This window comes from Delphinapterus leucas, chromosome X (assembly GCF_059928025.1).
Source record: "Delphinapterus leucas isolate spDelLeu-1000000601 "Yukka" chromosome X, BTC_Dleu_Yukka2, whole genome shotgun sequence".
Classification (NCBI taxonomy): Eukaryota; Metazoa; Chordata; class Mammalia; order Artiodactyla; family Monodontidae; genus Delphinapterus; species Delphinapterus leucas.
The window spans coordinates 105122770-105244665 of NC_143150.1; the positions used below are offsets into that span (position 1 = coordinate 105122770).

Below are 121896 nucleotides of genomic sequence, written 5' to 3' on the forward strand. Positions count from 1 at the left end.
GAGCAGCTGGGGACTTTCTAATCTCTTTACCCATCTTGGGCACCAGTTCCCTCTCATAGCTGTTTGTTTTATTCTTTGCAGTCAGAATATCATCCCTCTTTACATACAGAAACAAACCCAATAGGAATTAAAGGGTTCCCAGTTCTATTTTCCATTCACTAATATTATACCATCTTCTCCAAAAGCAGACCTATCCTTTCCTTGATCATTCTATTGGTCAAATATACCTTTAAAAGCCATTTAGTCACCCTCAACCATTTTTATACTTTGTTAAAATCATGCTTTTATTGCACTACAGTTTTAATTTTTTACTTACCAGTCTTCCATTCTCCGTTAAGAGCAAGTTTACATAATGATACATTAGAGTAGGTTATGTGAGAACATTTGAAACAGTGTTAGCATTAGTTTTTTAATTTCCCTCAAAAGAAAGCTCTGCCCTGCACACGGATACCATCCCTTTCTCAGTATGTGTGAAGGAGAAATATGGGACCACTTCTAACAGTTTTCAAACAACTTCTGTTTAAGTGAATGAATGAACCACCTGGTTTACCAACTATATTGCCCAAGGGATGGGTTTGATTGGCAGACAGAATGCAGGGTGGAAACAATGGATGTTAAATGAGGAAGGTTTTGAACTTGCAAGTTACCACCTTTGGTGGCAGTGAGTGTTTGTAGAAAATAACAGGCTGGATTTTCAGGTACTTTCAGAAATGCTGTGCACTTGCCTTTTGCAGTACTCAAAAAGTACCATTTTTCTGATCATGGCTTAAAAGAAAATACAACCGCCTTTCTTGCTTCTCTGTCTCAAAAAAGCTATATCGGACTTCCCCGGTGGCACAATGGTTAAGAATCCGCCTGCCAATGCAGGGGACACGGATTCGAGCCCTGGTCCGGGAAGATCCCACATGCCACGGAGCAACTAAGCCCGTGCGCCACAACTATTGAGCCTACACTCTAGAGCCCACGAGCCACAACTACCGAGCCCGTGTGCTGCAACTGTGGAAGCCCACGTGCCTAGAGCCCGTGTTCTGCAACAAGAGAAGCCACCGCAGTGAGAAGCCCACGCACTGCAACGAAGAGTAGCCCCTGCTCACCGCCACTAGAGAAAGCCCACGCGCAGCAACGAAGACCCAATGCGGCCAAAATTAAACAAATATTTTTTTAAAAAAGCTATATCCATGAAGCTGTTTATTCATAAAGCTGTATCACTGAAAGATAAATGTTATATCCATAAGTATAGAAATGAATTAAAATTCTAGGCTTAACACTTATCCATTCCCAATTCTAGTATACATCATGTAGAGCCATGCTTCTCAAACTCTAATGTAGGCGGAATAACCTGAGAATCTTTGTCAGATGCAGTTCCTTGGTGATACTGATGCCACTGGTCTGGGAACTACACTTTGAGAAACATCGTGATGGATTCTTAAGTAGGCAAATAGTCATAAATATAATAAACATGCAGGAGGAGACGTATAGATATGTCTTGGGGGTCAGATACTGACTCACACAGATGCAACGTCTTTATTTATTCCTCACTGACCTGCATAAGCTTCCCCCATGTTGGGTAGTGAGGAAAAAGGATCTCACTCTGAAACAAATTTACCAGTCTCTTTATATGCGTTGGTATTACTTGGGTAACTCGCCAGTCTTTCAGATTCCTTTAACCTTCTGCTCCTAAGATGGCACGTGGATCGGCAGGTGAGAGAAAATTACATGGCATACATGACCTACAGGCCTCAGTGCCGGTCTCTGTACTCTCCTTGACCCTCTGGTCTCTGTTCCAGTGCCCCTTGTGTGCCTGGTGAGTGTGTCTACCCTACTGACTTCATGGCTGGGAACTTGTATTTTCATCAGGAAATGCCATGCTCTGCTTATTTGACTCTATTGGTTGCTAAAGGAATCCTTAAATCTGTGAGTTACCGCAGAAGAATACTTAAAATTCTAAATACGTAATTATGATACCTCTAAAAGCAAGTATGACTATCGTTATGGGTAAGGATGACTGCCAAGAAGTTACAGCAACGTAAGGCCACTCATTATACTTTTCTGAGGGGGGAGGGTGTGGACTTGGTGTTTACAGATAGAATATTGTATCAGGTGCTGTGGGGGAAGACAAAAGCGAGAGAAGCTATGGCCATAATCTTCGTGAGTTTATTTTAAAAGGGGAGGAAAAAGACAAATGCACAGAAAAATCGTTTAACACTAACGAGAACACTTTAAGAAATACTTATTTTAAGTAAAGCTGTTTTACTGTTCATGTGCCATCTCATAAACTTATACCAATTTAAACTTCCACTCATATTTAAGAGTTTAAAAAACTACTGAAATGACTGATGGACATTAATTTAAAGATAAATACCTCTAATGAAATTCTACAGCATTCTAAAAATAGTGCTCTAAGGAATGCCATGGCAATATTTCCTCTTGAATATACAGCTCTGTATCCTGAGATTTCACTTATTATATTAATTTCTGTGCCATTGAGAATAGGTGTAAATTATAAATCTAATTAACAAATACAATTCTAGGTTGTCTATTAAAAGTACTCCTTTCATCTAAGAGACAAAATTAGCTGATGTTACTACATTCTTTAGTCAGTTATACATGACTTAGCAATTACCTTCGTATTCCAAATACTTCCAAATTACCACCTATCTTCAGTTCTCCTTTTCATGTATTTCTCTCATTCTTCCTGGCTATCCTTCAGAAAGTAGCATTAGTATAACCAGGTGTATTCATTTACGTGTTGGAAAAGAAGTATGTGTATATATTATGTATGGAGTTACACATATTATGGAGGATACCGAATACTTCAATATATATCTGATATACATATTTTGAAAAAGAAACACCTTAGTTGTAAATTAACTACTTAAATTATCACCCAGTGTAAATGCATTTAATTTGCTCTGTAATTTCAAAACAGTATATATTAGAAACTGGGAGTTTGCATGACCAATACTTCTGATGCCACAGCTTCCAGTTTCTGAATACTTCATTGCCTCCTCTGGAAATAATGAATATTTAGCAATTACTCCATAAGAAGGCACAATGCGTATAGTTAATAAAAGCAGCCATAATTATTTAACTTGGACTATTTTAATAATAGTTTTAATTTTAAGATTAAACTCAAGATGCATTTATAATAATAACTGATTTTATAACATGCTAGTCATTCCAATGAAATTGATTTTCTTGAAATTAATAATTCTCTCAAGCGTTCAAAAGGCAAAATATGGAAGCACTCACAAGAAAGTATAGGATATAACTAAAATTCTGCTTATTGACCCATGAAATTACAAAGCCATGTGTGCATACTTTTAATTTTCAGGACTTTCTGAGAGAACTTTTTTGAATAGCAGGTAGAGAAAATATGGATAGATAAGCATCTCTGTCTTTTACATTATTTGTAGATGATAAGAAACGTAAAATTAATAATTCATGGTAACATTGATTACAATATATCGTCTAGTATTAGCATAGTAATAGGTATTAGTGATTTACATAATTGGAGAGAGAACACAGATACAAAATTAGGCACACATACATATACATTCCTATGCTTCACTCAAAACTAGACGAATGGTATCTGAGATTATATCATGCATTTGACATTATAGCTGAAGTCAGATTTATTAGAGACAGCATTATTCTTTTATTGTCTTTAATATCTTCAATGAGTCAGTTATGAATAGAAACATTAAGTTTAACTTATGACTAAGTTAAATAGAATTTTGGACACCATATAAAGTAAGAACAATGATTTAAAGTGCCTTTAGGATAGAGAAGTAATCTGTTAAAAAGTATTTCTGATTTGAATAGGAACAAAACAATAGGGTTACGAGATTCCATATGAGTAATCATTGGGTTGTTTCCAATTTTTCACTAAGGTGAACAGTGCTGAAAGAACATTCTTTGTAGGTCTCCTCATAAACCATGTGACAATACCTAGAAGTAGAACTGCTGGCTCATCAGAATATTCATATCTTTATTATATATCGTAAATTGCCTTCCACAGCAACAGGAAATGGCACGAATGTATTACATTAATTTGCATATCGGTGGTTGAACAGTTTTTCATGTTTCTTGGCCATTCAGATTTTTCTCTCCATGAGTTGGCTCTTCACATTCTTGGCCCAATTTTCTGTTAGATTGTTTGGTTTCTCTTACAGATGATATGAGTTCTCTGTATATTCTGGATTCTAGCAGTTATATGAATCTAAAATACAGGTCCATAGTTCCTTACCCAAAACCTTATCATTGACTTTACAGGAGACCGATGAAATATGCTCACCTTGCTGGAATGGTAGAAATCATAGAAAGTTGCAAGACTATATAAAAACTAAGTACGGCAGAGTAATTGAAGACCTAGGACCCAAGATGAAAGCTAACGTGTTGTGTGAACCAAAGAAGGGGCTTTAGTCCATCATGTGTTATTTTCCTTCTTTTCAGAAACCTTCATGTTTGCTTTGTTTTCTCTACATGTTTAAGGAAAAGCTGTTTGGAAGAGAAATCTCGGATGTTTTTGTTGCTGTTTTTTTTAAATACAAGCTTAATTCAGCAACTCATTTGATTCTTTGAGTTTACAAGTTATTGAAGAATTTAGAAAGAGTTGTTTTATATAATGACTATAATTTTGGTACAACACTTAACAGTAAAAACAAAGCATCTTTCATTTTTTTGAAGTGTATGTCAGTCATGAAGTCAGAATTGAATTGCTCTTTGCTTTCAATGAAAATTTTCCTAACTGCTGTTTTATATTTTAAAAAGAAACTTCTAGTGTTTAATAATACTTACTTTTTCAAGGACTATGCCCATTTACCATATGGATGATAATTTAGGGTTGTGCCATATCAGTTAGAAATAATGCAAATACCATTAGCCAAGGTGAATGTACAAAGAAAGGAAAAGATGATGCAGAGACCTGGAAAAATTACTTTGTTATATATGTCTCTCTATTCTGAAGAATCCACTGTGTTCCTTAATCCCTTTGGGTTATTTAAAGCAATGTTTTGAGGAACAATTCAGCTGGAAGGGAAACATGCGATTATGGTTAGAGTTCATCGGAACCACATTCAAATGTGGTTTAAGAGTCACAGTGTGCATAGTAGTGCATCTGAAAAAAAACACGTAAACATCTGGCGTTGCAAACAGTGCTCCATATAAGAAAAAGGAAAAAGGAAAGAAAGGTGTTCATATGAAATCATACTATTTCATGTATACTGGAAATGTAGACCATGAGTAGATAGACATTCTTTCATTTGTTCATTCACACATTCAGTAATTCAGTGGTTCTCAATTAGTGGTGATTTATTCTCCAGGGGAATTCGTCAACGTCTGAAGATATTTTTGGTTGGCACATCCGGGGAAGGAGGAAGTGCCACTGGCATCTTGTGAATAGTGACCAAGGGTGCTGTAAAATATCCCACAATACACTGGGCAGCTGCCTGCAACAAATAATTACCCAGACCAAAATGTCAGTAGTGCTGAGGTTGAGAAACCCTGATTTAAACTAAAATTACACATTAATCAAAACTACTTTATTCTGGTTCTAAACCCTGTGATTCATCAAATAAAATCTTGTATATTTGTACCATACTTAATACAACCTATAGTATAGCAAATAAGTATGCAGGATGTGCATCAGACAGACCAGGGTTCAAATCTCACATCCACTATTTGTTAGCTTGTGCCTTAAGCGAGTTTCTTAACCTCTCGTGACTGTAGTTTTCTAATCTGAAAAATGATAATAATGTCCGCTGAACGGCTCTGCAGTGGAGATTGAATGAGATTACTTAAAATGATTAATGTTAAGTGTGTAGCAGAGTGTTTGTACTTGGTAAGTTCTCAATAAATGGTAGCAGTTAGTATTGCCTTTGCATATACTAAATCATTTGATCCTGACCTACTATGAATATCCTGGTCACATACCATATTTCATTGTTTCTGAGACACCATTGATTAGAATATGCATCGTTATTTTATCTGTCACTGAGAAAAAAGTGCCGCCAAGTAGACTATGGCATACCATCATTTGTAAAATGTATCCCAGTTCAGAGCAGTATATTTGTGGAAATAAAATGTGGGTCTTAGAAATGATTCTTGTCAAGCCCGTCAGTGAGTCTTCTTATGTGCAACTGAACAAGGCTAGCATTAACCACATGCAGCTTTAAATTCACTTAGAAGGCTCCAGGAACAGAAGCACAGCTTCCCAGGAAGGCGGGATCAGGCATCTCTCTTCAGTGGGCTTAGAATACACAGCAGTTTGCACAACATTCACCGAGCCATCCAAGAGCTACTCTCTTTGCAGCACCGGCACACCCTCAGATGATAGTTCAAGTAAAAAGAAAGCAGACTCACACAGTGGTGCTGGGTCAACCCTGGCCTGGAAGCTTCATGGGTCCCAGGAGCTAATGTCTTATAACACAGACAGAGTTTCCGAGATCCTTGAAAGGTACATGCTCAATTACAAGAGTTACTGCACTCAGGGGATCCCCAAAACTATCACTTTCCCTTACACATTTGTAGTTCAAATGTAGAACTCCTAAGCCAGGTGTAATTTACCAGTCTTTTTTTTTTTTTTTTTTTTTGCAGAAGCAATGCTGCCTACTAACACATTTGACATTCCAATTTTATCAGGTTTCCAGGGAAAATACAGCTAGAAAGTTCTTTGAAGGTCAAAGTCTGATGCATAGGGGAAAAAGTTGTTTTTAACCCCGTATCCACAATAATCTCTCTCACTTTCATCCATTTTATAATTAAAGATACTGAAATTAGAGAATTTAAGTAACTTGCCCCAGCTCAGGATTTAATAAGCCTAGAACTCACATGTTCTTATCCCTAGTCTGATTACTTCCAAGAACACTGTAATACATCAAAGCAGGAGTCAGCAAACTATAGTCCAAGGGCCAAATTCAGTCCACTCTGTCTTTTTGTAAATAGTTATTGAAACACAGCCACGCTCATTTGTTTGCATATTGTCTATGGTTGCTTTTACATGATAGTGGCAGACTCCAGGTATGACAGGAACCGTATGACCCACAACGCCTAAAATATTTGTTGAGCCCTCTCTAAAGTATAACTATAAATTGTTTGACTATGTCTATGTGTCTATATAAGGATGTAAAAGGCAAAATGTCACTTGTGTTTTATCTTTAAAAGTATAATTTTTCTGTGTACCTGAAGGTTTTTAGAGTCACAAATGCCAATCCTAACCATTTCTCTCGATCAGCCGTTGGCTAACTTTTTCTGCAAAGGGCCAAATAGCAAGGGTTTTAGAATATGTTTTAGGATTTATGGGCCATATGGTCTTTATTGCAATTAGTCAATTCATGCCAGGGTTGGAGTTTAGATAACCAGGCTGAAGAGCCCACACTCTTCACCACTAAGGACTTAGGAACATAGTAAAACCTGGAGAGCACCAGTTTCAATGAATGAGACTGCTTCAAGCAGTGTCCTGTGCTATTAAACCAGATCAGAGATTTAGTCCTCATTTAAGAACTGTATGTATAAAGATTTTTGGAGTAAGTACATTGGGTTTCAGCAAGCAAGTACTTCCCTCCAAGCAATGTAGATTTAACAAACCCTCTTGGGAGTCTGCTCATAATTACTGTCTATTCTCTGCATTCTTTCAGTCTAATCTTAACACAGCAGCCAGAATGATGTTAAAAAATAAGTCAGATCATATCACTCCTCTGCTGAAAACCCTCCTGTGCCTCGTAATATCACTCAGAGTAACAGCCCAAGTCCTCACATAATTGCCCTGCAGGACCTACCCTCCCCGATCTCTCTGGCTTGCTTCCCTTGCTCGGTAGACTTCTCTTACCCTGGCTTCCTTATACTTGCATTGATCATGCCAGACACACACCTGCCACAGGGCCTTTGCACTTGCTGTTGCCCTTGCATGGATTGTTCTTTCCTGAAATACTGCTTGATTCATTCCCTCAGTCCCTCCTAATGTTTTCTCAAATGTCACCTTCTCAGTGAGCCTTTTCCCCTGGAGGCACTTTCTCAAATGTCCACCTCCCATGTTCCCTTAGCTCACACATACACCTCCTATCCCCACTTGATGCTTTGTTCTATTTTGTTTTGTTTTCACTTTAGCACTTTTCATCCTTGGATGTGCCGTAATTTATATTTTATCGTCCATGGTTCCCATTAGAATGTAAACTTCACAAGAACAGAAAAATTTTGTCTTTTATTGACTGTTATATATCCAGTATCAAAATAGTATTTAGAACATAATAGGTGCTCTTATATTCAGTATATATTTACTGAATGAATTGATTAGTATGCTGGGGAGGGTTGGGTAAGATTTTGTTTGCCAAAGGCATTCTACCGCCAAAAGGACTTTGAAACCCCATCTTTATGGATGGAGGGCTTCTACAAGTGGCTTCTGGATATCAGTCTCATTACCTGATGGTCACACCTATGTCCACTCTTTGGTTGGCCTTGAATATTCCGAGTGTGTACCTTAGTAGATTCTATCTTCTTGGCTTCAAAACACTTGCCACTTTAAAAATCAATATGGCATTATATTTTGTATATTTGGCCAGATTATTTTTGAAGTCCGTAAATCTCTAAATCAGAAGAAAACCTCCCTTTGGTGGGCTGCCCTTGATTAGCTCAGAATGGAAAGAGAGGACCTGTCATTCTTTGTCAATCAGCTTGGCACGTACTTGACAGGCTGCAGTTACAGTGAAGGAGAGTCGTGTTGCTGTGGTCTAGCAAACCTAATTGTAGATAAATAAAAGAATAGTCACTCAGCATGAGGGAAAAGAGAAAGAAGCTCAGCTGTACAATGTTGTGTTTTTCCATCCATCAGCCTTCATTTGTCAGAGTCTGCCTGGCAATCTAAGCCAGAGAAGTCAGGCTCTAACACAGTATTGATTCCATTTCATTTTTCGTTTCTTGCCACCCTTTTTAGCAGTTTGTATATGGAATGAGAGACAGTGCGGTCAATATATGTGACTAGAGCCCATTTATTTTAAAGGCTTACTTTGTTTTTTCTCCCCAGAAAGCCATATATTTGTTTGCTTGTTTCACTATAACATTGTAATTGTCAGCTCTTGCTGCAGTAATAAATGACCCCCCAAATCCCAGTGACTTGCAAGAACAAACATTGATCACTCATCCACGTGACTGCAGATCAGCGGCAGCTTTACTCTACACTATGGGTCAAGTTCAGATTTTCTCATCCTAGGCTGTGGATCTGCTCCAAATGTCTTCTCATTCCAGAACCCAGGCTGAAAGAGCAGCTTCTTTATGATACATTATTCTCTCATGGTGGAAGGCAGGAACTAGAGGTACTAGCAAATCCTGGATTGCCTTTAAAGACCTAGCTCAGAGCTGTCATGCAGTCATGTCTGCCCACAGTCCATTGACCTAAGTGAGGCATGTGGTAAAGCCCAAAGTCAACGGGGAAGAGAGTGTATTCACCCACCCTTTTTATGTTGTGATATATATTTTTTATGTATATATACACATATATATATACATACATATTGATATATTCTAAGGTTAGCAATAAGTAAAATGATAGAAATATAAATAAATTTAAAATAATAAAGGAAAACAAGGCAAAATGTAGCTCTCTTATATTATCCTTAGCACCAAATTTCTAGTTTAAAAAAAGTGTGCAATCAGTTTAATATTGAATTAGAAATACAGTAGTCAATGAATAAATTCTTAGAGAATGTAAGTGTACATTAATTTGCATATGAATTGTTACTTTCGTCCTCAAAGGGCTTGTTCAGTCTTTTTTACCACTAACCGTTGCTTCGCTGCTCGTCAGACCAACACCACCAGCAATATTAATGCTGTCTAATAAGAAATAAGACTGACGGTGCTTAGAGAGTTACCCCATTCTGAAAACCTATCAAGGCTGGATTTTTCTAAAGTACACTGCAGTATTCTCCTAGTATTGATGAAGGGTTATTCCTATTACCTATTTAATAAAAATTATATACTTAAAATTATGCATGAGATTTTAGTGAACTGTCAATACTATGTTGGAAAAAAAACTCTAGTTACATCATAAGGGTCTTAACTCCTGGTGCGCAATCTTATATTACAGGGGATATATTAAGAATAAGGCAGAGGGAAAAACTTAAATGGAAATGTTCTATTATTAGAAGTGAGATTTTTTTGGTTGAAATCCCATGAAGACTTTCTTGTCTGAATGTTCTTTGAAGTTGAACACTTCCTACTTACAAAAAACTGGCCACTATAATTAGCTGTGTTTCCATTTTAGGGGTGACCTCCCTCACCTTATCTTAAATCATATAAAGATGTGAGGCCATTTGTGAGATAAAAGATTTACTCAAACCAATTCTCTGACCTGGATATCAGCAGTTTGGCAATTGTAAACCCACAAAGAGACACCCTTGGAGCTTTTTAAAAGCTATGTAAGAATTTATTTTCCGGTGGGAAGAGGCAGGATTTTCTCTCATTTATACACTGGAAGGGTACTATAGAATGTATTGGAGTTAAAGGAGAGGAAGAAAATTAACGTGATAGTAAGAGATGTGGCTGCCAGTTTTCGCATGTGCACACACACACACACATACACACACGCTATACTCAACAAAGGAGGGATAAAGTGGAGGTTTAGTGATACACACTTCCCGGTAATAATATCAACTCTGCCATTTGCAAGCTACATGGCCTTGGACAATTGACTTAATCTCCCTCAGTTTTAGCATCTGCAAAATTAGATAATACCCTTTCTTTTTTTATAAATTTATTTATTTTTGGCTGTGTTGGGTCTTCATTGCTGTGCGCGGGCTTTCTCTAGTTGCGGCGAGCGGGGTCTACTCTTCGGTGCGGTGCGCAGGCTTCTCACTGCAGTGGCTTCTCTTGCTGTGGAGCACGGGCTCTAGGCGCGCGGGCTTCAGTAGTTGTGGCACGTGTGCTCTAGAGCGCAGGCTCCGTAGTTGTGGCACACGGGCTTTGTTGCTCCATCCCAGACCAGGGATGGAACCCGTGTCTCCTGCATTGGCAGGTGTATTCTTAACCACTGCGCCACCAGGGAAGTCCCAGATACTACCCTTTTTGTAGGAGTGTAAGTATGAGGAAAAAATGTATGCAACATACAGTGTTTTGACATATGGTAAAGTCTTAGCAACTCTGGTTTGTTAATATTATTATAGTGACATAATCACTCTAGCAGTCACTCTAGCAGTTGGTTGATGTTTTCAGCACAGCTAATGATTTCAGCTTTTTCTTATCTCTGCATAGTCATGTGATTTGGCTGGGCTTTTTTGTTTGTTTGCTTGCTTTTCAATTTTTCCATGTCAAGTTTTAATTGCATGGAGGGATATCAAAATGTTTAAATTTGTCTCACACATACTTCCATTTTTTTCATGGTGATGATCAGCTTGTCATAGTGTATTTTTTCTCACCAGCTTAAGAAAACTATACTAAGGGACATTTTAAGGAAATTTAATTGTATTTACTACAGTTGACCCTTCAAGCAATAAAATTCGACCCTCAATAAGTGACCTATCTTTTAACTAATACATTCACACTACAAGTAAATGTAGTGAGGTAAATTGTAGAAATGTATCTTCAAAATGTTCTTTCTAAAGTAGTTTATCAAAGGTGCATATCATTAGATCTCTAGTTCTCCAAAAAATTGCGAAGGGAAAGTACCCACAAAGAATTAAGAGCTGAACATGATTTCTCTCACCCATTGCTCTATTTCTGTTAGACCGGGTGTAAATCTTATCCAGGTACTTAAACTCTCCATTATTTCATTAAAGGACGAAGAGGTGGCAATAGTGTTGATGAAAGGACATGCTACTAGGAAACATTTCTATAAACAGAAGTGATGTGACTTTGCAGTGCTCATTCATCAGAGGGCTAAATCTAGGGCAAATTCAGTGGCCTGAAGAGGAAATATTTTACTTTCTGCAGTTGCAAAACATAGACATTTCACATGGCATGCCACCTTTCCCACAGTCCATCTAATAAGCACCACCTTAGAACTTGGAGCTCTAAGTAATATTGGGGCTGCTCTCATGTCAGCCTTGCTGCTGTTTCTGTTCATTTGCCAGTGAAACTTGCATGAAATAAAATGTGTGTGTTTATTTCCTGAGGGACTTCCTTGTCACATCAAATGCAGTCTTTTAATCCTGGTTATTTGCCAGTGCCTTCTCAATAGTGGCATCGATTCTCTGTGATCTTTGGAACTCTTTATTTGCGATTGAAGACTAGGGGCAGGGAGAGAAAGGTGTTAGTGCTCGTCATTTACTGCATACCTGAAACAGTGGTAAAATTATAGACTATTTGTGCTCATTTTCTGAAGGTATAGAATTTACACTGGGTGTACTTATAATTCATTTTTAAAGGAAGAAGGAATTACCCAACCCTCACAAAGTACACTCCGATTTTGAACTTGTTACAATTTTGCAATTTGTTTTAAAAAAAATCACGTTTAGAACTTTTTATCATAAAGAGTAAATTGATACTTCCAATTCTAGGTTTGTTTCTTCCAGAATTATTGTCTCTAAAGGTGATGTGTGTGTGGGGGGGGGGGCACACGCACCCATTTAACACATGGAGTTAGTCTTCATGTTATGGACCCTTTTAACCAAAGTGCCTACCTCCCATTGCTATTTATTATAAGAACTGAAGAAATAATCCTTCTCAAGAGCATGTGATGAGCACTCACACGTTACAGGACATCCTACTGCGCCATATAAGATTACGGTAATTTGGGTTCAGAGGACACCCTGCTCAGATGAGCTGAGAGAGGACAGGTACAAACACGGTGGATAGAGGAAACAGTGGCATGAAGGCACGTATACACAGCAGTGCTGGGAGGCTACAGGGTAGGAGCGGGAGGAAGAGGGATATGTGTTAATCAGGAGTTGCCATCTGGGGAGGATTGCCAGGCCCTGACTGACGCCTGACATTGATTAATCGATACTCCATCTTAGTGTTTAACAAGTGTTACATCCAAAAAGTCTTCTGTAATATTTAACTTCACTTCCTTCAGCTTCAATTTATGCACATTTCTTTTGTCCTCCCTTCAGGAGAGCAAGACAGCACCCAGTAGCAAAGCACTTTATATTCATATATCTGAAGAGGATGTTTTTTTCTTGTGTTGTGTTTTGTTTCGTTTTTTGGTCATGCTTCAATCTTCTCCAGACTAAGGAAAAACACATTTTTAAAGATAATTTCATCGTTCCTCAAAAAGCCTATTTAATTTGACTGTTTAATAATCAATAAGCCTTGATACTGTGCTTTAAGTGTTTACTTTTTGGAAAGAAAGTTAATAATTTTGACAATGATGTGGAAAGATTTATTTGGTTTCTATTTCAAAATAAGATTTTGGAACCAGAGTCCCGAGAAGAATCCTGTTAAAATAAGAGGTTTGTGGAGTAAAATGGACATTAGGATTACTGAGATTATTGAAGCTAACAATAGTATTTATCCATATTAATCATATTCATGGATCATACTTCTCGTTATTGCATTCTACTTTTTGGAAAAATATAAAGTGTCTCTTTCTATATAATAGTATTATGACATAACTCAAGAAGATTCGGGGTAAATTTTTTAAACTTTGGTGTGTTTCACAAAGACCTCCATTTCTTTTTTTTTTTTGCGGTACGCGGGCCTCTCACCGCTGTGGCCTCTCCCGTTGCGGAGCACAGGCTCCGGACGCGCAGGCTCAGCGGCCACGGCTCATGGACCAGCCGCTCCGCGGCATGTGGGATCCTCCCGGGCCGGGGCACGAACCCGTGTCCCCTGCATCGGCAGGCGGACTCTCAACCACTGCGCCACCAGGGAAGCCCAAAGACCTCCACTTCTTTTCTCTGCACTGAATACTACTTTGTGCCCCTATGTACTGTCCAGAAATTGATCTGCAATACATGTGGAGTCTCCAAGGGTATATTTAAATTTAGTAATTTTATTGCTAACTGTGAAGTTAATCTGCACTGTATGTGCTCTTTTCCCCAGGAAACTGAAGTAGCAGTTCAAGCTAAACAGCCGGATGTGGAAGGGATTTTGTCTAAAGGGCAGCATTTGTACAAGGAAAAACCAGCCACTCAGCCCGTGAAGGTAATGAAGCAACCTCTAGCAATATCCATTACTTCATAATGGGTTATGCTTCCCCGTTGTACATTTGCCATTGACATGGTCTATTTATTATCGATGCAATAACTTGTAAAGAAATATTGGCCATCCTGCAATAGGAGAGGCAGAGCTATCTTTTTGATCAACATATCCTATTTGTGTATTGTGATCTTAAGGCTATTAACGAGTCATTGCATTAAAGGACTCATTTCTGTCCTGGTGCGCTGCCATCAATACAAAGAGTACTCCCACCTTCAAGGTAGGTTAAATTCTTTGAGGTTCTGTTGCTTCGCTTGCCAGCCTTGATGCTTTTCATATCGTTTGGCTTAATTCAAATCAAGCTACTGCATCATACTGTCTGTCTCCAACAGCTGTAAAGAATCACAATATGGTCCATGACCTTTCTTTTCTCTGTTGCTCTTTCTTATGAAAGAGGAAAATCGGCATTCGGGCTTCAGTACTTTATTGGGTCAAGAATTTTTAGTGGAATGTCATGTAATTGCTTCTCTCTTCAATAAAAAGCTGGCCAGGGAGAAAGCTTTCTACTTCTTTCCTTTCCCCATGTGCATTTTGAAGTTTAGGACACATTTATTCACAGGGCTATTACATGAAGAGAGAAATGGGAAACCAGCTCAGTTTTCAAAAAATAGCTAATCAATGGCTTCCACTTGCTAATGAGAGTCCAGTGATAAATAGACGTTAGGTATAGGTCACCTTATTTTCTGTACCTGACCAAAATTATAATGGCTCCCATTATGATGAAGGTTCCCAAGAGCCTGTAATGGTGGCTGTTTATTGATCAGTGGTTTCTCTAGCTACTGTTGCAGGCTGAGATTTAGTGGGCCTCACCCTCATGTTTAAAACTGCTCTAAAACAGTGCAGGTCAATAACCTCATTATACAGAAGTAGTTTGTCCTTGCAAATAACACTGCCATGACTTACACTGTGTCGCTTCATTTCTAGAAGCTTGTTTGTTTTCCTTACAGTTTACAAGGGGCTTTTTCTTAGGTAAATTTAAAGTTTCAGCCTAAACGCAATGTCCAAACACCAGGTGGTGAAAGGCACAGATTTCCTCTGTAGATATCGATAGACATTTATACAGGAATACATTGTCCCCACTCCTAACATCCCCCCAAAATAATTTGCATCCAGTGCAGGCCTGGTATGATAATTTTCATAAAGTAGCAATGTGTACAGTATTTAGATTGGAGAGCTAGAAAAGGTCCTGAAAGCAAATTTCAGGGTTTCTTTTGATGCTCTAGAGAAAGCCAGTCCCCAAGCAGACAGCTTTCCCGATGAACAGAGTGACTTTCATAGCAAGCAATGCGACAGACCAATGGACCATTTTGTAGGTCTGTTCTGCCTACTCTTGTTTGATCCTCAAAGACTTTATGCAGGATTTGGCATAATTGTTACAGATTACAGACATGCCTTTCAATTGGCTTTTGCTTTAGTGCCTTTATTAAAAAACAGAGGGAAAGCCTTAATTGAAAGTCAACGAGAAAATTTTTGTTTTCGTTGTATGTAAACAATCCAGGCAGTTGAAGCTAATTTATCATACCCTCAACTCCTGGGCCACTGTGAGATCTAATTTCTATTGTAGCATTAGTGACATAAGAGGGGAATTACCTTTCTGAAGTGAAAGAGAAAGCAAGGAGGTGTTAACGTCCTTCACTTTCATATCCCTTGAAACAACTGTGTAGAGTCAGCCCTCTTCTTTCTTTTCTCTTTCCCTCCTTCCCCATGTCCTCTCAAATCAGTTCATGGGGGAGAAGCACAGCTTAAGTGAAAACTCATTCCTCCTCTACCATTTACCCCTCAAGTTTGGAGAGGAATCCCCGTATCAGGTTCACAGTGGCAAAAGGGCAAGATTGATTTGGGAGATCAGGAGTGTGGAGAAATAGATTCTTCACGTGCAGCTTTTGATAAGGGCCATGACCTTGGACACACTTGAAGATTAGCTGGGGCTTGTGGTAGCCTAAAACTCTAGAGGCTAAAAAACTACCTCATCGTTCAAAACCTGGAACCCAGCAATACAAGGTAGCAAGCTGTGGGGACTGTTTAAACCTCTGCATGGATCAAAACCTTCTTTTTAAAGATTAGGGATGATTTTTCTAAAGGGTAAGCCATTGCTCTGATAGTACATAAACAAAGCCTGTTTTAGACTTTGACTTCATATATCAAAATTTTAAAACTTTGCCCTTCCTAATGCCTTTCCACCTTAACTTTGAGGTTTCTCACTCCGTAATAGAAGGGAAAAGGGTACAAGTAGCCTGCAGTACATTTTCATGATAGAAGTTTGTTTTTTGTCTTGGGGAGGAGGTACATTTAGAAACTGTAACAATGATAAAGAAGATGGTGATAGTCTTTAAAAAGAAAATGAAAATCCCTCATGGTGTGTATATAAGATCCAGTATCTAAATGGATAAGTAGCATGTCCACCACTTGCAGAGATTCTAGTTAAGGACACATCAGAAAATGATTCTGTTTCTTAGAAAATTGACTGTCTATTGGCACCTCCACATTCCGCATCAGACAAGCTGTCTGCTTACCTCCTACGCTCACCTCCCAAGCTGAGTCCTGTTTGGGAGCTGGGCTCATCCCTGTTCAGTTTTTTTCCCTTTTTCTTAACTTTATCAACTTCTCTAGGATTTATTTAATTTTCAAAGATGGTAAATTTTTAGTTTCTTTTTTTGTCATCCCTAACTAAACGTCTTCCTTATTTTCTTTGAGGATTTCCTGATAAAGATCAAACATATATTATGAAACAGTTCTACTCATGACATAAATATAGCACTAGATCTCTAATGCAAAATTACTGGAAAAATCTTAGAATAATATGATTGAAGAAATAAGCATCTTTGTTTTGGTTTCTATCTCTTATCTCGCTCCCTCTCCCCCTACACACACGCACATACTTTTATTTCATTTGATTTGTACATTGTTCCTTCATCTTAACTTCAGAAGTTGTTGAAGATTGGTTGGATAAGTTCAATAAATTGTTTAACATTTTGATTAAGTTATACTTTTGGTAATAGTATTTTATGATAATACTGTTAATCATTTTAATGTGTTCCATTTTCCACAGAGTAATGAGTAGGTTCCTCAATAGCACCAAACTTAGCAGTTAAAAAGCAACAAAAACAACTTCCATCAGTAGCAACAATATCGACAGCTACAAAAAAAAGCCATTTGTTATTCGATTTAAAAAAATGTTAACGCTCTTTTGAACTTAAGCATTTAGATAACATTTTCTTGTATCTGTACTTATTCTTTAACTTAATTTGGAACACTGCTCTTTATGTTAAAAATTTTTAAATGTGTGTATATATTTTGAAATACTTATATCACCTTCCATTATTAGAACTGAGAACATTAACAGAATTTAAAATGTCTTAGTAACTTGGTAAAGTGATAAGATCACACCAGCTGTTTGCTTTGCTAACTTTTTAGATTATCCAAAAAAAATCTTAACGTGAATCTAATAATATATTTTATTACTACTCTTGATTTTTTTTTTAAATATAAGAAAAAAATAAGGTATTTGGAGCTTTCTATATTTGGCCAAAGGGTTCCACCCCAACCTTTAACACAAAAATAATTACTGTAAACAAATGGTCAAGAGGCCAATTATAATCTTCCAGGCATCATTTCCCCCAATATAAGCTGCAAAATGACAGCATCATTAGTCATTTTCAATTATAGTCAGTCAAAACCAGGGGTGTTTCATTCTCCCAGCTGTTTTGTTGTTAATTAACTAGATTAAGCTGTTTTTTTTTTTTTTTTCTCCTGAGTTTGTTCTACTGCCAACATCAACATCTTAACATTTCTAAAAACGTCTTTGGGTTTATTTATTTATTTTTTTGCCTGATAATTTAAAATATATCACTCACAACAGATGTGCATCTCAAAATTTGTATATGGTATAGCAGGTCAAGTGGTATCTTGTTGGTCAGATGTTGCCCAATTAGATATTACGGTTATAACAATATTTGGATTTTATAAATCATCTATCCGGCATATGATCTCATTTACCTGGTGCAACTTTTTTTTTGGTAACATCAGAATCAATAGCAAGATAACAGATATGAGTTTGTCCCCCCAAATGAACAGATCCATTTTGACTGACTTATTTGATAAATACAATTTCCGTGTCAATGATAATAGAAGCAGTTCAGAGAAGAATCATAGAGCGTAACAGTATTAGAGAAATTTTATAATTTATTAATACATAAGTAGGAGAATTTCATTTTTTAATGCAAATTAGCTTCACAAATGAGTAAAAAGTCTTGACTGTGAGAGGTTGAATAAATGGTAATCACTTATGCTTGAATATAAGGAGAGCCCCACTTTCCCTCTGAGAAGATAAAATTTATAATAAATTTTTGAGCAACTGATAGAATCATTTAGGAATGTGGATGAGATTGTCAAATGCCTAATTATATTTAATTTCTTAATTGATTAGCACTTCCATATTTGAAATCTCACATTTTATAAAATAACACACTAATTAGGAACATTGCTTTTGCCACATTTGTAGTTTATGGAAAGAGTTCATTCATAGATGTATATTCCAGGACTCTAGAGCTTACTGTCTTCCTTCTAAGTGATTTGCAGTATGGCAGTGTTTGGATCCCCGTATGGTGCTGTTAAACCTCTCTGTCCAAAGACAACTAGGACGATAACTATAATAAAAAAAATTAGGATTATTTAGCTTACTGTAGCAAAGGAGAAAGCCCTCAAGAGAGACTGTGGGGCATCTCAGTTAGAGGGCATTGGCAAGAGCTGGCTGAATGATTCTAAAGAGGAATTAGGGAGGAGGAAGCCATTTTGGAGTAGATGCTTTCAAGAAATGGAGTCAGTGTGGTGATCAGGTATCTAACAATTTTTATCTAGAAGGTGAAAGGATTAAAGCAGGGCAGAGCTGTCACTGTTAAAGAAGTAGCAGTGCCTCATATTCGTCATTTTTGTGCTGGCAGAGTGGCCTTGTCTCTGTCTAGTTTATTTTCTTTGACTGTTTTTTTTTTTTTTTTTGCGGTACGCGGGCCTCTCACTGTTGTGGCTTTTCCCATTGCGGAGCACAGGCTCTGGACGCACAGGCTCAGCGGCCATGGCTCACAGGCCCAGCCGCTCCACGGCATGTGGGATCTTCCCGGACCTGGGCACGAACCCACGTCCCCTGCATCGGCAGGCGGACTCTCAACCACTGCGCCACCAGGGAAGCCCTCTGTGACTGTTTTTTTTATGTTCACTTGGGGCCATCACACCTAGCTAGCTGCCAGTTACCAGAAGGACCATTTTTCACTTCTTCAGTGTTATCACTGGACTATTTATCCCTAGCTTCGGTGCCCATTCCCAAAATATTAGGAGAGATAATCTTTTCATTTTTCTTAGATGTGAATTATTTACACCCCATCAGAATAACTTATTGTTTTGCTTTTTAAAATTATCTTTAAAAGACTTGTTTACAATGACCTTCACCAGTTGTGTGAGGTTATACCCTAGGAATAAATGCTACTGGTTTATCAATTTTCTTCACTTCCTTTTTTTTTTAATTAACCAATTCTGGCTGATGACTTATATAAGCATCCCAAATTCATATTTCTTGAGATTATTTCAGGCTACTGTGCAACTTTGTTGTTCAAAATAAAACAGTTGAAACCCAAAAGACATTATAAGCTAATATGAACTGACTCTTTTGTGAGGAACTATTTTGGGGAAAAGTCTCAATTTAGACCTACTCAGTAGTTCATGCTGGAACTGGACAAGCATTTTAGAATTTTGAATTTCACCCCTGGTCCTCAGTTGTATTAGTTGCATTTATAGAGACAGACATGGAGACATAGATGTTTCAGTTACAATATTCACATGCATGTCTGTGTATATAAAGCCACAGGTGGATTCATTTATTTATGTAGCAGATATTAATATCATGCCAAACATTTGACACAAGAGAAAAACATAAGATTTTCAAATTTTGAAATCCCAAGTTCAGGTAGTTTAGAATTATATTCCATTTTAAATTTAAAAAGGAAACCTATATTCAGAAATAATTTTTCTTGTAATTTCTGCTCTTCATAAAGAAGAAATTTCACATTCTTTGATATAATAGTCTTAACATTTAATGACTAACTCCAAGTAAATTATATACAGCGGAAAACAATGCTCGGGTGCAAATGCCCGCTATAATGAAATTAGTTTTGCCCTTTTAAAAAATGATCTCAGGGGCTTCCCTGGTGGCCCAGCGGTTGAGAATCTGCCTGCTAATGCAGGGGACACGGGTTGGAGCCCTGGTCTGGGCAGATCCCACATGCCGCGGAGCGACTAGGCCCGTGAGCCACAACTACTGAGCCTGCGCGTCTGGAGCCTGTGCTCCGCAACAAGATAGGCCCGCGCACCGCGATGAAGAGTGGCCCCCGCTTGCCACAACTAGAGAAAGCCGTCGCACAAAAACGAAGACCCAAAACAGCAAAAATAAATAAATTAATTAATTTTTTTTAAAAAAGTAAAGGTCAATAGTTAAAATTTAAAAAAAAAAATGACCTCAGAGTTCCTCCTTTTTGGTAAAACAAGTTTACTATGACTGTTGAGTTTTGACCTCTTGTGATGAAAGCCTGGGATCTGCAATTTGCTTAGCTATTCCAAGTTTGAAAACTCTAGAAATCTAATCAAGAGTGGGACTTGCTAACTATTATTCCACTAATTTTATATTTAAAGATGTTGGAATTTAGACATACATTTGATTCCCTTAAATTTGGTTAAAGGTTATTAACATGATTAGCAAATTACCTTTTACAGATTTTTATGAGCACAGCTTAAAGTTTATTATGTGAAGAACGCTGCATTAGCTGCTGCAGCCAAACCTTTTTTGCTCCCCAAAGGAACTTTACAGCCTAATAGAAAAGATGAGAGAATTAAAAATCTGGGCACATGCCAGAGAACCAAAAAGCAAAACCAAACCAAACAAAAAAGAACTTCCATAATATATAAATAATCAATTTCAACTCTACACCAGGTACTTGAAGAAGTTGTAAGGGAGTTTTTGTGACCCGCTGAATCAAAATCTATAGCCATTTTATGTGATGTTGTTTGCTAATAATTATGAAAGATTGGGAAACATACACTTCTGAGCTTCTTGCATTTTTGACACTTTGCAGTATCCTCAGATGTTTGTGGTACATTGGGGGTTACTACTTAATTTTTAAAATCTCTACATCTGAAATTATATGGATATCTCATTTAACCATCTGGAAATAACAGTGGGCAAGATAACATTCTAATAAATGAATAGACCATTCTAAGTTTTATGTATTAATAAAAGGGAATTGAATATATAAACATGTTATTTTCAGGATAGCCTAAACCAAATCTTCTAAGCGTTGAAATATTTTCATTTTAACTATTTTAATGAAAACTTCATTGACTGTCTTCTGTTCTGCTTCATTAAGCGGTGCATAACAGCTAACGAACAATTTTACAGTACTTTAGAGTTCACAGAGTTCTTTTCATGTAAAATATCTCATTTAGTTTCTCCAACAAAAGTATGGGTTAGGTGGTAGTAATGAGTTAGGACTGGAATCCAGGACTTCTGATTCTAAAACACAGTGTAATTTAAATTTTTCTTAATTTGCAGGGTCATCATTATAAGCATCGATTATTGTCCTATTTCATTGTACAGTTATTGATGCCAAAAACTTGGCCTCTATGCACTGGTGCCTCCTAATTGAATCTCGGAGACAGAGTTTGGGGTGAAGTAAAAAAGATTAGCTTTATTGCTTTGCCAGGCAAAGGGGGATACAGCAGACTCATGCCCTTCAAAACTGTGTGTCCCAACCTGGGAGAATTTGGTGAGGAGTTTTATAGCAATGGTTCAAGGGCGGGGTTGCTGATAAGGATCTGGGTGTGTGCAGGGCCTGCATTCCTTTAATCTGGCCTCAGGGGGTCTACTGGTGAGCTTCTGCGGTTCTTGAGGTTATCAAACTGTGACCTTCTCTCTGGAATGAAGAATGCTTCATCAAGGAGTTAGCATCTTCCATTTGTTGGGGGTTTTAGTTCTGCCAAAGAGCTCAAAGATATTGTTATGTGTATCTTTTGAGGTGGAACCAGGATTCTGTCCCAAGGCTGCACTATTGTTTTTTGACTGCTCCTCCTTTGTCTCCGCATCCCCTCCCTTCCCTGATTAGCAACTGTTCCAACCTGCCCTTTGGAACTCAAGTGAGGTCACGAAGGCTGAATGAAGCCTATTTCTTACAAACAAGAAATGGGGGACACAGAAAGACTTGTGTCCAGGAGCCCCGCCGGATCCTGTTCAGTTTCATCATGTGGATGGAATATGAAGTTCAGTACTGATCACTGCTGCTTCAGTTGAGACCCAGATGAAGTAATTTTCTTTTAGAAGCCAGGTTGTAAGATAAATACTTTAAATATTAGAATCTAACTCAATGCAGTGAGATGCTTACACCATGAGAAGAAAGTGAAACCTAAGCCAACTGTAGAAACAGCAAATTCCCATCTCTCCTCACCCACTCACTATGGGGCCATATGCTTATTGAGCGGAAGAGTGGGCAGATCTCAGCAGTATGTAAATCAGTCTCTAATCTCCCTCTCCCTCTCCCAGCATATATAGGTGACTTCCTATAGGTAAAATGATGTATGATGAGACTTCACCATCTGCTGCACTCTTATCCCTTCAATAAGTGACCAAGATCATGACATTTTCTAGTTGTCTACTTTTACATTTATTGTCTCTTCCCTATTATCTATTGCTCTTTTGCATAGATATATATATTCATTCACTAACCTTTGATAATATTTAATTCTCAGTGTTTAGCTTGATGTCAGAATGGAAAAATATCTTCTGCATGTCATGAGTTTCAGCGATGGTTTTCCTTACTGATCAGAGGCATTTTTTGTTTGCTTTTGGATTCAAGGCTTATGTTTTAATAAATGAAAAGAGTTATATTCATTGATGTGATAGTAAAAGTTTAACAGCATTCACTCTGGGAGAAGAAATTAAAAGCCCTGATTTGACATGATCTCAGACACAATAGAATAAATAACCTTAAGAGCATAGATGATAGTTAAAATAGGAAGTGATGACTTTTTAGTATTTATTCCCTTGGCAGCTTTTCTTAAGTGGGATTCCTCAAGAAAATTAAGTCCTATAGAAAATGATTTAAGGACCTATTTTCTTTTTTTTTTTTTAAGAAGATGTTGGGGGTAGGAGTCTATTAATTAATTAATTTATTTTTGCTGTGTTGGGTCTTCGTTTCTGTGCGAGGGCTTTCTATAGCTGTGGCAAGCGGGGGCCATTCTTCATCGCGGTGCGCGGGCCTCTCACTGTCGTGGCCTCTCTTGTTGCGGAGCACGGGCTCCAGACGCGCAGGCTCAGTAGTTGTGGCTCACGGGCCTAGTCGTTCCGCGGCATGTGGGATCCTCCCAGACCAGGGCTCGAACCCGTGTCCCCTGCATTAGCAGGCAGATTCTCAACCACTGCGCCACCAGAGAAGCCCCCTATTTTCTTATTTTTGTCAAGGATGGGAAATATCTAGTCCATTGTAGATGCTTAGGTAACTTATTACTTATAATGGACACCTTAGGCCTTGGTCCTGGACAATCAGCATCAGCATCAACTGTACAATTGTTAGAAATGTAAATTCTTGGGCCCCACTCAAGGCCTATTCAATCTAGAGCTCTGAGGCTGAGAGCCAGCAATCAGTGGCTTAACAAGACCTCCAGGTGATTCTGACGGTCCCAAAGTGTGCGAACCACTGCTCCAGGGTATTAGGATAAACTCTCCCCCGAATCCATTGAGAAAGTTTGCCCTACGACCTCTGAGTCCTCTGCTTCCAGTTAATGGGAAAGGAAAGAATGGGTGCAGAAACCTCACTCATTTTTTAAAAGTGTCGGCCTAGAACTGACAGATATTACCTCTGCTCCCATTCTACTGGCAATAAGTAATCTTATGGTTACCCAGTGGTGCACTGGAAGCAGCTTGTATCTGCTCATGAGGGTCTATTAGCAAATTTTCAGGCATTTTGTGAGCTACTTGACATTCTCTTGGTAAAATTGGCTATAGTGGGAGTATTTACACCACAGAAATTAGAAAATACTAAAATCAGGTTTTTTCCCCCAGAGAGCCAATTGTTAACATATACCAACACATCACAGACCATGTAACGGGCTTGGCTGACTCTACTGGGAGCTCTGCAGCTATAATGACCCTCAAAATGGTCCTGCTTTGAACCAAATTGGCTGAGCTTTTGTACTCTCACCTTGATCAGTCCTTGAATGAGGGCTACCCTGGAAAGGGAATGCCCTGGGGCAAGGCAGATCTCTTCAGCTGAGACAGACAACTGAAGGATGTCTACTGAAACCTTCTTCACCATTTGGGACAAGAGTCCTTCCTTAAAGTAGACTCTGAGAGGCTTATCCCCATGTGTACCACAGCCCCTCTCTCCAAGACTTACTAATAGGATTGATCTGGGGTGAGTGAGGGCAGTAAGATATTTTTAATGTTCTCTGGAAAATTCTTGTGTGCAGCCACATTAGATACATTTTAAAAGAGTCAAGCCAGTTGCTGAGATGACACTGTTGTTTTGTTTATTTGTGTTGCTTTCAGTAATGTTTGCGCTCTACTTCCTTTCAGTGAAATTGCATCTGGAGCAACAGCCTGTACGCAGCAAACAATTGATAAAAATTTGTAGTGTGGTTGGCTAAAATAATTAAAATACCTTTGAAAGGAATTCCACCCAGAAAATTTCCTTTAGAAATAAAATACTATAGACATACAGTAATGTATTCACAAAATAAATTAATGACTTCATGAATTAAGTTACTTCAAGATGTTAATCAAATAAATAATGTGTGCTTTTCTATTAAAGAGGAAGTTAGAAGATCTGAGCTCAGAGTGGAAGGTGGTAACCCATTTACTTCAAGAGCTGAGGACAAAGTGGCCTGGCCCTACCCCTGGACTCACCGCTACTGGAGCTTGTAAGTATGCTGGATCACATTCTCTGTGGCTGTAAACACTTGCTCAAAAGCACAACAGTGAGATGATCCCTGGGTAAAAGGGAAAATGTGTTGCAATTCTGAAAATAGGAATAAACTTGTATTATTTACTCTGCAAAATGTCTTAGAGTAGGTTCCTTAGAAATAGACTGATTCAAAGTATGGAATGACAAAAGTATATTGGGGTGTGTTCTCCAGGGATGCACCTACAATGAAGAAAGGTCCATGGCAGCGACAGCAGAAGAGGCTGAAGGGTGATTTGACTGCAGCAGAGGCCTCAGCCAATTCCACAGGAGCCTTAGAGCTGGGCTGGCTCTGCAGAGCTGTCCTGAATTGCAGGAGACGGCCTGGCCTTTGTATTCCTGAACTAGGCAGTCATTGCCCAGGGGCTGCCCGCTGGGAGGAAAGGGAGATCTTAGAAGATTCTTCTGGGGCCAAAGGCAATTCCAAGTAAGGAATACCATCAACAACCAGTACTCCCAGTAGCAGGGATGGGTGTGTTGTCCCTGAAGAAGGAATCAGGGTAGAGCTCCAGAGTAGCCTCCAAAACTAAATATGTGAGGATTCCATCTCAACAAATCCTGTAACCTTTAGATAATCTTCTTCAAATATGCCTACACAAATTCCTGAAACCACAGAAACACACACAGTCCTCCTAGCACTTCCCCCTTGTCCCATTTAAAAGCAGTCTTAAGAGCTCTTCCATTTTTAGTTTAAGAAAAAGAAAAATGGACCGTGACTCCCACAATTAGACTTGGGAGAGGAATGTTTCTACATTTAGCTATAGTCTTAACTTTTGTTTTTATTGCATATTTTCCGTCTGTTTTATTTCACTTTCTATTCATTTGTTAGTAGAAGGTATGCATAAAATCTCATGGCAATGTTAAGGCTGGCTTTGAATCTCATGGGCAAGGAGCCAGAAAACTTCTCTGCTGTACCAATTCTATAATTAATTAAGCAGAACTAAAAAAAAATCCTTGGTTGTTTTTTTCTGTTACGGTTTTTTGCTTCCTTTGTTTTTTTTTTTTTTTTTTTTTTGTCAATCTGGGACACCACAATTGCTATATCAGGGTTTATATTCAACTAATTATATCAGGTTCATTTCTTTTTTCAACCTGTAATTTTTGGTTCCCTCAGCACATATGCACAGTTTGTCCCTATATAATCATTTATTGGTATTTGTTCTCTAGCTTTCTCCTGTATATTCAGCCTCAGACTCTCTAACTCTGTAACGAGATTGGGTTCTGATGATTTGTTTGTAAGTTTGTTGAACTCTGAACATAATTATGGGTTTATGCCCCTATTTAAGCTACTATCACGTGGTTGGAAGGTTCCAGTGGCAGGGCACAGAAATCTGTTTAACCTGTAAAGTACCTAGATGTGACAATAATATTTCTAATGCAGAATAGATTCAAAGTTCCAGTTTCAGTTTCCAGAAACATATTTAATTCATCCATTTAATAAATATTTATTGAGTAACTTCTATGTATTGAACATCATACTAGGTGCTGAGGATGCAGCATAGAATAAGTTAAGGTCCCTCCCTTCATGAAACACATATAGTTGACCCTTGAACAACATGGGTTTGAACTGTGTGGGTCCACTTATGTGCAGAATTTTTTCAATAGTAAGTCCTACAGCACTACATGATCCACAGTTGGTTGAATCTGTGCATGTGGACATGGATACAGAGAGCAGACTGTAAGTTATCCATGGATTTTCGACTGCAGCAAGTCAGCGGCGCTAACCTCAGTGTTGATCAAGGGTCAACTGTACTCTGATTGGAAGAGAAAGATGATGAACTAATAAAGAAGAAAACACATACTATCTCGATATTGTTCAGAGTTGTATAGTCCACAGATTGATATCAAATGGACACTTGTTAGAAATGCAGAACCTCAGGCCTCACCTCAGACCCAGTGCATCAGAATCTGCATTTTAATAAGATCCCTAGGTGATTCGTTTGCACACTGAAGTTTGAGAAGCACAGTTATGGAGAACAAGAAAGCAGGGTAAGAGGAAAAGTGAGTGGGAATGAAGACATGATTGTCTGTAGTTGGGTCAGTGAAGCTTTTCTATTAAGAGAATGCTTAAGAACATGAGAAAGTTGGTGGAAGTCAGGAAGTAAGCCTGGATGTATATATCAAGGAGAGACCGTTCCAGGCAGAGAGAGAACAATCAGAGCAAAGGCCTTGATGTGGAGCAAGATGCGGGAATAGCAAGGAGACCAGTGAGGCCAGAGCAGAGGGAGAGGGGACACATGGCCAAAGCAGAGGGAAACTACATCTTTCATCTCTCCTCCCCTACTTCCTTCTCCCCCGACTAAGAGTCTCATCTGCCTTACTACTCCTTCCCTTCCCCCACTTCCTCCACATTGCCACCAGTAGGGAGAGTCTGAGAATGCCCTCAGCTCCAAGCCACTGGTGATAGCTGGTGGAGTTGGGGCCAGAGCTGGAGAAGAACTGAGGGAAAGAGGAACTTTCTCAAAAGCAAGGCCTTTCATTCCTTATAGCAAACTGACAAAGAGCTGGGCATAAAGTAAAAATGTTAAATGCACAAATGTTAAATACAAGTGAGTCAGGTCCAGAGCTGGGCACCAAAATGTTACTAAACTCAGGTCTGGCTGCTCGCCACTTGAAAATCAATACCCAAAAGGCAGTTGTTGGTGGAAAGGAAAGTTGCTTTTAATCAGAAAGCCAGTAATCTGGGGAGAAGATGGACTCATGTCCCCAAAAAGCAACGCTGAAGATTCTGCTCGGCCATGAAAGTTTTAAAGGGAAAAGGGGAAGTAATCTCAGTTAATAATTGGGATGGGGGTCAGAATCATTGATTGCCATCCCCCACTGCATGCAGGCTTGTCGACTTCTTGTGATCTTTCTTTAGATGTTATCTTGCTCACACAGTTTGTTCACGAGATTGCTGAAAGGGAAGCTAGGGAAGAGATCTGGTCATCTGTTAATTACTTATTCTTCATTTCTACGTCTTTGATCTATGGAGAGAACGAACAGGTTAGGCAAGGTAGTGTGTGATCAAAAGATTTGGAAGGTGTGCTAGGGCCAGAGGTGAGTAGAGCATGACGGTGCCTGGTTTAAAGTTAGTGACAAGACACAAGGCACCTCCTGCAGAGAACTCTTTCCTGCAAAGCGCTCTTTCCTGCCAAAAGCTGCTTATAAAATCAAACATTCTTTTTTTCTTTAACATGGTGGTTTAAACGTCAGAACTGATTTCAGAATGTTTAACTTTCTGGAAGTCAGGAATACAACCTGAAATAAGTACAATATAAAAAGGGAAAATATAATTTGTAATACAGCTCTGATATATGATTATTATTTCATACCCTATATTGCGATACAGTATAACTTATCATTCACTGTAGTAAGTTTTTTTCCGTTGCAGTCCTACTGTTGTGCGAGCTGCTTTTACATATATGTCTTTATCCTCAAAATAATTGCCAAGTGTATATGGTTATACACAGTATTTTTAAGGTAAGGATCTCAAGGCTTGGAGGGAAAATAGTTAGATGAAGGCTACACAGCTGGGAGGAAAAATCGCCAGGATTATAATCCAAGTGTGTCAGGCTCCAAAGCCCGTGTTTTGTTTTGTTTTGCTGTGCCTTGCACTATCTCTCTGTCCAAGAACCTAATGGAAATTCTAGATATGAAGGCAGCTAGCCAACAGTTAATGTTATTTAACTCAGTCTTAGATGTATGGGGAGTAAAAGTGAAATATGTTTCTCTGTCTTTCTCACTTAAGGAGTAGAAAAAATCAGTTTATTCTATTTGAATTTCTTAGAACCATAGAACTCTGAACCTAGAATAATCATTGAAAGTATCTAGTTGAATATATTTCTTCTGTATGTGTGGAAACTGAGGCCCAAGGGGCCTTTTTAAAAATACTAAACCAAGCTCCTTTATGACTGCTTACTTACATTATGTCATGTGATGAGGTGGTTCTGCCTGAGTTGTATAAATTATTTCAATTAGCAGGACAAATAGGCGTGCTGGACAGAAACTTTTTGCAGTTGTTGCTTAGACACCTAAGTGTATCAGTTTCCTATCTCTGCATAAAAACACCCCAAATGTAATGTCTTAAAACAAGTGTTATTACTTGCTCATGATTTTGTGGGTCTGCAGTTGGGCTGTGAGCAACGTAATAGGTATTCTGAAGGTCTTACTAGGGGTCATTCATGTACATGCAGTTATCTGGCAACTCAACAGGAGCTAGATGGATTCACTCAAATATCTGACAGCTGGCTGTTGGCTGGAGAACCTTGGTACTTCACAAGGCCTGTCATCCTCCAATAGGCTGGACTGGGCTTCATTATATGGCATTCTCAGGGCGTTGTTTCAAGAGGATGAAGGTGAAAGCTACAAGATGTCTTGACGCCTAGACTCTGTAATTCATACATCACTTCTGCTACATTCTATTGGTCGAGACAAGTTTTCAGTCCAGCCCACATTCAAGGGGCAGAGAAATAGATCTCCCCTTTTGAAGGGAGGAGCTGCAATGTCACCACAAAGGGATGGGCACACAGGGATGGGAGGCTTTATTGTGGCCATCTTAACACCCAAACCACTACATTGAAGAAAAAGGGGGAAAGCAGAGATCAAAGTGTTGGTCTATATGCAGTGTCCTATGTCAGTGACTCTCAGACTTTACCATCATCAAAATCACCCATTTCTTATTAAAGCACAGATTGTGGGGCTTCATTTCCAAAGTTCCTGATTCAGTAGATCTGGGGTGACGCTTGAGAATTTGCATCTATAAAAGGTCCCCATATGGTGCTGATGCTGCTGGTCCTGGGACTGCACTTTAAGAACTACTGCCCTAGGCCTATGGTGAGTGGGGAAGGAGTTCATCCCTGCTTCCTGCGAGCAACCTAGTGCGGAACCTGAGTGAGAGCCAGTGCTGTGGATGCCAAAGGGACCTCCACGTTATTTCAGGACCACCCGCCCCGGGACTTAGTAGCTTGGGAGTTCAAGTAGATGTACAGCACGCCTAGGCAGTATTTGCCTAGCAGAGCAGCTTAGAGACCTGTGGGGAGAATAGCCATGCTTATACAAAGCTCCCCTGGAGACTCTGATAAAGGTTTAGGTAGGCAGGACTTTGAATCAAACTGAAAGGCCTGCTTGGCAGATGGAGGCAAAGAGCCAACAAATCTGGTTGTAAATGTCAATGTGAATCCTTTCTTATCCACAAGCTGCTGGGTCTGGGAACATTCACATACCACAATACCCGATTTAGCATTTCCGAAAGAAATTGCATATAGAACATGCTTCTTGTGAAGACTCCAAATCAGGATATTGGAGTTCTTCAAATTTCCCAGGGTAATAACTGTGAAATGAATGACCATTGTATAAATAGACACATAGAAGTGCCAGTTAATAGAGGTTTCTAATTGATTAAACACTGGTAAAACCATCTCTTCCTGTAATTAATTTTGAAGAGAGCAAGTCTCAAGTGTAATTAGGAAAATGCTGCACTGGAGGTCAAGAAGCCTAAATTCTAATCTCAGCTCTGCTGCCAACTAGATAAGGGATCAACACACTCTTTTTGTAAAGAGCCAGATAGTAAATATTTTCAGCTTTGTGGGTCATGGGATCAACTTTGTCAGTGTATACTAAAAGCAGCCAAACCATAGACAGTATGTAAATAAACAGGCACGGCTGGGTTCCAATACCACTTTATTTACAGAAACCAGAAGGGGGCAGGTGGGAAAAAATTTGGCCCTTAGTGGCCTACCCATATCCCCTCAGCACTGGTCCTTCTTGTAAACCCTGAGGCTTCTAAATGCAAGCACCTGGGACTCTGCCCGGGCACTTTCTCTTGCCATAGGTGCAGCTCACTCACTTGCAGAGCACGTTGGAAGTGCTGGGAAGGAGGCATCCCTAGAACAGTACTCACCCGCTGATGGATAGAAGTTGATGCATAAATACTGTGCCCTCTTTATTCCTTGAGTAGGACAACTCCAGGGCATGGTTCACACCAGACGTCTCCAGGAGGTTGAACCACAGTTGACCACAGTGATAACCTGTTTATTGGCATACCCTGTAGGGACTTCCTTCCCATTCCTATTCATCTCCTTACTCTTCCACCACAGCTTTCTGGTATCATCTACCAATTAAACTACTTGTAATTAAATCCTTGTCTGAGAGCCTACTTCTGGGTGAACCTAAATTAATACAAAAGGTCTTAGAATTACTGCCATGGTTTTACCTTTTAAATGAGTTTTGTTCTGATTCCCATTTTGTAGATGAGAAGACCAAGGGACAGAAAAGAGTAAAAATTTGTCCAAAGTTACAAAGCTAGTAAGTGGCAGAGTGGGTATTCAAAGTTTCATCTCTGTGATGCCAAAGCATATGCTGTTAATCGGAACACTATATCTCAAGCAGTGATTTATTTATCTCCATCTGAATTTTTGAAGGCTGTACTTAAGTACCAAACACATATAAAATTATTTATACATTTATTAGTCGAACTTCACTTGCCTCTCTAGAGTTTAATAAAGCATCCCAAGACTGTTTCAGTAATACTTTAAATATCTAGGCAGCTTGAGAAAAACATGAGGTTAATTGGAGCTTAAATATAATCTTGGCATACTATTTATTTGTTTGATTTAAATTGTGAGAAAACAATTCATTTATTGTGAAAACGGCCTTCGTTTATCTGTAATGGACATGAGAGAAGAAGGAAGGAAGCTGTCAATTAGTTCTCACATTCTTACTCCTCCTTTGGGTCCCCATCCTTCTCAGAAACACAAGGAGGAGTGCCCCCCCACCCCTTCCTGTTTTGGCTAGGTTTCCAACTGTTAATTCTACTTCCGCTGAACCCTTAGGATAAGGCACATCAGTTTCAGCCAAGTCTTTCTCCGTCTCGTTAACAGCTGACTACTTTACTGAAAACACCTAGAACAAGGCTATACCATCATTGGTTTTATAATTAAAACCTCTAAACCTTAAAAACTTCCTGAAAGTCTAAGACACTAGGCGTAAGATTTTATATCAGAAAGTGAGGTCCCCTAATCAATTATGACAACAGGATAAGAAATGAAGGTTTGACCCTCCCCAAGAGAGTTCAAAGCCCTGAGGAACTACAGAGAGCCTCCAGCTCTTGGCAGCAATAAACTAACTAATTAATTAATTAACTAACTCATATTTGTATACATCAGTGAGGTGAGGGTGCTTGAAATATAATGAGATATGGTACACTATGCAAAGGAAAGTGACAGCAGTAAACCCTGGCTGGGGAGGCCCCAGTATTGGTCACATTGATCAGAAGGAAGTCTTTGGATGTAGGCCATGGGAGTCTTTGGTCTCAGGCCAGGTTCTTCAACAATGTTCCCTGGTTCACAGGGAGGATATAACAGTGGTGTCATTGTTAATATCCAAGAAAGTGATAGACTGTGAAAACTAGAGTATTTAGATGTTAATATCCATTTTGTGATGATGAAGTTCCCTTTGTTTCTTCCTCTCTTAACCTTTTGGCAGTTTTATTACTTGGTTACCATCTCCGTTTAGGGCTGAGCTTTGGGGTCTGAACTGGCAAAGGAAGAGAAGTTCCAATCCATCATTTCTAATGCTTGTTGGAAGCATTCCTGGAAGTTTCAGAGCGTGTGTGTGTGTGTGTGTGTGTGTGTAGGAGGAGAATAACATCAGTGGTTGAATAAAATATTCTGATCATTGGAGATCTTTCAATTACCCATACCCTGCATTTTAACAGAAATAAAGGGTTTATTACAGTAAAATTACCTTAGCCTTCTTATTTAACTCCTTCTAAAAAAGGACCTTTGCTGGAAATCACTATAGAATATACCATAATGTTGAATTTCTTCTCAAGCTCTTATCAAGGAGAAATTAGAACTGTTTAAACATATTCATGAGAATAGGTACCCCACAGCCCACAAAAGTAAGGCTTCTCCATATATTCCTAATATTTTCCAAAATTTCACTTAATCATTTTGAAATTGAATATAACTTAACCCTCAAAGAAAGAAGATTCCAAAAGGAAATTGTAGCAGTTTGCGCTTAAATTGTAGATTCTAAGATTGTGATCTGAAAGGCCTTTGAGAGGTCATTCATTCTTCTCCACTATCTTCACGAAAAGCTCTTTCTCTCCCTCAGAAGCAATCTTAAGGTTAACTGCATACTCCTTTTAAAAATCAAGAGTAGGTGGCGTTCCACCACTGCTGATATACTTAAAACCATCTTTCAACTGCCTAACCCAAGTTCCAGTTACTGTCTAAATTACTTTTTGAGTAGGAAAAGTACATTTAGACATTCTTCTTTGTACATTTAGAGATTCTTTAGACATCTCCCTTCAAACTTTCCTTTTCTGGCACAGATCAGGTGAGTGCCCATGGCCTATGAATAAAAAAGCTGTCTCAAATGTTTAAAACATCTCAGTTTCTCCAGTGTTTAAACATGTCTGTGTCCCCGCTTCTAACCTCCCAGGTGTGTTTTCCATACTTTTCTCTGTTGTGGGCTTCAAAATTGGACCCAGTTCCATAATTACCATTCTACTCATGACTCAGTCACCTCACATAGTCTGCATACCCTTTTCCTACCTTTATACGATACTATCGTTCTGCCTGCAGTAATGTTCTACTGGCTCGTACTAAATTGGACGACTATTTCAGGACCTGGTATTTTTTTTTTTTTTTGGCCGCATTTTAGCTTAGCCAGTCATGTCCTTCTGTATTGGAACATCCAAAAAAGGTTTTCTTTGTGATACAAAGTATCTTTAAATTGACTCACGTGATTTTATCATCAGCATTTTTACATGCTCATGTTTTCCTCATCCTAGAACTATTCTACTTCAACCATATATACTCCTCCAGGTACTGCCAAATCTCTCTCCTCTCATTCATGGCCACTCCTTTAGAAAGAGTCATCCACATTCCTCCCTCTGTTTTTCCCCCCGCTGCAGCCTGGCTGTGTTACCAACCGAACTTGGGTCCGCTCGGCCAACATGCCCCAAAGCCAGCCTACTGACACTGGGTTGTCGTGAAGGAAAGTACAGTGTTTATCGCAGGGTGCCAAGCAATGCTCAAAAGACCCAAACTCCCTGATGGCTTTTAGGCAAGGGTTTTTAAACGCACTGTTAGAGGAATAGTGTCATATGCCTCATCAACTCAGGGACCTTCTTCTGATTGGTTGGTGGTGAGGTAACAAGGTGACGTTTTGAGAATCTCAGTCATCAACTTTCTAGTTCCAACCAGTCCAGGGTCTACGTGCTTGTGGGCAGCATGGAGTCACTGTGCAGTCACCATCCTCCACCAGCAGGGGTCTTAGTTTCTGCAGAACAACTCAAAGATATGCATCGAATTGTTATGTATGTTCCTCCAGGAGGAACTAGGAGTCCTGTGACTCTATTGGGTTTTTATCATCAACTGCTTGCGTCTACTCTTTGCAACGTGGGAAGGCCTAGGAGACTAAAGCCTTTTTTCCGCAAACAGGCAGCGGAGGACACAGAGAGGCCTTTGTACCTGGGAAGGCCTCGCCGGGTCCTGCTTGGTTTCAGTCCCCCCTTTTCTTCGCTGCTCCTCAGTCCTGAGGGGAACAGGGGTGGGACAAGAAAGGGAATACAGGTTTGGATAGAAAAGTTAATCGTAAACGCGGTAGAGGAACTCGGTTTCAGGGGGACTCGGTTTCAGCTGTGTCCCTCCATCAGTCCACTGAAAGTGTCCTAAGGCCAGAAATGACCTCTTTGTTAAAATACCATTTCAATCCTCATCTTTCTTAATCTCTTAGCAGCATTTAATGCAGTTGGCCCTTCCTAGTTTGGAACATTTCTTCTCTCCTTTCACATACATAACACCACCCTCTTTTTCCTCTCACCTCCCTGGCCGCTCTTTCTCAGCTCCCCGGCTGGCTCAACCTTCTCTCTTTGGATTTCAAATGTTTAAAGTAAGGTAGGCATGCTTTTTTTTTTTTCACATTCTTTAATCTCTTGGGTAATCTCATCTACTTGCGTGGTTTCAAGTACCAACCATATACTGAAGTCTCCCACATTGTTACTTTAGATCTATACCTCTCTTTTGAGTTCTAGATCTATATACTAATTCAAAAATTATAGCAGTGGAAAAAAACCAGATAAATATTCCTGTCCTCGTAGAGCTAATGTTTTTGTGGGAATAGACAATAAAGAAAATAAATACATACATACAATATATTTGCACGTTATGAGGTAATACTGCAAAGGGAAATAAAACAGGGAAGGGTGTAGGGAGTATGAGTGTGAAGTATAAGGGTGGAACTTACAGAGACTTCATTAAAAAGGTGAAATTTCTGTGAAGACCAGAATGTGCTCAGAATGTGAGCTAAGTGGATATCTAGGGGAAGAACCTTCTAGGCTGCAGCATTCCAGGAACGGCATTCTAACAAAGGCCACGACATGGGAGGATGACTAGAATTGGAAGAGTTTCCAGTGGGGCTGGAGCACAGTGAGTGAAGGGGAGAACAGTTAAGAGATGAGATTACATCAGGGAGAGCTTTAGAGGCCATGCGGATGACTTTGACTTTGTGTAAGATGAAGACATAAGAGAGGCTTTTGAGCCCAGCAGTGAGATGGTCTGACATATGTTTTGGCAAAAACTTTCTGGATGTGTTAAGAATAAACTGTAGGGAGAAGAGGAAGGTGGAAGCAAGAGAAGACCAGGTAGGGGATTAATGCAGTAATTTAGGTGAGAAATGAGGATAGTTTCATCTAGAGTAGGGGCAGTGGAAGTGATGAGAGGTGGACAGATTCAGGGTGTGTCTTAAAGCTAGAGCCAACAGGATGTGTTGGCAGATTTGATATGGGGAATGAGAAAATGTGATGAGGTCTTTCACCTGAGCAAATTGTAAGGCTGATGTTGTCATTTACGGAATTGGGGAAAGTGGTAGGAAGTACAGGATGGTGGGAGGCAACATAAAAATCTCTGATTTGTACAAACTAAGTTACATATGCCTACTAGTTAACCAAATGGAGGTGTAGTGTAAGTAGAGGGACGTATGACCTGGAGGTTAGGAGAGAGATCCAATCTGGAGATGTAAATATGCAATTGTTAGCATAGAGCTGAGCCATGAGATTGTGCTAATTAAAGCCAAACAGTAACTATAGATAGAAAAGAGAAGATATACAAAGATTGATCCCTGGAGGACTTCAGTGGTAAGAAGTAGGGATTATAGTAATAAGTTCTGAAGTAGGAGGAAAACCAGGACAGAGAAACCTAGAAGCCAAGTGAAGGAAATTAATTAGGAGGAAGGAACTGATAAACTGTGTCAAATGCTGCCTGTAAGTCTAGCAAGAAGAAGCCTGAGGATCACCCTTAGATTTAGCAAACTTGCATAGAGTGATAGGGGGATGGAATACGCTAATCAGCGTGAATTCAGGGGAACCCGTACATCCAAGAACTCACTCAATGTATGCACTGGGATGTCCCCCAGACTCTTCAGATGCACCACATGCAAAACTGAGCTAGTGAATTTCCTCTTCCCTCTTCTCCTATCTCAGGAAATAGCAGCACCATCCACGCAAACCGGTACCAATAAGTGATCCTGGATGGAGACCTCCTTCTACCTCACTTTCCTCATATGATCAACCACCGAATCCCAGTGATTTTATTACTTAATTATCTTTCAAGTTATTTGATTATATCCATCTCCATCCCTTCTGCCACCATCATATTTTACCTGGATGTTTGCCTCCTAACTGATTTCATTCACCTCCCTCTAGTCCATTCCCCATATACACATACTCCATAAAGAATAATCATGCAAGCTGTAAACCTCATTCTATCATAATCCTGTAATGGTGCCCCGTTGCTTTTAGAATAAATCTCCAAATCATTAACATAGCCCGCAAGGTCTTACACAATGGTACCCTTACCTGCCCTTCTTGTTCCACTGTCCACCTTTTTCTTCAAAGTCCAGCCCTTCTGGCTTTCTTCAGTTCCTTTAGCGTGTCTGTTTCTTCCTGGGCTCAGGGTTTCCACATCTACTGCTCTCACCTGGATGATCTCTCCTCTCATTCGTCCTTTAGATCTCAGCTGCACAGGGTCCTTCCTTGAGCGCCTATTATACAATCTCAAAGTATACCTTTTCTTTTTCATATCCTTACCATTATTTTGATTAATGATTTGTGTAATTATTTAACTTTCATTTGCTAATAGACTGTAAGTTCCAAAAGGATCCTATTTTATATCTGATTTATCAAAGTATGCCCTTTTGGGTATGCAGTTTTTATTCAATGACTAGCTTGTGGTAGATGTTAAACCTCATATATTTTGACCAGATAAACAGTACATTTATTTTAGAGTTGGATCAAATAAAGTCGGCCTCCCATGTAATTATAATATGAGAGAGATTAAGTGGTTATATGGTTGTCCAGCTGTTTAGTAGAAGAAGCTGGACTCAAGCCCACATCTCCTGAGTTTGATCTCAGTGCTCGTCAATATTCTTATATATCTCAACTTTTATTTTTCTGCTTAGACATAGCTGACGGGTACACCTGTCCACACATTCTCAGTGGTAAATCCAGTTTTTTTTAAGACTGCTGTATTGATCAAACAGGGATGTGCTGTGGCTTTGATGCAAATCTTGCAGCCTAAATCTCACCCCCATCTCATTCCTTAACTCTCATTCTTGACTGTGTCTTGACATATAATTTGAGAACCTCTATAGTCTAACATGCTGTGTTCCTCTTAAAATTTATATTTATTTCTTCTCTCATCTTCAACATTTTAAAGAAAATATGTTTTCATCTCATTTTCCAAAGTACTTGCCAGCCTATGATGAGTTCATTAAACAGACATTCAACGTAGCTGTTCTAATATTTATGCAAGATTGCTAACAGCACTAACTATACCAGTGCCTAAATTGAATTATAACCTACCATAGGAAAAAGTCAGAATTATAATACCTTCAGTTCTTGCTTCTGAGATAATTATCACAACTTCAAAAAAAATGTTGTCCCACATTCAAAAGCAGAAGCTAAATAGCATGACACTAGAAAAGTGGGAGGCACCATTAAAATAAAATAATCAGTAGCCCCCGCTCGCCGCAACTAGAGAAAGCCTGCGCAGCAACAAAGACCCAATGCAACTGAAAATAAATAAATTTATTTTTAAAATAAATAAAATAAAATAATCTCCCATGTCACTTCAGTTTCCCAGGACTATTCTTTCTTCTTGAAGAAATTTATGGATAAAAGATATAAATAAACTTCCTGTGTTTACTGTGGATTCTAAGTGGATGAGGTAGTTTTCCTTCTCATGTTGAAATGAATAAGAATGCTGTTTCCTTGATTATTAGTATTTTTTATTGAAGTATAGTTGATTTACAATATCATGTTATTTTCAGGTGTACAGCACCTGATATATATATATATATATATATATATCTGAATATATATATTCTCAGATTCTTTTCCCTTATAGGTTATTACAAAATACTGAGTATAGTTTCCCATGCTATATTAATATATTTTTTAACCCTATGATTTGGTGATAAGCATTTTTACTTACTGAGTCCAGCAAACCCGAAATAGGAGCCCTATTATTTTTCTTAATGATTCTTATTTGTTTAAGGTAAAATGTGCCCCTTTCCTTTGAACCTGCGCTCCATGTTTAACAAATAAGGACATAACTCAGGACTGAATCGTGCACTTTGATTTGAGATTTTCAAGAAAGGACCCAGTTTCACAAGAGATTTTATGTTTTCCTGTACGGCTGACATCCACTCCCGGCAGCTGAAAGACAAACTTGTCTAATAAAGCTTTCAGATTCAATTTGCTCTCTGCATGCAGCTTGAGGATCTCTGGAGGTCATTCACAGCATGTGCTGCAATCCCAACAGGGAGAAGTAATGAAAAGATCCTGGTTAAAAAGCTGACGCTATCCTTTCTAACCTCTTTGAATGTGAATATAATAAGCAAGTTTACAGACACAAATCTCTGTGATTCTGGGGATTTCCATCTTGATCTCTGACTCCAAGGAAGAGTTGAATGCATGGATTTGTATCTATTATCTGGGTGAATAAATGCTTCATATTGAGCATATTGAGGAAAATATGCTTTACAACAAAGGTCTGATGTAAATCAGGGAAAACAACATTGTCACTTCGTGTTTGACTCTGTTAGAGGGTCTCTAAGATCTCACAGTCTGGTTCTATTCCAGTAATACCTAGGTATATCAGAGCTTTGTTCAAAAATAATGCCTGCTTTCATTTCGATTATTCCCCCTGGCTTTTGCATTGACCCAAACACACCTAATATTTATCTTAGAGCCAACATGCATTAATGCCTTGCTCTGTACCAGGCATTTTGGTAAATATTCCTTGTGGACTGTTCCGTTTAATCTTACAACAGCCTTATAAGATAGGTTCCACATTAATTCCTTTTTTACCATAGGAGGAAAGTAAAGCTTACAGAAAGTTGTTATCCCAAAGACAATCAGCTGCTAAGTAGGCACAGCATGGCCCTGTATCTCCCTAAACTTCATACCTGTCTTTAAATCTTTATGTCAAACGTACAGCTGATGCGATGGACTCCATAGACTGTAGAATCAACTCTACTATAGTGTTCATACTTTTGTAATATATTTTCCGAGTGCAATTCAATAGCAATAGTACTGCTTCCCCCTTTTTTCTTCTCCTACGTGACATCCAAATCTTATATTAAAGCTATGTGGGTGGACTTAGGTCTTAATAGCAGCACCCTTGATGCTTCATACTAACCTTGTAGATATTGAAGTGATTTCAGTAAAAAGAAATATATAATAATTTCTTCTCTTTTCTTTCCTCTTTTCTCTCTTTCTCCCATGGGAATGAAAAAAAGAAAAGCATTGAGATGATAAACCTGATTCTCCCACAGTGTTACTGTTTAGCTTTATTTATTCTCCCAGTTCTGTATCTGTCAGCCCAAGGTCAAACAACCAGTACAGTGGCAGAATTATAAAAAGTAGGTCTGAGAGAAGACCACAGGGCACTGTAGGTCTAACGCCCTGCTACAGTTGGAAATCAATTAAAGAAATCTCTTTAAACAGTGCTTCATTTAATCTCCTCTTAAAGAATACCACAACCTTCTTGATAAACTCTGTGTGTGTGTGTTCAGAGCTGACTTTCCAAAAATATTGCATAGTCTTTCCTTTGTTCGGTTGCTGCGGTGAACAAGTGGACCCCACTGTTTACTTTGGCATGAAATAATTGAACATTGCCTTGGACTTCATCCAACCAAGCACACAAACCAGAAACCTAGGGTTCATCATCATCTTCTAGAGACCCCCCCCCCTTTCTGCCCTCAAAGTCACAGATGCCCCTCCGATATGTCCCCATACCTCTCTTTGCCTCCCATCTCCAATTTCAACCAGTCCACTGCCCTCCTCCTTGTTATGCGTCACATGGTAGGTCTTCTTAAGATTTCACTCGAAAGGAGTTATATGCTTAAGAAGCATTAAAAGCCACTGGACTAGATGATGTCGAAATTTCTCTGAAAATAAAAGGGGGTGAAGTTAACAGCCTTGTTAAGAACTCATCAAAATGGACATTGCTGACCCCTCTACTAGCCAGTGTCCCACTTAAACATGCCCCTAGACCGGAGTATATTTTTCACAACTGGATAAATCTGAGGCATTATAGTAAAAGGCAATGTGAGAGAGGCAGTGGGTGCAAGTGGATTGAAATGAATGAGTGGGCAGACCTAAGCGGGCAGAAAAGATGAGGACGGTAATAAGCCATACTAAGAGATGCACGCTCGAGGAATAAATTGGCAGTGGCAGAGGAGCTAAAGGAATGATAAGGTGGGTCAGACTGCCACATGAAAATCAACTAAAACAAGTCACGACTACAGTGAGCGAAGCTGGAAATGGGAAAAACAAAACATTCAAATCTGTATGATCATAAATAAGAAGATTCTTTACAAGTTTATAATATCTACTTTGATCTTAAAAATATCAAGAATGAAGATTTATCTTTTTGCTGTAGTTGGGGAAACCAAATAAGCGAAGACTCAAGACAGAAGCTTTAATATTCCTGTTTCTAGTCCGTTGTTCCTCTAACTACACTGGGGAGAATAGGAATTTATTCGCGAAATCATAGCGCACTGCAATTAGGGGATGCCTTTTGAAGCTTGGAAGATGTAATTTGGGACAAATAAAAAATCCTTATTTTTTATAAAGTAAGTTATTTATAGAGTTGACTATTTCAGTGAGAGGTATAGGTTAATGACATAAACCACTTCAAGAAGGTTTTAGATCTGGGGTTGGCAATTTTTTCTTTTTTTCCTGTGAAGAGCCAAATAGTAAATATTTTTGGCTTTGCAGGTCAAAAGGTCGACTACTGCTACTGAAATGCAAAAGCATCCATAATCAGTACATAGATGAATGAACGTGATTTTGTTCCAATAAAACTTTATTTTCAAAAATGGGTGGCGGGTTGGATTTGGCCTGAGAACTGTAGCTTACTGACCTCTCTTGTAGATAAATACTTGCAGATAGGTTCGTAGTAGTTAATAAAGAGAATATGGGATTGTTGAATGTATTTCTCTAATCTTTTTAAGGCTTCCTCCATGGAGAAATCTATTTCTTATCAATAGTGTTTTTAATGCTTACTCAGAAATAAGAATACCATTTGCCCAGCAAAGAATGGAAATTTGTAAAGCCCTCATGGTTAATAAAGAGATGGTGTGAAACACTTGGTACAACTGTTAAGAATGTTCCACTATCATTTGAGAAACATTTAGACATTTATAAAAGTTCCACTTATATAAATAGAGTTAAGCCTAAATCATTTTGTCTGCACTTTGGGAACATTTTCCCATTTTAGCAGCAAAAGCACCATAAAAAGGGGGGGAGGGGTAACTAGATTTTAGATTTTTTTATTATTATAAACATGTATATTTAATTACTGAGGTACTCTTAGGTAGGTATACTTAAGTAGAGGTAATAATTTCTATATCACCTGGCATCTACTGCTCACTGTTCTAGGGATGACAGTGTTATGCATCATTTCTGAGCTTGCTTTGAACATTGAAACCATTAGCACACTTCTACAAAGGTGGGATGGTCTTCCAAAGAAGCATAATAGATCAGCAGAAAAGGGCTATCATAATGCCACTTCGACTGACTAGCACTTAAATAATGAACTAGGTGGAAAGAGATAAAGTATGTAGTTATAGCCAGCAGGAGATGTCACTATCAGGGAGATGAGAAGCCATTTCCCAATATTCTCTTAGTTATTGGTGAAATTCTTTCTCCAACTGTTAGTTCTAATCTTATGAACTAAAAAAGAACATTTTTCAAGAGAATTAGAAGACAAGGCTTTCCTGGTGGCACAGTGGTTGAAAATCTGCCTGCCAGTGCAGGGGACATGGGTGCTGAGCCCTGGTCCGGGAGGATCCCATGTGCCACGGAGCAGCTAAGCCCGTGTGCCACAACTACTGAGCCTGCGCTCTAGAGCGCACAAGCCACAACTACTGAGCCTGCGTGCCACAACTACTGAAGCCCGTGCGCCTAGAGCCCATGCTTGACAACAAGAGAAGCCACCGCAATGAGAAGCCTGCGCACTGCAACGAAGAGTAACACCTGCTCGCCGCAACTAGAGAAAGCCTGCACGCAGCAACAAAGACCCAACGCAGCCAAAAATAAATAAATTTATTAAAAAAACAAAAGAGAGAGAGAATTAGAAGACAAGACACAGACTGGGAAAAAATATTTGCAAAAGACACATCTGATAAAGGAATATTATAAAAAATAGACAAAGAACTCTTAAAACTCAACAATAAGAAAACCAACAGCCTGATTAAAAATGGGCCAAAGCTTCTTTGTGGTGCTGATTTGCATTGCCCGCTTGCTTGGTTGGCCAGGAAGGGCGTATGCGTTTTTTCCTGAATATATTCGGGGGTTCTGCCGCTTTTCCTGTGCTTTAAAGGCGAGTCCAATCTACCTCTTGAAAACTGTTTCCTGCAATTCTGCCTTGCTTTCAAATCCTCTTCGTTGCCTTACCTCAATATATTTTTGGACGATAGTTATCATTTATAACCCTGCAGGTTTGTGAATTGCAGTGCCCCTGAGCTCCATTTTTCAACTTGCTTATTTGTGAGCTGGCCGCAAATCTGCAGGATTGCTTCAGGCCCTATTCTGGTTCCAGGGGGCGGGCTGAGCCTTTGGTTAATTCTTCTTCCTGATTGGAAATTAGTGTGACATGTGCCTGTCCAAACACCTAGAGCTAGCCTCTCATTGGTTCCCCCTCTTCCCGTTCATCCTCCGGACAAATTGCAAACTGTTTGAAACAGGAGGTTAAAGGTGCTGATTCTCCAAGTGGGGAGATTGTTAGTCAAGTGGCTGGAATGGCGAACCCGCGCACCAGGAGATGAAAAATGAGGTACGTTTTAGAAACCCTTCCCGATCACATGGTGTACCATCGTCTGGGTTTCCCATGCATGTTTTAGCTGTAGGAAGATTTCCTTGAACCTGGAGAATTGGGACCCTTGGAATGGGTACCACGCAGTATTACTTTAAAGTGTCTGCATTTGCTTACCCAACCTCAGCAATCCTCTCAGCCCCAAGATTGTCCAGCCTTACGTCTCATCCAGCTGTGGGTGTAGATGTGGTCAATCCAGGTTGCATCACAGCCCCTGAACGAATTTTGTAAAAATTTCTCTCTCTTTCACTGTCTTTGTTTTTCTATTTTTTGTAATTTATTTTTATAATGGGGTATCTGATTTTCACTGCTGTGTTTATGCTGCTTTACACCCACCTGATTCACTTACAAAGAGATATCAATAAATACTTTTTAAGATTAAAAAAAAATGGGCCAAAGACCTTAACAGACACCTCACCAAAGAAGATATACAGATGGCATATAAGCATATGAAAAGATGCGCCACATCATATATCATTAGGCAAATGCAAATTAAAACAATGAGATACCACTACATGCCTATTTGAATGGCCAAAATCCAAAACACTAACACCACCAAATGCTGGTAAGGGTGTGGAGCAGTAGGAGCTGTCATTCATTACTAATGGGACTGCAAAGTGGTATAGCTATTTTGGAAGACAGTTTGGTGGTTTTTTTACACAAGAAAACATACTTTTACCATACAATCCAGCAGTTGCGCTCCTTGGTGTTTTTCCAAAGGAGTTGAAAACTTATGTCCACGCAAAAGCCTGCACATGGATGTTTATAGCAGCTTTATTCATAATTGCCAAAACTTGGAGGCAACCAAGGTGTCCTTCAGAAAGTTAATGGATAAACTATATTATAACCAAACAAGAGAACATTATTCAGCACCAAAAAGAAATGAGCTATCAAACCATAGAGAGACATGGAGGAAACTTAAATGCTTATTACTGAGTGAAAGAAGTGAATCTGAAAAGTCTACATACTGTATGATTCCAACCATATGCTACTCTACAACAGACAAAACTGTAGAGACAATGAAAAGATCAATGTTGCCAGTGGTGTTGGGGATGATGCAGAGAGATGAATAGGCAGAGCACAGAGGACTTTTAGGGCAGTGAAAATGCTCTGTATGATACTATAATGATGGATACATGGCATTATACATTTCTCTAAACCCACAGAATATGTAACACCAAGAGTGAACCCTAAGGTATACTGTGGACTTTGGATGATTATGATGTATCAATGTAGGTTCATCCTTAATAAAAAATGCACCATTCCTGTGAGTGATGTTGATAATGGGGAAGGCCATGCATGTGTGGACGCAGGGAGTATGTGGGATATCTCTGCACCTCCCTTTCAATTCTGTTGTAAACCTAAAACTGCTCTAAAAATTGTCCTAATTTTTTTAACTTAAAAGAGAGCATTTGGTATGCATTGGTATCATTAATTTATCAATACACTAATTCAACAAATAACTTATTAAGCCTTGCCATGTGCTCTGTTATATGCTAGATGCTAAGGATACGATATCGACCAAGATAAACACAATTCCTGGGCTCTCAGAAAGTAAAAGAATTAAATAGCTATATGTTACAAATACTAGGACATAGAATGTTATGGAAGAATAATAGTCCAGTCGGGAATGGGACAGTTGGTAGCTGTCATGGAAAGCTCTCTGGAAAAAAGGAACTGTGAAATGAGACTTGAAGGATACATAGGTGTACCTAGTCCAACAGGTGAGGGGGGTGGTGAGGGAGAGAGTTCCAGGCAGGAGAAATGGCATAAGTGAAGCATTGCGTTGGGTGAGGGGCAGGTGAGGAGGGATATGTCAGGGAGGAGGTTCTGAATGGTGCTGAAAATGCCATGGTCTTAAATTGCTCTTTAAGGAATATTAGAGAAATCAGTCATATTTTATTTGAAGGACCATTGAAAGCCCCTGGAGCATTTTAAAGAAGATATTTACATGATGTACTTGGGTTTTAGAGAACTTGTTCTGCAAAAGTATAGAGAATGGATTAGATAAAAGTAACACTGGAGGCTGTCCCAGTAGTCCAGGTAAGAGATAATGATGACTTGAACTAGGGAAGTGAGAAAGGGAATGAAGACAAAAAGGAGACTAAGGAGATACTGGCGTGTAGAAACAACAAGACCTGGTAACTGATTGGACATAGAAGCAAGAGATACGGAGAACTCATATAGAATACCCAAACTTCTAGCTTGAAAAACTGGGTGGATGGTGGTGGAAATTACTAAACTGTGGACTATTTTAGGGTTCAGGGGGGATGATGAGTTCAATTTTGGACATAGCGGTTTGAGATGCTTGGAAGACCACTAAGTAAACTAGCCATATGAGTCAAGAGAGAGGTTTAGGCCAAAAATATGGATACCAGAGTTGTCAGCATGTACAGTAAAACATAGCTGAAGTCTGAAGCATGAAGAACACCTAGGAAGCATGTGTAGAATGAGAAGAGGACATGGGATAGAATCCTAAGAAATTTCTACATTTGACATCCAGAGTAAAGTAAGCCATCGAAGGAGACTGAGGAGTGGCCAAAATCAGAAATAGAAAACCAGGGGGAGTGAAACTAGACTTTCAAGAAGTTTCTCTTGAAAATGGGTAGGGAAAAGATTAAGGTGGTACTAAGATTCATCCATGGTTGTTTTGCCAGACAGGTGCTATGAAAGTATATTGGAGCAAGGGAATTTTAATAGTAACTAGAAAGTGTAGTCAGTAGTGGCTCCAGGATTGGCTGAGGTGATGAACCGTGGAATCTAAGCTGGACAGGACAGCAGATGAAAAATAAAGAGGGAAAAGCCAGGAGAATGGTTATCTCTAGGAGGATGGAAGAGGTTGTGCTATGGGGACACAAGGGTGGGTTCCTAGGCATTGGCAATATCCGGGTTCTTGATTAGGGTAGTAGTTACATTATATTGTTGCTTTATAATTGTTGACTGTCAACTCTGTGTGTATGTTCTAAATAATCATCTACAGTAAGGAAAATATCACTGTAAGAGAAAAAAACAGTGCTTCCAAAATATTGTCATCATAAATGTAGTACCTCTGGTATCTGGAGTCACGTGTCTTTGACCCAGCTGTGGCTGTGGCTGCGGCTGCAGCTGCAGTGGACAGTCCCGTGTGAGCTCAGACTTACCTTTAGCTGGCAGCATGACTTTCAGCTGATAGTCAAGGGAATGACTCCCATTTCCCCACTTTCGGCCCAAGGGATTTCTCTGACATGCTGGGATCCCACACATCCTGTGAGCTAATCCAGCCTAGAAGTTGTGATGGGTGAGCAGTTCTCAACCAATGGGAGACGGGAGCCCGTGGATACATTTTTAACCCCTATTCCTTCAAGAAGACAATTCAGGGAGGCTTTCTCAATGCTTCTCAGGGACATGGAAAGGTTCTGGAAGAATTCAGCCCCCGTGGTCCATAGTAGTGACCTCAGTAATACACACGATATTGTCACTTCCTCCTTCTTTGTCTCACTTTCCTGGTCCTTCATTTCTACTTGCCAGGAATCAGCTTCCAAATAAACTACCTGCACCCAAGTCCTTGTCCCAGCCCTGTTTTCAGGGAACCCAAAGACAATAGTAAGAAAAATGGAAGGGACTGAGAGAGGAGAAAACTGTGGGAGATGAAGACATTTCCTCTATATGCCAGACAGTGTATCTAACTGCCTGCTTAGCAGTTCCACTTAGATGTCTCAGAAATAACCTCATGATCTTCTGTAATCAAATTCATGATCTTCCCCTGTAATACTCACCACCCACTATGGGTTTTGTAGCACCCTTCGTCCAGTGGCAAAACCTTGGGAGTCATTCCTGACACCTTCCCACTTCACTCCTCCTGGACACCCATCCCTAAGTCTAGTTGATTTTCCCTCCTAAATACTTCTTGGATCAGCTTTCTTCTCTGGATTTATCCTGTACTACCCCTCCCCAGTCTTTCATTATCTCTTTTATGGACTGTTACAATGGCCTTATATTAGAATGACCACAGTCCTGGTTCGCCCTGGGCAGACATGGTTTATGTCCATTACCTCAGTGTAAGTAATAGCGCCCCTTTCACTCTTAACACTCTCCAGGTTTTTGTGATAAATACATGGTCATCCCAACCTAAACTAACCTCCCCTCATTCATTCCTTCTCCCTTATATGGTGTAGCCATGTGATCCTTTCAAAGTATAAATTTGGTAGAACGCTCCTGAAAGCACTTTAATGGCTTCCGGCTGTTCTCAAATAAAAATGTTTAATAGCTTACAGGACCTTGTGTAGTATCACCCTTCCCATTTCATCACACTTATGCCAGATACCATGTACTGCTTGCTCTCCTATCTCCATATTGTCCTGCTTTTTTAAAAAAATTGTTTTGTTTTTTAAGTGGCTGCTTTTTCCTGCTATAAGCCATTGCACATACTGGTCCCTCTGCTTAAGACACTCTCCCCTTAACTTTTCCCACCTGATGCCTACTTACTTTTCAAGTCTCAGCTCAAATGTTGTGCTCAGGGAAGACTCCCCTAACCTCCCAGACTATAGGTTAAATCCTCCATTGGTAGTATAAATAGCATCATTCACACTTCTCTTCCAGAATGAGTATCAAATCTTCTATGTATTTCTGAGATAATTTGAAATTATATCGGTTCCCTTACTTGACCGTGAGCTGCTTGCAGACAGACTCTGATCTTTTTTACTTGTCATTGAATCCACGGTACCTGAGAATGAATGAGGAAGTCAGAAATAGAAAGCAGATTTCTATTTCTACGGAAGATTCTGAGATTACACAGGATAATTGCAAGCAGGACTAGGTACACAGAGGGGGCCCTTGAGCTAGGGGCCAGAGTCTTCTGGAAACGAGAGCGAGTATCAAAGAGGAATAGCAAGGAGAAGTGGGGAAATGAATGGTGGTGGGAAGAGGGGAGATATACAAAGAAATGGAAATAAACCTGTAATGAACCATTTTCTAGTTCCAGACACAGAGCTAGCTGGAGGAGCTAAGAAAACTTATAGGGGGTTAAAGGTCTTGCCCAAACCTTCATAGTGAGCTAATGGCTATTTTTCAATAGCTCCGGGCCCCAACTTGCAGCCCTCTTACTCTCATGCTTGACCTGGCTCTGTTTTATGTATTGCCTTTACCATTCTTGAAAAGGATTTTAAATATTTATTTGTTTCTTATTTCTTTTCTCTATCAAAATGTATACTCCGTTAGACCACTGGTTGTATCATGTTTCCCTCTGTATCTTCAGTGTCTGGAATGGCGCTCAGGGCCCATTAGGCTTGCAGAAAACGTGTTGTCAAATGATCCTTAGTCCAGGGATGTCTGCGTTCATCCCCTGCGGAATCTGGATCACTTTACCAGCATCAGGTTTTGTAACCTGCTTTTTGCACCGCCCCACCCCGTCTTTGCTGCATATCTGTCTACCAGTTTTTCTCAAGTGTCTTCTCCTCACGGTTTTCCTTAACTTCCTCTCCACTGCAGATTATACTCAGAACAAGACTGGAGCCACTTTTCATTGACTTTGTTGTCAGGGCTTTTAGTGACAACTCCATGTGGAGAACTTTGAACCTCCTGCTGACTCACTGTTTGCTTTAAAAAAAAAAATACTCATCTTCTTCCTGAATCCACTGGGTAAATTTATGCTCACAAAATAGGCAAAACCTCTAGAACAAAAACTGTATGAACATCAGAAGTATTGGTCTTGCCTTGATTTCTAGACTCAAAAGTATCATAGCAGTTTTAGAAAGGAGAAGAGAGGCGCTTTTGAAGTATTTTAGTCATTCAATCCAATTTTTAACCAATTTATTTTGTAGTTTAAATGTAAGAACCATGAATTGCCTTTCCAGTTTATTATCATCCTCAATATTTCTACCTGTAAGAGAAGAACAAAGATACTGTTTGAGAACAGAAAATACTGCAGGGATAGAAAAAATCAGTTTAAAGTGTTTCTTTGGAAGTTGTCACACAATCCCTGTCTCCACCTCTGCTCACTGAAGAGTCATTGTTTCCTTGAAACAAATTAGTCATGTCCATTTCTTCTCACCTATATGTCTTTTCAGTTCTTTATATTTCATTCAGACATGTCTCTTGCCTCCTTTGATTTTTGTTCTCGGTCCTTCATTTTTTGTATTTCCTTTGTCATCCTGTATGCCGTAAAAAATCTGCCACCCCAAATCCTTTAATATATTTGTCTTACCAGCACTTATTTTCTCAGTTTCTATACTATCTTCCTTACTTTATGGTTTATTTGCTTCTTGAGATTAGATTAGATTATGAATACTATATTAGATCAGTTCATTCCATTTTTATGTAGTTTTTACCTGACGTTCTTGGCATAATATAAATATTTTTGAAATTACATCACACCTTGAGGATTAAGACAATTTGTATTAATCCACAGGCACAGTTTTATTAATTAATTATTATACCCTTTACTGTGGTTCTGAAACCTTACGTTCAGTGCCTTTGATAGTCTTAGCCAAGCATCACCCATGCTCCCTGCTTTTAAATTCTCTATTATCTTTGCTTTTGAGGTTGCATGTTCTCTTGTTTTGTCTAGTTCTGCTTTCTGTGACCTCTCTGGGCGCTTGTTGCCATTCCTACTTAGTTGACATTTTTTCCCCGTCAGCCCCTTAAGTGTTGCTATCACCCAGGACTTAACCCATGCCAAGGCTACATCCCTTTATGGCTGGCGTCTGTTCTGACTGGTCATAGCCCATGGTATACTTATTGTTAAATTTCTTTTGTATTTTTTTTTAAATTGCGGTTAAAAACTTGTAATATAAAATTTACCATCTTAACTCAAATAATTTTAATACCAGTTCAGTGTATTAGAGAATGTAAGGTAAAGACTACTAAAGCTATGCCAATGATTAGCTCAGAGTTCTTTCCTAAACTCTTGACTTATATTTTCAGTGGCTGGCCAGCTACCACCTAGATGTTTTACAGATATTTCAAACTCAGCACACCCAAATTTGATACTATCATTATCTTTTGAAAACTCTACTCCTCTTTATATATTCCTGATTTTGGTGGATGGCACTAACTCTCCACCAGGTTAGAAGTCAAGGAGTCATTCTGACACTTTCTTTATTCCTTAGTTTTAAGCAGCCATTCACCAATCTTATTGATTCTGTAAGCCAAATAACTCTGCACTTTCTAATTTATCTAATAAGGCTAATTAATCTCACCCTAACTGGAAGTCCAGACATTGGGGCAGGCTCCAGACACAGTACAAACAGAGCTCTGGCTCTCTTTCTCTATAATTTTCTTTGTTCTCATTTTCCCTCTGGATCAGATCTGACCTCCTCACTAGTTTCCCTCCAGGTTTCAATATGGCTGCCAGCAGCAAATGGGGCAACATGATTTTTTTGTTACAGCGAGAGAGAATCTCTTACCCCATGGATAGATTAATAGGTTTATCCATCACTCAGATCAGCCAGCCTAGGTTATATATCTACTCCCATACCAATAATAGTCTTCAGAGTGATGCCATGGGCTGGTTGACTTGAACTTTAGGTTATTAAACCAAAGTTAAGAGGAAGGGATTTTCTTGATTGACTTAGAATCTAAGCCTTAGGTGGATCTAAATCCACCTCTAGAACTGGGGAACGGAGGCCATGAAAGCCTGAAAAGAATTGAAATTCTCCTAGGTAGCAGAAACGCAGAGTGGGTGTAGGGGTATCCGTGAATGAATGTTGTTCAAGTCACCAAGAGCGTTCATTCCATTGGCATGGTGTTGGACCCAAAGCTATTTAGTTAATGTTTGTTCACTGAACCTATGAAAGACAATCTTATCTGAAAGTTATGTATAAAGTAGGTGACAATGAGAAATATTTTTAGAAGAGTTAATCATATACAAGTTAATCGTTCACACTGGGAGGCTCTTCCTAAATTTAGTGTCTTGTCCTTCCCTTGACCTTTGCCTGAATCTTATCTTGGCCTACATATGGAAGTTAGTTGGAGCCATTTTAAGTTTTTAACAATTGGTTTCACAGCATTAATCGTAACTAACGTATGTAACTCAGCTAAGGGGGAAAAGAAAAAAACTAGCCCATCATAATACAGTATTGTCAAGGTAACTGATACTCGCACGCAGCTATTCTGCTTTTTAGTGTATTCTCAGCTTCTGCAGACCTAATAAAAAGGGATTATGTCAGCATCCTGTAAGTTTAATTTTGAAAAACAAGAAGCCATGAATAATGGAAATCATTTCAAAACATCTTCACTCACATCTAAAATATGAAACAGCTAAATGAGAAGTTCTTAATAATTTAATCAGTGAAGCATAACTGGAGGATTTAGAAGGAGTGCCTAAACTATTAAAAGATTCTTCAGCTGCTGCTTGATGTCAATATCAAGTTATTTCTTACACTGGCAAACAGCCAAGTCATTTCCTGGTCACATCCGCTTTTCAGCATTTAGTGGTCCTCTCAATCATCCCTATCACAGCCCCAGGAATGTTTCACGGGGCAGCTCCACAATAATAGTACATTACTGTTGGGTGTTGAATTTTGAGGTAGTTTATCTCCCAGGAAGGATATGAGTAGAGTAATAAGACCAAGTAGAGTGAGCTTTATTAATGATGCCCAAGATTTTAGACATATACTATAACCGTCAATCAATTTTAGCACCACTTCCCATACCCTAGTTTTGCTCTAAACCAGTCCAACTGTGTTATAGTCTCAGATAATACAATGTTAGAATTTTTTTCTTTCAAAATATAGAGTTGTAATGAAAACTTACATGTAATAACTTCCTTAGCATTTAACCCTAGAGAGTAAACCTTTTAGTATTTCCTGTGTAATAGTGTTAAGTTCTGTATTTATCTAGAATATAATTTTCCTGTGTTATAAAATATGTTCACAGTTCAATGAAGATAAGAATAGCTTGATTATCTATTTCTTACAAAGGCCTTGGAAATAAATATATCAGTGTATTCATCTACATGTGTATCTTACTAAGGAGGCACAGATCCTTCACCAAGTTGGTAATTATTCAGTAATAATATTTGAATGAAAGACATTCTGCTAGACTAAATTAAGACTATCAAAGTCACATGAGAAAAGCTTTCTCATTTGTGAACCCATTATCTCTTTCTGGAAAATATATTGAAATGAAATATCCGTGGTGATTTCTGACAATAGAAAATATTTTGAAAACTCTTTTATATTTTGAAAATTTTGCTTTGGTGCCAATAATCAGAATGATTTTTGTAGACTAAAATAATTTTCAGAATAAGAGATGTGATTTGTTTATTATAATCTAAATAAGAAATCTTAAAATTTTGTTCTGAGCTAAATAATTCATATGAAGTGACAGAAAATTACCTTCTGAATATCCATGCTATGTAGAGATTTCCAGTGGAGGTGGGTGTTTCAAATATGTAAAACTTCTACCACTAATCTCATGTTTTAAGAAACTGTTGGGCAGAGGTACAGCCCTTAAGTCCTAAGTAAACCTACCTGATCACACACATTTGCTATTTTTTTTAATTATTTTTTTCACTTTATTAACCTTTTAATTAATTAATTTATTTTAACATCTTTATTAGAGTATAATTGCTTTACAATGGTGTGTTACTTTCTGCTTTATAACTAAGTGAATCAGCTATACATGTACATATGTCCCCATATCTCCTCCCTCTTGAGTCTCCCTCCCACCTTCCTTATCCCACCCGCTAGGTGGTCACAAAGCACCAAGCTGATCTCCCTGTGTTATGTGGCTGCTTCCCACTAGATAGCTCTTTTACATTTGGTAGTATATATAAGTCCATGCCACTCTCTCACTTCGTCCCAGCTTACCCTTCCCCCTCCCCGTATCTCCTCAAGTCTATTCTCTACATCTGCATCTTTATTCCTGTCCTGCCCCTAGGTTCTTCAGAACATTTTTTTTTTTTTGATTCCATATATATGTGTTAGCATCGGTATTTGGTTTTCTCTTTCTGACTTACTTCACTCTGTATGACAGACTCTAGGTCCATTCACCTCACTACAAATAACTCAATTTCATTTCTTTTTATGGCGGAGTAATATTCCATTATATATATGTGCCACATCTTCTTTATCCATTCATCTGTTGATGGACATTTAGGTTGCTTCCATGAACTGGCTCTTGTAAATGTTCACAGTGCTGCAGTGAACATTGTGGTACATGACTCTTTTTGAATTATGGTTTTCTCAGGGTATATGCCCAGTACTGAGATTGCTGGGTCATATGGTAGTTCTACTATTAGTTTTTTTAAAGAACCTCCATACTGTTCTCCATAGTGGCTGTATCAATTTACATTCCCACCAACAGTGCAAGAGGGTTCCCTTTTCTCCAAACCCGCTCCAGCATTTATTGTTTGTAGATTTTTTGATGATGGCCATTCTGACCAGTGTGAGGTGATAGATACCTCATTGTAGTTTTGATTTGCATTTCTCTAATGATCAGTGATGTTGAGCATCTTTTCATTTGTTTGTTGGCAATCTGTATATCTTCTTTGGAGAAACGTCTATTTAGGTGTTCTGCAGATTCTTGGATTGGGTTGTTTGATTTTCTGAGATTGAGCTGCCTGAACTGCGTGTATATTTTGAAGATTAATCCTTTTGTCAGTTGCTTCGTTTGCAAATATTTTCTCCCATTCTGAGGGTTGTCTTTTTGTCTTGTTTAGGGTTTCTTTTGCCGTGCACAAGCTTTGAAGCTTCATTAGGTCCCATTTGTTTATTTTTGTTTTTATTTCCATTTCTCTAGGAGGTGGGTCAAAAAGGATCTTTCTGTGATTTATGTCATAGAGTGTTCTGCCTGTGTTTTCCTCTAAGAGTCTTATAGTGTCCGGTCTTACATTTAGGTCTTTAATCCATTTTGAGTTTATTTTTGTGTATGGTGTTAGGGAGTGTTGTGATTTCCTTCTTTTACATGTAGCTGTCCAGTTTTCCCAGAACCACTTATTGAAGAGGTTGTCTTTTCTCCATTGTATATTCTTCCCTCCTTTATCAAAGATAAGGTGACCATATGTGCGTGGGTTTATCTCTGGGCTTTCTATCCTGTGCCACTGATCGATATTTCTGTTTTTGTGCCAGTACCATACTGTCTTGATTACTGTACCTTTGTAGTATAGTCTGAAGTCAGGGAGTCTGATTCCTCCAGCTCCGTTTTTCTTTCTCAAGATTGCTTTGGCTCTTTGGGGTCTTTTATGTTTGCGTACAAATTGTGAAATTTCTTGTTCTAGTTCTGTGAAAATTGCCAGTGGTAGTTTGATAGGGATTGCATTGAATCTGTAGATTGCTTTGGGTAGTACAGTCATTTTCACAATGTTAATTCTTTCAGTCTAAGAACATGGTATATCTCTCCATCTATTTGTCTCATCTTTAATTGCTTTCATCAGTGTCTTAGAATTTTTGCATACAGGTCTTTTGTGTCCTTAGGTAGGTTTATTCCTAGATGTTTTATTCTTTTTGTTGCAGTGGTAAATGGCAGTGTTTTCTTAATTTCACTTTCAGATTTTTCATCATTAGTGTATAGGAATTCAAGAGATTTCTGTGCATTAATTTTGTATCCTGCTACTTTACCAAATTCATTGATTAGCTCTAGTAGTTTTCTGGTGGCATTTTTAGGATTCTCTATGTATAGTATCATGTCATCTGCAAGCAGTGACAGCTTTACTTCTTCTTCTCCGATTTGGATTCCTTTTATTTCTTTTTCTTCTCTGATTGCTGTGGCAAAAACTTCCAAGACTGTGTTGAATAATAGTGGGCACCCTTGTCCTGTTCCTGATCTTAGTGGAAATGGTTTCAGTTTTTCACCATTGCGGACGATGTTGGCTGTGGGCTTGTCATATATGGCCTTTCTTATGTTGAGGAAAGTTCCCTCTATGCCTACTTTCTGGAGGGCTTTTATCATAAATGGGTGTTGAGTTTTGTCAAAAGCTTTCCCTGCATCTGTTGAGATGATCATATGGTTTTTCTCCTTCAGTTTGTTAATATGGTGTATCATGTTGACTGATTTGCGTATATTGACGAATCCTTGCATTCCTGAGATAAACCCCACTTGATCAAAGTGTATGATCCTTTTAATGTGCTGTTGGATTCTGTTTGCTAGTATTTTGTTGAGGGCTTTTGCATCTACGTTCATCAGTGATATTGGTCTCTAGTTTTCTTTCTTTGTGACATCTTTGTCTGGTTTTGGTATCAGGGTGATGGTGGCCTCGTAGGATGAGTTTGGGAGTGTTCCTCCCTCTGCTCTATTTTGGAAGAGTTTGAGAAGGATAGGTGTTAGCTCTTCTCTAAATGTTTGATAGAATTCGCCTGTGAAGCCATCTGGTCCTGGGCTTTTGTTTGTTGGAAGATTTTTAATCACAGTTTCAACTTCAGTGCTTGTGATGCGTCTGTTCATATATTCTATTTCTTCCTGGCTCAGTCTCGGCAGGTTGTGCATTTCTAAGAATTTGTCCATTTCTTCCAAGTTGCCCATTTTTATTGGCATATAGTTGCTTGTAGTAATCTCTCATGATCCTTTGTATTTCTGCAGTGTCAGTTGTTACTTCTCCTTTTGCATTTCTAATTCTATTGATTTTGAGCCTTCTTCCTTTTTCTTTTCTTGATCTTCATTTTTCATTTATTTCTGATCTGATCTTTATGATTTCTTTCCTTCTGCTCCCTTTGGGGGTATTTTGTTCTTCTTTCTCTACTTGCTTTAGCTGTAAGGTTAGGTTGTTTATTTGAGATTTTTCTTGTTTCTTGAGGTACGATTGTATTGCCATAAAGTTCCCTCTTAGAACTGCTTTTGCTGCATCCCGTAGGTTTTGGTCATTGTGTTTTCACTGTCATTTGTTTCTAGGTATATTTTGATTTCCTCTTCGATTTCTTCAGTGATCTCTTGTTTATTTACTAGTGTATAGTTTAGCCTCCATGTGTTTGTATTTTCAAAGGCTTTTTTTCCTGTAATTGGTATCTAATCTCATAGTGTTCTGGTCAGAAAAGGTATAAAATACGATTTCAGTTTTCTTAAATTTACCAAGGCTTGATTTTTGACCCACGATATGATGTATCCTGGCGAACGTTCCATGAGCACTTGAGAAGAAAGTGTATTCTGTTGTTTTTGGATGGAATGTCCTACAAATATCAGTTAAGTCCGTCATGTTTAATGTGTCATTTAAAGCTTGTGTTTCCTTATTTATTTTCATTTTGGATGATCTGTCCATTGGTGAAAGTGGTGTGTTTAAGTCCCCTGCTATTATTGTGTTACTGTCGGTTTCCCCTTTTATGGCTGTTAGCATTTGCCTTATGTGTTGAGGTGCTCCTATGTTGGGTGCACAGATATTTACAGTTGTTATGTCTTCTTCTTGGATTGATCCCTTGATCGTTATGTACTGTCCTTCTTTGTCTATTGTAGTAGTCTTTATTTTAAAGTCTATTCTGTCTGATATGAGAATTGCTACTCCGGCTTTCTTTTGATTTCCATGTGCATGGAATATCTTTTTCCATCCCCTCACTTTCAGTCTGTATGTGTCCCTAGGTCTGAAGTGGGTCTCTTGTAGAGAGCGTATATACGCGTTTTGTTTTTGTATCCTTTCAGGCAGTCTGTGTCTTTTGGTTGGAGAATTTAATCCATTTACATTTAAGGTGATTATCGATATGTATGTTGGTATTGCCATTTTCTGAATTGTTTTGTGTTTGTTTTTGTAGGTCTTTTCCTTCTCTTGTGTTTCCTGCCTAGAGAAGTTCCTTTCGCATTTGTTGTGAAGCTGGTTTGGTGGTGCTGAATTCTCTTAGCTTTTGCTTGTCTGTAAAGCTTTTTATTTCCCTGTCGAATCTGAATGAGATCCTTGCTGGGTAGAGTAATCTTGGTTGTGGGGTTTTCCCTTTCATCACTTTAAATATGTCTTGCCACTCCCTCTGGCTTGCAGAGTTTCTGCTGAAAGATCAGCTTTTAACCTTATGGGGAATCCCTTGTATGTTATTTGTTGCTTTTCCCTTGCTGATTTTAATATTTTTTCTTTGTATTTAATTTTTGGTGGTTTGATTAGTCTGTGTCTTGGCGTGTTTCTCCTTGGATTTATCCCGTATGGGACTCTCTGCGCTTCCTGGACTTGATTAACTATTTCCTTTCTCATATTAGGGAAGTTTTCAACTATAATCTCTTCAGATATTTTCTCAGACCCTTTCTTTTTCTCTTCTTCTTCTGAGACCCCTATAATTCGAATGTTGGTGCATTTAATGTTGTCCCAGAGGTCTCTGAGGCTGTCCTCAATTCTTTTCATTCTTTTTTCTTTATTCTGCTCTGCGGTAGTTACTTCCACTGTTTTATCTTCCAGGTCACTTATCCGTTCTTCTCCCTCAGTTACTCTGCTATTGATTCCTTCTAGAGAATTTTTAATTTATTAAAAATTGTGTTGTTTATCATTGTTTGTTTGCTCTTTAGTTCTTCTAGTTCCTTGTTAAAAGTTTCTTGTATTTTCTCCATTCTATTTCCAAGATTGTGGATCATCTTTACTATCATTATTCTGAATTCTTTTCATGTAGACTGCCTATTTCCTCTTCATTTATTTGGTCTGGTGGGTTTTTACCTTGCTCTTTCATGTGCTGCGTATTTGTCTGTCTTCTCATTTTGCTTAGCATACTGTGCTTGGGGTCTCCTTTTCGCCAGCTGCAGGTTCGTAGTTTCTGTTGTTTTTGGTGTCTGGTTCAGTGGGTTGTGTAGGCTTCCTGGTGGAGGGGACTGGTTCCTGTGTTCTGGTGGATGAGGCTGGATCTTGTCTTTCTGGTGGGCAGGACCACATCCAGTGGTGTGTTTTGGGGTGTCTGTGACCTTATTATGATTTTAGGCAGCCTCTCTGCTAATGGGTGGTGTTATGTTCCTGTTTTGCTAGTTGTTTGGCATGGGGTGTCTAGCACTGGAGCTTGCTGGTCGTTGAGTGGAGCTGGGGCTTAGCGTTGACATGGAGATCTCTGGGAGAGCTCTTGCCGATTGATATTATGTGCGGCCGGGAGGTCTCTCTTGGTCCATCGTCCTGAACTCAGCTCTCCCACCTCAGAGGCTCAGGCCTGACACCTGGCTGGAGCACCAAGACTCTCTCAGCCACATGGCATTTCCTCACGAACCAGAAGGGAGGATCCTTGAGGACAGGAATATCCTTGTTACTCTAGTGACCGTTACAGTGCCTGGTCCATCACAGAAACTCAGTGTATAATCAGGAAGAGCAAATCTGAGTCCATACTGGATCAGTTTCTTTTACTTTTTACCTTTGTGTTCGATTGCTTTTGCTTAGTTGTACTCGCTGAAGCAGGCATGAAACCGAGCAGGACCCTGTGGGGCCCTACGAAGTCCGAATCTACTACAGTCTTGTCTTCTACTTTCTCCTATAGGCTGTAATTTTAACAGTTGTAGAGGGGAATATATTTTACTTCTAGTTCTGACCAAAATATCTTGGGCTAGAGGAGACACAAATTTTAAAGATTACCTGTATGGCCAGGCCACTCAAGATGGCTGTTCTCTTGCTCTCTGTACATTCCCTGCCCGACCAGTGCCTGTTTCACCTGTGTCTTACCCACATGAGTGACCTTACTGTATACTTGCCCCAGGCCCCAGCTGGTGATTGTTCTTATCAAAGTGATTTGAGGGGCGTGCCCCTCTACTGGTTTCCCTGGTGACTAGTGAGCCCACCTGATGTCATTTCCCCTATAACTGGCCATCTCACCCCGCCACCCAAAACTGGGAGGGAAGACTGCTGCCATGTCCTGCCCGCTGTCCACTACACCTGCTGGAGTGTCGCTCCAGGACCTTGCTTCAGACATGTAAGCTCCCCCCATCCATTAAACCATTGATGTCTCTGTTGCTGACTCCAGGCTCTTTCTTCTTGAAGCTGGGCAAGCAGAGGCCTTGTATGCCTGCGGGGTAAAGCCCAACATTACCTTTCTCCTAACAAAAAATAAAGCATGGTTTTCTGTTGTGGACTGTTTAATTAACTTCACCTTAGACTATTTATTTGAATCTTAAATATAATTTCATTTTACTTAAAAGTTGATTTTCAAGTACTGTTTTTAAATGCAAAATTTGGTGTAATTCTATATCTTTTATATAAAACACTGACATCATGGAAAAAGCACCAGTGTTACTAGGGTTTAAATATGATTTACTGAATTTTTTTAAAGCAATGAACGTTAGCCCTGATCTGATAAATTTTCCTGTTCTTAAGAAGCAGAAATAAGAGGTTTAGAATGAATCAACTGTATAACACTACAGCTTAACAAATCTTTTTAAATGAACAAAGTAAGCTATGTTCCTATTTCAGAAACCATGAACTGTAGACTCACAGCTTTCCCAAGCTCTCTTTGCACTCTTAATTTGAGACCCATTCATCCAAAGGATTAGAACAATGAGATTCTGGTATGAAGCAATAGCAAGTATGTGCATGAAAACTATCACGCTAATGCTCCTGGGAGTGTAGCCATTTCAATAGCATGATTCATAACCACTGAACAGTGTTTTTATTTATGATTACCTCTCCTACTTTCAAAAGAAGTTTGAGATGGTTCGGTGGGCATGATTTAAAGAAACAAACATAATCTTATTTTTGTGCTTGTAAGAAGCAATTTTCCCTTCATAATTGGTATTTGTTTTCTACCTTTGATTTTTGGTTCCTGTTGTATAGTTGGTAGTTACTGCACTTGTGGGCATGGTATGCTTTTCTACAAGTTAAATGAAAACATGAATTGATTTTGATGTAGCTAGCTTCACTACTTCAGTTAGTGTGTTTGCCATACCTGCAGTTCATAATGTGTTTACTGACCCAGAACTTTAAAAGCTAAGTTTAGCCCAGTACAATCACTTCAACCAACACAAGATAGCAGTTATATTACCAATGTCGTTATGGAGACAGAGTTCAAGCCTTTAGTATTTGTATTTGTCAAGCTCTTTGTGGTTTTAGTTATAGGATGTGTTCCAATTCCACTTATGAAACTGCAACTCGGATGATAAATTGCAAGTCAAGTATAACCAGAATATAAAAACCTTTTATAAACCCTTAAGCAATAAATATTGCCACCCATCCTCTGCATGCTTTTTTGTCATTTTCAAGAGCATTCAATTGAATATTGAATTATATAACATGTGATATCAATAAATAATTTTAAGTAATATTATTCCAGGATTGAATGACTGGAAACATCATGTTACCTTTATGTATTAGAAACAAACTCTTACGTATATAGGCGTCTAAGGTGTCAAAAGATGGTGTCTGGGATTGAATGCCTGGAAACATCATGTTACCTTTATGTATTAGAAACAAACTCTTACGTATATAGGTGTCTAAGGTGTCAAAAGATGGTGTCTGAGATTGGATTCCCTGGAAGCATTCTCTGAGACAAAAAAGTTGCATACAGAAGGTTTATTGGGAATTGGTCTTGGTGGATCCACCTGCAAGGAAGTGAGGGTGGCATTATTGGACAGAGGGAGAGGCTGATCCACAATGCATTTGATACTGCAGCCTAAGCCAATCTGACAGGGAGTTTTGGAGCTGGGTTCATCCTTCAGAGTTGACTTAAACTGAGGCAGGTGAGCTGGGGCTTAATATCCTTGTACTGACCAACAGCAAGCCTCAGGGAGAGATGTAGCTGTGACCCATTAGCAGTCATTATTAATGATATCTGGAGTGTGGGTCCATCAACTCCGGGAGAGAACCGGGATGGAGCACCACAATATCCGCTACAGAGAGGTATTGGCATATTCTTCTTACCCCACAAATGTTATAAAGAGGATACAATGACAGGAAAATAAATTGATCATTTTTCACTGGGCTTAATGTATCAGAACCACTGTTATTTATAGGATGGCATTTATTTTGGTATTCAAAGGTCTCTTTTAAATCTCCTTAACCCAGAAGGGAAAGGAAAAAGTCCACACTTTGGTTGGTCCATGGATTCCTTTTTGAAAAGTTGTGGTGAAAAACACATAACATAAAATTTACTATCTTAGCCATTTAAAGTATACAGTAGTGTTAACTATATGCACATCATTGCACAACAGGTCTCTAGAAATTTTTTGTCTTGCAAAACAAACTCTATAGCATATGACAGGATCTCCTTCTTTTTTAAGGCTAAATAATATTCCACTGTATGCATATACCATGTTTTCTTTATCCATTCATCTGTCAGTGGACATTTAGGTGAACATCAGTGTCCAAATATCTCCTTAAGGTCCTATTTTTAATTCTTTTGGATATACTGTATATTCAGAGGTAGGATTGCTGGGTCATATGGTAGTTCTATTTTTAACTTTTTGAGGGAGGTCCATACTGTTTTCCACAGTGGCTGTGCCATTTTACATTCCCACCAACAGTGCCCAAGGGTTCCAGTTTCTCCACATCATCACCAACACTTGTTATTCTTTCTCTTGTTTGCACTCTCGCTCTCTGATTTTGATTTGCATTTCCCTCATGACTAGTGATGTCGATCACCTTTCCATGAGTTTATTGGCCATTCATATATCTTCTTTCAAGAATGTATTTTATTCATATCCTTTGCAGATTTTTTAATTTGGTTGTTTTCCACGAATCCCTCTTTCATCAGTCAACTCAGCCTTCCTTTTCAAAATACAGATTGCTCAGGACTTTCCATCAAATTTACCAGATTTTGATCTTGGAGAAGTATTTTATTTTTTTATATTTTATTTTTTTTAGAGAAACAAGTGAAGTGTTTATTAGGAGAAAAGAAGAGTACATTACATGTGGATAGACACATGGGTGGGCTCAGAAAGAGAGTCACGCCCTTGTGGTAGTTTGAATCGCTTTTTTTTTATTTCTAATGTTCATTTATAGCAGTGAAAATGTCAATTTATCAAGAAGACATAAAAATCTTAAAGCTATATGCAGCTTATAACAAAATTTTGAAATACGTGAAGCAAAAACTAAATGTGTGAAATAAGAAATAGATAAATCCGCAATTACAGTTGGAGATTTCAGTACTGTTCTTTGAGTAATCAGTAGAATAGGAGGACAGAAAATTACTAAGGAGCTAGAGTATTTGAACCATACTATCAAGAAACTCAACTTAATTGACAGTTATGGAATACTGTACTTGATGACAGCAGAATACACATTCTTCCCAGGTGTACATGGAACATTCATTAAAATAAATCATATACTAAACATAACACGAATGTTAATACACTTATAAATGAAATTGTACATAGTATGTTTTTTTGAGCACAAAGAATATAAATTAAAATTCTTCAACAATGAAAAGGACATTTCTTCATATATTTATAAAAATCCTCAAATAGAAAAAAACACAAGGAAAATTAGGCAATCTTTTGAACTGATTGATAATGAAAATAATATATTATTTTTTTCATTAAGCCAAAGTAGTGCTTAGTGGGCAAGGTAAGCTTTAAATTTGTATACTAAGGAAAAATTATAGTTTCTATAACCGTTTTCCAGGACAGAAGTCTGGCAGGCTTGGCTGGGTACGCTGCTTAGGGCCTCAGAAGGCCAAAATCAAGGTGTCAGCTGTTCTTGGCCCTTATCCAGAGACTGAGGGAAAGTCCATTTTAAGGTTCATTAGGTTGTTAGCAAAATTCAATTCTGTGTGGCTGTAGGACTGAAGTCCTCATTTCTTCACTAGCCTTTGCCCAGAGGTCGTTCTCGGTTTCTAGAAAGGAACACTGTCCAAACTCGTTTATAAGGTTAAAATTATCCTGACTCTAAAGCCAGACTGATACTTTACAAAACAAACAAACAAACAAACAAACAACTACAAGAGAGAATCTCTTGTGATCATAAATGGAAAAAAAATACTTAACAAAATTAAATCAAACAATATATGGAAAGGAAATACGTCATGACAAGTTGAGATTTTCCCAGGAATGCAAGGTTGTTTAAACATTTGAAAATTAATAAATGCAACTCACTATGTTAATAGAAAAATGAATATTAACAATATGATCTTCTCAAAAGATGCGGAAAAAGCATCCAACAAAATTAAACAACCATTCGTTAATAAAAACTCTCAACAAACTAGGAACAGAAGTAAACACTCTCAATCTGATAAAGGGCATCTATGAAAACCCTAAAGTGAAGGTTATTATTATTATTTTTTTTTTTAGTTCTGAGATATACATTTTAAATTAATAGCTAGAATTATGACATAACATTATACCAGAATATATAAGATTTTTAGAAATTGCATGTAATGCCTGAAACATTTATATCAAAATAATTACATTAAAATAACACAAAGAAAATTTAGTATTAGTTGTTTTTTTTGTTTGTTTTTTTATACTGCAGGTTCTTATAAGTCATCAATTTTATACACATCAGTGTATACGTGTCAATCCCAGTTGCCCAATTCAGTACACCACCATCCCCACCCGAATGCGGTTTTCCCCCCTTGGTGTCCATATGTTTGTTCTCTACATCTGTGTCTCAACTTCTGCCCTGCAAACCGGTTCACCTGTACCATTTTTCTAGGTTCCACATATATTCATTAATATACGATATTTGTTTTTCTCTTTCTGACTTACTTGATTCTGTATGACAGTCTCTAGATCCATCCACGTCGCAACAAATGACTCAGCTTCATTCCTTTTTATGGCTGAGTAATATTCCATTGTATATATGTTCCACATCTTCTTTGTCCATTCGTCTGTCAGTGGGCATTTAGGTTGCTTCCATGACCTGGCTATTGTAAACAGTGCTGTAGTGAACATTGGGGTGCATGTGTCTTTTTGAATTATGGTTTTCTCTGGGTATATGCCCAGTAGTAGGATTGCTGGATCATATAGTAATTCTATTTTTAGTTTTTTAAGGAACCTCCATAATGTTCTCCATAGTGGCTATATCAATTTACATTCCCACCAACCGTGCAAGAGGGTTCCCTTTTCTCCACACCCTGTCCAGCATTTGTTGTTTGTAGATTTTCTGATGATGCCCATTCTGAGTGGTGTGAGGTGATGCCTCATTGTAGTTTTGATTTGCATTTCTCTCATAATTAGTGATGTTGAGCAGCTTTTCATGTGCTTCTTGGCCATCTGTATGTCTTCTTTGGAGAAATGTCTGTTTAGGTCTTCTGCCCATTTTTGGATTGGGTTGCTTGTTTCTTTAATAGCGAGCTGCATGAGCTGTTGATATATTTTGGAAATTAATCCTTTGTCTGTTGATTCGTTTGCAAATATTTTCTCCCATTCTGAAGATTGTCTTTTCGTCTTGTTCATGGTTTCCTTTGCTGTGCAAAAGCTTTGAACTTTCATTAGGTCCCACTTGTTTATTTTTGTTTTTATTTTCATTACTCTAGGAGATGGATCAAAAAAAACTTTGCTGTGGTTTATGTCAAAGAGTGTTCTTCCTATGTTTTCCTCTAAGAGTTTTATAGTGTCTGGTCTCACATTCAGGTCTCGAATCCATTTTGAGTTTATTTTTGTGTATGGTGTTAGGGAGTGTTCTACTTTCATTCTTTTACATGTAGCTGTCCAGTTTTCCCAGCACCACTTATTGAAGAGACTGTCTTTTCTCCATTGTATATCTTTGCCTCCTTTGTCATAGATTAGTTGACCATAGGTGCGTGGGTTTATCTCTGGGCTTTCTATCCTGTTCCATTGATCTATGTTTCTGTTTTTGTGCCAGTACCATATTGTCTTGATTGCTGTAGCTTTTTAGTATAGTCTGAAGTCAAGGAGTCTGATTTCTCCGGCTCCGTTTTCTTCCCGCAAGACTGCTTTGGCTATTCTGGGTCTTTTGTGTATTCATACACACTTTAAGATGATTTGTTCTAGTTCCATAAAAAATGCCATTGGTAATTTGATAGGGATTGCATTGAATCTGTAGATTGCTTTGGGTAGTATAGTCATTTTCACAATATTAATTCTTCCAATCCAAGAACATAGTATATCTCTCCATCTGTTGGTATCATCTTTAATTTCGTTCATCAGTGTCTTATAGTTTTCTGCATACAGGTCTTTTGTCTCCCTAGGTAGGTTTATTCCTAGGTATTTTATTCTTTTTGTTCCAGTGGTAGATGGGAGTGTTTCCTTAATTTGTCTTTCAGATTTTTCATCATTAGTGTATAGGAATGCAAGAGATTTCTGTGCATTAATTTTGTATCCTGCAGTTTTACCAAATTCATTGATTAGCCCTAGTGGTTTTCTGGTGGCATTTTTAGGATTCTCTATGTATAGTATCATGTCATCTGCAAACAGTGACAGTTTTACTTCCTCTTTTTCCAATTTGTATTCCTTTTATTTCTTTTTCTTTTCTGATTGCCGTGGCTAGGACTTCCAAAACTATGTGGAATAATAGTGGTGAGAGTGGACATCCTTGTCTTGTTCCTGATCTTAAAGGAAATGCTTTCAGTTTTTCATCATTGAGAATGATGTTTGCTATGGGTTTGTTGTATATGGCCTTTATTATGTTGAGGTAGGTTCCCTCTATGCCCACTTTCTGGAGAGTCTTTATCATAAATGGGTGTTGAACTTTGTCAAAACCTTTCTCCACATCTATTGAGATGATCATATGGTTTTTATTCTTCAGTTTGTTAATATGATGTATCACATTGATTGATTTGCGTATATTGAAGAATCCTTGCATCCCTGTGATAAATCCCACCCGATCGTGGTGTGTGATCCTTTTAATGTGTTTTTGGATTCTGTTTGCTACTGTTTTGTTGAGGATTTTTGCATCTATATTCATGAGTGATATTGGTCTGTAATTTTCTTTTTTTGTAGTATCTTGTCTGGTTTTGGTATCAGGGTGACGGTGGCCCCGTAGAATGAGTTTGGGAGTGTTCCTGCTCTGCAATTTTTTGGAAGAGCTTGAGAAGGATGGGTGTTAGCTCTTCTCTAAATGTTTGATAGAATTCACCTGTGAAGCCATCTGGTCCTGGACTTTTGTTTGTTGGAAGATTTTTAATCACAGTTTCAATTTCATTACTTGCGATTGGTCTGTTCATGTTTTCTGTTTCTTCCTGGTTCAGTCTTGGAAGGTTATACCTTCCTAAGAATTTTTCCATTTCTTCCAGGTTGTCCATTTTATTGGCATAGAGTTGCTTGTAGTTGTCTCTTAGGATGCTTTGTGTTTCTGTGGTGTCTGTTGTAACTTCTCCTTTTTCATTTCTAATTTTATTGATTTGAGTCTTCTCCCTCTTTTTCTTGATGAGTCTGGCTAATGGTTTATCAATTTTATCTTCTCAAAGAACCAGCTTTTAGTTTTATTGATCTTTGCTATTGTTTTCTTTGTTTCTATTTCATTTATTTCTGCTCTGATCTTTATGATATCTTTCCTTCTGCTAACTTTCGGTTTTGTTTCTCTTTCTCTCTGTAGTTCCTTTAGGTGTAAGGTGTTAGATTTTACTTGAGATTTTTCTTGTTTCTTGAAGCAGGCTTTTATAGCTATAAACTTCCCTCTTAGAACTGCTTTTGCTGCTCCCATACGTTTTGGATCATCGTGTTTTCATTGTCATTTGTCTGTCGGTATTTTTTTATTTCCTCTTTGGTTTCTTCAGTGATCTCTTGGTTATTGAGTAACGTATTGTTTATCCTCCATGTGTTTGTGTTTTTTACGTTTCCTTCCCTGTAATTCATTTCTAATCTCATAGCGTCATGGTCAGAAAAGATGCTGGATATGATTTCAGTTTTCTTAAATTTACTGAGGATAGATTTGTGACCGAAGATGTGATCTTTCCTGGAGAATGTTCTGTGCGCACTTGAGAAGAAATGTAATCTGCTGTTTTTGGATGGAATGTCCTATAAATATCAATTAAATCTATCTGGTCTATTGTGTCATTTAAAGCGTGTGTTTCCTTATTTATTTTCATTTGGATGGTCTGTCCATTGGTGTAAGTGAGGTGTTAAAGTCCCCCACTATTATTGTGTTACTGTCGATTTCCTCTTGTAGAGCTGTTAGCAGTTGCCTCATGTATTGAGATGCTCCTATGTTGGGTGCATGTATATTTATAATTGCTATCATCTTCTTGGGTTAATCCCTTGATCATTATGTAGTGTCATTCCTTGTCTCTTGTAACATTCTTTATTTTTAAGTCTGTTTTATCTGGTATGAGTATAGCTACTCCAGCTTTCTTTTGATTTCCATTTGCATGGAATGTCTTTTTCCATCCCCTCACTTTCAGTCTGTATGTGTCCATAGGTCTGAAGTGGGTCTCTTGTAGACAGCATATATACAGGTCTTGTTTTTGTATCCATTCAGCAACCCTGTGTCTTTTGGTTGGAGCATTTAATGCATTCACGTTTAAGGTAATTATCGATATGTGTGTTCCTCTGACCATTTTCTTAATTGTTTTGTGTTTGTTTTTGTAGGTCCTTTTCCTCTCTTGTGTTTCCCACTTAGAGATGTTCCTTTAGTATTTGTTGTAGAGCTGGTTTGGTGGTGCTGAATTCTCTTAGCTTTTGCTTGTCTGTAAAGCTTTTGATTTCTCCATCAAATCTGAATGAGATCCTTGCTGGGTAAAGTAATCTTGATTGTAGGTTCTTGCCTTTCATCACTTTAAGTATATCATGCCACTCCCTTCTGGCTTGTAGAGTTTCTGCTGAGAAATCAGCTCTTAACCTTATGGGAGTTCCCTTGTATGTTATTTGTCATTTTTCCCTTGCTGCTTTCAATAATTTTTCTTTGTCTTTAATTTTTGTCAATTTGATTACTGTGTGTCTCAGCGTGTTTCTCCTTGGGTTTATCCTGTATGGCACTCGCTGCACTTCCTGGACTTGGGTAGCTATTTCCTTTCCCATGTTAGGGACGTTTTCGACTCTAATCTCTTCAAATGTTTTCTCAGGTCCTTTCTCTCTCTCTTCTCCTCTGGGACCCCTATAATGTGAATGTTGTTGCGTTTAATGTTGTCCCAGAGGTCTCTTAAGCTGTCTTCATTTCTTTTCATTCTTTTTTCTTTAGTCTGTTCCACAGCAGTGAATTCCACCATTCTGTCTTCCAGGTCACTTATCTGTTCTTCTGCCTCAGTTATTCTGCTATTGATTCCTTCTAGTGTAGTTTTCATTTCAGTTATTGTATTGTTCATCTCTTTGTTTGTTCTTTAATTGTTCTACGTCTTTGTTAAACATTTCTTGCATCTTCTCGATCTTTGCCTCCATTCTTTTTCCGAGGTCCTGGATCATCTTCACTATCATTATTCTGAATTCTTTTTCTGGAAGGTTGCCTATCTCCACTTCATTTAGTTGTTTTTCTGGGGTTTTATCTTGTTCCTTCATCTGGTATATAGCCCTCTGCCTTTTCATCTTGTCTATCTTTCTGTGAATGTGGTTTTTGTTCCACAGGCTGCAGGATTGTAGTTCTTCTTGCTTCTGCTGTCTGCCCTCTGGTGGATGAGGCTATCTAAGAGGCTTATGTAAGTTTCCTGATGGGAGGGACTGGTGGTGGGTAGAGCTGACTGTTGCTCTGGTGGGCAGAGCTCAGTAAAACTTTAATCTGCTTGATTGCTGATGTGTGGGGCTGGGTTCCCTCCCTTTTGGTTGTTTGGCCTTAGGCAACCCAACACTGGAGCCTACCTGGGCTCTTTGTTGGAGCTAATGACAGACTCTGGGAGGGCTCACGCCAAGGAGTACTTCCCAGAACTTCTGCTGCCAGTGTTCTTGTCCCCACGGTGAAGCAGCGCCAGCCCCCGCCTCTGCAGGAGACCCTCCAACACTAGCAGATAGGTCTGGTTCAGTCTCCCCCCGGGGTCACTGCTCCTTCCCCTGGGTCCCGATGCGCACACTGCTTTGTGTGTGCCCTCCAAGAGTGGAGTCTCTGTTTCCCCCAGTCCTGTCGAAGTCCTGCAGTCAATTCCCACTAGCCTTCAAAGTCTGATTCTCTAGGAATTCCTCCTCCCGTTGCCAGACCCGCAGTTTGGGAAGCCTGACATGGGGCTCAGAACCTTCACTCCAGTGGGTGGGCTTCTGTGGTATAAGTGTTCGCCAGTCTTTGAGTCACCCACCCACCAGTTATGGGATTTGATTTTACTGTGACTGCGCCCCTCCTACCATCTCATTGTGGCTTCTCCTTTGTCTGTGGATGTGGGGTATCTTTTTTGCTGAGTTCCAGTGTCTTCCTGTTGATGATTGTCCAGCAGCTAGCTGTGATTCTGGTGTTCTCACAAGAGGGAGTGAGAGCACGTCCTTCTACTCCGCCATCTTGGTTCCTCCTGGAGAAGTATTTTAATTTATCCAAATTTTAGTTTCCTCTCCAATAAATTGGTGGCAGTGATGCTCTACCTGCCCACACTGGAGTGTTGTGGTGAGAAATCCGTGAAGAAAATTACTAAAAATGAATACTGTTTAAAGTTCTGTACAGACATAAGGTATTATTATGAATTCAGACCAAAAGAGTCTACATGTTATAACTACTTAATACTGCTTCATTTACATTGCAGCTAATGGTTCCTCTGCCTTTGTTCTGCCTGATGAAACTCTAGATTGAAACTGTAATGAATCAATCTCTCTTTCCACCTCTCTCCCTCTCTCTTATACGTCCCTTAAGGATTACGTTATGCTTCGTTGTAATCTGGATAACAGCAGCAGCAAATGTTGAGACCCTACTGTGTATCAGACATTGCACTGGGTTGGTGAGGAAGAAAAAGATAAATTTGATACTTTAAGTAGCTTATCTCATCTCAAGGGTGAGGCTTGTGAGGGCCTGGTACATGTTTAACAACTTAAAGAACGCGTTGCTGGTTATTTTGCTACTTAGGGTAAAGACGTAGCTTACCCAAACAAATATGAGACTCATTTAGACTGAAGTACGTAGAGACCGCTGCTTACCTGGTTTTGCTCTTGCTTTACTGAAGAATCTTATCTCTAATATTCAGGTAGGAGCAATTCCATTAAAAAACAGATTGGGTCGTTTAATTCAAGAATTTTTCAAGGTGCTAAAAATTTTGGTAGAATAGCAGTGTCTTTGCTGTAATGAGAACTGTACAGTGTTCTCTAGCTGGTTATACCCAAATGAATATATGGATTTTATTCTGATGTCTGTTTTAGAATTGACGATTTTCCTTCATCAGTAGCATGGTCTTTATTATGGTCTGATGTGGCTTTCCTCCCCTTGTCTTCTGCACTGGGCTACGCACTTCATGGCTCTCATTGTTGCATTCTGTACTCTTTTCATTTACATTGTTTTAATTGTATTAACGATGCATTTTACTGATGGCTTTGCTTTTCAAATATCCTATAAAATGTTGGCTGCCTGATTTACAGGCATCGGAGAATGATTATGTGCATCTTCAGTTCTCTGTCTTTCACACCTTAACTTGAAGACTATTTCTTTTCTAAACTGTGTTCTCTTTGTTGGATCAGCACGTGTTTTATTTCTGTAGCAATGGGAGGGTCATTTTAAATCTTGTTTCGGATGCAAGTCTTTAATAGGTAAAAATGTATGTTGTATCAGATGTTCATTGTTGTATAACAAGCTACCACCAAATGTATCAGTTATTTATTGTTGTATAACAGGCTACCCCCGCATGTAGTGGCTTAAAATAAGCATCATTTATCTAGCTCATGATTTTGGGGGTCTGCTTTAGGCTGGGCATATCTAGATGGTTCTTTTGCTAGTCTCAGCTGGGCTCACTCATGTATTAATGGTCAGCTGGTAGTCAGTGGCCTCATTCATGTGACTGGCACTTGGTTATTGGATGAGACAGTGGATGTGACAGGGCCACTTGTCTGTCATCATTCAGTAGGCTAGCATAGTTCACATAGTGGTGAAAGGTTTCGAAGCATAGCCTGATGGCCAAGGTTCTCTCAAACCTTTGCTTGTGTCATGTTTACTAATATCCCATTGGCCAGAACAAGTTACTTGGCCAATCCATATTCAGTGAATGGAGAAATATACTACAGCTCTCAATGGGAGCATCTGGAATATCTCATTATAAGGGTATAGATGCAGGAAGAAAAAGAATTTGTAGACGTTTACTCTCTACCAGAGATGCTTTCACTTGTATCATCACGGCATTTCCTGTGTAATATTATTTACTATTCCCTCATAGCTATAGCTTCAAGTATTTACTATTTCTTCAGTGCATGCCCAATATCATGAGGTTAAGAGAAGCACTTAATTTCACTTAATCTGTAATTTGAGGTGTAAGAGAGCACAAACTTGGATAGGCATAAAGGATGTCCACTACAAATGCTAAGCAAGTATATAAACCATACACACACCCATGCACACACATACCCACCCACCCCCAAAACACACACACAGGAAGAGGAGGGGAGGAGAGAGACTGAGAAAGAGAGAAATTAAAAACCCTTTCAATTAGTGATTCTCAACCAGAGGCAATTTCCCGGCCTTCAGAGGACACTTGATAATGTCTGAAAACGTGTTTGGTTATCAAAAGTGGGATGGTGCTCTGACCAAGGATACTGATAAACATCCCACAATGCACAGGACAGCCACCCACAGCAAAGACTTATATGTGCCAAAATATCAACAGTGCTAAGGTTGAGAAACACTGCTTTTTACTGAGTGCATGTGTGAAGAGTTTATATAATGTGAGTTATGAATCCATATATGAGTAAGAATTCATATATGAAAACTAGAAGATGCAAACTAAAAAGGGGGGAAAGGCAAGGGTTATTTCTATCTTCCAATTAGTGAAGAAAGGATGCAAGTTTGCGTGAAGTCAGATTGGAGATATTTCTCAAGAATAATATCTGCCTTGTGGGAGGAAGCCAGATTCACTTGATTTTTATAACCTATATTTTTATGACTAGTTCAAGGTGATCTTGTCTCCCTAATTAGAATGGATATTAGATTATTTTGTGGATACTATATATTATAAGCTATAGCTCTTGGAGTCAAAAGTATTTGAGTACTTAATAATTTTTATATATTGAGTGGGACATGTAGGAGAAGTATCTGATCATATCAGTCTTAGAAATAGGTGTAATGGTTAAGCACACTGTCTTGGCATCGTCACTTGTTAACGTGAGACCCTGAGCAAAGTATTTTACCTTTTAGCAAAATGGGAATAATGCTAACCCTGAAAATCATTTGGTAAAAATTAAATAAAACGGGGCTTATAAGTAAACTTGCCTGGCATACAGAAAACCCTGAGTAAATGATTGTGGTGATAGTGTGGGTGGTAATCTCTCTTCCAAGTAGCAGTAAATATTTCTTATTTGGATTATATTCTTAGTAGCAGAGAAGAACCAGTTAAAAAATTATAAAGTAGCATCACTAAGCTTTCAAAGTCTATGGTTCTTACACCCAAAAAATCTGTTTCTAAAATCCGGAAGTATAGTTGTTTATCATGAATCTTTGACTTCCAGTACCCTAGGACTCGTCCATGTATAGCACAAGCCCTTATTGTGCTAAAATGTAAATAATTGATGATAGTTGAATCATATATATTATTTCCTCTTTAGAATGATGAGAAAGAATACAGAGAAAAATAAATGTTTATGGGTTCACAACATTTGTTTCTAATTTTCCACATGTACCTACAGACTACAAATATTTAGAGAGAAGTGAGGTTCTTTTTGAGTCCATGCATGATTTCTAATTTTGGTAACATGTACCTTCTTGTGCATGTTTCATTAAGCTACATGCCATCCTTTTAAATATTCAAAAAGAAAAATATTTTCCCATGTTGCTTACATGGAGATAGATAGTTATTTTATCTATTGGTGATATGGATAAATAGCTAAAACAATCTTTCCTATAACTCTAGTATTAGATAGTAATTCAATTTAACCACATATACAAGATGGTACTTTTTAGATATCTGTGTTAGTGTGGGTCCAATAATTTATCATTTCATCAGTTGACTGATTTTTCAAATATCAAAGTAAAAAAATTACCCGCATTCATACAACAAAGCTAGAAATAAAATGTGTTCCTTGTTTTCTTATCAACCAAAGGAGACCTGTCAATCACAGAAAAACCACGTGTGAATACTTCAAAGGAAGTATTCCAAACACATTGTGTGTTTTTTAAAACATTTAGTAGTTCCTCTAAAGCTCTAAGTAAAGCTATTAGTCTGACTAATCATGTACCCTCGAAACCAATTAAAATTTCAGACTAGAGAAATATTCTTAAAACACTTTTGAAAAAATGAGAGTTCCCTCCTGAAGCCAACACCTTTTAATCAACAAAATACTCAGAGCAAAGCTGTGGTTTGCAATAGTATATTACACCTAGTGTTGCTCATGCTACTATTCTCGTGTGCCAAACTTGATTCCTTTCAGAAATTTTGAGTTTGACTTTTTGTATGCTTAACTGTGGAAGGAAAATACAATTTCTAGTAGAGTTATCTTAATTTTCTAATGAACACATGTGAAACACGTTATGCTACAATCATTAGTAGTCGGACTATACAGGCTCTGTGTGTGTGTGTGTGTCTGTGTGCACATATCTATTCACATACACACATATATATGATGTGTGTATCTATCTACCTGGCTTCGTGATACACATTGTAATACATGTGGTTCTGACATGAATTGATTAACCAAGGACACTAGCCCCTGTTGCTGGAGGGACGGTTAATAGTGTGACACCTTAAGGACTGTTTTCCACCTAACCCCATGCTGGAAGAGATGCTTCTTCCATCGGACTTGAGAAGAATGACCTTGGTCTCGGTGATGATTAAAGAAGCAGAGATTTGAAGCAGCCATTCCTAGGGCCAACTCCTTGCAACCCTGGACAGTGGCCTGAGGCAAGAGGCAGACATCCAGGCAAGCAGATCAAACTGTACGGGCGTTAAACGGGGGCACGGAGGAAAGGATCCCTGCCGGCGAGAGGGGAAGCCATTTTCCATGCTCCTTAAGGAAGAGAACCTGGAAACCCATCCTAGAACTTCGTGCTTAAGATTCTGTGTAGTCGTTTATGTATCCTAACTCCTTCCCTGATGAGGGTTATGGGTTGAGAGAACTCTCAACAAATCCTCTTTCCATCTTTTAAATTATGAAGTTAACAGAAACCTCCCATGGAATGACGAAATATCCCTGCCTGACCCTTGGTGTCAAGATTCTGTGGCTCAGTCTGGACAAAACCACTTAAACTGCCTCCTTACAGATCCGACCAGCCCACACTTTACCTAATGAGGTGATTTGCTTATGTTTCTAGTAAAAGGACAGTGGAAAAGAAGCAACCTAATTTTTTTTCTCTTTAGCTAAAAGTAGAGGCATCTGAATATGCAGTATGAGTCAATATATGATATACATAATACAATATGATAAATGTTCTCAGGACCTCAGGCTTCCCGGGTGGCACAGTGGTTAAGAATCCGCCTGCCAGTGCAGGGGACACGGGTTCGAGCCCTGGTCTGGGAAGATCCCACATGCCGCGGGGCAACTAAGCCTGTGCACCACAACTACTGAGCCTGCGCTCTAGAGCCTGCAAGCCACAACTACTGAGCCCACGCACCTAGAGCCCGTGCTCCACAAGAGAAGCCACAGCAATGAGAAGGCCGTGCACTGCAGTGAAGAGTAGCCGCCGCTTGCCGCAACTAGAGAAAGCCACACACAGCAACAAAGAACCAAAGTAGCCAAAACTAAATAAATAAAATAAATAAATTTATTTAAAAAAAATGTTCTCAGGACCTCAAAATTTTTCCATTGAAGCATCTTGCTTAATAAAAAAATTAAAGTATGTGCACATACATGGATCTAGAGACAAGTCTTTTTAGGAAGAATGAAATATTTCAAGTAGTGTTGTAGATAGAATTGACCCTAATAAAATGTGTGTAATAGATGGAGATTAGCCTCTTTCTACTTCATGATATAGCACTTTTTTTCTCTAGGAGACCCAAAGTTTCTGGAGTTTCGAACCCAGCTCTCAAGTACTATCAGCTACCCTCTAGCCATATTACAAATAAAATTAAAATTCCCCAACCCTAATAATGGTGCAAGATTTTGTTCTTCCTAGTGACGATTAGATTTCAGTAATAAAATGTTAAGGATTCAAAGTGTTTAAGACCCAAAAGAATGGTGTAATTCTATGCCTCATAGAGATTTTTAGTTATAAACTTACCCTGGTCCTCCACGAAACATAGAAATCTAGAGTTGGTGTTTGAAAAGGAATTGAGACTTTTGTCTGGGGAAGGGAGAGGAGTTTTCAAGAAGAATATAGAGCATATGGAAGGGCACGAAAGGGTGAGATGGTCTGTGCTAATGGGAGAATGCCATATAGAGACTGAGGTGTGGGGAAGCATGGGAAGAATGGAGGGAGGTGAAGCTGGAGTATGAAGTCTGGTTCTAAGAGCACAGGACCTGGAAAGCCATGCTAATTTAGAAAGTGAGCAGCCAATAAACATTGAACAGCAAAAGGAAAAGGAGGAGGAAAAAACACACACATACACGTGCTAGGAGGTGACTTACCATATCAATTCATAAAATACTAATTAGAACAATTCCATGTGATTGGTACTGTTTTCCTCATTATGCGGGTAAGTAATCTGAGGTTCAGAAAAGTTCAGTTTAGCAAGCATGGTATAATCCCTTACCTCCAGATGCCTGTAATCTTGCCCAAGATTGTATATCTAGGAAATGGTAAGACCAGCTCTCTGTGGGGGAAGTACTATTATAATCTCCATTTTAAAGAGGTGTAAATGGAGATTCAGGGAGGTTAAGTAACCTGCCTAGGGTTACACAGCTTAAAAATGGCAGAGCAAGGGTTTAAGTCCATCAGTCTAGCCTTAGATAGTCTGTTTTATACTCTGCTTCTTGATCCAGTGTTGTTTCCTGCTTTTCCCCCCTTGATAGAAAAGTAGGGAACATAAGAATTCATTGGTTCTATTTTCTCCCTTTAATATTTGACTTTCCATTGCCTTCTCCAAGCAGTGGCTCATTATTTTCTTGCTCTTAAAATAGCTAAAATCACCTAAACAGCAAGAGCCTTGGCATGTTCTGTGTTCTAGGCTTCGAGAAACTGTCTTTAGGTGTTCTCTTTTAGCACTCGCCTTGGATAGAAGGCCTCTAATTTTACTGAAAATCTTGCTGTGCATAGACGTTTTTTGTTTCATTCATTTATTCAGAGGTCATCAGTTGAGCATCTTCTAGATTCTAGAACCTGTGGGAGGTGCAGAAGATAAAGCAGTGAGCAAAATGGAAAGTTTCTCCTCCCTTCCCCATTGGTAGAAAGATGTTTTCAGGTGTTGAGGACTGGAGGAGACAAGACCAGCCATGTCCTGACTGACCGGTCCATAAATCAGATCCTTTGCCCATGACCAGGGCACAGATGGCAGCATTGCTCTACCTCTCAACTCTCCTCTGAATCTGTTTCAGCTGTCTTTCTACTTGGTGATACTTTTTCCTCATTGGAGAATTTTGTGATTTATCATCCCAATATTAACTGTACTTTTTAGTCACCTTAAAACGTTCTGTTTTTCGATCTCTGGTCCTAGCCTTTCTTTTCAATAGACTTTTCCCTCCGCCCCCCCCCCCAATGTGTTTTCCAGAAAACAGTTGAAGTCTGATGATTCTCTGCATTCTCGTCCTTCACTGTAGAGAAATTTAAGATGATGTGATCATTTCCACTTCATTAAACACTTCTTTGTTGGTCAGAAGCAAGTCTAGAGAAAAAAATCGCATTCCTTCTTTCTTTTGAGGGTGAATTTTTCAATAAGTCAAGTTAAAAAAAAAAACCTTGTCTGACACCTCCCAGAACCTTGAAGTCCTCCTAAAATACTATATGTTGCCTGAGTATCTGTTATGTATTTTCAGAACAATTTGTCCATATTTCCTAGTCAGCTAGACATTCCACAGTTAGCTCCTACAGTGATATTTTAATTTAGCTCTCTTTTCATCCACACCCATGCATTCTCTCCAGGGATTCAGCTCCTCTCTTGGAATCCCTTTTAAGATTGCTAGATCCTATTGGCTCCCATGCTTTCTCCTACTAGACTGTTGGATCACAGATGCTATTTCTGCTTCAAATTATGTTTCATTCTTTCTAGAAAAAAGCCTCAGAGTAGTGAGATAGCTTTGGGAAACTATTTCTTCTCTGTCTCCTCAGTATCATTGTCCTTCAGTCATTACTTCTTGGCATTAGTTTTTTATTCCATCTGACACCTCACTTTTTTTCTTTCTACCTTGTTCAAGATTATTTCTTCCATCTGTAGGAACCTCTTGTTCTCCCCAAGAAGCTTGAGAGACAAGAGACTTTCCTCCATTTCTTTCATCATCTTCTCTAACAAAAAGACAACCCTAGAAAGGCAGAAAGTAATATAACCATGAAAAGTAATTTATGGCCACCTCAGAATGGAATGCCAGTATGGCACATTTTCTTCATGTTTCTAGAACAGTTCTCTTGTCATCCATGCCTCTCAGGCTTCCCGTTGAGATGCTGTGTTTTGCAGCTTTCCCTCAAAGCTTCCCTTCTGAACTATATAGGCCACTCTTTCTCTACTACCAGTCTCCTGAATATATTAGGCTCCAGAGGCCATTGGCTATAAACTAGACCTGACATTTCTTGCCCTTGTTCATGCACCTTCGATAATCCAGCTGTTGGTATTTCGTATCAATTCACACCAGCAAATTCAGCCCCCTTCAGTACATATAGGGCCACACAAGACCTTTGACTGAGTTTTCCCCAAATACTTTACGTATTTCGACCCCTTATCTCTAACTTCTTACCATATTTGTTATCACTGTGCTTCTTATTTATCAGATATTTATAAAAACAGTAATACCTAACAGTATTACCTACTAGTGTCCGGAACTATGCTAATATTTTCCTGTTATTTTTCTGGTATTGTTCTGTGTACATTTCTTGTATTAGTCATTGAATCTGTACAACTGCCCCTTTGACATTTATCCTGTCATTATCCCTCCTTGCTGAAGAGAAAACTTGAAATTTAGAGAGGTTTAGTAACTTAACCAAGGTCACAGAGTTCCTAAGACAGAGAAGGATTCTCTCCCAGGTGTTTTCACTCCAGAACTTCAGATCTTAACTGTTACCATGTGCTACCTTACACTACAGTGTTCATCACTATTCATATTAATTTAATATTTCTTAATAACCTTGAAACAGTGTTTCACTATCCAAGCGGAAAAACTTTCCTAGCTCTGATTTTCCAAAAATAATGTAGCTTGGGTTTTCTTCGCTGCTAGCCACTTTATTACCAGTCTGAAAGAAAAGGAATAAATATATAAGCTGCTCCCAGTATAAAATACAGAGCAAAGACAAGAACATTTCATTGGCTTTGATTTCCCTAGAGTCCACCTCCAAACTAATTTACTTCCTATTCAAGGAAATCATAAGTTCGAATTAAGATCTTATCCAATCTTTACTTTTTTCTTCCCCTTGAATGAAAAAAATAAGTAAAACTTATTCACCTGGCAAAGCCTGAATACTTTATATTTTTCTTTACCGATTCCACAACCTGTATAATTGTTATTGAGAAGGACTTTTTAAATTAAATCAGTTGCTCAGCCATGATGATAATCAAAATCATTTTGAAAGATTGTTAAATATGTATTAATGAAAAGTTGGAAACTTTGAATTTTTCTATCGTGGTACTATATAAAGTATCCACATTAGGATACTTTATAAATTGTACTTATAATTTTAAAATTATATTTATAATGTCATAAATAATACTTTGGCTCAAATTGTTACACCTAAATTAGTTTTATTATTATTGAAATTGGCTTCTTGTGTTTCTAATTTTTCTTTTTTTCTTTTTTCCTTTTTGAAAAAAAAAATTTAGCTCCTAGTCAGACTGTTACGCTGGTGACACAACCTGTGGTTACCAAGGAAACTGCCGTCTCCAAACTAGAAATGCCATCTTCCTTGCTGTTGGAGGTACCTGCTCTGGCAGATTTCAACCGGGTTTGGACAGAACTTACCGACTGGCTGTCTCTGCTTGATCGTGTTATAAAATCACAGAGGGTGATGGTGGGTGATCTTGAAGACATCAACGAGATGATCATCAAGCAGAAGGTATGGGGGAGAAAAGAGAAGGGCTGGTAGAGGTTTATCTTTAAAGTGAAGATTTTCCACAAGTCATTTCCGACCAGTTTTTAGGTAGCTTTTCTCTGTGAGCCAACACACTAGTCTCTCTACTCTGTTCAGTCTTAAGTATGATCAAGGAAACAAATGAATGCAGTTGTCTAAAATAACCATAAATTACAAAGGAATAACACAAGTAAAAAAGCTTAGCCCTTACAGTATAGTTGGCTTAATTAAATTCACTAAACATCTGGTATTTTTAAAACCTATTTTATATCAAATAAATAGCTCATTTGAGCTGTCTACATTGGAAGTGTTTGTTTTGGCACTCTGCAGCCATAATATACTACAGAATCAAATATAATAATCTGGGAATTGGTTGTTCACTCTGCTGAGTTGTCCATGCCAATTCTCCTCCTCCAATGATAAGGATAATTGAAAACAAGCTACAAATAAAAAAAGAGAAAAGTAACAAAACATAATATATTTTTAAATACTTTAGATCTTAATATTCGTATTTATTTAATGCCATACTCAAGTAAACATGTTTTTAATACAACGATTGCATTTCTCAGCCTCATTGGAATCCATTCTGCAAAATTATGACATCAGTGAGAAACATCAGAATACATTGACATAAATACGGTTTACTTAGCTAAAACAAATATACTATATATCTTTTCTATTTCTGAATGAATAAGAAAAGTAGATTTGAAAGGTTTATATGCTATAGTTTTTTCACTTGTAAATGATGTTCAAGTCTTTTCTAAAGAAGTAATAAATTGTACTGAAGTTGTTTAGAAATACTTTTTGAAAAAACAGGGACTAGGGCAGACAGATTTCTTTTTAAAATGAACTTCAGCAATTCAGTAGGAATGAAAATAATTTAATAGTAAACAACCTGCATTTAAAGTGTCTTGATCTTAGACTCAGAGGACGTGAATTCAGTGGTCTTTTTTTTTTTTTTGGGGTACGCGGGCCTCTCACTGTTGTGGCCTCTCCCGTTGCGGAGCTCAGGCTCCGGACACGCAGGCTCAGCGGCCATGGCTCACGGGCCCAGCCGCTCCGCGACATGTGGGATCTTCCTGGACCGGGGCACCAACCCGTGTCCCCTGCGTCGGCAGGCAGACTCTCAACCACTGCGCCACCAGGGAAGCCCCAGTTGTCTTTTTTTGTCATTTGCAAATGGCATGATTGTGGTCAAATCATGCTCTGGATCTTGGTTTCCTCTTCTAGGTACAAGGCACAAAGGATTCACATATACCATATAGTGTTGGAGATGTGTGAATATAAAGATATGTAAATGTATAGTTTGTTTTACTACTGCTTTATAACAAGTATTAGTAGCCAAATTTTTCCAAAAAAGCAACTGAAGCTCATAGATGTCACACTCCTAATAAGTAGCAGAGCAAATATTCAAATCCAAGCCTGTTTGGTGCCTAAGCCTGTGTTCTTACTACGTATACTGCCTGCCAGTATTAACTGTAAATGTGGCTACCATTTGGTGATATATGTGTATTTGAAAATATAGTGTGTGTCAGACACAAAGCTAAGCATTTTACAATTGCAGTGTGCTAATACATAAAGAAACAAGAGGTACATTCTTTCACAATATCGTATTGAGCTATTCCAGTACTTCCGGGACTATTCCTAACCAGAGGAGACAGTATGTTATGATGTTCAAAGCATGGGCTTTGAAATTAGATTGTATGGGTTTAAAGTTTGGCTCCTCTACTATAGCTGTGTGACCTTGGGTAAGTTATTCAACCTCCCTGAACCTGAGGTCATCTATCTATACAATGTGGATAATGATACTATCTTCCTTATAGGTGGTCATGAGGATTAAATTAGGTAGTACATGAAAATGCTTCCCACCTTGCCTTGATTACTGCAAGTATTCAACTAATGTCAGTAATTAATATTAGGTGCTAAGCAAACTATGTAAGTCTGCCTATTCATGGTATTTGTGTTGTGCAAACTGTATGTCGTATAATAATATTACACGACAATAAGAGCTCATTTCCACACCTGGACCCCATTCTGCTAATGACATTATGGCCTCCTGTAAAAGACACTAGATACTAGAGTGGGAAACATAATTCACACTCCTTTGTAAAACGTTTGATGCCTCTTCAAAGTGATAGTCTTTCACTACAGGTCCAAAAGTAATTCAGAGGAGAAGTTCAAGTGCCATGTCTAGGGTCACAGAAAGCCAGTACAGTTGTCAGTCACACAAGGGATTGGTTCTGGAATCCGCCATGGATAACAAAATCTGCAGACACTCAAGTCCCATAGTTGGCCCTCCATATCCGTGGATTCTGCACTGTGGATTCTGCATCTGCAGATACGGGGGGCTGATTGTATTTTTATTGAAAAAAAAAATCCCCGTATAATTGGACTTGCATAGTTCAAACCTGTGTTATTCAAGGGTCAACTGTATTATAAATGTTCACACACACACATACACACACACACACACACACATATACACCTGTAATCTCTCTTCTCTTGCTAAATAGTGGGGATGATTTTCCTGCTTCTTCCCCTTACATTAAAAAAAATTATAAAGATATTGTCAATTCCTGCCTTGTATAGCTACAGTCACTAAATGGTCAGTAAAATGACCCTAAATAAACATTAAACAAATGTGTGTGTGTGGAGGGTTATAAAAAAGAGAGGTGAGTTTGGGGAAGTATTGATTGTAATATCAGGGAAGAAATATTTCCTCTATGTAGAGTTTTAAATAAAGCAATTCTAATTTTACTGTTTGAGGTGTGAGAAATGATGCAGTGTTCCACCTGTGCTTTATAAACTGTAAAACACTATCAATGTCTATTTACTCATATATCCTTTTAGTAAGTTTTTATTGAGCGACTACTAAGTGCCTGAGAAATACAGAGTTAGACAAGATAGGAATGCACAGATTAAAGAAGATGATGGGAATAAAAAGCAATAATAGCACTGTGATAGAAATAAATTTCAGGATAATACCTAGCACATATTTAGCGTTAATGATGCTAGTCACTGATCTAAATAATTTGTGTGTATCACTTAATGCTTACAACAACACTGTGAGATTTTTACTAAAGCACAGTGAGTGCTTGTGTAAGTAATGTTGTAAGTAACTTGCTCAACGTCAAGTAGTAAAAAGATAGCAATGAGATTTGAACCTAAGCAGTCTGGTTCCAGAATCCCCACCCTAAGATGCCGTAGTTTTCCACTTCCCTGGGAATCCTTGGGCGATGCTCTAGGGACTTACTTCATGGAGAGGGCATCTAACTAAGCCAAGGAGGAGAAGAGATGTCAGGAAAAGCTTCTTGAAGAAGATAAAACCTAAGCCAAGCATTAAAGAACAACTTGGAATTAACCGGGTAGATAAAATGACAAAGGTGATCCTGGCAGAAGGAACTGTGCTTTTCACTGAAGTAAACAGCGCAGTATGTGATAGAAATTGTGATTCCATCTGGCTGAAACTAAGGGGATGAGGAAGAAGTTTATGAGGTTGCATAGAGAAGGGTAGGACTAAAAAATGGGGACCCTTCCTTGCCAGACTAAGGAGGGTTTTTAAAAAAAATTATAATTGACATACAATATTATAATAGTTTCAGGTGTATAACCTAGTGATTTGATATTTTTATCTGTTACAAATTTGTATGATTTAATGCATTAATCCGTTATAAAATAAGCCACCATACAGAACTATTACAATACAGACTAAGGAGTTTTGATTATGGCCTGCAGCTGGTAACAATCTTGAAAGGATTTTAAACAGAGAAGTAAAATCATCAAATGTAGTGTAGTTGCATATTAGGTAGGTTTCTCTCCATGCAAGCAAGGGAAAGTACCCTCTGATTAAATCAGGCAGAAAGTAAACACTGTAATTAGCTTGAAGGCAATGGAAAAAGACCTAGAAAAAGAAAACGGACCTGAGTATGCCTGGGCATTTAGTTAGCGGGTACTACTCGAGTCTCTCTGTGATCCTCTCTTGCTTTATACTGTGTAACTGTTCAAAATTTAAAGTCCTGGGAGGGGTCCAGTTGACCATGCTTGGGTCACACCCCCATCTCTTAGCTAGAGGAGAGTGGAGAACACTGATTTAAAACGCTTTCCTTCCGAAGCTCCTTACACTGGGGGAGAGGTCATTTCCTCACCCCTCCTCCCAATGTAAGCAATATGTTTATCTGTTTTAACTTTGCAATATGGAGACCTGAAATAAAACTATTTATGCCCCAGTACTCTAAATATAAGTTTGTTTGACACCTGCACATACAGTAGTTGGTTCTCAAAAAAATGTAGATTGTGAGGGAGCTTCAAGATGGCAGAAGAGTAAGACGCGGAGATCACCTTCCTCCCCACAGATACACCAGAGATACATCTACACGTGGAACAACTCCTACAGAGCACCTACTGAACGCTGGCAGAACACCTCAGACCTCCCAGAAAGCAAGAAACTCCCCACGTACCCGGGTAGGGCAAAAGAAAAACGAAAAAACACAGACAAAAGAATAGGGACGGGACCTGCACCAGTGGGAGGGAGCTGTGAAGGAGGAAAGGTGTCCACACACTAGGAAGCCCCTTCACGCGCGGAGACTGCGGGCGGCGGAGGGGGGAGCTTCGGAGCCGCGGAGGAGAGCACAGCAACAGGGGTGCGGAGGACAAAACGTAGAGATTCCCGCACAGAGGATCGGTGCCGACCGGCACTCACCAGCCCGAGAGGCTTGTCTGCTCACCCGCCGGGGCGGGCGGGGCTGGGAGCTGAGGCTCGGGCTTCGGAGCTTAGATCCCAGGGAGAGGACTGGGGTTGGCTGCGTGAACACAGCCTGAAGGGGTTAGTGCACCACGGCTAGCCAGGAGGGAGTCCGGGAAAATGTCTGGACCTGCCTAAGAGTCAAGAGACTTTTTCTTGCCTCTTTGTTTCCTGGTGCGAGGAGATGGGATTAAGAGCGCAGCTTAAAGGAGCTCCGGAGACTGGCTCGAGCCGCGGCTATCAGCGCGGACCACAGAGACGGGCATGGGATGCTAAGGCCGCTGCTGCCGCCACCAAGAAGCCTGTGTGCGAGCACAGGTCACTATCCACACCCCTCTTCCGGGGAGCCTGTGCGGCCCGCCACTGCCAGCGTCCCGGCATCCAGGGACAACTTCCCCGGGAGAACAGAACGCACGTCGCGCCTCAGGCTGGTGCAACGTCACGCCGGCCTCTACAGCCGCAGGCTCGCGCCGCATCCCTACCCCACCCTCCCCCTGGCCTGAGTGAGCCAGAGCCCCCGAATCACGGGCTCCTTTAACCCCGTCCTGTCTGAGTGAAGAAAAGCCGCCCTCAGGAGACTTACACGCACAGGCGGAGCCGAATCCAAAGCTGAACCCCGGGAGCTGTGAGAACAAAGAAGACAAAGGGAAATCTCTCCCAGCAGCCTCAGGAGCAGCGGGATTAAGTCTCCACAGCCAACTTGATGTACCCTGCATCTGTGGAGTGCCTGAATAGACAACGAATCAAACCAAATTCAGGAGGTGGACTTCGGGAGCAACGATATATATGGTTTTTTTCCCTTTTTCTTTTTTTATGAGTGTGTATGTGTATGCTTCTGTGTGAGATTTTGTCTGTATAGCTTTGCTTTTACCATTTGTGCTAGGGTTCTGTCTGTCCGGTTTTTTGTTGTTGTTGTTTGGGGTTTTTTTAAAGTATAGTTTGAGCATTTGTTATCATTAGTTGATTTGTTTTTTAGTTTGGTTGCTCTCTTCTTTCTTTTTAATTTTTTTTATTACTTAAAATGTTTTTAAATTATTTTTTATTTTAATAACTTTATTTTATTTTACTTTATTTTATTTTATTTTATCTTCTTCTTTCTCTCTTTCTTTATTTTCTCCCTTTTATTCTGAGCTGCGTGGGTGAGAGGCTCTTGGTGCTCCAGCCAGGCATCAGGGCTGTGCCTCTGGAGTGGGAGAGCCAAGTTCAGGACACTGGTCAACAAGAGACCTCCCAGCTCCACGTAATATCAGACGGCGAAAATCTCCCAGAGATGTCCATCTCAACACCTACACCCAGCTCCACTCAATGACCAACAAGCTACAGTGCTGGCCACCCCATGCCAAACAACTAGCAAGAGAGGAACGCAACCCCATCCATTAGCAGAGAGGCTGCCTAAAATCATAATAAGGCCACAGACACCCCCAAACACACCACCAGACGTGGACCTGCCCACCAGAAAGACAAGATCCAGCCTCATCCACCAGAACACAGCCACTAGTCCCCTCCACCAGGAAGCCTACACAACCCACTGAACCAACCTTAGCCACTGGGGACAGACACCAAAAACAACAGGAACTACGAACCTGCAGCCTGTAAAAAGGAAACCCCAAACACAGTAAGTTAAGCAAAATGAGAAGACAGAGAAACACACAGCAGATGAAGGAGCAAGGCAAAAATCCACCAGACCTAACAAATGAAGAGGAAATAGGCAGTCAACCTGAAAAAGAATTCAGAATAATGATAGTAAAGATGATCCAAAATCTTGGAAATAGAATGGAGAAAATACAAGAAACGTCTAACAAGAAACTAGAAGAACTAAAGGGCAAAAAAACAGTGATGAACATCACAGTAAATGAAATTAAAAATTCTCTAGAAGGAATCAATAGCAGAATAACTGAGGCAGAAGAACGTATAAGTGACCTGGAAGATAAAATAGTGGAAATAACGATGGTAGAGCAGAAGAAAGAAAAAACAATGAAAAGAATTGAGGACAGTCTCAGAGACCTCTGGGACAACATTAAAAGCACCAACATTCGAATTATAGGGGTCCCAGAAGAAGAAGAGAAAAAGAAAGGGACTTAGAAAATATTTGAAGACATTTTAGTTGAAAACTTCCCTAATATGGGAAAGGAAATAGTTAATCAAGTCCAGGAAGCGCAGAGTCCCATACAGGATAAATCCAAGGAGAAACACGCCAAGACACATGTTAACCAAACTGTCAAAAATTAAATACAAAGAAAACATATTAAAAGCAGCAAGGGAAAAACAACAAATAACACAGAAGGGAATCCCCATAGGGTTAACAGCTGATCTTTCAGCAGAAACTCTGCAAGCCAGAAGGGACTGGCAGGACATATTTAAAGCGATGAAGGAGAAAAACCTACAACCAAGATTACTCTACCCAGCAAGGATCTCATTCAGATTTGATGGAGAAATTAAAAGCTTTACAGACAAGCAAAAGCTAAGAGAATTCGGCACCACCAAACCAGTTTTACAAAAAATGCTATAGGAACTTCTCTAGGGAGGGAGGGAGGGAGACGCAAGAGAGAAGAGATATGGGGACATAAGTATATGTTTAAGTGATCCATTTTGTTATAAAGCAGAAACTAACACCATTGTAAAGCAATTATACTCCAATAAAGATGTTTACAAATAAATAAATAATAAATGATATCATGGAGATAAGTAATAAAAAGAGGATGCATTTATAGTGCGACAAAATGTTATTCTTCGTTAATAATTAATAATTATTTTTCTCATTTCATAATATTGTTCTAATCAATTTTGCTCCAAATATTGCAATAATGTCTCAATCTTGAGTATATTGTTAAATATATTAGAGCTTTATATTTACACAGATTTCTCAATAAAAAATTACAATATAAAAAAATGTAAATTGCTTTATGCATAATGTGAATGAAATGTGATAAAGAAGATTCATTTTTAACAGAGATTAGAGCTGGGGGATTGTAATTGTAGCTGCAGAGCATCAGAAATTAGAGATGATGTAATAAAATGTCTTATGACTCTGGGAAAACTTAGTTTCAAATTTATTAACTTCAGATCAAACTTTAGACATGCAGTGATTGAAATATAGTCCCCAGAAAGGGAATAAGGACACGGCCTGTGAATAAGTTAGCTTTTCATAGTTGTAGATCTTGAATTGAAAAGTCACGCATTTGATACTAAGTTTCTGTTCTCCTTTAGCATAAGTTGTTTAATTAAATTCTTATTTTAGAAAACAGGGGGCTGCTACCATTTAGAAATGAAAATAACTTTTACTAAGTGAATTACATTAAGCAAAAAATAGAAGTTAAAATTACAACTGTAATTTTTAAAAGATTGTTAAATGTAGCCATTTAAAAAATTAAGCAACTCGACTGCTTAATTTTAGAGTAAAAAGTATACCACTATATTGTAGAGGAATAGAGATGTGTGTGAAATATGCAAATTAAGCCTTTAAAAGTAAAACATACATGAAGCTCTAAGTTTATTTTCTAAAATTGTGAATTTATAGCAGAGGATGACTTGTAATTTATAGTTTAGTGTCAGAGAAATCTGATAAAAAAAATGCTTTTCCTATTTCATCACAAGTTTAAGTAAAATAGCTCTGAAATAAAATTGTTGTGACAGTTATTCACAGTTTTCTTTTACTGACACAATCTATCCAATGAAGGAGAAAATATGTCTAGAGTTTTTCTCTGAAAATTATGATTAAATATGACCCTTAGAGAAAGGAAAGAAGGAGAGACAGAGGAAGGAGAAGAGGGAAGGAAAGGAAGAAGAGGAGGGAAGGAAGGAGGGAAGAATAGGAAAAATGGAAGGAGGGATGGAAGGTGAGAAGGAGAGAGAGAGGTTGGGGGTAGAGGGTTGTGGCTGGCAGATGTGGGGACAGGTTGTGGCAATGGATAACTGTAATGTTATCAATAGGTAGGATTTAGGTGGCCATTTGATACTGTTGTTTTTTCTACTACTGGTCTCTGGTTGCCTGTGCTAAACGAATTATAGTCTTCTTTCAAGTCATCTTGGCCAGGTGTTCAGGGTAATTCACCACTAAATCTGAGCCACAGGCACTTGCATTGAATCAAGAATCGGCAAAGAGTTTTAGCCTCTAATAAGACCTCTCCAGATTGGGGTTGAGACAAATTGGCCAATCTGGACAAGATGATAATAGCATTGTTCAAGATTCACTTTTAGCTGCACATTACACTGCTACCTGGGAGATTTCATTATCCAGAGATTGAACAAGCAGTCTTAGTGGGCACAGTGTGTATTTAAATGGGAAATAATTACTTGGATGTGCTTAATTTTTTTATTGTTAGGGTCAAAGTCTTTAATAAAAGTCCTATGATTATTTTTTAAACTCTTGGCTATATCTACACAAAGAGCAATTGAATGGCTCCAGAATCATTCTGATTATAACTTTTGTTGAATAAATTCAGCCACAATCTGATGACGAAAGAACTTGTCTAGCGTGGACTTAGAAGGATTAGTGGAACAATGTGGGGGGGAAATGGCACTGATTGTGTAAACTAAAAACAAAACAGGATGTTTCTTGGTATTATTCTATTGCCATGAGCATAGCAGAAAAGTGGGTGTTACAAATAGTTTTTCCCTCATTCAATCAATGAGAAAGGTTACAGACAATATAGTAACATGGTCTACGGTCACTTAGTGAATGTAGATGCCCTAACGTAAATACAGACCTCGCGGGAAATAGATGTTTCTTCTTTTTCTTTTTCTGTGAGCCCCACCACGCCCCTTCTTAAACATCTCCTCATTTCTCCACCAAAGTTATAACAGAACAAACTCAAACTAAACAGTTTATTTCCATTGGTATCCAAGGGATTTCACAAGTTAGATGACAGTCATCTTAGTGTGCGGAGATTGATGATTCTGTTTTTCTCTTTTCTCAAACAACCATTCCGCCCTGATCATCTCATCTGTTCATTGCTGCACGACCTTGTTTAAGAAGCACCTTACCAGAGTTTGCTGTCTTTCCATATATGGAAGGTGTATGTTGCATTCTACAAAGAATAATGTTGTACTCTGTTTGCCTGAAGAGATTTGCAAATTTGTACTGCAGTTATCTTCTGACAAATGTACATGTCCCCTGTAGAAAGCTCATAACTCTGGATCACTGTTCTACATGCGTGCAATTTTCTTTCCTTACCTAACGAGAGCCACATTCGCTGTTATCTTCACTGAAGTTTGTTAAAATGTGTCAGTGTCAGTAATATGATTTATACTGTCATAGATCATGACAAAATGAACTCCCATAAATACAAAGCTCATAGTGTTACAAACACAAACAATTCCCATTTTCAAAATATTATAATAACCTTTTTACGGAAAATGGTATCATACACATTTTTTGCTTAAAGATAAACATAAGGTTTACCAAACCACATATCCCAGTGTCTGAACGGAAATGCATATCTTACTACATTTCAGTTCAGTTCACTGTAAAATTTTGTCAAAACCTTATCAGGTAAAACTGAACCATAATATTTACATGAATTCTGATAAAAGCCAGTATATTGTGTTTTCAATGAAATACCAGTGGGATTCTGATAAGGAAGTTTATGTGTGTTATTATTTTTTTTATTTTTTTAGTTATTATTTTTTTTTTTTTAGTTATTATTTTTAAATAGTGAATTATATTTATAAATGTCCTTGCTTGGGTTTAGATAGAGATTGCTTTACATGAAATGGCTTTTTTCCCCATAAAAATACCTAAAATTTTTTCCATAAAAATACCTAAAATCTGGGATCTTCTTTCTTCTATAAGAAAGCAGTATAATTCAGTGTCTTTTAATCTTTTTTGAAAGCTGCATAATGTTATTATACCCTAAATATTATTGCCTGCTTTGGGAGCTTTTATCATTTGGGGTCCTTGATGTCTATAATTGAAGTTACAGTGTGTTATAAAGTAGGTTCTTATTACTCTGAATCTTAGGGTAATGTTAGATAATGTTAATGTCAGGTACATGGTTCTTTGTTCATTTATTCCTTAATTGAACCAATAGTCTTTGAAAACCCATGTTACAAAGAACATTAGGAACTGACTTTGGAAAGAGATAGTGGAATAAGAGTTTGGATTTAAATTTGATTTCCTGTGTATGTCAGCGAATAATTGAGAAAGGGATAAACCATTGATCACACATCACTATTAGTAAGTGTTTTTGTTCATTTATCCACAGTTTTCTGTATATGATTACTTGGGTTACAGTGATAAATTTATATATGTATACATGGTACTAAAATACCTATAATGTGGTAGATATTTTTAATAGTCTACTAATATTTTCTTTCCTCCATCAAATGCCTACTTTGGAGACCCCTGAATTACAATGTCATGCAGATTCATTAGAAATATAATGACTACCTTTTAATGGCTTTTGATATAAGACTGTTTTCATTCATCTGTTACTGAACACATGCTGGTGAAAGACATCAATGTTATCTGCTTTCGGGGATTAAAAATAAGAATAGTTTAGGCTCCAATTTTATAGTGTATCTTCTGTGAAGGAAGCGTAAAAAGCAGGGTGATAATTGCCACAAGAGAAAAAAATGCTACGGTGTTTTCAATCATATACATATTAGAATGAATGAATCATTTATTTTCTTCCTCTTAATATGTGCCTCCCTCCCTGATATAGAAGACAGTTAAACTAGACTTCTCTTTCCAGATGTCTTGTTAATTTTTATTGAATAACCTAGGGGTGAAAATTTATTTTTGCGTATGTTCTAATGTTTTAAAATTTTATAAACTAAGCTAGTTGGTAAATTTCCAAGGTTATCATAGCTTCACTGTTTTTGAGAGAGAGGCAGTAGCATGTTGGCTGTGTTTTGTGAACTTTTGTCAATTTACTAAAAATAATACCAGAGTTCCTAGAGTGAATTAATCACTAGAGTGATTACTTCTTTACTAGATGTATAAAAATGACTTTAAATATAGTTTTAGTAATTCATAAAACCTTCCAGATTTCCTTATCTTTATATTTTACATTCTGTGTAAACAAGTAGCATCATATTCAAGAGTTACATTTTTCCTATGATTTATTCAAGGAAAATATATCTTCTGTATTATTTATCTCAAGATAATGCTTTGAATTACCTGACATATTCTCCCTTCAGTTATGGAAGCAGGATAAACTTTGTAGTGATAGGCCTTACCCTCCCTCCACAAACTGATTTCATCTCTGTTAAGCTCTAGGATTATTTTGAAACCTTCTAACTAGAAGTAAGAAAAAATAAAAGCATGGAGAAGGGTTGGAGCAAAAGAACATAGATCAATCTCTACTTAAGGAAGTGGAGAGAAGAGAATAATTTACAATTAACTCCTTCATGCTTTTTCCCCATAAAACTGAAAGGACTAGAGTATGGTGAGAGGGAAAATAATCTGTGGTAACTCTGCTGAGGCTAAGCTTTTCTGTCATGTCATATTATATGAAAATTATAAAAAGCTGCCACTTTTAGAACCATGAATGCCCTTTGAGAAATTTGACATAAAAATCAAACTGCCACTTTACCGCACTACCTATGTTCGATTTTATTTTATTTTTTTAGTTATATGATAGGCGTTAGGTACTAAAAGGAGACAGTTATTGGGGGCAGATAATAGCAGTTGGAAAGAATGCGAGCGGGCAAGAAGCTACATATAATGAGATTTTACAATAAAATGGTACTCTAAATCAAAATGAGGATGTATTTTATTTTTAGCATTAGGAAACTTTTTAGATGAGAACTGTGCAACCATTTCAAGGTTCTAATCAAATCCAATTATGAAGTAACCACATCAATGACTTAGGGTTCCTTCACACTCCTTAAAGTTGATTACAATGATTAGAAATGTAGAGTTGACTGGTTTGTCAGAACATTGAAGCCTTTGAGGTCTTGCCCTGCCTTCTCAGTGAAATTTGTTTTGAAAGCTCCAATCTGTATTGGTCTTTTTAATCAGTGATTGACTACAAAATTATTTTGTCCTTTAACTGTATGTTTTCTTGTAAAGCTGCTTCTATTGTCTTGAACCTCTCTGTTTTGTTTTTTTTTTCAAATCCTACCAACCCTTTTTTCACTTTATTTTTTACTTTTTTTTTTTCCGCTGCATTGAGTCTTTGTTGCTGTGCCCGGGCTTTCTCTAGTTGCAGCGAGCAGGGGCTACTCTTTGTTGCGGTGCGTGGGCTTCTCACTGCCGTGGCTTCTCTTGTTGCAGAGCACGGGCTCTAGGCACATGGGCTTCAGTAGTTGTGGCACACGGGCTTCAGTAGTTGTGGCACGCAGGCTCTAGAGCGCAGGCTCAGTAGTTGTGGCGCACGGGCTTAGTTGCTCTGCAGCGTGTGGGATCTTCCCGGACCAGGGCTCGAACCCGTGTCCCCTGCGTTGGCAGGCAGATTCTTAACCACTGCGCCACCAAGGAAGTCCCATGTCTTGAACCTCTCTTATAAACATTTATTGTCATTTGACTTTTTATATTTTTGTATTTTAGCCCTTGAAATGAATTTAAATTCCCTTAAAGACAGGCATACTATTCTGTTTGCTGTAGCAGCTAAGGACATGCTAGGTGTTTTACAAATATTGTTGACTTACTTTATCTTCATGAATGACTAGTTTCACTTAGCATTTGAAATTTAACAATCTGTTATAGAGCTGTTTGCATATTCATGTTTATTTTTTAAATGCAGCATGATTTATGTCTGTTTTTGGTCAGTGATGAATGAAAGACTCCTGGGAATTGAATTTGCCACATCAAGCAAAAACAATTATAATTTTAGACTCTAAGAATTTTAGGAATTAAAGGACCTTTTTTCCCCAGTTAACACAGTTAGGATTGTGTTTGGCTGCATATAGCAAAATCTTCTTAACAGTAGCTTATCCAGACAGGAGTTTATTTTTCTCACAAAGCAAGACCTTCAGAATTATGTATTCCAGGGTAGGTCCAATAGCCACAAAATCATGTATCCCAACTCTTCCTTTAGCCTTCCCCAGCCATCCTCAACATTTGGCTTTCATTCCTTCCTGTGGTCTCAAGATGGCTCCACTGCCACAAAGCACTACGTCTTTGTCTTAAAATGGAAAAGAGGGGGAAACGGGGAGAGTAAATGCATGTGCCCAGGTGTGTCAGCTCCTACTTAAAAAGAAAGCAAAAGCTTTTCTGGCAGCCCCACATAGAAGACGTCTACTTACACCACAGAAATGTGTCACATGACCTCTCCTAGCTTTAAGAGACCCTGGGAGGGTAGAGTATTTTAAATAAGTAGTTGTGTTTCTTTATTTATAATTCAGAATAAAACTGGTGACCTAATCCTAAACCCCTGCTGTTCTGAACAAAATTTGGATTTTTTTTAGTGAAGAAGGAAAGAACAGATATTGGGTAGGCAACTAGTTATGTCTGATAGTATACGCTTAACTAGAGCATATTTCTCTACTTTAGGCTTAAGTAGCTTTTAATTACCTAAAAACGATGTGATTGTTTTCCTGTCTTCTTAGCTCTCTGATTGCAGATGGCATGGTTGTGTGAATGTGAAAGAATAACCCTTGGATGAATGTTTATTAGTAGACATCATTTATTTTACTTGACAATCAGACCGTACAAAGGTCACTGAAAACAATGTAAATTAAGTGGAAAATTAAAATGTATTGTGTTTATATTTCCTCTTCTGTTCTCAAGGAATCACTTCCTAATTAATCACAGGTGTTGTCTATAATTCTCTAAATCTGCAATGTTCAATACAGTAGCCACTAGTCATATGTAGCTATTTAAGTTTCAGTTAATTAAAAATTTTAAATCAGTTCTTTAGTTGCGCTGGCCACATTTCAAATGCTCAATAGCTACATGTGACTAGTGACTACCATATTGGACAGCACAGATACAGAACGTTTCCATCTCTGCAGAAAGTACTATTGGACAGCGCTGTTCTAAATAGCTCTAACACATTAAATTAAATGAAAGAAAAGTTATATTATTCATTTCTATCTTCCTACCTCTGAATATTTTCTAAATTGGAGAAAGAGAAAGCAATCACTTTCATCATAGCTTCAGTAGCCTGTCAAATTCTGAAGCTGTCCATTGGCATCAATATACATAGCATTAGGTCATCAGTTTTCATATTCTGAATAATTAAGACCCAAACACACTCATGGAGTTCAAGGAAAAATGTAAGCAGTTAAAAGATTAACTGTTCTAGCATGGTGATCAAACAGGAAAACAAGTAATAATATAAATTTTTTTTAAAATCAAGTTTTTCCTCCTTGTCTGTGTTGCCCTTTTCATAACATCTTATAACTCCTTTACACGGTCTTCTTGAGCTTTCACTGCAAGCCCCAGTGTTTACTTGGCCACCCGTGTTCGCTTCATTGCAGCGCTATCCCAAGACCCAAGTACATAGATTTTTCCTTCTTCTTTCTCATCACATTCTCCAGCAAGAACAACCACTCTTGCCTTTCACAGTGAATTGAGTTGCTGTAAAAAAAGAGAAAAAAAGGAAGATGACGAGCGTTAAGATTTTGACTAGGAAATACACTATTTTTCCTAAGTGAGAGAATATCTTAACATTTCCCCGGATGTTTTCTGAAACACTAGATCCGTCAGATGTCAATAGATATTTGTCATGAAAAAGTCAAATAAGCTGAGAAATATACGTGGACTTTGCCTATCATGAAGATCCACAGTGTACATCCCCATAAGCAAAGTCACTGAAGAGTCCTGCAGGATTGTTAGCGTCATTTAGGTCAGCATTTCTCAGTCATTTCTCCATAGAAATCATTTGTGTGGAATATCTGGAGGACCACAGTTTAGAGAGTATTAATATATCTTAGTCACATGTGCATGTCTCTGTAAGTCGCTTGATTTCTCTACATGCAATTGTTTTTACCAAATTAACCTTTCAGAAATCTTTCTTCTTGGCACCAAGTCTAAAATGTGGAAAATTGTTGCTAGGATAGCAGTTTTGCCTCTCATTATTATATACCTACCAGGGACCAAGTAGCTAGGCCTTCTCCAGAATGAATATCTGAGGGAAAGAATTTAGCACAGCATTCTATAAAATTAGTGTTGTCTATAAAAATATATTTATACATTATAATAATTATTTATCTTTAAAATATTAATTAGTTATTAAAATCTGCATGAAATTTTACAGAGAAGCACACAATATAGAGCAGCATTTAAAGGCATTAAAATGCCTATATATGTTTTAGCATTTTCCTGTATAAAACCTAAAAGACAAAAAAATCGCACACTTTCCACATTTTGTTTGAAATGGAATGCTTTGTCTCTTCCTTTGCGTGTTCAGTTACAGAGATCTGCAATGGGAATATAAGAAGAACCAATTTCTATTTCTATTTATTCTCACTCATATTTAATACTTCATGTTTTCTAAAATACATAATATATTAGTAAAGTAGTACATGTATAAAATTTTGAACAAATATGGATTGGTATGTGTGGGCCAAAATTTTTTAAATGGTAGGTGTACGCAGTCAAAGTTTGGTGACTACTATTCATCAGTGTGTCAGATGTCACCTGTCGCTGGGCCTATTATTAGGTACCCTTGGTACTTCTGATTGTATTACTAATTGTTCCTTCAAGAGAACCTATCATATGATATGAAAGATCTTATGTAGACTTAGCTAATATAAAGGTCTCTCTCATTTATTTTCTTTAAATTTTCTTTACTAAATAGAAAACTACTTTTTCGATATAAAGCAGAGAGATGGGAATCACAGATGTTCCCCAAGCCTTTGTCTCTTTAAGTATGTTTTTTACAACCGGAAGGCATGCTCTACCTTAGTTCTCTTTTTTCTCGGACCCTTAAAGCTTAGGTTTCAAAGTAAAAGTTAATTTGTTTTAAATTGCTTAGAAATATCCTTTATTTGACCAACTTCCAAATTGCATCATATCTGCTTTTAACCCTTTGTGTTAAACTTCTTATCCAATTTTTTAAGACATAAAAAATGTCATATCTGTTTCTTTAAAAAGGAATATATATTAATTTCCTTACATTGGAAGATTCTTCAGATAATTTAGTGGTTGTAATTTTAAGCATTTTGAAAGGTGGGGGAGGGATATTTTTTGATCATGGTGGTTTTTTTGATCTCCCAGTACATACCTGCTTACTTCAAATACCTATAATTATGTAGCAGTTCATTGTATGCGGTCATGATACTCACTGGTATTTTTCAACCCCCTGTTATTTTTTGTTTTTGTTTTTCTAAGGTATAATCCCAGTGTTAGAGTCCCTTTTTTTCTCAGTTTTATTTATATTTTGAAATCAGGATCAGGTGGCCTACAGTTCTCTCAAGGAATAGAATATATAACTGATCTGCAAATTCTCTAAAGCTGAGAAAGCTTTCTTTCTCATATTCAGAAAGTATGTAGTCAATTATAGCTTTCCTATTAGAAGAGCAATTCCTTGCCCCCAAATATTATGACTATCTAGTCATGCTATCACATTCTTAAATTCTACCTTTACGAATGAATTTATTTGTCTTTGAGCATTGAATCTAATTATTCTCTGTTGACATGGAAATTTCCTAGAGGAATCATTTATAACCTTAGAGATAAAGCTCAACTGAATTATTTCTCAACTCCAGACATGTAAGAAATATTATGTATCTTTGGGTTTTTTTCCTGAATCAAATAAAATTTGGCTCAGAGCCTTTCTTCTAGGGTAGTTGGGGAATTCAGCATCTTTGGTCATTTTTCAGAGTCCCCCTTCCCTTCAGGAACCTTCAAGAGCCTTAGAGAGGCTTATGGGTATGCAGAAAAGAAATCTCCTAGTTGATATTACAGTTTTACCTTTTTTTCTTGATAGGAATCTCAAATATCCTAGATCACTTTCTAAAATCCAAGGTTGTCCAAAACAAAGAGCTCTTAACACTTTTTGGAGGGAAGAAAATCCAGACTTCAGGGGCACAGCCATGCCTGCTATCTAAAAGTGAAAAAGGAAATATACCTATTTTTTACTTTTAAAGACAAAATACAGTTACTTTCTCACTCAAGTTATCTTACAACCCCGTTCATCAATTTTTAGCAGGCTGCTTGCTAAGAGATTCTGAAAGAAAGCAACAAAGGGAAGCTAGGGAATCCTATGAGGGGTGAGATCTATATGTTAGTTCCTACTGTCTATGAGGTTGTCACAGCTAGGGGGCGGCTTAAGGGCATTTGCCTGTCACTGAGCTTACAAAGGGGAAAAATGGGGCTGATTTTAAAAATCGCCTTATAGTCCATTCTATGATTTATTGACTAAATCATAATAAATTTAAGAAGGAAAATGAGTGTCATTATTAATAATGCCAGACAGTAAGTGTTGTCCAGGGTAAACTTGATATATAATCACCTCATATATAGATGAGAGAAAATTAAACAAGTATCAACACTTTGCAGACTGAATTATTTGATGTATAGATTCTCTCTTGGAAAACCTTAAGTTAATGTTTTTTATAATCTATTTGAGAAAACCAAAAAGAAAATGGGCAATTGAGGCATGATGAAATAGGTTCTATGATTGGGTAAAAAGAAGGTATTCCTTTAGATTGAATATGGCATAAATGAGAATATCTTCAGTTGCAACTAATAGAAAATCCAATTCAAACTGGCTTTAATAAGAAAGGGGCTTTATTGACTTATGTAACAAAAAATTGTGTGGGCTTCAGGCATGGCGTGCTCAAGGCTCCAACTTCATTGCTCAGTTTTGCCCTTCAACATTTTCATAGCAGTTACAGTATACATTTCACATGTCATACTGTATTAAAAAGGAGAGAAAACTTTCTTGACCCTCAAATGAAAGTACCGAGCTTCTCCCTGATTGGCCTAGCATATGGACTAACATAAATCCATCCTGAACAAATCATTGTGGCAAGGAGGATGGGAGTTCCTACCCTTGTTCCTTGGTTTTACAGAATGAGATGATGTGAAGGTTACCGACACACCTACCCTAATCACTACTTCATGTTAAAGGGAGCTGACAGTTGGTCAAGAAAGGTTTCCTAGAGGAGCCAATATTTAAACCAAATGTAATTGCTTTATAACCAGACTAACAGTCTTATAAACATGGTTCATTTTTTGTTTCATTCTATTTTCCTGTTTCTTGGTAGTGTTTCATAAGTAATTCTGAAATGAAAAAGCTAAAAAGGGAAAGTAGACACAGGATACTACCTCTTTTGTCATTTCAAAAAGAATACATATTCATTGTCTTTCATTACACATCAAGAGAAATGGAATGTATTACATGAATGTATAAACAAGGATTTCCATCTAATAAACAGGAAATATTTTGTCATTAACTTATTTCATTCCTTTTTTCTTTTCCTGTTTTTCTTTGTCAACTCTGATGACATCTCCAAATATCGGCTTTTATTCATAACAAAAATTGAGTATCATAGTAAAGTACACTGTTGTTGTAATTTGGATACTCGACCCTCACCTCAATAAGAGGAACATTAATATTAAGTGAGCATTTTTCTTTTTCTCATATTTGTAGAAATAGCACGAGCTTTTCTGGAGTCAGGCATCTAAAGCCTTGCCTTGTGTGTTATTGACAAGCGATACAACCTCCCTGATCCTCAGTCTGAGCATCTGTAAAACTGGAATATAAAACTCTGTGTCGGGCTTCCCTGGTGGCGCAGTGGTTGAGAGTCCGCCTGCCGATGCAGGGGACACGGGTTCGTGCCCCGGTCCGGGAAGATTCCACATGCCGCGGAGCGGATAGGCCCGTGAGCCATGGCTGCTGAGCCTGCGCGTCCGGAGCCTGTTGCTCCACAGCGGGAGAGGCCACAAAAAAATAAAACAAGTCTATGTCACATTGTAGTTATCAGGCACACTTTAAGATCTCTGTAAACAGATTTCAACTCTGCAGTTCATTTGTTCTACCTGTGTGTTACTTCTCCTCACATTTTCATTTTGTTTTAACATAACAGTGGTATTTTACATTATCCATCAAAGTAAGCAATTAAAGTCACTCTTTAAAACAAATATTAATTTTAGATGACTAAATAGGTTTGTATGGAGGGTTCTTCTTGCTAATCGTGGCAATTACCCTAGCTGAAAAATTATAGACACTTGAAAACCCAGTTAATCATGAGTGATTTTTGCAGCACACATAAATCAAACTTTAAAATCTGAGATGGAATCAAAAGGGCAATGGTAGTGTTTCAAAGCCCCTTGTCATTTGGTGCTACAAATTTTTAAAAAGAGGGAGATAGAGAAACTTGTTTCACACTAACTGTTTTCCAAGTGCTTCAGAAAGTGTGTACTTTACTAATAGATGAGAATTTTTTTTATTTTATTTTTTTCATGATGATAATACTTCTCTGGGCGGGAGGGGGCGCACCAAGCCACGCCCCATGCGGGATCCCTGACCAGGGATGGAACCCGTGCCCCCTGCAGTGGAAGCGTGGAGTCTTAACCACTGGACCTCCAGGGAGATCCTCTAATAGATGAGAATTCTTAACTTGGATTAGACAGAAACTCTTGGAGTGTAGTAAGAAGGGCACCTTCTGTTAGAAGAGGTTTTCAGACAGCAGTCTAATGAGTGTGCCTCAAGTCAAAAATGGGGTGGTTTTGAGAAACTCAGAGGCTAGAGACAGGTGTGTTCGAGCCCAGGGAGACATGCAGGGCGTCCAGCCCACTTACTTTCTTCCAAATCATTCTTACCTTAAGGCCCCAAGTACTTGATGAAAGAGGAGTGGGAAGAAAACATGCATGCCGTATAGGAAAGTTTTGCCCCTATACTATGGAGATTTTGGAGCAGAAGTGTTACAGAAATTAGTGCCAAATGCCTAGCGTTTATGTGCTTAATGTCACTGCCTGGGTTCCTGGGACGCAGGCCCTAAGACGGCAGGTGAGCGTACAAAATGTTTATTTGGGAGTGTTCTTGGAGTCAACATGAGGGCAGAAAGAGACGTTGGGCTGTGATGCAGTTGCAGTGGAGGCCTCATCTGGCCCTTCAGGGAGCTCTGAGGCTGTGAAGTGATGCTTCAGAATCGTTGTGATTTGCGGGGAAAGGACTGGACTTGTATTACTCCATGTAATATGGAAAAATATACCCAGGGGAGCAATAATAGGAAATCTGAATCTTGAGCAGAAAGGCAATGGAAAGCTTGTCATAGAGCCAAGATAAAAACGTCAGAGAGGAGAATATTTTTGCAGCCCCGTTAGGCCCCCATACGGTGAGAGGAAGCGGTCTCGTCACAGTCCTATATCTGAACGCCAGGTTTGCCTCTCCGTATCTAATTTCTTGTATTCAGTGATCAAGCTCATTCTTTCTCCATCCCCCCATCACACACACACACACACACACACACACACACACACACACACACACACACACACACACACACACACACACACACACACACACACACACACACACACCCTCAGAGGACAATTATATAAATACCAGTCTGTTTTCTTAACTAAATTGCTAGACCTGGTAATTGTTTGGGCTGTGGGGAAAAAGGTAATGCGTTGAGACTTCAAGGTGAAAGGCAAGGCAGGCTTTTGTGAAATTATTCAAATGATCAAAATAGCACACAGAAACGGAATGAAAACTTTAAAGGTCTGGTTATTAAGCCACATTGGACAAATATCACCATGAGGAAGCAAAAGAGAAATTTAGTGTTATGCTCTCAGAACAAAAGCAAGTGTATTGTCGAATAGAATGAGGTAAGGGTTACAGGGAACAATTGTTTTTATATACTGGTTACACTTCCTGAAAGAATAGTGAGTTTTAAAGAGTGTGGGTTGCACAGCGTTGTGAATTATTCTACATCGATATTGTTACGCACAGCTAACTTTTAGGTTATTTGGGGTATATAACAGTAGCAGAAGCCTAGTAAGTAGGGGTTAGTTACTCTCCCATACCCTCACTATCCTGCATTACAACCACAATCTATATAAAAGGTTCACTCAAGGCAGATGTGAGAATATTCTAGAGTCTAGGGGCAGGATTCAGTTAACCTTAGAGAGAATGTCAGACAATCAGTATCTTTGGATTCAATGTGGAGACACAGAATAGTCTGGGCATCAAATCTTGGGTAATATTCCAAAAAGTACTGGCTCCATAGCTCACTAGATTTTTTTACCTGTTCCTTAATAAAGATGAAGAATGTCTCTAATATATTTCAACCAAAACATATATCTTGAATAACACTAATATTGTAAATGAAAGTCCACTTCTAATATTCATTTTGCTCATTTGCAAGACTTCTGATGTTGACTGTGGTTAAAAATAGTTTAAATGCTCGTAGCACCTGTCGGAGGAATCTGGCCTTTCTGATTAAAGTCTAACCCCATCCCCCATATGAATTTCCGATTGAGGTAACTGACTGGTAACACATGCATACTATCACATATATAATCTCTATACTGAAGTATGTTAAAGTCAATTACAGACTTCATAACATAATTCATAATTTTTTGTTAATGAAAAATGGCTTTTGGGTTTTTTTTGAATTTTACCACAGACATTTTAACATGCATCAAATCAAGTGTCCACTGATTCATAATCTTCAAGGTCAGATTTATTATCCAATTTATCTTCCTTACAGTAGTCATCATAGGTAGTTGAAACATATGTACGTAGGTTTTTCTTGATTTAGGGTTTTTAGCCTTAAGAATGTATCTGGTAAACAAGCCAACTCTGGGTCAACAGTATATTTGCCAGGATTTTATCCTTGTTTATAAATATTTTAAGTGAGACATTCCTTTCATCTTTGTTTATGTCCTAACTACATGAGAAATTTCATCATTTTTAATGGTCCAACTACAAAACAAAGCACACAGCCCCCAAATCAAAAATTCTTTGTATATATTAAGAAGAGACAACCATTTGGTGTCAATTCAGTCACGAATGAAGTGCTATTATGTGAGAACATCTCCCTGGCTTGTGTAGGGGTAATGGGGCATGGGTTTTACAGATTCGGCAATAACTAAGAGCTTGAAAAGATGCGTAGCTTTTTCCTACAACTTTGCTTAATGAAACCCTCAGTTTGTGCTGTGAAAAGAGCTTATTGTTTTCTTTTCATGCAAATCATCTTAGTTTTTATCCGTTTATTTAATAGTCTGTAATTTGGAGTAATATATTCTTTTTTTTTTTCTGGGACTGTTGTGAAGTGGCAAGCAGAAAATGCTAACAGGAAATGGATTAGCAAATATTGCATAAATTAGAGTTCTCTCCCTCTCCCCTCCCCCTCCCTCCCTCCCTCCCTCCCTTCCTTCCTTCCCTCCTTCCTTCCTTCCTTCCTTCTTTATTTACTTCTTTCCTCTCTTTCTCTCTTCCTGTCTATCTGTATTTTCTGCTTTATCAATAAGATAATTATTTATTGTAATCATGCCTGCTGATACTGAATTTTCTTTGAATTCACATGAGATTGTAGGTAGACTCTGGAGCTGCCTTGTGCTCTATATTTGGGTCAGGGCTCCGGAGTGGTGTCCTTATTTGATATTCTCCTTCTCCCAACTTCATGATTAATTCCAAGGTAGACAAAAGTTATAATCCTAAACTATCTGTCAAAATTAATTTCTAGTAACATTGGTCTTTTAAAAATAAACGTCTATCCATTGTAAAATTTTACATTAAAAAATTAAATCAAGTGAGTCAGTGACGTACAGTGCCAGGTGAGTGTGTGTGGACAGGTACAGCCATGTCACAGACTGCAATTGTAACCCTATGTTCTCTATACCTTTTTGTATATCTGAAATATCGCATCACACTGTTCTATTAAAACAGTCTCATCATGTTTTTAAAAGCTAGAGTGGGTAATAAGGAAAGGGAGAGAGGAACATAGAAAAAGTTGATCAACATGGTACTTCAACTCCAAATTCTCGCCTTAATGTCATCACCACCAACATTTTAAATTTATGTTTTTACTATTTTGCAGTTATTTTCTTTTGATTACTCTTGTTGATGCAAGCCTTTAGGCATAATATTTATGTACAGGATTTATGCAGTATTCTTCTACTAAAGATACGATAATTTATCTGTTGTCATTTGAGAAACATCATTTTTAAAAATTTCATAATTTGGTTTTGCTCAGAAGGATCAGAAAGAATGAAACATATGTATGATTCATCTCATGAAAATTAAAATAGAAGATTAATATTATTTCACGTATTTCTTAATATTGGCGCATCTAGAAATCAGCAACAGATTTTTTCTAGTTTGAGGTATAAAATTCTAGACTTCAATAAAATCTCACTGATGTTTCACCACCTGATGATTCTACATTTGAATCTTCTTCCACTTTGTTTTCACCTTATAAAGAGAAGAGTGGAGAAAAGAAAACCAGGGGGCATTGGTAATTGCTCTTGTTCTCTCTGTCCCTATAGCACTCATTTTTTAAAAAATATCATTGAGAAATATTTCACAGGTCTCTTCCCTCTACTCGCTTTGTGTGTCTACATATTTCTATTTCATCATTTTGGAGAAAATCCTCTTCCGCCATTCTGAAGGTCATTTACCTGAAAATGATAGAGAGCAGCATCTATTCAAACAACTGCATAGTAATTATCTATCAGTTATCATTGTTCAGCATTGAGGGTCCCCCTCCCTACCTCCCTGACCCTGCCCAGCACATTATCACAGAGCCTACTGATTCATTCACATCCTTGGGCTAAATTGGCCACCCACTGTGTTCCTGTTGTTTTGTGTATGGTAGTGAAAAGATTTAATTGGAAATTGTTGAAACTAACTCTCAATTTTCATATGTGGTTCTTCCCTCTCCCTCTGCGCCACCTCCTTTCCTTGATGAGAAAATTGTTCTCTCCGTGGTAACAATAAAAAAAAAAAAAGCTTTCAGATTTTTGGTAGTAGTTGTTACAGAGAAAAGAAGTCAGAAAGTCGAAGAGGTTTAAAAATGAAAAAGGGGAGGAAGACAGCTGGGAAGAAGGCTTAATGTTTATGAGTGGGTGTGAAGGGAAAAGAATAAAGCTGAATGAGCGAAGCTGAGCTAAGGGGAGCTGCTGTTTTTGTGTCCCAGAATGTAGGGCCCCTTCTTTTCCTGCTGACTATCACTCCCCAAAAGATAAGGACTTTATTCTGGAATTCTTCCAGGATCTACTCCTGAAGAGTGGCTTGTTACAAAACAGCAACACCCTGATTTCCTCAGGGAGTCACAGTTCATTAATTTTTTTAAAAAATGTAACACTTGGTGAGCTCCAGTTTCCACTTCTTAATAAGGACACTCAAATGGACTTTTGGTAGCAGGGTGAAAGCAATGCAGCAACACGCCTGTCCTGCCTCTGCATGACTGGTTAAAACAGGTCGGCCATGCAGAGCAGGATTCTCACTGCTTTTTTGCCTCCTGTGCTTTCTAGATTGTGGAATTTTGTAACTGTTGTCACTAACTCTCACATAGTACTGAACCAGCCCAAAAAAGTGTGCCACATTGTGACAAGCAGTTGAATTCTAAGTGACTGCAGAACCATTGTGGTAGGCTGAATAATGGCTCCCCAAAGATGTTCATGTCCTAACCTCTAGAATGTGTAAATATGTTACCTTACATGGTGTAAGGGACTTTGCAGAGGGGTTAAGTTAAGGATTTTGACATAGGGAGATCTTCACGGGTTATCCTGATGTGCCCAGTATCATCAGAAAGGTCCTTATAAGAGAGAAGGCAATGTGATAATACAAGCAGAGTCAGAGAGAGAAATGAGAAGATGGAAGGCGGGGCCACAGGCCAAGGAATGCAGGCAGCTTCTAAAATCTGGAAAAGCCAAAGAAGTGAATTCTCCCCTAAAGACTCCGGAATGAATACAAGCTCTTCTGAAACCTTGATTTTATCCCCAGAGACCCATTTTCAAACTTCTGACCTCCAGAACTGTAAAATAATAAATTTAGGTTGTTTTAAGCCACTAAGTTTGTGATAATTTATTACAAGAGCCATAGGAAACAAATACAGCCATAAGCATTTAATAATGACCAATTTTGCAAAATTTTAATTGAGTTTCTTTTTCTTAAATATAAGGAGTAAAAATCGGGTATAGAGAAAATGGCATGATCCCTCCATTTTAACCATAGAAATACGTATTTCCAATATTTAAAAAATGACAAATTTGAATGTAACCATGTGGAACAATGACAGTAAAGCAGACAAAAAGGAAAACGTGTCCATTTGGAAATGAAGTTGAAAAAAAAAAATGAGGAGTAACAAAGCAATTGTGTAGTCTTCCCTCCGGATTGTTTTGTTTTGTTTTTCTGGATTTGTTTAACCCATTGCACTCTAGTTTAGAAACTGAACTGTAGTGAAGCATTGGTGAATTCCATGGCATGGGAAGTACAATCACAGGAGCAGGAAAGTGAAGAATAAGTTTGAGAAAAGGAAGCAGAATAGCTTATAGAGAGGCCTTGTGGGCGTGTGGGCAGGGCTAGGCTTAGGAGTTAGGCAGACCGGGTACAAATGCTTTTCTGCTTCTAACTGGCTGGCTCTCCTTGGGGGAAATTATTCATCTTCTCTGAGCCTGTTCGTCATGTGTGAAAATGGGTATAATATGCAGCTAGGTAAAGTTGTTGTGAAGATTCAAAAGGGATGTTTGTAAAACATCTAGCCCAGCTTCTGCTACATTGTAGCTACTTAAGAAGTTGTAGCTAAAATGTAATGGAGGAAAACATTGGAAAAGGAGGATCTAAATCATTGTATTCTACCTCCAGCACGGGTTAGCTTTGTGACCTCGTGTAAGTTATGTAATCTCTGTGTGCCTCATTTTCCTTGTCCGGAAAAGAGGGTAAAAGTACCTAGCTCAGACGGTTGCTGTAAATTACTATATGTAAGGCGCTTGGGACAATGTCTGGAACACAGGAGACACACAATACCTAGTTGTTATTATTGTGTTGTAACTGTTATGCTGTAGGAGTTTGAATTGTAAAGCAGTGGACTTTCTGGGGAGTGGAGTGACAAGTTTTAGCAGATGTTTTTAGTGAATACTGTATCTAAGTGGATCAAGATGAGGGGCAAATAATTACTATTAAGATTATAAGATGGATATTTATTAAATCAAAATTGCTCAATCAATTGCATCCCTCAGATTCCTTTCTTATTTTTTAACCTTCCATCTGTGCTGCCCATTGTCCAAGTACTTAATGCTCCTGACTCCTCTCTAGTAACTCATGTAGTGGGCGTTACTTCTGTCATTACCTGTGTATAATAGCATCACTTTTGTGAACCAAAAGCTTGGAATTAGCTTTTGCCTTTAGCTTACCTAGCTTTGTGAAGTTTTAATTGAAATATTGACCTCATTAACACCTGCTCTGGCCACTATCGTAGAGAAAACTTCCCCTAAAAATAAGGTAGATCATTAATATAACAGAGAGAGAGAGAGAGAGACAGACAGACAGACAGACAGAGACAGAGACGGAGACAGAGAGAGAGAGGAAGAGAGGGAGAGAGAATTAAGACAGGTATTAGAATTTGGAACCAACTGACAGTACTGATTTATTTATTATAGGTTTTGGTCGCTGCCTAGTCTCACGCCACTAAAGCGTCTGAGGCAGCAAAGGGTAAGCAATTTGGCTCACCTCATTTAAATAAAACGGAGAAAAGTGGATAGTTGGAGAATTCTTACTGCAACCTTTCTCCAGGGATTACGGCCGCTTTTTAAATTACTTAAAATTTATTGAAATGAGTGTTAATAATAAGCAACCATCCCCATAAAACAGAATTAAACTTAACTCTTCCGAGTAATGTAAACAGCTTGGTTAGGTGTGCAGCATTGCAAAAACCATTCAAGGATTGATTACACTTGCCCTTGGAGCAGATCTAGAAGCTCCCAGTTGAGAAGCTGTGCATTTTCCTATCAAACAGAACATAAAGTTTCCATATTCCTTGGAATCAGCTTCATTTGAGCCATGTGTTTGCATGGAACTATGCCACCTAAAGCAATTCCCCCCAAGCTGGGCTCCTTTCATGCTGCAGTGCAAGTGTGTGATTTGCTGGCACCGTGTGCTAATGTAGACCCATTTTTATAGGATGATCCAGGGAATTGAAAAGGATATCTGACCTTCTCCCCATAGAATATGTCCGCTCCTTTAAAAGCTGTCACAGTGCAAGTTCCAGCTGAGTTAAAGGCTGTTGGGCTCCTACAGGGAAATACATTCTATTGTAATTTTTATATCTCCTAATAACAGTCTGCTCTTTGTTTACTGAAGAGAGCTTTTATGTCATAAAGTGGTATTTTTTGACAGAGAGGAAGAATCATTGTTTTATTATAGAAATTGTCCTCTTACACCAGCAAAAATAAAGAGCTCATCTCTTAAGCTCCTGATCAATGTCTAACACCTCCTACCCCCCAGCAACACTTGGCTGCAAGTGTATTAACACTCCATAATAGCAACTCTACTCACCTACCAAGAAATGATCTTCATAAATGATTTAAGCTAAGCCATGGCTTAAACACATAGCACCCAATCAAAGACAGATTTTTCTCTTCTCCAGTCATATAATTTCTGAGAAGAAATAGATTAATGTCGGTCTCTGAGAATATGAAAGGTATGGTGTCTATTTTGAAACAGGAGACCCAATTGTTAAGCTTTTATTCCTTGTATGTATGTCCAAATCGTACACATCACACCATTTGATGCGAAAGTTTGATATAGATTTGTGCATACCTCTCTTCTCTTTTTTGATCTTGCCTCTCCTGTGTGAGTACACACAGGTGCGCTCTCTCTCTCTCTCTCTCTCTCTCTCTCTCTCTCACACACACACACACACACACACACATACACATTTTACACTTGCTTATAAAACTCAGAGAGGTTTGCAAACCATTAAGAGAGCATTCCTTAGCACAAGCACATTATTTTTCACTATCCATGTGTCGTCTTCACTTCGTAACACTCAAAACATAGTGAAGTCAGAAGGTTGAAACCTGGTGGATTACATATATTCTACATAACATATTTCCCAATTACTGTTCCTATAAAGAAACCTGGACTAGCCATATTTGACTAATTTGTACCTAAGGTATTTGAATTCTTAGAAATATATTTGTAGTTTTGATCGCCCCAAGACTGATTGATATAAATGTAATTATCCTTATTTTACAGACAAATAAACTGAGCCTGATTCTCTCCCTATACGTGCAACATGAATTGAACAGCTGTGCCAATTATTTTGATAATTCAAATCTTAATGTCTACCACTTGAAGATGGGAAAAATCATTTGGGTGCTTGAGTGATACCAGTCGACTGTGTACATGAATTTAATCACCTCTAGATAACTGCTCATTTCTCCACTTCACTTGCCATGTGCAGGTACTGTCACAGAGCGCCAACACCTCTCGCTTTGCCTCAGTTTATTGGTGGCTGCAGTTGGCAACAAAAACTAAGATTCTTGTATCAGTACTTAAATAAGTGGCATCTCTAAAATGTTTTGAAGACATGAAGAGGCTGAATAATTTTTAGCACAACCTTTTGTTTGCTTTGACTTTTTATTTTTGAGGGGATTAGTACAGTACTTGTTAAAGAACAGTCAGGCTCCTTTCCTAGAGACGAGAGTCTTGTCTGAAGACTCATTTCCCAAAGAAAGTATCATATGTCTAATGCAGTAATAGACTAAAAAAAAGGATACTGAAAGGTTAGGTTCACAAAATGTGACATCATAATATTATATTGATAATTCTTCTTACCACTGATAGTAATCTTTGAAGTTATATTTCTGGAGAAATCCCAATTCTCATATTCTGAGAGTCTCTGTTTATTCTTTGGAGCAAGAATTTAAAAATTTAACAACATATTCTGAATGTTTACTTGTTTCTAAACTGAAACTACAGTCCCTCTCTACCCCCATCCTATTTAATGTAATATTACAAATGAGATAGAAAATCTGTTTAATAATTCTCTGGGATAGCTCTTTACAAGAGCGGAGTTGAATTTATTTATATGCAATGGAGTTATTTTCTCCTGGAATAAAAGGATGCCTGAAGCTAAATTGGAAATGTTTTGCATGTTTTCATAACAGGAAATTTAGTCAAAGAGGAGATAGATGAGATTTTTCTTAGATTGCTGTGATTGAGTTTTTCAGTCTTCTCTTCAAAAGGACTTTGGATGCAGTGGTACAAGATTAATATTTCTAAAATGCCACTTTTATTTTGGCATTCCTCTGTTCTAAGACCTCCAAAGATTCCCCATTGCCTTCAACATAATGTCCTTACTCATTCATCTGGTATTCAGAGCCCCAGCCTCCCTTCCCAACTTGATCACAGTCATCATAATTCTCTACTCACTACAGAGTTGCTCTCCCCACTTTGGCCCAATCACCCTAGTGTATTCAGACCTCCATACATTGTCTTGAGCTCAGTCCTTGTCCTGGAATCCCCCTCTCTCTTATCACTAGGTCGTTATCTATCGATCCTGTTCATCCTCCAAGTTATAGGCCAGGTTCCTATAACTCCAGGTCCTCTGTGGCATTTTCCCTGAGCGTGCTCATCTTAAAATACCATTCTTCAGAATCTTATTAGCTTAGAGTCTGCAGTCTGTGCACTATTGCGTTTGTCATTTACAGAGTATCTTCTATTATTGGCTAACTGCATGTGTGAGCACGCATGCATAGGCCTGAAGGTCATCTCCCTAATTGCATTGCAAGTTCATTGAATTCACTGGGGATGCTCTTTTATGCCATCCTCTGTCACCCACAAGATACATGCCCTACTGTGATGTATTGTGCATAGAATACTGTCAATAAATATTTCCTGCCCGTTTGATTGACCGGTGCTCAATTATCTGTCAGCTCTGGCCTCCTTTATCTGGGGTTTATACAGGCTTTGGACGCAAAATCAGGAAGTTCTGTACAAGGCAAAATATTAGAAATAAGGCCGTCAGTTAGTTACATTTCACTATTCATGTTATGTAATTTATCCTCCATTTTATTAATTTGGTTCACTTATAATTCAATTTGCTGTATAGGGTACTCTGATTAGATAAAAGAAAATTTATCCTGACCAGTTGAAGTCAAGATGATTCAAAAATGGTGTTTTCCAAGCTAGAACAAGAAATGAATAATGAAAAGTTTGAGCAGGAATAATTCCAAAATATGTATATTGTAAAATGATTTCGGTTTTCCGTTTCTTCTAAAATATATGTAGGGGTAAAAAAGAAATTATATCACTTATTTTATTGGGTCAAAATATCAGAAGGCCACAAATGTGATACATGTGACAAAAACTTGTCTTAAAAGCGCCCCGATTATCCTCTGTCGATATGCTAAATTTACAGAACAATAGGGTTTCAAGACATGTGAACAATGGAGAATAACCAATAGACCTAATGCTGAATGGCTAAAAAATGTCAGCACCCTTTCTGTCAGCTTAGAACTGTATTTGCAAATCATTATCAACGAATTGTAGCCTGAAATTCTTCTTGACTTTCAGATTGTATTTCAAGATCCCCAATTTAGACCACATTTACTTACTGGCTTGTATAACTGAAAGGAGTTTTCATTTTTTTGCATGTTAAGGGTTTTATGAAATGACAAGTAAATCAATCCTTTAAGTTTTCTGTGACAGAATAACTTGAAATGATCATCATAATCTCTTTTTCAACAAAAGAAAAGAATTTATTTTAAAAAATAGCATACTAATAGCAGATTAGTTTGTATTAGACCATTATAAGAAAGGCCTCAAATTTGGGAGGCTGAGGCACATTTCTTAGGTATCTATCACTTTTTCTGTTTTTAAAGTTGTCCAAATGGTCAGTAATATTTATAATACTGATAAACACAGCTCAAAACAAGGATGTGTGTTCTAGTAATTCCCACACCCTTCCACTGTGGAATTTATCTTGTAATTTTCTTTCTTGTATCACTGTTTCCCCTTATTGTGTCCTGTCAGTTGGTCAGTCAACACTTTTATTTATGGTTTTCTGCTGACTGTATTCCCAGGAGAGGACTAAGAACCGAGGAAGGTATTCCAGCCAGAAAGAATAAGGTGTCCAAAGGATTACAAAAACCTTGGCTCCCATAGCTTCAGTTTTTCTAGTCTTCATTGTTTCCCATTTCCTCATGATAAAATCCAAACTGATTTTTAAAAAGCCAACCATAAATGACTTCCACTATACCTATCTAAGCCTATCTCCCATTATTTCCAAGGAATCCTAGACACCAGCCAGCCCAGCTGAGGCTTTGTTTCATTTCCATGCCTTTGCTCCTGCTTTCTATTCCCTAATAATGCCCCCCACTCCATGACCTAGCCAAATCTTCCAACGTTCAAGTGCAGCACCATCTCTGCTATGAAGTCTTTCCTGAGAATTCTCATATATGTTTACTCCCCTCACTGATTCCTTTTAGTGGTTGTTTTTATCTTTACCATTCACTTTGGTACTTTTGCTTCACCGTTTCTCAGATCCACTTTCTAACTTCCTGTTCTACCCTGGGAGGACGAATAACATGGACAGCAGCAGTGGGCTTGCTGACCCATTAGTTGCATCCTCCTAACGGGAGGCACCAGCAGAGCAGAGGGTGACAGGAGAGTGAGTCAGGGGATGACTAGGTTCCTTTACTGAGAGCCACAGCTCCTATCGAGGTCCTCTCGCTGTAGCTACTTCTCAGATTCTTTAAAGGTACCCTGTAGTTTGCCTTTCAGGCCTTGAGGAGGAAAGGCTTCCCATCCCATTTTTTAAAAAAAATTTTATTGGACTGTAGTTGATTTACAAAGTGTGTTAGTTTCAGGTGTACAGCAAAGTGAATCAGTTATACAAATACATATACCCACTCTTTTTTAGATTCTTTTCCCATATAGGCCATTACAGAGTACTGAGTAGAGTTCCCTGTGCCATACAGTAGGTCCTTAGTAGTTATGCGTTTTATATAGAGTAGTGTATATGAGCCATTTGCTTATTGCAGGAACCCTGACTGATTCAGTAGTTAATCAGCTGAATAGGTAATTTCCCCTTGAATGATCCCGTTTCAATGCTCTTGTCCCATTTAATCACACCTGTATAATAATTATATCATACTATATGATAGCTATACTATAGCATAGGTACTTTGTAACTATATCCTAATATCATAGCTTTTAAGTGTGTGACCCCTGGGGCCAAATTGCTTGTATTCGAAGTTCTACCACTTATTAACCTGTGATCCTGGACAAATTGCTTCCTTTACTTTCATTTTCCTTATGTGTAAACTAGGGATAATAAAAGAAGCAAATAGTACCTACCTCTTAGAGTATGATGAAGATGAAATTAATTAAATTTGTCTTTAGAACTTTGTTCTTATTATGCATACAAGAAATGTTGCAAGCATTTTATAAATACTAACCCGAGTAATTCTCATAAGAGGTAGGTACTCTTATTATTTTCATTTTAGTGGTAGAAATAAGAGAGTAGTTAAGTAACTTGCTGAAAATAAGAAACCAAGTAGATGGCAGCCAGGATTCAAACCCAGGCAGCCTTACTCCAGAATCCATTCCCGTAACCACTAATCTGTGGTAGATTCTCCTGGTGCACCGTAAGTGCTCAATAGCAAGTATTGTTGTTGTTAATATTATTTCCCACTGTATTAGTTCTTTATGAGTCTTTAGTTTTTGCTAGATTATGAGTTCCTTGAGAAAAGAGGCCAAGTTTTATCTTTCTATGTGTATTAGCCGAGTGCTTGGCATTTGCAGGTTAGTAACTGTGGGATTAGCTGTTTCCCAGGTGTATTTCCCAAGGCCACCCTAGCCTTAGGTAAAACTAATACTTAGCTAAAACGTGAAATGGAATTTGAGATCCCAGTGGCCATTATTGTTGCCGGAACCACAGGTTCCCCTTTTGGTCCCAGATTATTTTCTCAGATGATTCACCACTTTTGGGATAGGTCAAGCCCCCTGTCTCACTTCTCCTACAATCACAGTGACTTTGCTTCCCCAATAACCATTGGTAGTAAAAGGGCCCCATCTCAGAGGACTGCCAAGTGTCCTGTTCTGCTTTTCCTGACCAAAAGATATTTTTTTTCTCAAATATGTATTTTTTAGCCTCATGATTGCTCCTTACAGAAATTTAGAACAAATTCTCAGGAACTAAGCAAGAGGCATTTGATTGACATAATTTGCATTTAAGTGTGTTCTTGGCCATCACTTCAGGCAAGATACACGACTATTATTCTCTGCTCACTTCAGGGTTAAGGTCAGGATTGGCTACATAATTTGTGAGCCCCAATGACAAATGAAAATGCAGGGCCCCTTGTTAAAAAATAATAAAGAATTTCAAGAGAGCAACAGCAGTGGAAACCAAGTAAGGGGCCCTTCTATTTGCAGAGCCCAGTGCAGCTACTTTTAAGTTGCATGCCTGTGAAGCTGGCCCTGCTTGAGGTCTCTGCCTACCCAGGGCAATTCTGACTCAGAAACACTTTACTTTTTTTTTGTCTTAGCTTTGCCATCTTCCGTAGTCAGAAAACGTGCCTCAAAGTTCCTTTTGTCATGTCTTTGAGGATTCCTGGTGTCTTGCTTTGATATCCCAGTGTTCTTGAGCTACAGGCGTAGAACGGAACCATCCCCATCACCATGTAACACACATAAATAATCTTGCTTTCCTTCAGTTAACGTCTAGGCTCGTTGAAAATAATGGTCATGCCCTTTAAAAAAAAAAGTAGCAGTGGTTTTTAATACAGCTAATTTAAAAATACTAATTGACTTGAATCTTAAGAGTTATATTAATAATGTCCAGAAATTGTGAACTATACATCCAGGTGGTAATATCATGGAGTCACCGTATTATGTGGATCTGAAGAACTGATGAGAGGTTTAGGGATTAGAAGGGCTAAAGTGGGTGTGTTAGTTGGGGCCTAAGTTTAAATGTCCTAAGACAGGATTAAACAGGAAATTATTTTATTAGAGAAAATATCAATGTGAAAGGAAGTAGACAGGAAGCCAGGGAAGGTGGGACAGCCATTAGACCAAAATGCAAGTCTGACACGAAATGAAGGAGAAAGGGAGAGAAAATTGGGTAGAAGTACCCCAGTGTACAGTCTGAGGAAGGTTCAGCAAAGCTGTCGGGGAGACATGGAGCTGCAGTCAGCCAGAGGAGCCCCAGCTCTCCCAAGAAAGACTCTGCTTTAGTATCTCCATCACATTCAGTCATTGGTGGGGAGCAGTCTGTGGGAGGCTTGGCTTCTTCTCTCCAATGTAGTGATGGATTTCCAAATGCAGCAGCTAAAGTCCTCAGTCATTTAGATCTCAGTCATAAAAGGCTTGCACTTTCTCGGGGCCACCACAGTGGGAATTAGCAGCAATGGCACTTAAAGACATGAAAGCGTAAAACTACTAGAAGAAAACAGGAAGAAAGCTTCTTGACATTAGCCTAGGCAATTCTTTTTTGGATATGACACCAAAATCACAGGCAACAAAAGCAAAAATAGACTAGTGGGATTGCATCAAACTAAAAATGCTTATGCACAGCAAAGGAAAAAATCAACAGAATGAGAAGGCAACCTATGGAATGAGAGGAAGTATTTGCAAACCATGTATCTGATAAGAGTTTAAGATCCCAAATGTATAAGGAAACTCATACAACTCAAGAGTAAAATAATAATAATCAGATTTAAAATTGGGCAGAGGACCTGAATAAACATTTTTCCAAAGAAGACATCCAAATGGCCAACAGGTCTATGAGAAGGTGCTCAACATCACTCATCATCAGGGAAATGCAAATCTACCAGGTGTGAGGTAATGAAAATTACCTCACACCTGTTAGAATGGCTATTATCAAAAAGACAAGAGATTACAACTGTTGGTGAGGGTATGGAGAAAAGGGAACCCTCGTACACTGTTGGTAACGAGGTTCCTCAGAAGATTAAAAATAGAAATACCATATGATCCAGCAGTCTCACTTCTGGGTTTATATCTAAAGGAAATGGAGTCGGGATCCCAAAGAGATATCTGCACTCCCATATTCACTGCAGCATTATTCACAGTAGCCAAGATATGTAAACAACTTAAATGTCCATCAGTGGATGAATGGATAAAGAAATTGTGGTATAGGTATATATACATTGGATATTATTAAGCCTTAAGAAGGGGGAAATCCTGCCATTTTTGACAACATGGATGAACTTGGAAGACATTATACTAAGTGAAATAAGCCAGACACAGAAAGACAAATACTGTAAAATCTTATTTATATGTGGAATCTAAAAACAGTTGAACTCTGAGAAACAGAGTAGAATGATGGTTGTCAAGAGCTGTTGGATAAGGGAAATGGGATGATGGTGGTCATAGGCTACAAACTTCCACTTATAAGATGAATAAGTTCTAGATGTCTAATGTAAAGCATGGTAACTATAGTTACTAAGAGTGTACACTTGAAATTTGCTAAGAGCGTAGATCTTAAGTGTCCTCATCTCACACACACACACACACACACACACACACACACACACAAAAGGTAACTGTGAGATGATGGATATGTTAACTGGTTTGATTGTGGTGATCATTTCACAATGTATACATATATCAAAACAAATTGTATACTTTTATATACAATTTCTATTTGTCAAATCTACCCAAATAAAGCTGAAAAAAACTTTAAAAAATGGAGGTTAGGCACACAAGAAAATTGTGTAGTTTAGATAAAGAAGACCTGAGAACCAGCTCCATTTCTTTCAGAAGACTCTCCTTGACACCCTAAATATGGTTAGATATCTCTGCTGTATGCTTTGATAACTCCCTGTGCTACCCCTATTGTAATACTCACCTCAGTTTATTATAATTGCTTATTTACTGCCTCTCCTCACTACGAGTTCATTTTTCACTTGAGAATAATAATTTTTCCTCCTTCTCTGCTGTATCTCCTATGACTAGCTCAATGACTGACATAACATAAATATATAAAAGTATTTGCTGAAACCCAAATTGGGGTACATTCTACAGAATACCTGGCTTGTATTCTTCAAAATAATCAGCGATATGAAGTTCAAAGAAAGGCAAAGAACTATTTCAGATTAAAGGTGACTAAAGAGATAGGACAACTAAATGCAATGCATGAGGCTGGACCAGTAAATGAAAGGCAATTAAAGGAGTACTTTTTATACTATGAATAAAGAATGTAGATTAGATTATCGTACTAAAGCCATGTTAAATTTCCTGAACTAGAAATTGAGCTGAGGTTGTGTAAGAGAGTGCATTTGTTTCCAGAAAATAAACACTGAAATATCTAGGAGTAAAGGGCATGCTATCTGCAGATTATTCGCAAATGGTTCAGAAGAGAATATATATAATATTACATATACAGATATTATGTGTATATGTAATGATAAATGAGAAAATGTGGCAAACTATTAACAATTAGTGAATCTGGGTGAAGGGTATGTGTGAGTTCTTTGACCATTCTTACAAACTTTCTGTAACTTCTAGATTATATAAAAGTAAAATGCTTTTTTAAAAAGTATTTCTTGAGTGAATGAAGGACAAAAGGATAACCACAGTTAGAAGGCGCTTGTGAAGAAGTTGCCAACCGAGATGCTGGTAGAACATTCAGAGAAGTAGAAAAGTTATGCCTAGCAGGAAAATATCCAGGCCAGTTTAAAATGTAAATGAGAAGTGAGGAAGTGGAGGACAAGAAAGACAACTTTGGGTTTAGCCAGTCTATTTGGAGAGGCAGCCGAATGCAAGAATAGAAGCCAGAATTAAGGCCCTCCAGGAGGCAGTTGAAAGCTAGACAGATAATTAGCATCAGCACGGGTAAATCTCTTTCAGTTACTAGAAAGGCTACAATTTAGGACCTACCTGACTTAAATGCTTATTTTCTTCCATACATAAAGTAGTTCTGTAAACTGTCTCACCTTGTCAGTCTTTAATGTTAATTTTTTAAATTGTAAATAAAAGACTGTAAGGTCTCCATTTTTACATTCCATGTAAGTTGAATTCATGCTTATTTCCTGAAAATGGCAACAAGTGAAAATCACCATGGGCCTTTGTTCTAAAGTTAACTATGTGAAGATTGTTGATTTTTGTAGAAAAATACTAAAAATATAACAAGTTTCTGGTTAAGGTCTAAGACATATATAAATACTAAGTATTCAACTACACATATAGAGTTTTCTATTTGAGTATTATTTAGGTAGTATTTCATTTTAACAAATAGCATTACGAAGTGTAATTCTTTCTAAGAGCCTAAAATAACCTACTTCTAGTACGCATGGCTCCATCCTTTAACTCTCTTTTTCGCAGAATTGCTATTCATAACCATTTCTGTCAACCCTGGGGAGACTTGGTAGGATTAACGACTTTTGATTCACTTTGTATTTGAAGATTTTTTTTTTCTCCATCTTTGCTCAGCTAGTGGAATCCATGATGAATTCTCATCTCCAAGGGGTAAGCTGTTTTTAGTAGAGCCCAGTAGCTGGCTTATGACTCCTTAGAAATAGCACTGATTCCTTTCTTCCCTTATGTTTGTTTCTTCCAGAATGATAGATCCCTGTAGACGTGCTCAATTATCATGCTTAGTTACTGTTAAGCATGTAATAGTTCTAGTTTTGTTCACTTAAGTTAGAAGTATCTGAGCTCATATCAGAAAAATAAGCATAATTAGCATTCTACTTGTTTAGTATGACAAATATAGACCACTAAACCTAGAATAAAGAAACTGAACAATAGAAGACAACTGGAGGTCATATGAGGATGAAGATTAGAGTAGAAACAGTGTTTCTGAGAGAGTAGCATCTGGTATGAGCACCAGATTGGGGGCAGAGAACAGAATTTTGTAGATGGATATTTGGGAAGTGGGTAGTTTGAGTAATAATTAGATGTAAGGTGTTCTCTCATCTGTGGGTGGCTCAGTGGAATAGAGATGAAGGTCATTGTATTTGAGAAGTTATGGGATTATAAAATTAAAGAAATTGTAATAGCGAATAAATAGAGTACACTCAAAAGAAAACCAAATGAAAAGAAAAAATAATTGTTCCTCTCATTGCGTGCATGTGTCCTGTTTTTTAGCAAGAAGGTATTTCAGTCACTGTTTGTATAATATCTTAAAAAGATATTAAATGAATGCCATATTCAGATCCTTCCCTTTATTTCTGGAAGGAAAATGGAGGAAGAAAATTCCCATTCTGGTCTACTGAGAAACCACTATTTTATTAGCATCTCATAAATTCCACATATATACATACATAATAATTATTATTGTACATTTCCTTTTTTGCAATGGACGTTTGTACGTGTTGACCAAAAAGTGGGATAAAGTTACAGTTTTGTTTGAAATCTTAGAAAGGCATAGTTTTATTGCAGTTGTGAATCTCCTTAGATTTTTAAGGAGGCTGCTTCCAAGGATGTCATTAATAATCTTCTCAGGTGCTGATAAAGCACGTGTCTGTCAGCAGAATTAGAGAATTACCCAACTAGAGAACAGGTCTCACAGTACCCTGAGACCTATTTTGTTCGTTAGAGAAGAAAATGGCTGCTTTTAAGTCTAAATTGACATGCTTGCTCATTTCAGCAGTAAAAGCTGTTCATTGTGGTCAGGTTTAATTTAGAGCCTGGTTAAGGTTCAGATTAAAGTTGATCAAGTTACTTCTACAACATACTTCTTAAACGAACTTTATAATCCTAAAAGAATGGGAAAAGTATAGCCATCACTGGGTTATGTACCCAGAATTTAGAAGCAAAGAATGGCCTGGTTGTTTGGGGGTGGATTAATATTAAATCAAAGAAAAAATGATGAGAAAGATAATCTTTGCTATGTAAAAATTTCCAAGTATCAAAAAACACAAAATTTTACTTAAATTGCATAAAACAAACTTAATGCATTCATTCACTGCTATATCCATAACACCTAAAACAGTGCCTACACTTGATATTTATGAAATGAAAAAGGTGAGTGAGTAAATGAATGAATTTGTGTACTTGGCTAGCTATGTGTATATAGAGGGGAAGACTTGACTTTACGGTTTCTGGGTAAGTCTGTTTTTTAAAAATCTATTATTGAATGTATTAAACATTTAAGAGTCAGGAATTCCAAAGTACCTTCTGAGCTCGCCGTGTCACAGGTGACCAGAGTGTAACATTCTAATCCTGGAAGACATCTGATTTCGTAAAATCTGTCTGCTACTATATGGCTCCTACTTTAGAATTTATTCAGTACTCTCCAGCTGACTTACGCCACTCACGTCAATAGCTGTCTTTGGCAACTTGTTCCATATTTCAAACACACTTTTGTGTAAAGAAACCATAAAAGTTAGGAACCTGAAAATTGGATTTTTCTTCTGAGCAATCACAGCTTACAAATGTGGAAAATCTGTTAAAAGTTAACCCCTCCAATTTTTCGGTAGAGAGGGGAAAACGCTCAAAATAGATGTGTGATGTTTGGATAAGTTCTTCCCATTATTTTAACACTACTAAAAGCAATTGAGCTCAAATCACGAGGCCTATCTCCCTACCTCTTCACAAAAAAACACTACAGGATGATCAAAATTTGGCCTTTCTAAATACAAAAGTGTTTAGAAAATCAGCACCAGTCAAAGGGCGTAGTAGATAACTGATGTTCATAAACATTACCATCTACCACATTTCACCTCTTCACTTTCATTGGCCTCATGTCGTAGTAGAAAGAGCATAAGATTTAAAACCATAAAGACTTCTGGCTTAGTTATTAGTGTGGTTATTAGGAGACGAAAAATGAGAAAACGTGTAAAACATCTGTCACATACTGGTTTTAAACTAATAACAACCAATAAAATGTATTCGGTTTTAGTACAAGAACAAGGGAGATACCTTACTTTTCCCGAAACTTCTTTGTAAATATCACTGGGATTTGTGCCCTTAGTGTAGAGAGAGTAGATGACAGAGTCAACAGATGGACACTTGAGGGAAGGAGGACGTTGCTACCTATAATTAAATATATATTTTATGGTCAGACCACTCAAGATGGCTGTTCTCTTGCTCTCTGTACATCCCCTGCCCGACCAGTGCCTGTTTCGCCTGTATCTTATCCACACGACCGACCTTCCTGCATGCTTGCCCCAGGCCCCAGCTGGTGATTGTTTTCATCAAAGGGGCGGTGAGGGGCGTGCCCCTCTGCTGGTTTCCCTGGTAACTAATGAGCCCACCTGATGTCAATTCCCCTCTAACTGGCCCACTCCCACTGGGAGTGAAGACTGCCGCCGTGTCCTGCCTGCCGTCTGCTACGCACGCTGGGGTGTTGCCTCCAAGACCTTCCTTCAGACAGGTCAGCTCCCCCATCCATTAAACCACTGATGTCTCTGTTGCTGACTCCAGGCTCCTCCTTCAGCCTTGAAGCTGGGCAAGCGCAGGCTTTGTAGGCCTGCCGGGTGCAGCCCAACATATATATATTTGTTGGCTTCATTGTCTTTGGTTCTTTTATTATAGCAGTATTAAAGTCAGTTGTAGTACAGAATACAAATATTAACTTCTAGCCTGATGCTTTCCAAACTTGGCTGATCGTAAAAATTAAGCAGAGAATTTGTTAAAAATGCAGATTTCCAGCCCTCCTCCTGCCATCTAATTCATTCACTCAGAAGTGAGGCAAAGGAATCAGGTGATTCTTACTGGAGTCGATTTTGGGGAAAGACTAATTTAGCTCATCTACATCACCTCATTTTATAGGTGAGGAGTTTCAGGTACGAAGAAGTTAAGTAAGTTATATCTCTTAAATCACTTCTCTGCTTTTTCTGTTTCTAAAATATACACCTTAATTTTGACACCGCACAGAATGAGATTACAAGTATAAATAGCTGTCTTCTCTTAAATACACTGTCATAATTCAAAATTACTTTTTTTTTACTCATGGCACTCATATGTTGGTTTAAGTAAACCCAGGTACTCTGAAATGACTCCGTCTAATCTCTTAAATAGTAAAGCAAATCCATAATCAAGGTTTTCACTTGAAATAGTTTTGGTATCTAAAAATGAAACACACTTCTTGTTAAATTGTTCTCTGTAAAGCCTTATACATTAGAGATTTATATCTAGTAACATCTTTTTTTATTTCTAAAAGTGCTTTGGTTGGTTTGAAAATTACACTTTTCTTTGTATTCCATTAAAGGAATGCACAGTGCTGGAGAACCTCAATATTGTTATATCTGTTCCTTCAGGCAACACTGCAGGATTTGGAACAGAGGCGCCCCCAGTTGGAAGAACTCATTACTGCTGCCCAGAATTTGAAAAACAAGACCAGCAATCAAGAGGCTAGGACAGTCATTACTGATCGAAGTAAGTCTTTTCGTAACGGGCACGTGAAACTTAAGGAAACATGTACGAAAAGTTTCTATAATGACTTAAGTTCATAAACCTCCATCACCTTTATAAAAATAGTCTCAACAGTTGTATATTACTATTGTAGGGGTAAGACGGGAATAAAGACACAGACCTACTAGAGAATGGGCTTGAGGATATGGGGAGCCAAAACTATTGTAGGGGTAAGACGGGAATAAAGACACAGACCTACTAGAGAATGGGCTTGAGGATATGGGGAGCCAAGCTGTGACAAAGCGAGAGAGTGGCATGGACATATATACACTACCAAACGTAAAATAGATAGCTGGTGGGAAGCAGCCGCAGAGCACAGGGAGATCAGCTCGGTGCTTTGTGACCACCTAGGGGGTGGGATAGGGAGGGTGGGAGGGAGGGAGATGCAAGAGGGAAGAGATATGGGGACATATATATGTGTATAACTGATTCACTTTGTTATAAAGCAGAAACTAACACACCATTGTAAAGCAATTATACTCCAATAAAGATGTTTAAAAAAATCTCCAATATTTTGCAGTAATTAAAAAACTCAAATTACGAAAAAAAAAAACTGTTGTAACTAAGATTTTTAGTCCATAATGTTATCTTTCAGTAACTGAATGTAATTCTCTGGAATAGAGAAAATATAATT

General features: G+C 38.3%; 1 protein-coding gene across 1 annotated transcript; it reads left to right on the top strand.

Annotated features, from left to right (window-relative positions):
- Nucleotides 1-24950: 24950 nt before the first annotated feature.
- On the top strand, nt 24951-121588 carry LOC149744374 (dystrophin-like). Its single transcript, XM_089904940.1, has 3 exons — nt 24951-25080; nt 79102-79334; nt 121109-121588. Exons 1-3 carry the CDS (start codon nt 24951-24953, stop codon nt 121301-121303), a joined length of 558 nt encoding a protein of 185 aa, XP_089761066.1. The 3' UTR covers nt 121304-121588.
- Nucleotides 121589-121896: the final 308 nt, after the last annotated feature.

Excerpts from the sequence above, each read along its gene's own strand:
- LOC149744374 (XM_089904940.1), top strand. The coding sequence starts at position 24,951 with ATGTGTGCTTTTCTATTAAAGAGGAAGTTAGAAGATCTGAGCTCAGAG. Across the intron at positions 25,081-79,101 it reads ACTCACCGCTACTGGAGCTT|CTCCTAGTCAGACTGTTACG; the intron begins GTAAGTATGCTG and ends AAAAAAATTTAG. Across the intron at positions 79,335-121,108 it reads AGATGATCATCAAGCAGAAG|GCAACACTGCAGGATTTGGA; the intron begins GTATGGGGGAGA and ends CTGTTCCTTCAG.